General features: G+C 42.2%; 4 protein-coding genes and 1 long non-coding RNA gene across 10 annotated transcripts; 2 read left to right on the top strand and 3 right to left on the bottom strand.

Annotated features, from left to right (window-relative positions):
• Positions 1-10,897: 10,897 nt before the first annotated feature.
• Positions 10,898-43,869, bottom strand: ndp (norrin cystine knot growth factor NDP). 2 transcript variants are annotated; one of them, XM_032568708.1, is made up of 3 exons: positions 43,509-43,869; positions 17,876-18,316; positions 10,898-13,307 (listed from the first exon to the last, which is right to left on the bottom strand). In XM_032568708.1, exons 2-3 carry the CDS (start codon positions 18,089-18,091, stop codon positions 13,083-13,085), a joined length of 441 nt encoding a protein of 146 aa, XP_032424599.1. In that variant the 5' UTR covers positions 18,092-18,316; positions 43,509-43,869; the 3' UTR covers positions 10,898-13,082. The 2 variants fall into 2 exon arrangements, with proteins under 2 accessions (XP_032424599.1, XP_032424600.1); XM_032568709.1 differs by lacking the exon at positions 43,509-43,869 and adding an exon at positions 26,189-26,259.
• Positions 43,870-55,290: 11,421 nt separating this feature from the next.
• Positions 55,291-76,082, bottom strand: efhc2 (EF-hand domain (C-terminal) containing 2). Of its 2 annotated transcripts, none has more exons than XM_032566907.1 (15): positions 74,463-76,082; positions 73,902-74,087; positions 72,366-72,516; positions 72,013-72,236; positions 70,715-70,966; positions 69,782-69,889; positions 68,377-68,515; positions 67,588-67,753; positions 66,395-66,537; positions 64,602-64,798; positions 63,861-63,994; positions 62,610-62,804; positions 58,879-58,971; positions 58,655-58,754; positions 55,291-56,819 (listed from the first exon to the last, which is right to left on the bottom strand). In XM_032566907.1, the coding sequence occupies exons 2-15, from the start codon at positions 74,049-74,051 to the stop codon at positions 56,691-56,693; spliced, it is 2,181 nt and encodes a 726-aa protein (XP_032422798.1). In that variant the 5' UTR covers positions 74,052-74,087; positions 74,463-76,082; the 3' UTR covers positions 55,291-56,690. The 2 variants fall into 2 exon arrangements, with proteins under 2 accessions (XP_032422798.1, XP_032422797.1); XM_032566906.1 differs by having other exon boundaries at positions 74,891-76,082.
• An 83-nt stretch (positions 76,083-76,165) lies between these two features.
• fundc1 (FUN14 domain containing 1) lies at positions 76,166-80,411 on the bottom strand. Its single transcript, XM_032566908.1, has 5 exons — positions 80,343-80,411; positions 79,811-79,964; positions 79,165-79,240; positions 78,960-79,088; positions 76,166-76,918 (listed from the first exon to the last, which is right to left on the bottom strand). Exons 1-5 carry the CDS (start codon positions 80,359-80,361, stop codon positions 76,841-76,843), a joined length of 456 nt encoding a protein of 151 aa, XP_032422799.1. The 5' UTR covers positions 80,362-80,411; the 3' UTR covers positions 76,166-76,840.
• LOC116722706 (uncharacterized) lies at positions 80,348-80,785 on the top strand. Its single transcript, XR_004339823.1, has 2 exons — positions 80,348-80,444; positions 80,485-80,785. It is a non-coding gene; the product is annotated as an uncharacterized LOC116722706 (long non-coding RNA).
• Positions 80,786-82,041: 1,256 nt separating this feature from the next.
• kdm6a (lysine (K)-specific demethylase 6A) lies at positions 82,042-124,436 on the top strand. Of its 4 annotated transcripts, XM_032566902.1 has the most exons (31): positions 82,042-82,608; positions 82,750-82,813; positions 85,464-85,572; positions 85,695-85,744; positions 89,106-89,164; positions 95,002-95,062; positions 95,748-95,807; positions 101,395-101,449; positions 101,788-101,822; positions 103,388-103,481; positions 105,215-105,341; positions 106,838-106,936; positions 108,319-108,538; positions 108,936-109,076; positions 111,160-111,252; positions 111,351-111,428; positions 112,782-112,889; positions 112,973-113,350; positions 114,005-114,858; positions 117,303-117,432; positions 117,531-117,636; positions 118,842-119,047; positions 119,139-119,191; positions 119,935-120,009; positions 120,078-120,226; positions 120,303-120,417; positions 120,486-120,673; positions 121,435-121,576; positions 121,661-121,787; positions 121,870-122,040; positions 123,374-124,436. In XM_032566902.1, exons 1-31 carry the CDS (start codon positions 82,451-82,453, stop codon positions 123,398-123,400), a joined length of 4,332 nt encoding a protein of 1,443 aa, XP_032422793.1. In that variant the 5' UTR covers positions 82,042-82,450; the 3' UTR covers positions 123,401-124,436. The 4 variants fall into 4 exon arrangements, with proteins under 4 accessions (XP_032422793.1, XP_032422792.1, XP_032422794.1 ...); XM_032566901.1 differs by lacking the exon at positions 95,002-95,062 and having other exon boundaries at positions 82,043-82,608; positions 95,687-95,807; XM_032566903.1 differs by lacking the exons at positions 95,002-95,062; positions 108,936-109,076 and having other exon boundaries at positions 82,044-82,608; positions 95,687-95,807.
• Positions 124,437-132,359: the final 7,923 nt, after the last annotated feature.

The following is a 132,359-nucleotide window of genomic DNA, read 5'->3' as shown; positions in this document are numbered from 1 at the left end:
TGGTCTGTCAGTTAAAATACTAACAAAATACCTGAAGGCTGCAGTGTGGCAAAATGCAACAATGTGTATGAATACTCTTGCAACTCTTGTTACTGTCTCTGCAATGTTCTACTTCTTCTTTTAAACACAGACATAAATGTACTGAATTAGAAATTTATTTGATAACTCTGCGCCAGTACAGCACACTTAAATACACTTAAAAAGTTTCACAAGTTTGGTCAAACATGGAAAAATAACACAACTTTAATTTGTTCAGTCAGTACAGACAGGAGTAGAACAACAGATTGGCAACCTTGGTCAAAGATGTAAAAAAAAAAAAAAACTGTAGCAAACCTTCTTTCAAATGGTTCAGAAAGAGCAATTAGGAATTCTGATTATAATGTAAAATAAATAGTAAAGTCTGATGTCGCTCAGAGCATAAAGCATAGAGTTAGACTGAATAGATCTGCTCTTACGGATAGGAAACATTGTCACCAGTATGAGCTAAAATTTGTTTTTCAATACCGATACAGATATCAACATCGGATACTTCTCAGAGCGATGCTGGTCAAAACGAGCAATCTTGTGACGACTTCCTGAAGGCGGAGTTTCAGAAAGAGCAGGAGTTTCTTAAAGACACAGAGGCCCAATTTCAAGGCGTTAATTTACCAAGTAAAAGTTCTTTCAACTCATATTTGATTCATGCAGCATTTTTTGCAACTGAAGGTAACATAGTAACTTAATTGTGCTATGAAATGGCACTATGTGCCTGGAAAACACATAATACTGCCCCTTTAACTCTGCAGTTGTGACCCTGTGTGTCCTGACATGTTATGGCACAATGGCCTACATCCAGGCCTCTCCGTCTGTGTGACTCAGGCTTTGCACATACATGTGGTTAGAGACTAAAGCAACGCTTTGCGTTCTTTAGCTTTTGTTTCCCTCTTGTGGCCACTTGCAGGTGCTGAGATGTTCGCTGCAATTTTAGACATCCAGCTTTTATTGAACATATTTCAGTCATATCTGCTAGAACAGAACCCCCTGACTTAGGCTGGCATGTGTGACAGATTGCCAATTTTTTTTCTTTTTTCTTTTTTGGCAAATTGACCACAGATGAAGTGAAACTCTCTGCTTTACCTGCTTAGATTTGATGCACGAGCATCAAATCGAGCATGATGCACGAACATCCTTTTAGTTCACATTCCAGCTGTTCTGGATATACATTAAGGTTCCCCTCTTGGCGTAATCTGAGCATGATTGTCGGTAATCCTAATCCTCATCTATGGAATAAGCTACTAAAGTCTGACGCTAGCACATCGATGTCCTTTCAGGGAGTAGGGCAGTGAGACTGAGCAGGAAAGGAGAAGGTGAGCGTGTCGATACAGAAATGTTCCTCTGATTCTGATTAATCAGAAACTGTTCACTTCTAGAACCTCCTTTTATTTCATTTTACAGAGCCTTGCAACGGAAGACACAGTTATGGCTAAATGAAAGTATTCTCCCTTTAAATTCATGGATTTCACATCTTTTGTGCATATTATATAAATGGTTTCTTCATTCTTCACAAACCTTTTCCTTTTAAATGTATTTTTATGTAATGACTAATGATATTATGATATGATATTGCACAAATAATCAAGTCTTTTAGCAGTGTGCAATGTTTTTAGTTTGTTTAAAAGTTACAAAAATCATGTTTCATTTTTCTTCCACTTAAAGCTGTGTTGTGTAACATTTAGAAATATTTATTTATTTATTTATTTTACATATTTATTGAAACTATCTCTATTCTCTATGTTATGACAGTATGGTATGAGAGAGATAATCAGTGAAAAAAATAAAATATTGAGCTCCTCTGCCTTGTCCCAGTGCTAACCTAGAGACAACCAATCAGAGAGAGGAGGTGGGTCCTGGCGCTATCAATCACCCTCCATGTGGCGCAGCTCATCCCCTCTCTCTGCTACGCTGCAGTTAGCACAGCGTGTCATGAATGCTACAGCTAGTTAGCATGGCCAGCGATGACGGTGCATAAACGGTTTTCCTGTAACGGTAAGTTGTTTCTCTGTCATCAGCACATTTAGCAGCACATACAAGAGGTTGATTGACAGCGCCAAGACCCTCCTCCTGGCTCTGATTGGTTGATTTTGTTCTGAAACACTGAATTGGTACAGATGGCAATATCAACTCAGAGAGGAGGTGGAGGAAATCAATCTTTTCGCAGATTATCTGTCTCATAACATACTGTCACAACTTGAGGGGTTTTTTTATTTTAAAATACAAGTTTTTTGTTTATTAAAGCAAATTCTGTTAATGTGATGACCGTCTGAAAACATACTCTAATGGCTGTGGTTATAACAAACATGTCTAAAACTGCAAGGGGTATGAAATTTCTTTATAAGGTACTGCACGTTGTTTTGCTCTGGTTTCAAACACTTCTTTTGAGTTTTATGTGAGTTCCAGCATATAAAACTCACTCATCCAACACCTCCTCCTAGTTATTATTATCATCATTTACCTTCATATTTACTCTCTGCGTTGTCTGAATAATAATCAGAAAATTCCACCCTGTTTACAGTCACGTAGACCAGAGTGAACACAATGTGTGTCCTGGGACTTGCCAGCAGAGGGCAGCAGCAGCCTGGCATCGTCAGAAACGGTTCGTCCGCCTTGAATCTTGCCAGCCCCAAAGAAGAAGAAAAAAGTCTCTGTTGCCTGAGCAGGTCCAACATGCTTTATGTAAAATTAAGCCTTACCACAATCTAAAACCCTACTTCCTTTCCACATAACCTTTATTAAGTCAGAATACTGAAAAGGTCCATTATTTTATAGATTAATTACAGACTCACTGATGTTTTAAAACCTTCATTTCTGCTAATAATAATGACTGTTTACTTACAGTTAATGAAAGCTAAAGGTCAGTTGTCTTGCTATGTTGTCTTATTGTCTTTTCAACGGTTTTATGTTGTTCGAGGCCTATCTGGTGACGCACGCTGCAAATTAGCTCAGGCTATAAACGTCACAGGGGCCGGTATTTGTCCATGCTTGTAAAATTCTTTCTCTCTTTATTGTTTGTTTGCATGGGGACAACAGAACAATAAAAAGCATTTTAAGAAAGAAACCTTGGCTTAAAAAGAAACCTGATGGAGCACCTGCTTACAGATTATCTTCAAAAAAGTTATCCTCAACCTGGCAAATGAATCCCATTGGAATGCATATTCTAAATTATTGAACATATTCTAAATTATTGTGTTGGAGGCATAGGCCTCCAAACAATTTTCTCATTTTACCTAATAAATTCCTTTATCCTGCGATCAGAACATTTGGTGCCAGTTCAGCTGGGTTTTCTTTTTTTCCTGCCAGTAAACATTTCCAGCTGGTCGCAGTTCCAGAACTTCCTCATTTGACTCTTTCAGGCGATGTTTTCTATCTGATTCAGTCAATTAAGTCGGCATTACACACTCTGTGAAACCCCCAATTTACGGAAAACAGAGAATGATAGAAGTTTATTACGCCTCGCTGGCCACACAGACGAATCTTCTTCTATGGTTTCCAAGTGTTTTACAGGAATTAAAACACTGCATTGGTGTTGGTTATTGTCCAACACCAATAACCAAAGAGAATAGCCAAAAAAACAAAAACAAAAAAAACCTCATTTTAACTTTATATAAAAACTGTGGCAGACACTAAACCTCAAAGCACTGAATATGTGAATGCAAATCAAGGTTTTATGTGAATGAATAAATATAAAAATTTCATGACCAAGTACATTTTATTTTTACCCCAATAAATATGTTCTAATAAACTCTGCTTAACACTCGTTTCTTTTTAAGGAGCTCACATTGTTTTGTGGTAATAATCTTACAGTCATTTGGCTGTGCAATGCCAGTTTATCCAATAAGTTCAAGAAACTTTCAGCTGAATTTAGTCTCCATAAATCCCTATTCATACATCCGTTTCAGTTTTCAGGTTTTCTGAAATGTTCCAAACTTCTGGTGCTTTTTGGCCACGTCCATTTTAGCATACTGAGAGCATCATCTCTGATCTTTGGCGGCCGTATTGATACATGTGGTAATAAGAGAAGGCTATAAATTGAAGAGCTGCGTCAGCCGCTTGTCATGTTGTTTCCTATCTTGTTATGCATTGTCATGTTTTGTAAAATGTGTGTGAAGCTTGTCTGAACATGGTAAAATGGAGGAGAATTTGAAAAAAAAAAAAAAAAAAAAGAATAAATAAAGTGGAGCTACTTCTTTAAAGTATCTTTTCCGGTCCTGTGCTCCCGTTCTGAATAGTGCCTATGTATTGGGATCAATTGTGGAATTCAGCATAGGGAGCCTTACTTTTGTTGTGGGTTCACCGTCTCAATTTTTAATTTCATTTAATTTCTCTATTTTTTTTTTTTTTATCGGCTATTAATCTTCTGTTGATTTCAGCTTACTTTCAGTTTCAAGTATCTGAACTAGGCTACGCTATGTATGCGGCGTATGAAATTATATAACATTATTGGGTCATTACAGCCATGCTTGAGCCTCACCTGCATCAGTTCTGCAGAAAGGTTACACGAGCTGCGTCTTTATTACAAATGCCCTCAAATCTTTGTCTATATTCTGCTAATGTCGACAAAAACACAATTTCACAATTGTGGTGTTTCCATGAAATGAATTTAAAACCTCTTGTGAATAGGTTTGTTCATGCGATAAGTCATTAAAAGTCATGGCAGCGACGGATGTAAACACTTATGTGAGATATATTCATAATTCAGCCACGGTGCTAGCGCTCATCGTGGGCAACAACCCCTTATACTTGGTTTGGGGGAAACTGCAGTCAGCAATTTTATAGCAGAGCAATGGATTCAACATATTGGAATGATGCAAAACTTTTTATGAACTGTGTGATGCTGTTAGAGCTCTGGAGGAACCCCTTCCAAAAAACATCCCATGAAAATCACATGTGATTTTCATGGGATGTTTTGTAAGGGACCAGCTGCAGGTTGTCTGAAAAAACAACAACAAAAAAGCCATCATCCTCCTACCACTTCCTGCCGTTTTATTTGTCGTTTACGCCAGCAGTAACGATGATCATGTGACTCGTGATGCGGAAAAAGTGTTTCCATTGCAGTTTTGCCAAATACTTCTGTTTTGAAACGGCTGAAAAACCACTTCATCCTAGTGCAAAACTTTTTTTCTTTTTAAGAAAGTGAGATTATTTTTGAAATTGGAGTCTTTCAATTAAGCAAATTCAGTTTTGTAATTTCAATTTGTGCAAATTCATGGTTAATGGACAGTAACGCAGCTACTGGTCGTATACAGGAGCTGCAACGCTACCTAAAAAATGATCAACTAAAACTTCACTGAAATATGTTAAAAGCTCAGTTATCAACAAGTTATATCAAAACAGCAGTAGACCAAAATTTCAGGAAAACCGATCTGCATGAAAACAATTTATTACCAACAGACGTACCTGTAGAAAGGTGACTCAGCAAAATCCAGAAGCTTACTTCGTTCTTGGTAGAGTCTCTGTGGGTCTGGCGGATTGATACAACAGGAAAACCGGAGAACTTAACTCAGACGTCAAGCTGAACAAAAGAGCACCGAATCTAACAACAGGCTCTTGTGAAATTATAAGCTGTTAACATCCAGAATAAAGTATTGAATACCACTGACATGAATATTTTCAGTTGAGGTTGTGTTTTTTGTTGTTTTTTTTATTTTTTAAATTGCCAACGTCGGCTGGAACAGAAGAACATCTGACCAGAAATGAGCGCTTGGGGACAGCAGCCGGTTCACGCACTGTTCCCCTTCTCGGTCTAAATAAACGAAGAAACGAAACCAAAACACCGAGCTCAACTTTGAGACGTTCCCGTCGCCGCTCGCGCTGGTAAAACGGTCATTGTCTCGAGACGGACCCGCAAAGCCTCCGCGAATCTATTCTTTCATTGCGCTCGCAATAATTGTCCAGATTCTTTTTCGCTGTAAATTTGTGCTGACAGCTTAATCACAGGCCTCAACGCAGTAAATGTGAACGGCGGTGAATAGTCATATTGTGAGGCCTCCAGCACATGGCTGCTGTCCATGTCTGGGATTATAATGGAATAATAAACACAGGGACGTGAGTTTCTCTTTAATGAGGAGGCAGCATCGGAGCGGTCCAATGAAAATCCCTCCTTTCTACGATTTTTTTTAAATTTTATTTTTATTTTTTTAAAGAAACGATCAGATGGTTATGATTAGCACGAGGAACAAATGACTGTGTGGCGTCTGCAGAAGTATAGGGCTACAAAAAAAAAAAAAATCACATCTGTCCGCCAGGTTGCCTCACACCTGGATGTGGAGAAAAACACGATTTGAGGAACGATAGTTTGCCCTTTCAATAAGTGTGACCACAATACGTGAAGCTTCTCTTTGCCTCTTTCTGTCCACCATTAGACTCTGAACAGAGAACATTTCCAATCAGCCTGACAGCCATTATCTCGTCACTCTGTCGCGCTGTAGCGCCGCTAGTTAATTACACCGTTTTCCTTTGTGTCAGGAAATGCCTTCTCTCTGCTCGGTGCGCAGATTTGGAGCGGGAGCCGTGATAAAGGAGCGGCACAGTGAGAGGAGACAGCAGACAGGCAAATTAGTCTCCAGAGTCTCGGTGAAAAGGATTTTTATTAGGTTCACGTGTGAAGCGGCGGCCCAAGCTGTCAGATGCTGTCGGGATTGAAATGTTCCGTCGGTCGGAATTTTTTTTTTTTTTTTTTACGCCGTTTCAACGGAGCCGCGCGAGCGTTTCGGCTCCGAGCCCAACAGAGACATGGGCGAGGAGCTGAGACGAAAACCACGGAGTTCTGGCTGCACCTCGACCCCAAACACGAGAAACGACGTCTAATGAGACCCCGGAGGCCCGCCGTGTCTCCCGAAACAAAGAGTCCGACCGGCAACTGTGGCACCCCGCAGTCCCCCGGTTCGCTTCACGCCGTCTTTAACGCGCCTTTTTCAGCTTTCTGGGTTCAGTTAAGAGTTACGATCCAGCGGGAAAAATGTCAATAAAAAGCGGATTTTACTTTTATTGTTAAAAACACGATTATTTGTTGGCTGGTAGTTTAAACGTTGGTGGAAATAAAACATTTCTTGGGAGAAAAAAAAAAAACGTACACTTTTACCAGCCACTTCGAAATTTTACAAACCACTATTTATTTCACATAGTTGTATGATGTAGATCTGGGTCCTCTAGAGCTACTGTATTACCATGTACCATTTAAACTGAATTATTGACTGAAATATTGATTGTAAATACATTCAGAGTTCAACATCAAAATTGGGAATTTAGTTACATTTTTGCATTTTATTGTTGCAAATACTCCAAAATTAGCGTTCCATAATTCCATAAAACACACCACTCTGGCTTTTTAGGATAAATAGCACAATTTATCATTCATCACAGGGCGGAATACTAGTCTGTGAATTCAAAAATAATCTTTTTTGTGTAACATGTCCCTTGATAACAAACCCCCGCCAGAGCAATCAAATTACAAATGTATCAGTTCCCATCTTGAAGTGAACGTGGATGTCAAAGAAACTCTTGTCTCTTCGCTGTTTTATGGAATAAACTGTTTATACAAGAGCACAATTGTGCCCATAGTAAGACCATATTTTTATGGAGAAGAAAGAGTGCTCCATCAAAGTAGCAGCTACGAGATCTGAACATTTTGGAGAGACATTACCATTTGCTAAGATTATACGGCTTCCAAAAGGCAAGACAGCAGCTTATCTGTGGCGATCTTGTCTGTGTCCCATCAGAATTACAGGGAGTGGCTGAATGTTTACCAAGACTGAGAAGCGAGTCCCTGGTAATGAGAGTCAAACTGAAAAGAAGTTTGTCATACAAACGTCATCAGCTTATTCAGACGGTAATATGGTCTAAACTGATACATGCTTTGAACAAGCTGAAGGAGATTCACCCACAATATGCTGATATTAGTATCAGAGACGACGCATTGCTTTGTGATCCAGCATGACATGATGACGAGGAGTGACAATTATGATGAAGCAGATTTAATGGAAACTGACAGATGTGAGAAAGACGCCACGTGTGAACAAGATATTGATAAGTCATCCTCTGGTACACGACCAGATGAACCAAATCCACAGGAGCCAGAAAGTGATTTGCAAAATCGAGGTTTTGCTTTAGAAAGTTGTCCGCAGCCTGTGGACATCTCAGAATATTTTCTATGTTTTAGTGATTCATCATACTGTGTCGCTCCAGCTGAAAATAATTCTCCAGTTAGTTTTTTCAGAGTTCCATATTTAGAGGGAATGTCATTTCCTGTCCAATTTCCAACACGTCGCGTTACGCTCGATGATGTCTCTTAAACTCACGCCGAGCGCTTACTTCAACTCAAGGCTTTTCAACATTGATAGAAGATTTGCTAAAGACATTAATTACCTGTTTTACTCACAGTTTGTCCCTGAAATGCACTTGGCTAATTCCAGCATGACAACACAGTAAAGGAAGGGTCAAACTAGAACCAAAGATGGACGAAGAATAACATCAGGAATGTTGCAAAACAAAGCAGAAGTGGAGAAGCTTGTCAGAAACAAAGATGCAGTCAGATTTATGCAGCCACTCAGGGGTACTCCAGCTTACTGGGAAAAAACTACACGTGATCTGTACAGTATGCTGGCTCGGACATCCACAGTTTTTCCTGAAGTTCTCTGCCGCTGAGATGCGTTGGCCTGAAATTATGCAAGCTATCAAAAAGCAAGAAGGCGCGCAAGTTGATTTTGAAGCGCTTGACTGGTCGGAAAAGTGTGAAATACTGAGATCAAATCCAGTGACTACCATGAGAATGTTTGATAAGCATGTCGAAGCTTTGTTGAGAGATTTGACATTTTCTCCTGCGCAGCCCTTTGGTGAAATTGTTGACTACTTTTACAGAGCAGAGTTCCAGCACAGAGGTAGTCTGCATATTCACATGTTGGTATGGCATCGGCAGAAAATCAAAATTGACATAAACGACGATCGAACCGTCTGTGACTTTGTGGACAGATACAACTCGGCTCAACTGCCTGACCCAGAAAGCAACGGACAACAACGCCACTTTATGTTTCAGGATTCAGCACCAAAAAGCACTCAAATATTTCCCACACAAAGAACAGAACATTCAGTCTGTTGCAGTAGTATTGCAGCAAGAAGGTCCAGGGTTCAATTCCCGGCCCGGGGTCTTTCTGCATGCAGTTTGCATGTTCTCCTTGTGCATGGTGGGTTCTCTCTGGTGGGTTCCTCCCACAGTTCAAAAACATGACTGTCAGGTTAATTGGTTTCTCTAAATTCTCCTTAGTGTGTGTGTGTGTGGTTGTTTGTCTTGTCTGTCTCTGTGTTGCCCTGCAACAGACTGGCGACCTGTCCAGGGTGATCCCACCTCTCGCCCGAAACGTTGGCTGGAGATAGAGACCCGGACCCCTCCCTGCCCCACTAGGGACAAGGGTGTTAGAAAATGGATGGATGGATGTGACTGCTGCGTAGACTGTAGCTACCGCTGCTGCTAGCTAATCTAACGCAGCAGTTTGTAGTTTATGTTTCTCTTCTGCATTCTTTACACATACAAACCTCACCTGTACTTATAAATGAAGTCCATGCGCAAAAAGACTACGGGTCAGAAATGACGATTGGCTGCACTATTACCAACATAATTTGGCATTTTTAAAATATCCAATTTACAAAAAAACCCTTAAACATTAAAGGGAAAACTGATCTTTACAAAATAGTGACTGGTAAACAAAAACATGTAACATGATTAGCTGACTGCATGAATCTTCACCCCCTTAATTCAAAGTAGAACGAATGGAAATAACATGAGTGCTTTAAGTGAGTCTCAACTGGTTGTGGTATAAAGACTCTGGGTCTAGAAGGTCTGTCAATCTTGGCTCGGTAGCCACTCACACAGAGTGTGACTGAATCTTCAGACTGAATCTTGGATTATGGCAGAAAAATTCCCCCATATGTCAATTTAAAGTTTTAAATATATACACACTTAAAGAGTCTCAGTGAAAACGTGTTTATTCTTAACATTTTGGTGCAAAACATTGATTAAAAATCGATTTATTCACTTCATGTTTATGTCTGTTTGTGTAAGGCTGAGATGGCACTGAAAACAGCCCTATAAACCATTCAGACCAACACAATAGAGACATGGGGTGATAATAACTCAGAAATAGTCCAAATAGTTTGAATGTGTTTTTTCTTTCTTTCCTACTTATGGAACGTTTCTGTTTATATCATAAGTTTGTGGCGCATTTCCATCCTAAAGATAAAGATATAAAACTTCAGATATTTCACAACAAGATATTAACATACATGGAAAAACTGTATGAAACCTTATGAAAACCAGAACTTCTCCTCACGGTCACACTCTACTCGGACTTTCTGCTCGCCTTTGGAAACGTCTTTTGGCACAGTCGCCTGGCAACCTCTCAGCCAGTAGAATGAAAGTGTTGTACTGGGTGCGTTTGTTTCCTTCTAGCGGGTGTGCCTGTGTGGCTATTATCGATTGTAGTAACCTGCGCCACCCACTGGATGTAAGGAGTTGGTTGGGTGAACAAACTCCTGCCTAAGATCAGCAAATATTAGTGTTCAGTAGCAAAATGCTAGCAGATGTTTAGTGCACTACGGAGCAGAAAGCTGACATTGTTGTTTCTCCCTACGTTCAGTGGGTGGTGCAGATTGCCACAATCGATAGTAGAGCAGAGACTAAGTCTTATCGTAAGAAGTTTTGAGTACAATCATTCCAAATTTTGAGAAGGAAGACATGAAGTCCTGCTCTCAAAATTAAAATGTAAGTAAAAGTATTAAAAGTTTTGAAAACAAAAGACATTAAATCCTGTTTCAGACTCAAAATGTGTGCTCTAATGGGCAAAAAAGAAAAGTCAACCAAACAGCTTGATGCATGACAGCACTGAACACACTGTGGTTGCAGAGTTTTAATTATACAAAAACCACAATTTGAACACTGACATATTTTTACACTTAGATACACTGACCAGAGACTGAAGGCTGAGCGAGTCTCACCCAGACAGAAGGAGATGTAGAAGAATTTGAAGTCTTGTATTCGTCGTCGTTCGCGACAATACTTGCGAGCAACACAAACATTTGCAGAGCAACCGTAGCGCTGATTCAACATGGAAGGAGTAACAATAAACAACAGACAATAGCAGCAATTGTACAGTGCCTTGTACAGGTATTCATACCGCTTTCACATTTTGTCACATTATAATCACGAACTTGAATATATTTTATTGGGATTTTACGTGATAGAACAACACAAAATAGTGCATAAATATGAAATGGAAGAAAATGCTGCATTTGTTTTAAAAAAAAAACAAAAACTAACTGCTGCGTTTGTAGTCAGCCCCGCTCCGTCAGAACCTCGCAGAACGTTCATCTTCCATGATGACAACAGAAAACATCCAGTCAGAACTATAACGGGACAGTGCAGGTCGAAGCACATTCATTTGTTTAAATGGCCCAGTCAAAGTCCAGGCCTACATTCAATAGATAGCCTGTGGCAAGACTTAAAGATGCTCTCTTTCCAATCTGACTGAGCTTCAGCTGCAATATATTGCCAGACGTTTCTGCTCATCTACAGGTGGACTCGAGCTGCAGAGCATTCTTACTCCGACGATGTCGGCCCAGCCATCGAAGTTCAGCTTCAGCTCCTCTGGGACGGTTTTCCTCAAGGTGCAGGAGTGTGTTGAGGGGAATTTTCGACCATTCTTTCATTACAGCATCGAAGAGGTAAGACACTGATGTTGGACAAAAAGGCCTGTGGCTCACAGTCTCTGCACTATTTGGCCCCAAGGGTGTTCTAGAGTCAGGAGGTGGTGTGTGCTGCACCAGTTCTGATGGCTTGTAGGACTTTTTAAAAAATGCTTCTAACTGCCTTTATTAATAGTTCAAAGACCAAATATACCTAAGTCTTGGTGAAATGGAAACCATCTTACCACTAGACCTGAAGCTAACATCTACAGTCTTCCTTATGTCTGCTGTTAGGGGCAACACAATCAAAAAACATCAGACTTGTATAGCGCTTTTCTGTACACTCCTGTGGCTGCTGGATTGTAGCCACAGCTGCCCTGGGGCACACACCAGCTCCATCTGCCCTCTGACCACCACCGGCAAAAAGAAGAAGTCGATTTGGGTACCATTTGCCTTCTTTACGTCTATCGCATAAAATCTCAATTTCAAAATGTGAAAAAAAAAAGTTCAAGGGGAATAAATTCTTTTGCAAGGCACTCTATCAACCTGGCATGATGGAGGCTGCGGTTACAACAACGCTGACACGAACATCACAAAGACTCAGATAGAGATTATGAACGCTAACATAAGTGACAGTCTAGGGAGAGTCCAAACTAATACCCACAGGTGGGTAAACGCCTTCAGGGCTCCCTTCGCCCTCTGTTTCTCCTAGATCGTTCACATGATGAGCTTTCCTGTAAGCAACAGTGAAGTTTTACACAGCTACATGAAGGTCTGCAGGAAGTGTGTGAGATGTTATTGGTTGAGTAACAGTGCAGATGTTCCTGTATAGTTCCACTGTGCGTCTGGGGAGGCCTGGTCCTGCATTTTAACGAAGCGTGTTGTCTTGTTGTTAAACGTGAGGGAGGGGGTTCGCTTAGCTGTCACGGATACTTTGAAGCGCCACACTGCGGTTTGAGGGGGTGTGTGTGCGTGTGTGAGTGATGGATTACTGAGGCCTGTAATGAGCGGAGTGTCTCTCGGGCGGGGAAGGGTCTCAAACCGGCCCCCGGGATCAGCAGTTTGCGGTGTTAGGCCTTGTGAGCTGAAGAAATATGCTTTGCATGGCTCGTCATGATTGAAAGCACTTATAATGGAGAAGGTATGGAGTGTTCTACATGTGTCCCAGAGCTGCGGGTCAATTATTAGGAGCAAGTGAAGGGGGGGGGCGAGCGGATTTGATTCCTCCAAACTGTTAGCGTCCAGCATTTTTGGAGCATAACTCTATATCCAAAAATCAACAGAGCATTCCGAACAGTTTCAGAACGAGGTCCGAGGCCAAGAAAAACGAGAACCTTTGGGGGGTTGGGGTCTAGCAGGGAATTGCCGCCTACTCAGCTGCACTCCTCGCAGTTGCAGGCTAGGATGTATCTGTAGGTGGCCGTAATGCGAGTCCCGCCGGCGCAGCGCAGCCTCACCGCCTTCAGCTTGGAGGTGTGTGGTCGGCAGCAGGAGCAGAAGCTCTTGAACGGCTGCTTGAGCACGGAGCTGAAGGAGATGAGCGGGTCTGAGCGGGTGGTATGGCTGCAGTGGCCCTCGCAGCGCGCCAGCAACACCATCTGCGGAGACGTGAGAGAGGGCAGGTCAGTCACACAGAGGGTTTTCATCAACATCAAGGTTCTGTCAGAGATAAGATCTGGGGAACGGGGCGGTGTGAACACAGCGGAGCATTGTTTTAGTCTGCCCTGATAGGAAGTAGCGTGTAGCGCCTCTTTGGCCTCCTACTCCCTGGCCTCGCACCTGCGAAATGAGAGATAGCAACAGGAGCCGGTCCCACACTCCCACACCAGAGGTAGGTTAGTCACACACAGCATACAGGAGTGTATCAAGTATTCCCTCAAGGTTGACCCATTTCCACACACCCACACACACACAGCAGCAGTCTGATTAGTGTAGTGACCATCCGACTGGCGCTCCTCTGTGGGTCACTGCATTCCTGTCGCCACCCCTAAACAGCCTCCTGTGTCATGTCTTCTGTCAGCTGCTGTGTGTCGCCACCCGTGTACCCACTTTGACAAAAGCCTGTCTGGGGCCATAGCAGGATGTCACAAATACACACACACGTCAGGAGCGATGTCGCCACTTTAAGACCATTTGTCTTTGTTCTGGCCGAGCATCGGTCCGTCGCTTTCTCCCCTCATCTGCTCGCCCCATCCCGACCCTCTGCCCCCCTTGGCCTCCTCCCCCTTCCCCCACTGCTGTCCCACCATCCATTCAGGGCTGTCATTCATTCATCCACTGATTCACAGATGAGGAACAACATAGTCACCACTGTGGTCCAAAGCATCAGAACTACAAAACACTTTCAAAAAAGTAACTACAGTAAATCTCTATTGTTTATGGATGTGCCAAAAACTTTCTCCAGCTGAACAGAAACAAAACTGAAGTTATTGTCTTTGGACCCAGAGGGGAACGATCTAGAGTCAACGCACAGGTTCAGTTATTACAGCTAGAAACCAGCAATTAGGCATAAAATCTCTGTGTAGTGATGGACTCTGACCTGAACCTTCAGAGTCACATAAAACAGTTACAAAGTCGGTCTTCTGTCACCTGAAGAACATTTCCAGGATTAACGGACGAATGTCCAACCATGGTCTAGAGAAACTCATCCATGTGTTTATCTTTAGTCACATTGATGACTGCAGCAGAGTCTTCACAGGTCTGCCTGAGAAAGCCGCTGATCTAAAACAATGCCGCTCGCGTTCTCACTGAAATAATAAAATTAATAGGAATAATAATAATTAATAATAATGTTAGTTTATAAATCACTGAACATCTTAGCACCACTATACATCCAACCTTCCAGACCTCTCAGGTCTTCTGGTTCTGCTCTGCATCTCCAGAACCAGAACCAAACATGGTGAAGCAGCATTCAGCATCTATGCACCAATAATGTGGAACAAACTTCCAGAAAACGGCAAAACAGCTGAAACACTGAGCTCCTCTAAATCAGAGCTAAAAACCCACCTGCTTGGAGGAGCATTTGATTCATAATAACCGGAACATTAATCAGCATATTTGATGAACGTGTGTTTGATGATTTTGATTATGACATTTGACCAAATGGAATGTTTATTGCTCGTTTCATAATTGGTTAGTGTATTACGCTTCATGGTGCAAATCACTTTGAACGGCCATGTTGCTAAAATGTGCTTTGCAATTGAACTTATCTTTAACCTTCGTGCAAATATGTGATGAAATGATACATTTTAGGAAGAAAAGGCTACAAATAGGAGACTTCAATGTGCAGTGTGATATTTAAATACCTAGCTGCAGGTTTCACACTGCGTACAAGAATGCGGAAAGAGTAAAGAAAAAAAACCCAAAAAAGTATATTGGAGCTGGAGGCCTATCATATGGTTATAGTTTCCAAGAGAGAGGGACTTATTGCGCCCTGGAGACCTCTGAAGATCTACATGGCTGTTAAACTATGTTGGTTTAAAACCATTGAGAAGCAATTTAAACCCACACACCATCCTGAGGGAGGTCGTGTAATGGTCAGTCATGTGCTTGTAGGCACTATGTGACAATGTTTTAGTGATGCGGCAGCGTCACTGTTTCACCGTCTTTGTTTTGGGGCAGGATGGCCGAGCGGCCTTGAGCACGCAACACACCAAAGAAGGTCAGACGTTGAGGTCGAGGTAGAAAGACTCGGTGGAATCTGCAACATCTCACAACTTGTTCTTTTTTTATATATATATATATATAAGGACAAACAAACGCAAGAAGCTGGCTTGATTTGCTTCGAAGGACTGTTCTCTGGGTGGAGTTGACAAGAAAAACTGGACGGAAAAGTTATTTTTAATTTATTGTGACCAGATCAAGCATATAACTTGGAGTTATTTTGGGTTCCAAGCATTTCTGCAGCTTAAAGTTTGGCAAATGTGTCGCTTTGGGAGACCAGTGAGAACTCATACCTGTAAAAGATGGTGGATAGACTGAACCAGCTGCACATCAGACAAATATTCACCCCCAGTGTTCAAAGGTGGCTTTGAAAATAAGCTGGGTTTGTCCAGCTGGTGTAATTTCATCAGTTAATGTGCCCTGTGACGGACTGGAAATGTGTCAAAACTCAAATCACTTTATAGTTTTAATGGTCTGTCGTGATGCACTATGTTTTGTGTAGAACACTATAGAAAAAAATGATTAAACTGTTAAATGAAAAATACAACTACAGATAATCACACACACAAATGTTTTCTAGATGAATTTTGAGTCTGTATTTTTCTCTAAAGTTATTTTCGTACAAAGCTGACATTATAGTGGATACAATATTCACGTGTCTTAGCAACTGCTATTTCTCATCTTAAAAGAGAAATGAGGGCTGTGAAATAAAAATCTAAACGGTGTACATATAGATATAATAAATTATAATTCAAAATTAAAGACTCTAAATGATCTAAAATGATTCTAACAAAATAAATGCACTTAAATTATATTTGATAAATTGTTTGGGAATAGGTCAAGCTTTGTTGGAATGGTATAAATAAAAAAAATTAGTGCTTTTAAAAAAAATGCACACATCCTGTTGAAAGATGCTGGTGTATGTGGGGGATGAAGTACAATTCACACAACCCGGCTGTAAAAACACTCCTATAAATCACCTGTTTGTGATTTCTCAGTCTATCGTTGTAACTGACCATTACTAATAACTGATCAGTTACACATATCCCTCGATAAACATCAGCGGCCTGGAGAAGGCAGGCTATCGCCAGGCAGCTTTAGGTTTCACCGCATCACTTAGAAACGACCGTTTATTTGCCTCAGACGATGAGAGCAGCTGTGACGAATGTCAGGCTAACAGGAGAAACATGTTCATTAGTAGCTCAGCGTGACAGTTCCTCCATGTTTCTGCAGAGAGATCTCACATCCAGATCGCTCCGATTGTTCAAATTTCACAATATGTGTCGATACATTTTGGCATTTTCAATTCGTTTCTTTGTCTGTGTGATTTTTAAGCTTACTGTAAGTTGCTGTAAACAAGGTAACACCTCCATGGAAGACAGGCTCTTCGGTCAAAATAGCATTGGTAATGTGATTAATCTGCATTATGTAATATTAATACGATAAACCTTTCAGATTAACCGCGTGTGTTAACATGTTAACGTTGGCAGCCCTATCAAGAATCCTTAGCAAGATTTGAAAATTGATGTTATCAAATGTTCTCCATCCAATCGGACTGAGCTTGAGATATGTTCCAGACATCCAGTTGGCCTGTAAAAGAAAAAAAAAACCAAAAAACACTATGAAGTCATGACGCAGAAAAAAAAAGTGAAAAAACATTTACAACAAGCATTTACTTAAAAAGTGAGTAATGTGGATTTTCAGCAAACCTTTTGCAGACTACGGTGCATAAAGTGTGAAACGGTGCCGCAGCATGGCTTCCTGTTCGCTCTGTATGTACGGCTACAGAGGACTCATGCTGGGCAGGCAGGCCTTGCCTGAGTTGAGCTGTGGTTTCACCACCTGCTTGATGCACTCAGAGTCAGAACATTAAAAAAGACCAAAGAGCAGATCACTCAAACCAGAGGACCAACTGCTGTGGTCCACAACAAAGGAAAGGGGCCTAATTGACAGCACCTTTCCACAAAATGCCTTTGCACGTCTGCTGCGGCTAAGTGGACCACCAGTCTTCCCACGTGAAGCGATTGCCCCGAAGCTGTCTTCAGCATCAGAATTGGAACCGCTCCACTGGATTGTTATTCACACAAGCGCCTTTCGTATTCTCCCCTCGACCCGTCCCTCTCCCTGCGGACCCTTGGAGGAGGTAGCAGAGGACAGGCTGACACGACACGTCCTCTTGGTAAAAAACAAGTCCCAGCTGAGGTACAGAACAGGTCTGCAGCGTGGCCCAGGTCCAGCACTCTATCCACACACACTCACACACTCCCACACACACACTCAGACTTTTGCTGAGAAACAAAGCGTGACTTGTCTGCTTGACTGAGAGATGGAGATAAAGACATGGAGGTGGAGAGCGGGAGTAATACAAGTACTTTGGCCTGAGTTCTGGGGTTTGCTTTGGACCCCAGAGGTTTTATTTGGAACAATCTATTTCCGTGATGTTCCGGTGGAACATTCTGGTAAAGGAAAAATGAGAGAACGACGTGTCGGTCCCACAATTTACCTTAGAGTTGCATTTGTAAATGGGATGCGTGATGGTCTCCACAAAGTGGTGCCTCATGCAGCGATCTGGGTCGGTGTCGACCAGCTGCTGGTGTCCCTTATCGCCAGCCTTGTTGCTGCTGCTGCTGCTGGCAGATTGGACGAAGCCCAGCAGAGGACAACACATCAGGACCAGCAGGAGTCCAGAAGGAGGGCCTGTGGAGATGGACGGTTTCATGACTGGGACACCCGGAGGCTCCTGGCACTGCAGGCGGTGGCCAATGTGTCACAGTTCTTGACTACAGCCCTTCTGACGCTTTGTGACGGGATTCAGAGGAGTCTCACACAGGACAGACTCTGTCTTTGTTCCTGCTGGAGGAATGAAGATTGAAGGTCAGGTAGGGAAGGCAAGTGGCAGGAGAGTCGGGCCACTCCATCCCTCGCCGTCTCAGTCCATCTCGGTCTGGAAGAACAACGAGACAAACACAAAGAGATTGACTCAAATACATAAACATAATAATGTACTCCTTGCAAACATGTTCATGTCCCTTTAAACTTTGCAACCTTTTGTCATCGCCTTTCTAGGCAAGCCTATTGGCCATGGCCAAGAATTTTAAAGGTGGGCCAGTCAGGAAACTGAAGAAGTCGTGAATAATGTTGGTTTCCTGCGTTGTTTTAAAATTGTAGTCTAGCTAGCTAGTTTTAGCGATGGCAGCGGAGAAAGAGAACGAAGCAGTTCAGTCTGTGTTGCCTAGGCTTCCAGACATCTGTTTATGTTCACAACGTTGAGATCTTGCCCAGATATTGCTAAGAGGTAAAAAAAAAAAAAAAAAAGGGGGGTGGGGGCAGGGACTGGGTACAACCAAAGAACAGACACAGAAAGTTTAAACTGTCAACCATGCAGAGATCTATAGAGGAGAGGCAAAGCAAAGAAAGTGGATTAGCAGTGCTTGCTAACAACTGATAGTGCCATATTAACGGAAATCAAGCTGCTAGTATGTCGACAGTTGTGAAACATAGGGCAACAGTCTTCAGTCAGAAGCCCTCTTCACATTTGTTGCAAGACTGACTGCTACTGCAGATCTTTCCTACCAACAGCATCACCATCCACAGCGACTTTTTCTTGGATGACAAGAGCAACAGCAACATTTCATTTCCCTTTGGTGAAAATAAAGTATTTCTGAATTGAATGTTTTACAACCTAAAACTACCTTAAACTTCATCCACAATATTATCCAGACCTAAATCACATTGAGGATCCACACACACCCCTGCTGATACCCCCCCCACACACACAGGACACACACATGCTGGTCTTTCCACAAAGGAAGGAGAAACCACACCAGTCTCACACCAACCAGGCCCTTTCCTCTCTGCAGGGACGACTTTTTCATTAAAACATGTCGCTCTCCCCAACAAGCCCTCCTTGCGCCATAAACACTCTGCCAGCCCTGCAGAAATATTTTCATAACTGTTTACTTTTCCCCCCTCAAATTCAGATTTTTATAGCTCTCCCGACATCAGGGCTTGTGTTAATAGGGAGCGTGTTGCTGGTGGAGGCAGATTTGCTAGAAGGGAATGTGTTATTAATTATGTGGAGGTCTGTGTGCAGGGTGAGGGAGAACAACACAATCACTGAGGACCTTTCAGAAAAATTATAAATACAACATGACGTCATTAATGCCTGAAATGTATGAAAACGTGTGCTGACTGTCGGACTGATATACACCAGACTCTTGTAGCTAGTGTGTTAATTTCTCCCTCTCCTGCTGTTAACCTTCATGAACACTGAAAGTTTTCCTACATCGGTTCATCTGTTTCTTTTTGTGTCTCTGGTCTGTCTTCTCAAACCACCCAGGTGGTTGAGGCAGATGGCCCCAATTTGGTCATTTTGATCTAAGTTACTAGTGTTTATTTATGTATGTTTTTTTTAAAAACAAATGTGAAAATATTTGTTTTCACAACATATAAATGAAAAATGATCCACCTTTTTTTTTTTTACTCTTTTTTTCCCCCCTCTTAAGGTAGTCATAGTCAGTTTTCATTTCTGACTGTATCATTTCTTTAAGGTAAATGTGGCTCTAGTGTAAAGTGCTCAGTGTAGTTAAAGCTGCAGTATGTAACTTATAAAACATATTTTTTTACATATATGTTGAAAGTGTTACGATGTCATGACAGTTCATGACAAAGTGGAGTAAAACAGATTAGACCATACATGAAAGTATGAGACAGAAATCTGTCTCATAAAATACTTCGTCTTCTTCTGCTGCTAAGTAGGAACAACCAATCAGAACCAGGAGGCGGGTCTTAGTGCTGTCAGTCACCCTCTGTGTGGCGCTACTCATTGCTACGCTGCAGCTAGCAGAGCCTGATCTGAATGCTAAGGCTACTTAGCATGGCCACTGATGACAAATAATGATAGTTTTCCCGTAACTGTAAGTCCTTTCTTTGCCATTAGCACATTTAGCAGCGAGTTCATGAGGATGATTGACAACACTTAGACCCTGCTCCTGGCTCTGATTGGCTGTTTTTGCGTGGGAGCAGGGCATTTCTTAAGATGGCAACAGTAGCACTGGGAGGAGGTGGAGGAGATCGACTTTTTCACAGATTATCTGTCACAGGATAGGGACGGTTTTAACAAATGTGTGAAAAACATATTTTTTAAATAAAAGTTACATACTGCAACTGTAAAAGCTATTTAAAGCTGTACTGTTTATAAAGCCCTTTATAAACATCAGGTCTCTCACCTATTGCTCCACAGGCAGCATTTCTCCTGAATTTCTCTTCCTTACTGGATGATTCACCATGTCGGTCTTCGTCAAAAGGAGTTTACATTAAAGCTGGAAACTTAACGGTGGCTTTGATCCTGGGTGGCCTGTGTGTTTTGCATTGATTAAAGAATTCAGGCTTCCTTATGTAACATCTTTCGGAGCATTCCCACTTAGCTGGTTTGGCTCAGGATTTAATTATGAGTTTTTAACTCCAGACAAGAAAGTAATTTTTTTTTACAAATATGGTAAACAAGCCAATAAGCACTTTAAATCCAAAGCCTCATGTTTGAACTTTAATAAACAAAATCATTTCGGCCATCATATGCAGACGGTTAAGTACTGGATATTATTTGTCATAGCTAAGAGTTCACATATATCCCTGGTGACATTAGATACGGTCTGCATTACACTGCAAAAACGTTTACCAAGTATTTTTGATCTAGTTTCTAGTTAATACATTTGAGATACGGCAGAACTAACATACAAGTAACTCTTCAGCAAGATATAGGAGCTTCTTTTTAGTTTAGTCTTTTTTTAAATATTTTGTTTTTATTTTCCTTCAAATAAAAATGTTGTTCCATTGGCAGATTATTTCACTTGCAACATGGAAAAAATGTCTTGTTATGGCAAGCATTTTTTATTTCTGTCTATAAATTAGAACATAATTAGATATTTGAAAGGGAGTGGAAAAAAAACTTTTTTGCCTTTTGAGTTGGTAAAAGTAGCATTCAGCCCCACACTACAAAAACATCAAACCTTACTAAGCATTGGTCTAGTTTCTACTTATTAATATTTCACATCTAAGTCATTTTTCCCATCTTTTATGTGAAATAATCTGCCAGTACTTTTTAAAAATGAATATTAAGGAATTACTGACTTCAAACAAGCTCCTATATCTTGCTGCAAAGTTACTTGTAAGTTACTTTTGTCTTATTTCAAGTGTAATAAAATATTTGCACAAGGAATACAGCAGAAATACTTGAGAAGATTTTGTGTTTTTGCAGTGTATAGTCAAAGATATTTACTGAGATTATAAGCAGATCTTGATCAAAACCGGACAATCAAACTTTAAATAAACCCGCTGATTCACTTTAGGCTCAGTGAGGCGTCAGTCAGCCCGGCTTTCGCTGTGATCTACATTTTCCTGCAGAAATCGGCCGACTGGCCCCGGTGCCGTCTCTTCCCTCGGCCCCGGCGCTCGTCCCTCGAAGGGGAAATCATTTAAAAGTTAACATTCCTCTCGAGAAAAATAGACGTATCATTTGGCCTGTTAAAATAAATACCGCCCGAGATGTTTCGCTGGACCGTCGAACATGTGCTGTGGGGTTTACATAGCGGGCGGCCCGGTCTCCTCGAGCGCTGCCAGAACCTCTCAGCACCTCGGGCCCTGCCAGCCGTACGACCAACACCGTTCCGCCGGCTCTGCTGCCCGTATCGCTATCATTAGTCTGCTTGTCTTTGGCAAGACACTCTTAAGTGTTTATGGAGCGCGAGTGTTTGAAATCAGCGATGGACCATCTTCCAGCAGTGGAGTCAAACAGATTAGACCAAATGAAGAGAAGATTTATGCCCCCTGTCAAGAGTTCCCAAATGGAGACACAGATGCTAATTTAGGCGAAAATATGCGGCGGAGGGCCCTTCTCACCGCTATTAACCCTTACCTACCACATACCGCATGTGCCCTTTGACCTTTAGATCAACTGAAGGTAAATCTAAAGGGACATGATATCTTCCTTTCAAGCCTATAGACAAAGAAACGACTAATTAAGAGGTTGTTTGTTTATTTAAGTAGTCTCACAATCTATAGGACTTGGGGTGAGTTCACACCAGCCATGTTTAGCCTGCTTTAATCCAACTCCAGATCATTTGTCAAGAAGGTCTGGTTCATTTGGGGAGATGTGAATACGTAAACAAACTCTGACGTGGACAAAAAAACAAAAGAAAAAAGACCTAAAAATTTAGGTCTTGGATTGATTTAAATGAACTCTGGTGAGGTTCAAATGTACAGTATATGTGAACGCCAAGGAGACCAGAGACCGCTCCAACAGAAGGAAGAGGACTACAGTGCAGGGGATTCTGGGTAAATACAACCAAAGCAAATGCAAGAGTCTGGCACTAGTGGGAGAAATGGCTTGTGATCTTTTGCCAAAGACAAAAGAGAAATCCTATAACCACTAAAATCTGATGCCCCTCCATTTTTATTTACATTTCATGAACATTAATTGCTTGTTTCATAAATGGCTACTGTACTCATCATGTAAAGCACTTTGAACTGCCTTGTTGCTGACACAAATACACTATCAAAAGAGTCAAAATGTTGTTTTTTTTCTCTTTCATGTATTGTCATCTTAAGAACTCTGACTGAATCAAACCTGAAAAGAAAAAAAAAAAACTAGAGACTGATACTGGCAGAAAAGGCTTGAGCAGTGATTCTCTAATCTTATTAACATCAACACAAATCAGTCATTGTTACAGTTAGATCAACCATCTCCGCCATGAACTGTTCGAACTGGACCCATTCTGGAAAAATTCAAGTGTTAAGAGTATGACTAAAGAAATCTTCAGCATTGAAGCACATATGTGAAAGAAAAGCTGCCAAAGCGGTCTGGGTTTGATAACCCACATATGTCATTATTTTTCATAAGTGAGGATTACTTTATATATTCACCAGGCACCTGGAGACAAGACTTTGCGTACATTAAGGGCGTCTCAATACAATAATCAATCACGCAAGCGGCCTTTATTAACAGAAAACAACACAAACAAAAAAATAAGACCATTATGAAAAGATAAAAGCAACTGAATCTTTTATTAACTTGAGATATTATGCTCCTTTTGCCTCCAGGCCACCAGCAAATGGACGGATTTGGGTTTAGCTGAGTTTTAGTTTAGACCAGGTACAGGTCTGAATCCAGGTCTGATAAGAGTGAAAATGTTCACATTTCTTCTGCTCTTGTCCTCTTGACATCTCAACGTTTCAGGCCAAAGTAATTCATCACATCAGACAAAGATAACTGGATTGAATACACAAACCTGTTTTTAAATCATGATTATGTTATTATGGGAAAGAGAGAGATACAAATCAGCTTGGTCTTATAAAAATAACAACGCCTCGTTGCTGCTATTGAAAAATATTTCTAATTGTAATGAATATCTTTATGACACCAGTCACATAAAGAAGTGATCACTAAAATGCACAGTAACTGCATTTAATCATATATTCAAATTTTGAACAAACAGACGAGAACAATGCTGACATTACAGACAGTTTTAGGACGTTTTAAACATCGTGAATTGGAATTTACCGTCACAACGATGAATCAGAATTCTTAAAATGTATCATTATAAATGATAAATGATACGATAAATGCACAACCATAACTGCTTGACCCAGAGAATAAAAAGAGAAATCACCAAAATCTAACAAACATTCCAAGAAGCAACACATCCATCTGAAGACGTTCAAGAACAGAGTAGAAAAGAAATAATTAAAAACATGGAACAACCACAGTGACAATAAGAACTCTTTATTATTGTCAAACTTTTCCGGGCACCGTGACAAGTTCGTATTAGGGCTGGGCATTTAAAGAATCACTTATCATTTATTGTGTTAAAATTTCTTGTCATGATGAGATTCAGATTTATTGCTGTAACGATAAATTCCAATTAATGACGTTTAAACCCCCCCTAAACTTGTCAGGATTATTTGTAGAACGTTGCTGTTGATCACAATTCAATAATAAGAACATAGGAACAGTTTGGTTTGGTACGTTTTTCCCTCAACAAATTAAATAATTTAAAAACTGCATTTTCGCAAACGGAAGAAATATGTAAAAGGGTAAATTCTGGTTGAGATTAAAGTTTAGTCATTTTAATGAGACGCCAAAGATAGCTGGAGTGACCAAAGTTTTTTCTAGACGTATGAAGTGAGAGTGGATTAATTACTACATAGAGTAACACCTGCAGAGGCATGATCTCTGTTTCACCAAGGTTTGGGCATCTATTGTATTGTTTATTGGTTTCCATTTATCATGATAAATATCTTATAAAAATCTAGATTTGTTGTTGATAAATTCCAATTGACGATGTTTAAAAAAAAAATTCTCCACCGTTTGTTCAATGAGAGCATCAATAGATACCAATAAATTTGAAAATATGATTAAATGCAGTTACTGTGTGGAGTTGAGTAATTCAACACTTCTTCATGTGACTAATGTCCTAAGGAAGCATATTTGTTTGTGGAGCTATGAATGCTGTGTCATGGATTCACAGCCAGCCCCTAAAGTTACCTGAAAAACTAGTAATAAATAGTTTTTATCACCTTTATCGCTATCACAATAGTACCATAAAATATTGTGATAAAATTTTAAGTCTGTATCGTTTTATCTTCTCTTCTGTTCCAAGAGACGAGCATTTCCGACAATTGTTGTGTGGAAACTATTATTGCTACGGTTAGATACTAAAACATGACTGTAAAGCAGCAGACTGCAGGCTGGCTAAATGTTTCAGCGTTTTCCAGTTTTAGTAGGAATAACTGGTCCTTTTTTTGTTTCAAATAAAAGCAAAGAACATTTAATGTTTTTGTATAAATACCACAATATCATCAAACAATGTTTTTGTTTTTACTACATTTATCACATCCTACCACCACAGTCCTTGTTTTGACCCTTTGTTCCCTAAATCATAAAAAAAAAATAAAACATTTTTAATGACATGTAGAACAGCAGAAACAAAGAAAGTCAATTTTTCCTGTAACCATATACATTGTGATTACTCTAATTATATTTAAACCATGTGAGCTGAACAGGAAGGGACGGCTGTCAGCTATTCCACAGTCTGTGGCGGATTACAGTTTCTGCTGATAATTGTAGTGAGAATAATACTTTTCACTGAACCGCGGCAGCCAACCCAACGTACCAAACAAAACAAAAAACAAAAAAAAAACAGTCCAAGTATTTTTATAAGCTCCTGTCTGCTTTGCGGCCTCCGTGTGGGACAGAAACGGCGTGGTTTTCAAACTTCGTAGCTTCGCTTGTTCTTGTGTCACGTTTCCATAACTGCCAATCAAAGATGGAGACAGCGGAACGCCCGTGTGTCGTTGGGGGTTTCAGCGCGCAACGTTTCCAATCAAATCCACCACACATGTAATGAGTTTGGGAATTTCAGGGATCTTGGATGTTTTCTTGGGGTGAGGTGTTGTGTGTGTGGGGGGGCGGAGGGGGTGACTGTTGTGAGCTCCAGCTACACGATACTCCCGTTTTGCATGAACAGGCAGAAAAGCATGTGTGAGTGTGTCATCCCGTAAAGCCAGTAAATGGATTTTATTAAGTGAAAACATGTTAAATCAATTGAGATCAAACAGGACGATGTAGCTGCGGTTGCGGTCACACTAGGGGAAACATCCTCGGCATTTCCTCGTAAATCACAGTTCCCCTTCGGAACATGTGTTTTCGTTAAACAGACAACAGGTCCTGGCCTTACCGTGAAGGAAAGCAAACAGAGATAATGACAGCAGTGGTCCGGCAAGTAAATACCCTGACAGGCCAAATAAACTCTCCTTTTACCTGAAATGTGGTTCTGGTCCCGGTCCAGCAGCGTCCTATGTGATTAACACTTCGCTGAGCTAGCCAGATGTTCCCACCTCTGTAAGATGATTCTCTACTGATTGTCGTCTGCCTGTTACGCCACCGGCCCGGCGAGACAGGGACATCTCTCGGTACAAGGTGTCTACACATCATAACTACTGTCTCTTTTTGGCCGCTCAGGATTATAAGCTCTGAAAGCCGCCGACAGCAACGCACAGCTATGAATGGCAGCTGTTTCAGATAATGGGTGGGGCTTTTAGGATAATAATCAGAGTGAGTTCATTACAGCTCCGTGAGGGTGAGAACTCCAGTCGCATCGTTGGTCGGAAAGTGAACGAGATCGAGAGGGTTGAGGAAGGATGAGGGCCGCATTCGGACTCCTCTGCCTGAATTCACCCTCACCTGTCCTGCTCTGACTTGTAGAAAGCAGCTGGATCATTTTGACCATCCTTACCGCGCCACAGACACAACAACATAACCCCAACTCAGGCTGTCCACACATCCTTAGAAAGTCTTGAATTCATGTATTTAAAATGAAGGTCTTAAAATGTCTTTAATTTATTTTAAAAATGTATGTTGACCTTATATAAATGAATGACAGGTCTTAAGTTTTGCTGTGGCAGGTAGTGGTAGGTACTGGATGGCTGTGTGCCGTTTGCAGTTCTTTATAGTCCATAAAATGTTTAGAAAATCTGCTGTGCATAATAATTTGGAACAGTACATTTTGAGTTTTTTTATTTTTGAAAAAAATACTGTTCTCACGGGGAGCTTTGTTCAGTAAAATTTGATTTATACTGTAATAGTTCATGACTTGAAAATTATACTGACCATCATTTGCATTGACCATTTAAGAAAATCTGAGAAAATATCACTTGCATAATAATTTGGAACACCGTGTATTCAATGCATTTTTTTTCTTATAGAACTTTACTGTCACACCAAAGGTTGAGTCAAGCACAGACACTTTCATTTAAGCTGCTAATATACTCTTGGTAGCAAACAAGCTAGCTATGGTTAGATGAAAATATGTCGCCAGTTGGCAGGACGACCTTCGTCTTCGCCAATGGTTCACTTCTGTGGCTCAAAGTGTTTTGGGATACGTAGCTGCGGGTTTCCAACCCGTACGATGCGACATGCATTCTACAACGCGCCGCGTACACAGAGGCTGCAGACCTGGACGCTGCCATCCTGAGTTCAACTCCCGTTTTTGGTTCCTTTGCCACTTGTCTTTCTCACAGAAATGTCACAGTTTTGCTCCCGTGGCATGGCTAATGCCCCTGAAAAAGATTAGCGCTGCTACCGCTGGAATTGATCTAGGAGCAACACTTGATGCGACAAACTCTGGAGTCAGACGTTTTGTGAATTCTAAACATGTTGGTCAAGCACCAGACTTGCTTATTGAAGAATTGTATTTCAATAAAAGCTGCTGCTATGGAGGGAAATATAATTTTTCTGTCTTGATACAGGCCTTAAATGTCATTCGTAATGGTCTTAAGTTTGAGTTGGTGAAACCAGCAGAAACCCAGAAACTGTTTTGGTCCACATCTTACTTTGATCTATCACTTGGAATTACCCTCATCTTCCTCTCAAGCCCCGCACTTGTATTTCTAGTAATCACAAAAAAAACAAATCCTCCTTGTGTTCCACTTTAAAGTACATTCTTTTCCTACATCCTTTTTCCATCATGTCCTCATTCACACCAAACTCTAAGTACTCATACTATTCTGTTGCAGTGCAGTGTTCTAAACTTACCTGATTATGTTTGGAAAGAGTGCTGGACCCAAACCCATGGTGTCACCTTAGGTCCTCACTGTTTTCATTACAAAACCCAGCTATGCTGGCAGCACAACCCCGCAAAATACAACAAGTCATTCATTCTGAATTACCCATGAAATTTCACCTCCTTTAAAGTAAACTACTTCGCTTAATGACTTGGAAGTAAAAAAGGCTCCAAGAAGTAGACCACCGCCAACAAAGACATTTCCAGATGTTTCCAGTTGATTAGAGGGGCGGGGGCTGTTTGTTGTGAATTGGAACGATATAAATAAACAGAAATGAATTTGGAAGGCAAAGCCAACTTACAATGTCGTTGTAAAAAGCAACGAGCTACAATCAGCAAATGCATGAGGTCAACTGCTTTCTAAAACATGATGTAAAGTTCTGCTTTTTTAAATTAACTGGTGCACTTTAAAGGGGCAGTGTTATGCAAAATGGTATTTTTGACCTTTACATTGTGTTTTAAATGTATTCCCTCATCAAAAACATACCTGGAGTGTTTTCTTAATTCTATCATGCATGTTTGAGAAATCCTTCAATCTCCATGGCAACCACTTATCTGTGCAAAACACCTGGGTGGACCTAGCCCCGCCTTCAATGACGAAGCTCCTCCCCTGAACTGCAGTTTCCAAGATTCTGAGCTTCTGCCTCACAGCGCAACCCTTACTCAGCTCCTTCAGACTAGCCAGCAGCAATTAGCAAACACCTGCTGGAACTACCATCGGAGCTCATTATAGGAGCTACTTATCAGTGAAACACTGGTAAAAATGTTAAAAGGCTTATAGAGGACCCATGTTGTGATGACTTCCTGAAGCCCTGAAGAGTTTCAGAAAAAGCAGGAGCTTTTTATAGAGACAGAGGCCTAATTTCAAAGAGTTAAATTACAAAGTCAAATTTCTGTTAAGTCATACTTGACATACAGCAATTTTATAGCAACTGAAGTGAACATAGTTCGTTGATTGTGCTACAAAATGGCACTATGTGTCAGGATCTGTGTTTTTCCGTGTTTAGTTAGAGTTTTTTGTGTCCTTGAGTCTCTTCGTTGTCCTGTCCTCCCCTTGATTGTTCCCAGGTGTGTCTCGTTCTGTGATTACCCTCCCGTGTATTTAACTCCACCTGTGTTCCTTGTTCCTCGTCCTATGTTTCGTCAATGTCCAGTCTAGTCGTCGTCAATGTTTCGTCAACGTCAATGTCTAGCCTTGTTGTCGTCAGTTTGTCCATGTGCCTGCTGCTCGTTGTTAGACTTATTTATTATTAAAATTCATCATTCATCATACCTGGGTCCGCTGCGCCTGCCTCACCACCTCCGCGGCCGGTTCCATGACAGAAGGACCCGACCATACCGATCGGTGAGGCGGCTAACATGGACCCAGCATTCAGGAGGTTACCTCCTAAAGGGCAGAGCGGCCCGAGGCGGAGGTCCGGCAGGGAGGACAGGGAGCTGGCTGAAGCCCTCGCCGACCTGCAGCGGGAGCTATTCCGGGGGACAAGACTGGTGTTGGCACCCCCCGGATATGGCCCCCGTCGATACCTCCGTCCGGGAAGCCAGCGACCTGAGCCGCCGGTGGAGCCGGCCCCTCGTCGCTTTCCGGAGCCGCCACCTCCGCTGCCCGCTCGGAGACAGCGACGTGAGCCGCCGGCAGACCCGGTCCCTCGTCGCTTTCCGGAGCCGCCACCTCCACGGTCAGCCCGGAGACAGCGACGTGAGCCGCCGGTGGACCCGGCCCCTCGTCGCCTTCCGGATCCGTCACCTCCGCTGCCATATCGGAGACAGCGACGTGAGCCGCCGGTGCACCCGGCCCCTCGTCGCTTTCCGGAGCCGCCACCTCCGCTGCCCGCTCGGAGACAACGACGTGAGCCGCCGGTGCACCCGGCCCCTCGTCGCTTTCCGGACCCGCAGCCGTTTCCCAGGCTTCGCTCCGGCTCACCTCCGCAGCCGTTTCCAAGGCTTCGCTGCGGCTCGCCCCCGCGGCCGGTTCCAAGGCTTCGCTGCGGCTCGCCCCCGCGGCCGGTTCCAAGGCTTCGCTGCGGCTCGCCCCCGCGGCCGGTTCCAAGGCTTCGCTGCGGCTCGCCTCCGCGGCCGGTTCCAAGGCTTCGCTGCGGCTCGCCTCCGCGGCCGGTTCCAAGGCTTCGCTGCGGCTCGCCTCCGCGGCCGGTTCCAAGGCTTCGCTGCGGCTCGCCTCCGCGGCCGGTTCCAAGGCTTCGCTCCGGCGCACCCGAGGCCGAGTCAGCCGGCGTTCCAGCCGGCGCACCCGAGGCCGAATCAGCCGGCGTTCCAGCCGGCGTTCCTTCCGAGACTCCCAGTGTTCCTTCCGAGACCCAGACCCCCAGCGCTCCGACTCAGACTCCCTGTGTTCCTCCAGAGACTCCCTGTGTTCCTACCGAGACTCCCAGTGTTCCTCCTGAGACCCTGACCTCCAGCGTTCCTCCTGAGACCCTGACCTCCAGCGTTCCTCCTGAGACCCTGACCTCCAGCGTTCCTCCTGAGACCCTGACCTCCAGCGTTCCTCCTGAGACCCTGACTCCCAGTGTTCCTTCCGAGACCCAGACCCCCAGCGTTCCTTCCGAGACTCCCTGCGTTCCGACTCAGACTCCCTGCGTTCCTTCAGAGACTCCCTGCGTTCCGACCCTGACCTTCTGCGTTCCTCCTGAGACCGAGACCCCCAGTGTTCCTCCTGAGACCGAGACCCCCTGCGTTCCTCCTGAGACCCTGACCCTCTGCGTTCCTTCCGAGACCCCGACTCCCGAGACCCTCTACGTTCCCTCCGAGACACCGACTCCCGAGACCCTCTACGTTCCTTCCGAGACCCCGACGACCAAGACCCCCTGCGTTCCTCATAAGACTCCCAGTGTTCCGACTCAGACTCCCGGCGTTCCCACTGAGACCCCCTGTGCTCCACCAGAGACCCTGCCTCGGGGGGCTCGTCGTCGCCGTCTGTGGGCGGCCCCCGGGACTCATCATCGCCGCCTCCAGCGCCGCGGACGGCCGCTGGACCGCCTCCGTGGTTCCCGCCGCCACAGACGGCCGCCGGACCGCCTCCGTGGTTCCCGCCTCCAGCGCCGCGGACGGCCGCCGGACCGCCTCCGTGGTTCCCGCCTCCAGCGCCGCGGACGGCCGCCGGACCGCCTCCGTGGTTCCCGCCTCCAGCGCCGCGGACGGCCGCCGGACCGCCTCCGTGGTTCCCGCCTCCAGCGCCGCGGACGGCCGCCGGACCGCCTCCGTGGTTCCCGCCGCCGCGGACGACCGCCGGACCACCTCCGTGGTTCCTGCCTCCTTTGCCTCCGCCCACCCTGTGGGTAGTTTTTTGTTTGTTTTTGGACTCTTGGCCCTTCTTGTGTTTCCGCCCACGATGGTGGGTTGTTTTTTGTTTTTCTGGACTCTGGCCCCCCGTCCAGCGCCCCTCCGCCCACCCTTGTTGTGTTTTTGTTTTTTCTGGACTCTGGCCCCCCATCCGGCGCCCCTCCGCCCACCCTTGTTGTGGTTTTTTTTTTTTGGGCGTCTGGTAGCCGCCCTTGAGGGGGGGGGTACTGTCAGGATCTGTGTTTTTCCGTGTTTAGTTAGAGTTTTTTGTGTCCTTGAGTCTCTTCGTTGTCCTGTCCTCCCCTTGATTGTTCCCAGGTGTGTCTCGTTCTGTGATTACCCTCCCGTGTATTTAACTCCACCTGTGTTCCTTGTTCCTCGTCGGGTCCTCGTCTATGTTTCGTCAATGTCCAGTCTAGTCGTCGTCAATGTTTCGTCAACGTCAATGTCTAGCCTTGTTGTCGTCAGTTTGTCCATGTGCCTGCTGCTCGTTGTTAGACTTATTTATTATTAAAATTCATCATTCATCATACCTGGGTCCGCTGCGTCTGCCTCACCACCAACACCGCACCGTAATTCATGACACTATGTTCCTGAAAAATACCTATTACTGTCCCGGGTAGAGTATTGATTTATGTATTGGGCCATTTACATGTCTCTTTATTTTTTATTTATTTTTTAACTCTCAGTTTCAGTATGCCAGGATTAACAGGTAGTAATATATACCTATCATGTTGCCTATGGACGTATATAGACAAGTCAAAGCATAATTAGTGAATTATTTTCACTAATTAACTAACACTCTTTCAAATGGTTGAGAAACATTTTCCAGCTGTGAAACGAAAGAAACTGCCATTGTGAGTTTCTTAAAAACATCACTAACATCTCATACCATCTTGTTATGATGAACCCAATACCATCTTTACTCCTGAGCCTAATGTCATGAATGGACCTGCTGAGTACATTACTAAGGGTTTGGCAAAGACTCGGCGTGTTTGTCAATCCCTGTTTCCCCATATTTACACCAAAACACCACGATTATCAACAATGCTGAATGGGCTGGAGGTAACACAAATATACAAACTTTGTTAATTTCACCAACAGTATGATGTTCCCTAACGGCTCCGTTTTAGAGCATCATGTTTCTCAGCAGTCTAAAAAAACCGAGTCAATGACTAAACAAAATGTCAGCCCCATCCATCTTTCCAGTCCCACATTTTTTCCATTAATTTACTGGTTTGTTTATGAAATTTCTCAGAATTTATTTTTTTTACCCTAACTGAATTATTTTTTTGCCATGATTTGAGGGTCAAACCGCACCTTTATCAGACACTTCATACATACAGCTGACAAATAAGTAATAGTAAAGCCAACTGACCTCAGGAATGGAGACAAAAAGTCTGCAAAACCCGACAGAAGCTTTGTTTTATGATATCTTTAAATATTTTTGAGTGTAAAACCCCCCTGTCTTTGTCATGTTATCTGTTCGGCAAACTGAGACATTCAGATCTGTTTGATTTTCAGCTAGCCTCTCTCATAACTAGAATGTTTTACCCTGGAGACTCACAATATGGAGAGTCCAAGCCCATAATGGAAAGTACCGAAGATCTCCGGGGACGGAAGACATTTTAATAGGAAGAAACTATCATTTTATTTTCAATATTAAATATTTGTAGCTTATAATTATTTAGAGTCAAGGCAAACGTGGATTCCTCTTATGGTCAAACAATCACAAAAGTCTAATAATCTTCTAGTAGTTTATGTGGATGTTATTTCATAAACTGGATAATCTGCCAGTGTTGTATTAGACGGCTGACTTCATAGAAATGAAAGGTTTTTCCAGGGAGGTTGGTTGTAGGAAGCAGACTGTAATAATGACCATCAAATTTAAATACCTAATATTAAACTGAAAGTACTAGCTGTATCTGGGCAGAGTTAGAGCTAGCTGATGGAAAAACAATGCATGGGCCTTCTACTATGCAGTAGGTGTTTCAAATCTCATAGTCACTGTTACAGACCCAGGTTTATGGTCAAAAGCGTCAGTATTTAATTTAAATAACCATCTCATTATCAAATTTTGCAAATATGTACATTTTGTACAGCTCTAAAACGGCACAGAAAATTGACGTCATCATTCACAACTTCTTCCGTTTGCTGATTAGCAAGTTTGACATTGTATTGGAAAAATCAAAGTCAATGGGAGAAAACCCAGATAGCGCATTGAGGGGAGATTAGAACCGAGAAGAACTCCGTAGGAAGGCAACGGCCAGGCTACAAATCCACAGAAACTACGGTGCTGAGACATAATCAAAGGATCAGTCATGGGAAAGTGTTAAACTACGTTCACCTTTTGGGACTTACCAAATTTGAAACATGTAATCGGGTTGGTGATGGGAGCTATTGTTGATTGTTACTTACTGGGTTTCCATTGACAATAAAATTGTGGAAATTGTAATTATGAAAATATATTTCTTTAATAAAAACATCCCAATTGTTTTTTATCCAATGTTTCTTGTGCTAGGAGGAAGTGGTTTTTCAATCGTATTGAAATGTATGTATTTCGCAAAACTGCAACGGTTGTTGTTGGTCACGAGTCACATGACCAACAACTGGATGTTACTGCAAAAACGAAGAAGACGACAAGAAACGGCAGGAGGTCATAGTGTGGCATATTTACTAATGACTTATCACTTGAACAAACTTATTCCCGTGTGATTTGAACTGCATTTCATATTTAACAGAAACACTGAAATTGCAAAATTGCATTGTGTTTTTTCTGGCAGAAGGTTTTGTGCACATTTATAGTGGAAACGCAAATACTGACTGAACACTGGTCGGCTCATCTCTTTGGTCCTTCAGTCTCATAGGACAGAGAAGAGAACCCTCTCGGTTTGCAAATGAGGTTTTTATAATATAACTTCCCTAAATAATACGGAGTTGCGTTCTAAAACTCCAGACTCTTTAAGGTTGGGAGGAAGGAAATACATCTTGAGGGTCGAGGAAGTGGAAAATGTTGCACTTGTGCTTCGGCTCAGTGATGGATGTGTCTGAATAAAGCCATAAGAAACATTAAAGTTTAAGCAACCTGTGTCGGGATGACTTATCACCACCACCGTGACGGATTGAACATGCCACTGATGTTGGGCCTGGTCTCTCCAAAAAAACGACAGGCATGATTAACCGAGAGTCCGCTCCCGTGGTTCAAAGAGTGGAAACTCATTTGTGGTTTGCACAAGCCTTAAATACCAATTGCTGAAACATGCTCAGGGAACTAAAAAGACAAAATGTCACGGCCTTTCCCAAGTAATGACGACATGAAAGAGAACGAGCTGCCTCATTAGGACCTCTGGATATAATTTCTCATCAAAAATGTATAACCAGGTACTGAAAAGTGGCACTGCGTTCATTAGCTGTTCTGCTTTCGTTATTTCTTTACATATTCAAGAAACCTGACTTAGAGTACGTCCTGAACATGAATGATAATGTCCCACCATCAGTTATTAATGGTTACTGCAATGGAAACAAAGCCCAGAAACAGATAATGCCAAGTTATTTAACTGGTGATGGAAGTACAGAACCTTGTAAAAGTATTGACAGCCCTTTAACATTTTGTCCTGTTACAACCACAACTAACCCCTAACCTATCACTGAGAACTACAAGGGTGGTGTTGTCAATATTTCTAACAAATAAAAATCTATAAAATATGACACACATTTGTACTGAACCCTTTTACTGTCATATGCCTAAATAAAAATATTCTGTAAATAAAAGTATGGCTCCAAAATAATCAAATATGCAGGTGCTGATCATATGATTCTTATTTTTATTCTGCCATATTTTTGTTTTGTTTCGTGTTGTTTGTATTGTGGTAAACTCTTGTGCTAAACGGCTTTTTATTCTTTTTAATTTAGTAACTTGATATGACCCTTTTGGTTAAAAAAAGCTTTTTATTTATTATTGGAAAGAAAATAATTCTATCTTTTGGAAGAAACTGGTTACATTGTGTGTATTGCATTGTAGTATGTTGTATTTATAATGAATGTACCTGGAAGGACTACAGATGAAAACTAATCTTTATGGTTAATTCTGGTATATTAGGTGCACTGTCTTTTTGTAATAAAAAAAACAAGATAAAATTCTGCGAAATCTTTAGAGGTCAACTAATTATTCAAGTCCACCTGTGTGTAAATTAAAGAGGTAATATTATTTGGATTCCAGCCAATTAGTGCAATTTTATAGCACCTTCAAGTATGTTACTTTCAGTTGTTATAAAACTGCTGCATATATAAAACATATCTTAAAAGAAAATATACTTCCTAATTTAATGCCTTGAAATTGGGCCTCTGTCTCTTTAAGAAGTTCCTGCTCTTTCTGAAGCTCCGCCTACAAGAAGTCCTCATAACAAGGCTCCTCTATTAATAATTTTACAACACTTTCACCAGCATTGCACTAAGTAGTAGCTCCTCTAATGAGCTTGGCACATGCACAGCTACAACCAGATGTTTGCTAATTGCTGCTGGCTAGTCTGAAGGAGCTGAGTGAGGCAGTCGCGAGGGAGGAGGGCTCTGTGAGATGAAAGCTTGACAGTATCTAAGTCCTTTTAACCTTGTTGGTATAACCTTTGTTTTTAGCTAGACAAATTACCAAGGACAACAGATGGAAAATAGCCTTTTGGCTAATTCTGCAAAAAATGTTAGTTAATGTGGTTTGATCCTACCAAATAAATGAAATTAAACAGTCAAAGCTTCCGGATAAAATCTGGGGAAAGGTCTAAACACTTCTCTCATCAATCTGATCAAATTCCAGGTGTTTAGCTAAGAACAATAAGCTAGCATGTTCATCTCCAGGTGAGCAAACCTGATACAAACATACACCAAAAGACTTGTAAGAGTAACTGTACTATTGTTATTCATATACGACATATGTAAAAAGTCCAAACTTAACAGAGCTGCATTGGAAAGTGTGGATCCTGCCGTTGACCTCCATCTTACTTGTGTTGTGACTTCGATGACTATCAGTCCAATCTCTCCTTTACCACAAATCTCGACCTTCAAAGCAATAACTTCAACAATTTGGCGCAACAGCCCTATAATCCAAAGACATCTCAGCTTTAATCGACCAATATGGCGTTCACGCTACCCCAGAGCTAATTAAGCGCGCAGAGGCCGTGGGACCAGACCAGAGGCACACTAAATGATTCAACTGCATCCAGTTTATGAAACTTTAGACCAATATCTGGGTCTGCATTAACTGCTCATTAAAAGTAATATCATCTTGCGTGGATCAAATCTCGTTAAGCAACTTCCATCTCTGTTACGTAGGTTCGACTTCAGGGGCCTTGCTGAGGGGCAGATGATTTATGAAAGGCTCAGCTCACATAAAAGAACCGATACTGCATAAGCATAACGAGGCCCGTCTTTACATAATGTCCCCCTGCTGGGAAAGCCTTTAGGATTTGGAGAGTTATGAGAAGTTGAGTCCCAGCTTAATTTCTGAGGAAGGTTGATGTGCTGTCCTTCGAAGCGACGGTGGGAAAAAGGACTCCCACTCTCACCCACGGTACACTGGTGGATGAATGTGTCTGTCTGCCCCTGTATCTGTGTGGATTTAACAGTTTGTTCTTAGGTATTGTAATAATTGTCGAGTTATGTCACTAATCTTACTTCTGGAAGAAATCAGAACACGTTTCCACTGTTTAGAGGCTAATATAGCTAATATAAACACTTAAAGCTTGTTTTGTCTTCATTATAAATCTTATATAAGACTTTTAATTTTTTTGCGGCTCCAGACAGATTTGTTTTTTGTTTTTTTGATCCAAAATGGCTCTTTCAACACGTTGGGTTGCCGACCCCTGGTTTAGCCGTAAGACGAGAAAGAAAGCACCGAGAAGTTTAACGTAGTTAGTTACTTTGTCAATAACTGAGAGATGGAAATAAATTGATAGATGGTTACTTTTATAGAAATCTTTTTTTAAAAAAAAGATTTAGTAATTTTGGGAAATATTTCTTAAAATATTTTTCAATTCTCTAGAAAAAACTAAGGCTGCGTTCACACCAGCCCTGTTCAGTGCGTTTGAGAAATCCTTTAATTTCCCGTGGCAACCACTAATGCAGTGCAGAACACCTGGGTGAACTTAGCTCCGCCTTTGAAGGCGAAGCTCCTCCTCTGAGCTGCAGTTTCTAAACTTCTCAGTTGCTACGTCACAGAGCTCCCCTTCCCCACAATCCCTCCAGTCAGCTCCTTCAGACTAGCCAGTAGCAATTAGCTGGTGGAACTACACATCTGCAGTGTATACGAGCTACTTCTCAGAGCAACGCTAGTGAAAACGTTGTTAAAAGGCGTATAGAGGAGCCATGTTGTGATGACTTCCTGAAGGCAGAGTTTCAGAAAGAGCAGGAGTTTTTAAAGAGACAGAGGCCCAATTTCAAGACGTTAAATTAAGAAGTACACTTTATTTTAAGTCATATTTGATATATATAGCGTTTTTATAACAACCAAAGGTAACATAGTTACTCGATTGTGCTATAAAATGGCACTATGTGGTTGGAAAACATATAAAACTGCCACTTTAACTTACTGCCAGAGAACGACTGGATGCTTGGGGGGTTTATTGCATTTGGACTGCAGGAGAGACCTGAATGGAAATACAAAAATGTGCAGAAAGTAAATTTTGAATAATAGCTCCCCTTTGAGGAAAAATGAGCTATTGCAGTCCCGAGTGCATCCCCATCAATAACTCGGCATCACCAACTGAGGGTTATGTTCCATGAGTTTCCAATTATCCATCCATCTGTTATCTTCTGTTTAATCTGAGGTCGGGTCATGGAGGCAGCAGCCTAAGCAGAGAGACCCAGATTTTCTTCTCTCCTGCTACTTGGGGCAGCTCCTTTAGGGAAATCCCCAGGTGTTCCCAGAAACATAGTCCTTCCAGCATGTCCTGGGTCTTCCTCTGGGTCTCCTCCTGGTACACATCACCAAGTAGGCGTCCATTCTAACCTTTTACCTGAGCCATCTCAACTAGCACCTCTCGATGTGGAGCAGCAGCAGCTCTAGGTAGAAACCGGACCCAGAGCACTGACTCAATCAGGCCAATCAGTTGGGCCAATCAGGGAACAGAAAGAGAAGCTGTGAACAATGACGATGGTTTTCTGCACTGTTTTAGAATTATGGTCTGGCTATAGTTTTAGCAATGGCAGAGGAGGAAGTGAAGAAAGGTGTTCAGTCTGTGTTGGCCACACTTCCAAACATTGAATTAACATCAAAAGCCACATGGTTCGACTCAGCACTTCTCTCTTCTCAGTGGAGGATGTCTGTTTACAACGCAGACCATTTCTGGTTGGCTTCATAGCGTCAAATTTGCGCTACATATGTCGCCGCCAAAAGTTAATGACTGGGTAAAATGTAAAATTAAACAGAATCCATGGCACCAGGAAGCAATAGCTTGTCAATAGCAAACCATAGAAGAACAGGCTGGTTTTCACCAGGCCACTGAAGTCTTGTTAGGTTAACTGGCGAGTCCAGGGTGTTTCCTACATTCTCAAGTCATCTGCATCAGGAAACTCTTCCCTCCTCCCAACCACCAGCCAGAACAAGATGCTGAGACGGCTCAGCCAGCAGACAACAAGTATGAGGAGTTAATGATTTCATCTGATTATCATGCTCACTGTGAATATTCATCACTGTTCTGATGTCTTTACGTTAATGAAGACTCAAGCAGTAGATCAGTCAAGAGTACCATCACGCCTCCTAACCGTGCAAGTCATATGTTGTGTAAAGTTTCTACATTCCTGTGAAATGTGTTGTTTTCCCCGGTGGGATGCTAGTATAAATATCCTCTGCCCACCTGGCTTATGGGAAGGGTAGCGTACTATTGTGCAGCGAACTCCACTCAGATGCCAGTGACCTGGTGGAGGAGCTAGACCTTCCGACGGATCCGCGCCTTCATCTCGTTAGGTCAGCCGGCAGCTGTGGCTGGTGCCCAGGGACAGGCCTGTCTGTGGCAGGGGTGGGGTTGGAGGGGCTCAGTTATGGAGCCCCTGCAATCAGGCTGAGAAAACAGGTGTGTGAAAGGGCACTGGAAGATGAAGAAGAAGATGAAGTCAGAGTGAAGTTGCAGGTAGATTAGGGAGAGTGCTACGTTCCGGAGCCCCTCCATGTCTCCCTTTCATCTCTGCCACATCGCTCGTCTCCCATTGGCTGGAGCGCCCAGAGTTTACGTCATGATTTTCTCCTCACCTCCCCACCTGCCCTCATCCCCAGCCTCACCCCCTCCATTGTTTCACCAGCTTTTAATAAACTAAAGGGCAGATTCCTGACTGCAGTGCAGCGGGTTGAGGCGGGGGGAGCGTGAGGATGGAGGGTGTAGAGACCTGTCCTCCAAACACACACAGTGTATGCACAAAAACACACACACAGTTTGGCATGCGGCGTGCCAAGCTCTTCCACTGTCTACTGACGCCAACACACACACACACACGCTTCTATACTTCCTCTCTCTCACACATACACACACACCCTCACCCTCTCCACGCGCCAACCTCCTAAAAGCTAAGCTCCTCACTAAATATATCCCCTTCTGTAAAGATAAGACAAACAGTGTGGATTTGAGCGCGCGCTTCAACCAATGACAGGCAGCCATGTGAGACAGGGCTCAGCTTGTGTTAGCTTTGCACTTAAGGCTTCTCAGAAACTTTGGTGACACAGAGGACACGTTTGCATGAGCATTTGCAGATTTCTGTCTCTCCCCAGAGACGCCGCTGAAGCGGCGGCAGGAGAATAGGGGGGGGGACCGCTTGTGGTGCAGATGCTTTGCTGTAAACGCGTTGTCCTAATGGTTTATCGTACGCACCACACGGTAAGGGTTGGTTTACGGTATAAAGGTGTGTTTAAAACATTGCTCATGGGAGATTGTTAAAGTCGTTTTATTGAGGTGCCAAATTGATCAGCTGGAACGAAGTTACGCGGCATATTGGGAAACCTTCCCTCACTTGTTTCTGCAAGCAAAGGTGAAGCTTTAGGCCTGAGGAGAGATGACAAGTTTTTAACTCAACCTTATATTTTCTAGAACAAAAACTCAACTCATCAATATGGGGGCAGAGGTGGTCTATTTCTCTAAAAACAATTGGAAAATGTCTCGTTATAAGTGAAATTACCTCCCAGTGGAACTCAGACTTTTTTTTAATATTAATATTTGTGTTAAATATTAAGGAATTGCTGACTTAAAACAAGCTCCTACATCTTTCTGAAAATTTACTCATAAGTTAATTTAGTTTTATTTCAAGTGTACTGAGATATTATCACTAGAAACTAGACCCAAAACACTTGGTAAGATTTTGCCTTTTTGTAGTGTGGGTTTGAATACTACTTTCATGGATTCAAAGTACAATTTAAAACATATATTTTTTACTCCATTTTAAATATCGAACTACAGTATGTTGTCATTTGTAGACGTAAATAAAACAGACATCTTGACATTTTGAATATTTAATTTAGACATAGTTGGCGATTTATTATTAACAGTCTCAAAGTCAGCAAAGCTATTATTAAATGTGACTTCATGACGGTTCAGTGACGGTAGATAAAGAATGACTGACAGCATAGGGGGAATATTCCTTTTTGATGAAGTCATTTCTTAGGTCAGTAGGTTGCTTTTTAAGGGTTTTTAAATAAAGATTTCTCTTTTGACACATGGCTGTTTTGAATGTTCTATGAAGATATCCAACTAATATTTAGATACCAGAGAGAAAGTTGTACAGTGGCGTTCTCTCTGTACAGCCACCCGCAAATACCTAAAATCCACGAATACTTGAGTTATAAGAACCCTTATAACTGCCTATTTTAATAGTTTAAGTGCTAAGTATACCCTAATATATGTATTAATGTCACAGTGGAAATGTTCTTAGCAGTACCGCAGAAGCTAAAATGAACAGTCTTCCTTATCTCTCTCATGTGTTTTAGCCAATCACTGCCAAGAAAAATAAATGGCGCTCCTGGATGGGATGCTTTGCAAACAGCAAAGCAGCCAATTGGTTCCATTGCGCAATTGAACCAATGGGCGCAATGGAACCATTGCGCCATGTCATTTCAGCTTCCCAAAATGCACTTTCTGTCTTATATTTGAGCGATAGGTGAATAGGTGAATCCACAAAAACTGAAATTGTGAAAAGGCATTGTACTGACCGCATTTTTCTCCAGCAGCATTTTTCTCCAGCAGCAGCTATTAGAACTTCCCTCAAATGTTTCCGCACAGAAACATTTGCTAATTTACCTTCCTTAAATGAAAGACAACATTGGCTGTTTGGTAAGTCAAGGAATGGAAACTAAATTAGTTCCAAAGATCTCGCTTGTTAACGTAAAACTTAACAGGTTTTACGTTAAGTTTTAACGTAAAACTTAACGTAAAACTGCGTTGAAAATTGTGGTGAGTAAGCTAGGAGCAGCATGCTAGCCCACCACTGACTGGCTACCAGAGCAGATAGTCTGACTGACACTAACCGTGACTTTCAAAACATGCTACCTTTTCAGTCTTTTCTTATATGTTCCACCACTTTCCACTTTTTTAAAACAAAAGAAAGTCAAACTTTCTTCTGGTTTCAGTCATTATCATTACTTATGCCTTGAGTACCTTTTTAAATTTTTAAATTTATCAACAGTAGAATAACAGATACCAGGATTTTCCTAATAATCAATATCCTGTTTTAGCAGCAGTAAGAATAACAGACATTTTCTGTTAGATAAAATCAAATAAATCTATTTTATCTATAAATATAATTTATTGTGCTAGCACAATAAAAGATTGTTAAATATTTACTGGAGGTTGTGAGAATCTCATGCTGACCCATTTCTACCTGAACATGTAACTGCTCTTCAGATAGAAGAAAAAAAGTGACTGCAGTGCTTGAACCAGATCAAACCTCTCCTGGTTACAAGCCTGAGGTGAAGCGAATGCAAAGTGGAGCTGGGTCTTTTAGTTTTACCGGATCGGACCCGGGTTCTCCAGCTGCAGTAGATCAGCCATGGTGGCACTGGGGTACCTTTAGAGGTTAATGCACAACAACCATTTGTCAGAAGCACATTTCCACAGTGGTGGGCCGTTGTGAAAAGAATATTGAATCTTCACCGTTGTCTAAATAAATAGACTCACAGTGGGCCTCAGGGAGAGGAGAAAGAGAGTGTGTGTGTGTGTGTCTGTGTTTCCGTGAATCTGCGAGAGTATGAAACATGAGAACTCAGAGATGAAAACTAAAACTGCGCTGCTCCTCTTGCCGGATAGTTACCGTCTCTCCGCACCTGGCCGCTCCGTCTCAAACACACCTCCTACTCGCTTCGGTCACGTTTCCCATCTCCAAACGGTTTTAAAGCGATTGGAAGTCGAAGGCCAGGATTCTAAAATCCTTTTTTTCAGACTCCGCAAAACTGTTTCTCATCTGGTGTCACCGGAAGTTGGAAAGGGATGCTTGCATCACTCTATCTCTTTGGCTCGCCTCTTGGGTCCGTCTGGCCGTCATTCTCTCTAACCTCTCTCACACATCTCGGTTTCATTCTGTTTCTCCTATTTATTGCATCCTTCTCCGACTTTGCCAACCTTTCCTTCCCCCCCCCCATTCCCTTTGCCTGAGTTGTCTTTCGCGATTCGCCGATCTTTTACGGTCACTTCATTTTTCATCCAAACACCTTCTCCCTTTCCGACACGGTCAAGTGGAAGTGGTAGCCCTCTCCTCCTGCCTACCTACCGCAGAGTCTGCTACGTCTGTCAGCGTCTCATACTGCCATAAGTCAGCAGCCTCCAGGTCCAAAACAACAGGCCAAGTCAATCACAGTCAAGGACATAACAGATCTGTAAAACACATAGACGTACACACACCATGTACGTCCAGATGCGTGCGGGGGTGCGCACGCCGACACACACACGCACACACACACTCCACATGAGCTCGCCTGCCCTTCTAGCTTGCCTGTCAGTACTTGATTAGCAAATCCATCAGTGCCAATGCAAACATGTTTCCTGCTTAAGCACATCAATCAGATTATAGATCCATGCAGAGCAGAAAATGCCGTAAACTAAAGACAAATGTGCACCTGAGCTTTGGAATGAGAGAGGGGAAAGTAAGCAGAGTCGTCCTTCAAACTGTTGCATTTGCAGCCATGCAGACATCTAAGAGATGATATGAGTCTCTAGAGGACGAGCTGTAAGTGAGATGATCAGGTCCCGGTGGTCTTACCTTCAGTCGCAGTCAGCTGAGAGGCAGAGATCTTGCAAGCAAGACTGGATTTGTTCTACTATTGTTTCCCGGCCAGCTCCTCTTGTTTCTACCTCTCTCTAACACGCAGGGGATTGTCTGAGTGTTACTCTCTCCTCCCTCTGTCTCCCTCTCACCTCCTTCCTCCGCCTCTCCTCTGTCCCACAGTCACACGCTCCCCCGTTTCATCTCTGACGGGGAGATCGGCGGAGGGAGGGAGAGAGGGAGGCAGCGAGGCTGGATGCTCTGGCCGTGAGGACGCCCGTCACATGTGGATCGTGACACAGCAATCATATATTATACGCCCTTTCTTTTCCTCTATCCTAACGCCCCCCAGTCCCCAAACCCCCCGGCTGTCCACCTCACAAACACAACAGCTGACACACCGACACGCTCCACAGCAGCAAATGGGAATTCCAGGCCTGGACGGCCCCACTCGCCCCTATTGGGAGGGAGTGGGGGGAAGGAGGATTGACCAAAAGCTGAAGCCAGTTTTATGAGGTAGGGGTTATAAAACTGTAAGCGAATTCAGTTTATTTGAAAGCCCGTGTGGCCTTCCAGTTTATACAGCCTCCACAGTCCCTTTCCTCAACAGACAAAGTGGAGAATCTTCACTTGACGTAATCTTTTAATAGGAATGGACGATATGGTCTTAAAGTTTTATCACGATATTTTGTGGTATTATTGCAGGATTTTCCCCAGTATATTATAACCCTGGTGGGCCACCACGCTTTACCTGCCCCCTCCCAACAGGTTAAAAGTCATTTGTTTATTTTAAATATGGATTTTTTTTACACCAGTAACAGTGACAGTAAAGACAGATTAAGCTAGGTTTATAGTTGACACACCAATTGTGACGTCCCTGCATCTCCCCATTGGCTTCAAACGCTATTATTTCCAAATTACGATGCCTGCTCGTGCACTTCCAAATTTTTGTAACTTTTAACATTTTTTTCACACAAAAACTGTCCTAGTATTTCTTAGCAGGTTTTCTGGGGAAGACCTTGTATCATGATAACTATAAGAGTGAAAAGAAGAACTATTTATTGCTACTCTTTTTGGTAACTGCATCGTTGTGACTGCACGACATAGAAGTGATAGGCTACGTTCACGCTGTAGCCTGAAGTGACCCAAATCTGACTTTTTTTTTTGCCTTTATGTTCCCTGTATCTGATTTTTTCATGACAACACAGATCCAATTTTGACCTAAATCTGGTACCTATCTGATCTTTTCAAATGTGACCCGAGTCTGTACGGCCAGGTCGCATTCATCCGACCTGAACGTCATTGACACCCCACCAAAGTCACTATTCTGCGTCCTGAAACGCGAAGCGAGAAGAAAAACAACTACGGTGAACGGTGGTGAGGATTAAGTTGTTAATGTGCTGCACAGCAACCTTAAAATCAAAAGATGTGCTCCACTCTTACCATTCATGTCGCTATGTGTGACGTTACTGCGTCCTCTGCTGCGCATGTGGTTGTTTGTGGTTCACACAGGAACTCAAATACAAATCACGTGTATTTGGCGATGAGAACGACCATGCAAAAAAAAAAAAGAAAAGAAAAAGTGGAGAAAATTTCTAAAATTACCGTAATAATCCTGACAATATAAACAGTTTTAGGTGGATGTAAACATCATTATTTGGAATTTATTGTTGTAACGAAAAATGCAAATCTTATGATTTGCATTTTTCATTATCATTTATCATTTATCACAATAAATGATAAATGATACGATACCTTTGTGCACCACACAGAGGTACCAGAAGGCAGAAGTTTAATATTAGGACTAAACACTAAGCATCAGTCAGACAAACAGCCAAGTTAGCTGCACAAGTAACAGATCCACCCAGAGGACATTTCACTTATCCTCCCTCGTAAACCGTCCGATTACATGACAGTCGGATGGCTGCATGTTAGGAGAACATGGCAACAATCGCAACGGGGCCTCCAGTCGGATCTAAATGGTAACGTCTACATTAATCACTCTTACAAAACTCAATATAAAAACAGCCCGCAATGTAAAATAGACTGACTACGATCAATGGAAAGCTAATAAAACTCTGAAAGTCATACCCTCTGTGAGACTGTGTGCTTGGCTGCTGCCAAATCATCGCGCTACACTGCATTTCATCAGTCGTCCCGCTTGCTGCGCCGCAGTTTAGGGACCATTTTCACCAACGGCATAAAGATCAAGCCTGACAGTCCTTTCTCATCAGGAAGACTCTGCACTGCTGGAAGAGTCCGAGTCGGCCAAAAACCTTAAGTGTGGGATACATAAGACCAGGCGTGGACTGGGCCTGTCGCCAGAGGATGACTAGGACTAAAAATTAAAGGGGTTTTATGGTATTTGTGGGAAAAAAAGTCTATATGTGTAATGAAATGGTAAGCTGACTTTAAAGCTGGAGTATGTAACTTTTATAACTTTTAACACATTTTTTAAAACTGTCACCATGTTGTGACAGTATAGTATGAGACATATAAACAGGCTCCTCTGCCTTCTCGCTGAGGTTTTACAGTCATCTGCAGAAATACAACAGAAACATCCAATCAGGAGCCAGGAGGATGGTCTTAGCGCTGTTAATCATCCACATCAACGCACTGCTCACACCCTGCATGTTGGCCACACCTCCAAATATCAAATTAACATCAACAGCCGCCTCTTTCAGCTCGGATCTTCTCTCTTCCTAGTGGAGGATGGTTGTTTACAGTGGAAGAACTTTCCGGTAAGCTTCATAGCGTCAAACAGGCGCATTGCATACATCAAGTGCAATCGTTATCAACTGGGTAAAGTTTAAAACTTTCAAGCCTTCAGCAAGACATAGTTTCTCAATAGCCGAGAGCCCAGACCCTTCGTACGAAGCGAAGAACTAGGCCCTGGCTTTTACCAGGCTAGTGTTTTACATCACTTGACCAAACAGGGAGGTGGAAAAGAATAACACTGGATGTGTGAGGTTACAGCACACGCTAACAGTCATTGGATCAAGCACAACGCCCACATGTAGACACACACAATGTCCTGGTATGTGGAGTCAAAACTCTCGGGGGGAAATAAGGGGAGCAAGCTGCTCCACACTAAGTAGGGCTTAGTGGGTCAAAAGTTTAAGAAGTGCAATTACCTGAAGGACCTCGGCTGACCCTCAAATTTTTCACCTTCTGTTCTTTTTAGCACACACACACCCACCTTCAACAGAGGCGATTTACGGCCAGCAGCAGGAGGGAGTGAAAACTTATACACCACCAACAGGCTCCTGGAGAAAGAGACAAAGAGACCCACGTAAGCTCAGTTTGTGTTTTGAGTAGACTTTCAGGCATTGTAAATGATCACCACAGCGGGCAGTGTCATATTAAATGGCCATAACTCACCTGGACAAAATCTGACAGCCCCTGCTCAGCTTACTCAGCTTGGGTCCACACTAGAGGTGGTGACAGGGAGTAAATGGCTTCAGATGCTGTATCATAATATCACATTAAGAAAATGTCCAAAGAAGCCAAATGTGAATCCCATCTGCGAAGACGGGAGGAGGGTGGGGTGAGAGGTAGAGAGCGGCGGAAAAGCCAGAGGATATATCGAGCAAAATGCTCGGGACCATCTGAGATGACGAACCGCTAGGAAAGCAGCTTTCTGACAACTTGTAAAAACACTTTCAGATACTATAGCGGTAGCCGGTAATTGGACAGCAATAAAAAAAGACGTAAAGTTAGTGTTCTGTGACAGCTGTGGAAAGGTTGCTTGCTTTTTTACGGATTATAATAAACTCCCCTGCTTCCTGAATTGTTCAAATCCCGTCTAGTGATACGTCGCCTAGCGTTTCGCGCCATACCCAGAGGCTCCGATGGTTTGGGCCCGATGGTCAAATTGCAGCCGTGTTACATCAGCGGCTGAGTCGGTGGCTTTCGTGAGGGACGTCCGAGCCTGGGCGCAGCCCCACCTTGGCTGCAGGCGTCCTGATCCTGCCGTCACCAGGAGCAGATGAGTTGGGAATGAGTCTGACATGATGTGGGTCATCTTCTCATCAGAGCGGGATTAGCAGGGCAGGGTCAGCCCACAGCTCAATCACACCTGAGGTAAACATTTTATTGTTCAGGCATTCCTGTGGAACATTAGCCCTTTTATACTTGCTCAAATAGAGAATTAAAAAGAACAAATATATATCTCTAATATAAGGAGACAACTGAAATAAACAGAAGCTAAGATGACCAGCAGTAAGAATTCACAATTTCAAAATGCAAAAATCTTTCTCACCAACGTATTTTCTGTCATTCAAAACTTTATTCAGTTGCTATCAACTAGTAAACAAAGCATAAGTGATTATTCTCTCGAATGTGAATGTGAATGCTTTGTAAGGTAGATATAAAAATTCTTTTTTTTTTTCGCTCTTAAATACATTTTTTGTGTGTGCTGGAAATGTTGAATTTAGTCGCGTTCAGTGATTCAATAAATCACAGTTTTAGATTTATTGAATGTTTATTTTATTTGTGAAAACACATAAAATAAATCTGTGGGCTGCACAGTGGCGCAGTTGGTAGCACTGTTGCCTTGCAGCAAGAAGGTCCTGGGTTCGATTCCCGGCCGGGGTCTTTCTGCATGGAGTTTGCATGTTCTCCCTGTGCATGCGTGGGTTCTCTCCGGGTACTCCGGCTTCCTCCCACAGTCCAAAAACATGACTCTCTAAATTCTCCCTAGGTGTGAGTGTGTGTGTGAATGTTTGTTTGTCCTGTATGTCTCTGTGTTGCCCTGCGACAGACTGGCGACCTGTCCAGGGTGTACCCCGCCTCTCGCCCGGAACGTAGCTGGAGATAGGCACCAGCACCCCTCCCGACCCCATTAGGGACAAAGGGTGAACAGAAAATGGATGGATGGATGGATGGACAACTTCTAATGCTTGAAATCACGCACCGATTTGTAGACTCTTCATCTGATTGGTTGTACTTGGTTCTCACGAACTCGAGTTTCCTGTATCATCTCCGTCTCACCGATTGCTGCATTGCATTAACCTTTGACAATCTGACACTGGCAACAAATACTTATTACAGCAGCATATTGATCACAGATGTTATGTAACGGTAATGTTAAAGTTTCATCCCTAACAGCTGCATGTTATTGTTCACGTCCATAAATTTCACGCGGAAAGACGACTCTTTTACTTGCCTTTCATAGCCACACTGCAGCAGTAGAACATTTTGGTAACAAAATGAAACATAGGTATTATTAATTTAGCGCAGTGTGCCACAGTAAAGGGAAAATAACGCTTATACACTCCATTTTTCTTATCCTAATCTTTAATTTTTCCTTTATATGACCCTTGTTCTAAAATCCGAACCCTTTGTATTAGCTGTAACTGAGTTTACAGAGGGTATTTCAGCCACTCCATACCATGGCAGTCTTTAGTAAATGGATGATCATTTTATTCAGAGGTTTGGAGCACACAGCTTCAGACTTTTTGGACTCCTGTTAAACAATACGTAGAAAGAACATCCTTCCCTTGACCTTTATTTTTAAGAAAAATAGTTTGCTCATCCGTTTGTTGACGACCTGACCTCGACTGACGTCTTTAAACGAACACTGAAGGAATCACAATGAACTTTTAAAAAACAATATCAATATATTTCATATTTAATTACAGCCCCCAAATTACTCAAGACGGTACAAATAAATTGAAGATGACAAGAAACCCCAATGAAAGGCCATATTTCCATAATCTCTGCAATGAAATTAGAGTCAAAGTCAATACATGAAGAATTTTTCCAAATTACTCATTTTCAAACCGTCTGAACATTGTCTGATTTGAGGTTGTAAATATATTTCTCTGTCAGTTTCCATCAGTGCTGAAGAGTCTGCTACGAAGCTCTTTTTCTCCCAGTGACTGAGATGTAGACTGACTGACGGACTTTCAGTCTTCATTTCGAAGATAGATTTTCAGCTTTATTTTAAGCAACATGAAAATATGGATGTGGGCTATAATTTCGGAGATTTATTTGGACCGGTGTGTAACAGAGAAAAAAAAAAAAAAGCGCCCTTGCCTCGAAAATAGTCTCCGCTGGGAGCCAAACATCTGACAAAAATGGTCCCACAGCTGTAATTTACAGCTGGTGTAGAATAACTTTCTGTGTTCTTGACCAGGTAAAGCGACGTCTGCCAAAGACAACTCGCATTTGATGAGTGTACCAGGTCTGGCAATGAGAGTTCAGGAGGAAACACGAGGCAGCGCAAAACGCTCAGAGTACACGGATAATGTCAAGCGCAGGTACCGAACAGAAACGGCGCTTCTCAGATGGCGAGGAGACAGACTTAATGGTTTAAACACTCGTTTAAAGGCATCCAGAGAGGGCCGCATGCTAAAGGACAGCAGCGCCCCTGGGGTGGTGGTTCAAAGATAAAATAAGAGACGAATATGAGAAAGAGATTTTGGAGGCAAAACATCGCGAGAGCCACTCAGGGTTTCCCCGTGTGTACCCAATGCCCTCGTCAGTGGCCGACTTCGTTCAGCATTCTCCCTCGCTGCCCACAGGCGCAGAGGAATCGCTGGGATGAGGGACAGCAGCCAGAAACAGTCAACTGCAGCCGCCTTCTTCTCTGTAGAAGAGCCGCTGCGGAGGAGAGCGGCCTCCACGGAAAACCACTCAACAGGCGCCTGAGTTGTGACGGTGGCGACGTTTTCATTACTAATTTGCGCAAAGTTTTGTCGACATTGTGACGGTGCGGTGAGAGGTTGGAGGAGGAGTTAGCAGCGGTGGCTAGCCACTGTAACCCGAGTCAGCAGAACGCGCGGTTATCCACACTTTCACCTTATTTCACTTTGTCCATGTAAAGCCGGATCTCCACGGTACTGAACTTACATTGAACTTACATTTTCTCATCCATGAGAAAAGTAACAAAAGTTGAACCGCTCTGTACCTCAGCATCACCGATATTTCTCCTCTGTAAAACAACATGGAAACGACGAGTTCTTACTCCGTACAGGATTAAAAGAAAAGGAAATTGGCGCCCCCTGTGGTGATACACACTCAACTCTAGGAACAAAGCAGTAAAATGACTGTTACAATATTCTGCTAATACTGACAAAAACAGAATTTCGCAATGGCGTTGTTTCCATTAAGTAAGAAGCGCAAAATTGAAATTACACGTGAATAAGCTTGTTCACGCGATAAATCATTAGAAATCACGGCAATGTGCAGTAAAATTCATAATTCGGTCATGGTGCTAGTGCTGATCATCTATTAGCTATAAGAGGAGACGTCAGCGTCTTATTCAGGCTCTTTAGACTGCACTGCTTTGGGGAAATTGTCAGTGTCTTTACAGTAGTGTTATGGATTCAACACATTCAACTTTTTATGTACTGCGTGAACTTAGTTTATTTTCGTAATTTCAATTAGCCTAATTCTATAGTTGATGGGAATGCAGCTGACATGGCGAAAGTTATTCTCCCCGATTTGGTGCAGAGAAACACCATGAATTCCACACCCTTGATTCCTATAAACATGCACCGTTTAGAATGGAAAACACACATACCACAAAAATATGACGTCACTTAGTAATTCTCAAAATCTACTTCATTTCCTGGTGTTATTAGCCAGTACTTTCCAGTTTTCTAGCAAGGTATAGGAAAGAATGTAACAGTAGATTTAGACTTGCTGCTGTTTGCTGTTCCTGGTCTGGTGTGACTCCAAAGTTCCCTGCAAGCTCAAATATTTGTTAATTGCAAATGTAAACCGAAAGAAATTGGACTAAATCACGGAATTAAAAACATATTTCCTGTGAACTGGAAAACGAAAACCTGCTGCTTTGGAGGATCAGTTTGGGGGGGGAAAAACAACATCTGAACGCAGGTGCTCTGTGATGCATGTGTTTCCGTGTCCTTCCAGGTTCAAGACTTGTTGTCAGGAGAGAAGGACGGCACGCTGCCAGCAAACAGAAACTTTCACCCTTCTTGTTTTCACATATCTGTTTAGACTTCATATATTAGCCATGACTCCATCAGACTTGCATTGAGCACCGTCGCCCACGTTAGCACACACGTGCGTGTGTGTGCGAGGATATTCTCAGATCCTCTCCACTCCAGAGACATGTTTGAGTTTCCTGCATATCGGTTTTTACAGTGAAGCAATCCTGACCAGAGCGGCAGTAAAGTGGAACAAGGACGAGGCAGGAAGAGCAGATTCCGTGCGGCAAGCCTCCATGTTGAGCCTTGTGTTGAGCAGCCGCAGGGAGACAACAGGAAGCAGTCACAAATCACGTCAACACATTGCATGCTGAGAGGAGGGGGCTGGATCCGTGTTTGTGCTTCAAACTTTCGTTGCACATGTTAGTCACAATGGCTGAGTTCGGAAAACGAGTTTTTGAATAAAACTTGGACTAGTTAGCAGGAATCGGACACGTATTCTAGTATGTTACTAGGGGTGAAGCGATACAATAATATCACGATACGATATATGATATTCTGAACACAATACAATATGTATCACAATATTTGGCAAACGATACAATTCGATGCACTTTTATGATTTTCTGAAAGATTTTAAAAGGACAGATTGATTTTAGTGACATTTTGTGTTTCATAGGCTTGGATTTACTGAAAACTGATTAAAAGCACCAACTACACAATATCTGACTCTGATTGGACAGAGTCTAACAGTCTACAGCTGGACAAAATGAATCCAAGATGCAGTGAGAAAATTAGTTTCAACATTAATCCAGGAGCTGAGTGGGGAGATTATCAGCCTCTGTAGACTCTCAATACGCAAATGATTGCACTTATGTTTTTCTTTTGGACATACTGTGGCTGCGTTTTGGAGAAAATAAAGTCTTTTGGACTATAGGAGAAAGGCTTTTCTACCTTGGCACCCGGGGTTAGCCATGGCTGTAAGCTGTTTACTACTAGCTGCTGAGGGAGTGGCTCTGGCTCACCCCGTAGTGATCGACTCCTTGCAGCTGCGCAGCGCCGTCATTCCCCTGCTTGGATCTCTGAGTAGCTGCCTCTCAGACTGCCAGGATCTCATTGTACTCTAAGTTTCTGATACTCTTTGCCAGTTGCTAATAAACTGCTCTGCATGAAGATATCGTCAGCAGGAGCAAGAGGTGTTCATGGAAGCTGTAGCTATAAGTGACAGGTCAGAAATGATGAGGACATATTCCTATTTTAGATGACATGTCGCACAACATTTTGTTCGCGTTTTGAGCTGAATTGTAGCAGCAGATTGAAACTGACCTGGAGAAACTCAAGATAGGACAAAATAAACAGGAAGTGCAGACCGCAGTAACCGAGAATGTCATCGGTGAGTAAACGTAATGTATTGATGCTGATGAAATGTGGAGCGTTATTTAACTGCACTTCAAAGGTTTTCAAGAATATACATGGCATTGCTTTTATTAAGTTGAATAAAGTACTGGGCTGTGACTCAGTATTGGCCGGTTTCCATTCTAAAATGACTGTGTGGTTTGGCTCATCCACAGAACGAGACAGGCCAGACTGCACAGAACAATCAGGGCTGACCCTCCCTTCATCCTCGACTTGAACAGATCTAATAATAATAGATTTTACTCATAATACTCTGTATATTTTGAGCTCTCCAATGGGTAAAAAGTAGGATAAAGGAATGGTTAAGTAACATCTAGGAAGACTTCACAATCCTGGACACAAACTGTTTAGACCTTCATCTTCAGGTGGCTCTATAGAGCGCTATTTGCAAAAAGCAGCCAACATAGGAGGAGATTCTATACAGGTACAAGTCTGTATGCATACATACATATTTATATATAAATACATATGACATTTATCATCTGAAACTGTTAGGGTTTAAAAGTTATTGCTTTGAACTATTTCACTTTTAGAGCTTTTTGAAGCGTCATTTGTTCATTTTGAATCTGATAAAATCAACTGTGACAATGGCGTTCCACAAGGCGCAACGCTTGATCCTTTTCAGTTTGATTCATATACCTCACTGCTGTCATTAGACAACACAACATACAGCAAGTCACCACCTCTTTGCTGATGATACACAGTGAAACCTTTCGGTTTCCTCCATCAAACTTAGCCTTTTGTATAATGTCTTTTCTTGCTTCCCCGATGTGAAGTGCTGTCTGTGTAGAATTTCTTGAATGCTAGATGAATACATGATCAATTCTCTTGGAAGATGCCGATAGGCAGTAAAATTAAATGCAACCTTTCACTATTTTGGTTGAATCTTGTGAACATGTCAAAAAGTTTGATTGCGAATCTATGCTAATGTTTAGTTTTAGGGCTTAATATTTAAATGATGTTTTTTTTACAGGTTCTAAAACAATTCAAATCTAGTGTCAGGCTAAAAATATTTTATCCCTTCCATGTCCAGATCTTTGCAGTAGCTTCCAGTCATCCAAAGAACTGATTTTCAAACCGTTTTTGTTCCTAAGCTAATAGCAGGACCTTCTGTAATTTGCCTTTGGGGAATATTTGGGCTCATAATTTAATCCTAATTGCTTTTTTAATGGATTTCACAGTGAGAACAGAGGAAGGTTCATTACAGATTGATGAAACCCTCCTCATTTAATTACCACAGAATTTTGAAGTTGAGCAAAACATCTGGTCTAATCCTGAAGGATGCTCTGTCATATGATGCGATCAGATTTCAAAGACGGACGATGACGACACGGCTCATTCGGCGTGCTGTTGCTGTGCTGCAGAGCTCCGCGGGGGCAGAGACGGTTTGCAAAGAGAAAGCAAACTTGACAGGAGGAGAAGGAATGAAGTCTGGCAGGGGGGAAGGAGGGTGGTGGGGTGGCATTGGGGAAAATTCCTCCTTCATTCACAGCGTGCTTAAAAGAAAAGAAGAAAGAAGCTCAGCTATGCATTTGGGAAGCTCCCTGACCACATCACTGTCAACTATTGTAATTCACCGACTAATACTGCAGCATGTGTGGCAGCAGACTGAGACTAACCGATAAGACCCTGGCTGATGTAATGCCCTAGAAGCCGGCCAGGGGATTGGCTGGTTGATTACCTAAAGTTTGCTGTGATCTGCACCACAGGCTCTGATTACAGTGGCGCCTCAACCAGGAACAACCTGTGTCTGTTTATATATTTGCGCCCTTCCATCCCCTCATACACACAGAAAGCAAAGCATCAGCCATCCGAGGAGTTCACTCAGCATTCTCAAACTTTTTAAGAATGGGTGGAGAGTTTGTGCCACTTAGAGGTATCACTCAACTCTTCAGTCTTCCTGTGATTTGTGGTCTTAGAGAAGGCTTATCCATTTGGAGTACTTCTGTGCTGCCAGGTCTCAATGCACTCAGAGCCAGAGCTGCGCTGCGTGCTCTGCATTGATTTGAGGCTTTTGAATGAAGGGATTGGATGAGACTTGATGGTGTACACGGGGGTACGAGGGCATCTGGCAGAGCCAAAAGTAGATTTAGAAAACGTCTCGCCAACAAAGAAAGAACAAGCCACACATTGCAGGTGCAGTCCAAGTGTCTTTGAGATATGAAAGATTATAAAATATAGAGCTTGGCAAAAGTTTAACATCCTTTTTTTTTTAACACTTTGTCAAGTTACAACTGCAGATAATTAAAGGTGATTTTTTTTAATTGCCAGAACCTTTAGACGTGTGTGTGCGTGTGCGCGGGTGTGTGGGTGTGTGTGTGTGTGTGTGGCTGGATGTCTCGGTGAACACACCATCACCACAGTGAAACAATACTATCACATATGATGGAGTGGAATTCAAAACTCTTTTGTTTACAGTCAAGGTCATCCGCAACCTCTCCCCTCATTACTCGTTTGATCTCAAATTCAATTCAAAAGTACTTTACTGATCCCAAAGGGAAATTGCATGGTGTTGTAGCTCAAGTCATTCAAGATTCCTCATAGAGTTGTTGTAGATAGTAATGGTAATGGCTGTGGTCTTCTGACTGAAGAAGCCTTTGACTGAAGACACTGTTTTTCCATGATAGTCTTATGAAGAGGATGCTCAGGGTTGTCCGTAATTTGCTTGATTTTATGTAAAATCTTTCTTTGTTTTGTCATATCTAGAGGTTCCACAGTCGTCCCCAGAATAGAGACATTCTTCTTCATCAGGTTGTTGGGCCTTTTTAAAGCCTTAGTTTTGATGTGGTATGTGGCTGGCAAAGAGTAATCCAATCTGTAGCCTAAAAACTCCTTTGTTACCACCAGAACATCAAAAACAAAAATAAAAGTAAAAAATCAAATCAAATGTCAGAACATCAACACTCTTCCCGTTTAGATTCAGACTTAAAACCCATCTGTTCTAAACTGCCTATTCATTGTGATTCCCTTCTAGATACATACAATTTTACCTTATTTGTAAAGTGACCTTATAATTTATTAACAAAGCATATTGATGCTTCATAAATTACCAAAGTCCAGACCTAAATAAAATGGATAATGTGAGGCTTGAGTTGAAAATGTCTTTTCACAGAGGCTCTCCATCTGACTGAGCTTGAGGTATTTTGCAAACCAAAAACATCAGTCTAAATATACACAAAGCTGGTTGCGTCATACCTGAAAGGACCTGCAACTGACCTGATTCAGATTTTTACTAATCATTTAAAAGCCGTGAATCATTTTCCTTCTACTTCACATTCTGCACACATTTGAATCCCCAAAACCAACAAAAGTGACAAAATGTGAAAAAGATCCAACGGCAGGTTTTAGCAGGTCAAATTTAAGACTCTTTAACAAACCTAGATACAAGATTAAATAGATCAGCTACGACAAAATGTAAGACCCGTGATTAACCCAACTCACTCTAAAAAGAATTTAAGGCCTTACTTCCACATAAATCAATTTAAGGCTAAGGATGCGCAAACACTGTGGATTTGAATACTTTTGTAAGGTACGACTACATTGTTCAGACCAGCTGTTTGAATTTACACTATCATTTGTAACACAGGGGGGGGGACATCAAAAGCATCTGGTTTCTGAGCAGGTTTCTTCCCTGAAGCACCAATTTTCCAGCTAAGTGGAGTGTGCTGAACCAACGGCCTTTTCCTGCCAGACAGCTAACACACAAAAGAACAAACATTCAGTGTTCACACTTCTCCCATCCTCTGTGCCTTAGCAAGATGCACGATGAAAACAGAGAAACTGAATAAGTGACATTCTTTAATCAGCAGACAATGGCTGATTCCAGGCTGCTGGTCTGAGAGTCCACTTCCTCCCCTCCAAGCATCTACGTTGAGGCAGCGGCTTCTGCTTCACCTCTGTTGGGCGAAAAGCTGAATATTTCCTTCACAAGTTTGGAGCAGTTGATGTTTTTCAGAGCAGATCGACCAACATCAAACCTGGCGTTGACCTCATACTGAAAAGAACAGGAACACACGTCACTGACCAACACCGCGAATAAACTGGTGGGAGTATTTATAGTTCATTTGCTCATCCTATATGTGCTCCATAAGGCTTCATGAGCTTTTTTCAAGCAAAAGAGCTTTGTAATTGTTCATTTTTTTATCATCTGAAACTTAAAATAAAGCAACAACAAAACAAAAAAAATGACACCTTCTTGTTTAGATGTGACTGTTAGGACATAAAGTGCCTCGAAAAATGTTCCCACATCTTGACAATTTTTATATTTTGTCACATTATGGCCAAGAACATTAATGCTCTTTTTATTTATGGATTTTTAAATGTTTTTATTAATGTGGGCTCTGAAGCACCATTTTGACAACAAACTCTCAGCTGGATTTCGGATGGGAGTTTGACTAGACCATTTGAAAGCATCACTTTTTCTATATCCAAACCTTAGTTCTGGCTGCATGTTTGGGCCTGACCTGTTACCAATGTCTTTCCTCTTGAATACTTCCATAAATTCTAGATTTTTGGGGCTTGAGAGCCCTCTGAAAATGGCTTTGTTTTTGTAATTGGCCATTATTTGTACAGGTTAAATCCCATTGGGAAAATAAATCCTTATTTTCATGGGACCTGAAACTGCCTAATTTAAACACTAAACATACCTTAATATAGAGCCAGCTTTGGTGCCATATCCACCAAGGAAAAATGTTTCACTAATGATAATTATAGTAAATTAATAGGTAGTCCTGTACATCAGCAGATATAAACCAATACATTGTAGGCTTAATACATCCTCAAGCCAATAACTCAAGTTAAGTCGACTATAACTTGAGAATTTTCAAGTACGTCAAACCCTAATAGATTTCAACTCGGATGATTTTGGCCTGAGTCTTATATAAAGTGCAATGTTTGCAAAACCACCATTCATTTTGAAAAAAAAAGAGAGAAAGAAATATCTTGGGCGCCCCCAAACATTGGAGCCCTGGGTTACTACCCATTCTACTGTCTGACCCAGGTTCAGTCTAAGAGCACCAAGGAAAGTGAATTGACCAATATTTCAACTTCCCAAGATGCATTTTCCTTCAGACATGTTCTGTGAAAAATTGTGACTAGCTAAATTTTCTGTGAATAATCACTGAAAAATCTGCGGATACTAATTGGCGACTGGGTGGGGTCTACTGTACAATTGACCCCACCAAATTCATGTTTTTATTCAGGTTTTTTTTTTTTAGGACACCAGATTAAAAAAGAGCTGGGAGAGAGTGACCAGTCTGGGACAGAACGTAGCTGGAAACCGTGGCAGAGGGAGGATCGACTGCACCACTATTAACACACACACACCCCCACGCACACAGACACACACACACACTCATTCCACTCTCATTCCAAACATGCAAGGTTTCCCTTTGTTGTCATGCCCCGGCGCACATCTCTCCTGCTCACCTGTTTCTGCTTAGATCTGGCTGCAGCGCAGCATTCCAAATCAACGTTAAGCAGGAAGAGCAGCACAAGAAAGGAGGAAGAACAAAGGCGCGGCCGTGCTTTCTTGGTCTGTCAGTCTGCGCGTCACTCATTCTCAACTTCTGCTCTCAATCAATTGTCCTCTTGTTCACTTGACTGTTCCTTTCCACACACTTAATTCTGACTTTGGCTCCCTTCTCCTCTGAGTCATCGCAGGAGGCGGAGGGTGGGAGACGGAGGGAAGGGGCTAGTGCAGATTGATTTCCAATTAGGTCTCTTTAAAAATCTGGGCACACGCCCGGCCTCCTTATGATCGACTCTCGTTTTAAAGTTTCGCTTCGCTCCCGACTTTCTGTGTGAAGAAGGGTCGCCCTTATCGCCTACCTTTAAAATGTCGTCGGCCATCACTGCCGGCGCCGGGTGCTCTAGCCAGTTTAATCCAGCGACAAAGGCGTGGTAGTCGATCCCGCCTCCATCTGTATACCTGCAGCAGATTAGAAAGCATTTACATATCTTCCAGTGGTCTCCAGGTGAAGTTTACACCATGATTAAACGGGTTTTAACTACGCCAAAAAATCTGGCCGAAGGAATAGAGCGGGGGGGCCTACTCTGTTAAGAGGGCATCCTGCAGGCTCTCGGGGATGGGAAGCATGAAGGCTTTACAGATGTTCCTCACCTCTTCGGCTGGCAGACGTCCCGATCTAGAGATGAATTGGCTCATCAGAATAAATTTTGGTTTTAACGTGTGAAAATAATTCAAACTGAAGCATCAGAAACCACCAGGGGAGCCTGGGATAAGACGAGACATTTTTTTCATGTTTAGGATCTCTACATCCAGCTGACCTTAGTTTGATCTTGATCGTCAGCTTATACGTCTGCATATCCAGCTCTGGAAGAAATGAAGAGACCACTGCACTGAACCCCATTAAAAATATCATAGTTATTCAATCAAATATTGATTTCTGAACTCTTCCTGAGTTTTTAAAACATTTTTGTTGTTTCTAGATGAATATGACATTGTTTTCTTTGCATTGTTTGAGGTCTGAAAGAACTCCATCTTTTTTTTTTTTGTTATTTTGACCATTTCTCATTTTATGGAAATAAATATGACATTTTTGCTTGGAATTTCGGAGACATGTTGTCAGCAGTTCATAGAATAAAAGAACAATGTCCACTTTACTCAAATATACAGTATACCTATAAAGAGCAAAATCAAAGAAACTAATCATTTTTGAAGTGGTCTCTTATTTTTTTCCAGAGCTGTATCTCAGGATGTTGTGTATCCATTCAAACAATCAGAACAAGTATAAACAGAAATATTTCAATAATGCAGCATTTCCAAAAAATGTTGTCTTGTGGTTCAACTTATGCCACGTTCAACCCGAACGAATTTTGCAAATCAAAAAGTTGAGCTGGATCCCTAGAACCCAAAACCCAGGCCCCTCTCTCACACACACTCCCCTTTTCCCATCCCAACTTAACCTCACTAGCACTAGAACTGAATCCTTATTTCACATTCATAGGTGAGTCAGTGGCTCAACTTACCACAAAGCTAACATTTCAACTTCATTTGTGCCTAAAATGACAGAAGTGCTAAAGGTGTGCCTAAAATGCTACACTTTTATTTTTGATAAAATCTCATGCTGCAACTAATACACAGGATAACTGATATATAAAACTATTTAAAAAATATCTACTAAAGTCTGAACACAATTCTTATGAAACTTATGATAGACTAAATTCATGTTCACAATTGAAAAACGTTTTTTAAGAAAGTTTAACCACTTTGCCCATGAGATTCTTACATTCAAAACCTTCATTAAATGGTGCTTTCCTCCAAACCATTTGGTCTCATAATCTATGTGGGTTTTTTTTTTTTTTTTTTTTTTTACCATTTCCTAGAAACAAGTGTTGGTTCAACTGATCCCAGTTAGTGCAAATATCTCTAACGGTGTGGCAACAGAAACCTTGTAGAATGTGAAATAAACCAGAGTGACTCGAAGAACAAAGAGACGAATCCGAGATTCAACTGTCCAAGCAAAGAAGGTCATCCAGAGATAAAAGGAAACACGGATAGGTTAGCATGTCGGAGAGCGACAGCAGAACCGCCACGTCTGCCGAGAACTACTGGAATCACTGTCCACACTGAAGGGGATTTCACATTAACATCTACAGCACACCCACTTTTATTTTCTTTTTTTAAATCCCTTCTGGAGAGAAGATTTATGCTAAAACAATTTACAGATATGTCTACTGGTGGTGAAAACAAAGCTATGAAGCTAAGGGAACTGAAACTGATGTCAGGAGTTAAGCCCGAGTCAAAGTCTGACAGGAGATGAAGAGATCTATAAAAACTTCCAAATCATTTAGACTCACAGCTGTAACTTGAAAAAATATGGCTGAGAACAGCCAATAAATACAGAACTGAAAGAAACCCACAGTCATTAAAGTGGATCTGTTGTAGTATGACTGTAAATCACCATGATCACGGATTCATACACGGAGGACTCTGGAGAAAAACAAAGAGTATTTAAATGTTTTCAGGAAATCAGAGATAAATATGGCCTGCGCAAACATGATTTCTTTAAGGATACATTAGCCAAAGACTATTGTAATAATCAGAAAAATCCTCGTCACTCAGTTTGGTGATACAGTTAATCGATAAAACGTATGAAGGGAAGCTACAAAGGCTTAAATAATCATGTTACCACACATTACCAAGCAACACACACTGACCTGGACATAGAATAATAAAGTGGAAACTTACTGACACTGCTAAAACATTTAACCAATAGGAAAGTTCAATGTGTCAGAATAAATTTTACGTTACAAACAAAATTAATTGTTTTTAATTGTTTGACAAGAGGAATGTCATTTGGTGAAATGACATTGCTTTTGTCATTTCACCAAATGACAAGAGCAATGAGTGGACTAGTCCAAGGTAAGGCGTCTAACTCAAAGAACACAGTAAGGAAGCTCATAAAGAAATAGAAAATTAAATAGATTTGGACAAATCAGAGATGCGCTCATCTGTGTCATGTATTGTTATATTATAGGAAAATTAATAACAATACAACAGGCAGGCGATAAGACACAGAAAATATTGTAAACAAAAGGCAAAAAAACCATTTCTTTCAAGCCCAAATCGAACCTGAAGTCAGTGTGTATGCCGCTTAAGTGACTCGAGTACGAGTCCAAATGAGGCTCCTCATCTCTGGTGTTGAATGCGCTTCTTTACGGTCTGCGCTCCAAACAGCTGGGTTAAATCCGAGCCCAGTTTTAACGTGGAGCAGGTTTGGTGTTCAGCATCAGCTGTTGGGTCAGATCAGAGTGGAGCGCATCCAGGACGTGGAAAAACTCCTGCTTTCTGTCTCCACACACATCCCAGGCTCTCCTCCGCTGTGAGACAGAATACCTTTCCAATAAGGACTGACACAGAGTCACGAAGCCTGCTTTCTCATGATGACATTGTGTAAAGTATTCAGACTGTGTGTGTGTGTGTGTGTGTGTATATTATACAGGCTACTTGTTGTTTTCCACAGTGATGCATGACACTCCATTCTTGTCATACTATTTTCATGTCAGGAACGCTGATGAACAACGCGACACTGTGAGAGAGGAGCTGGTTCTACAGAACAACGCTTTAAGTGAGTTACTGCTGCGTGGGTTAAAGGTCACACCATACTACAGAGTATTAGGGCCATACTAAAGACGAATAGAAATAAAGTTACCAGAATAAAGTCATAATATTGCGAGAATAAAGTCGTAATCTTACAAGAACAAAATCACAATATCAAAGTAATAGTCAAAATATTGCAGGACTTAAGTCGTAATATTGCGAGAATAAATTTGTACAAGAATAAAATTGAAATACGAGAATGAAGTCATAATGTTTTGACGATAAAGTCATAATACTGCAAGTACAAAAGATTATTCTTGCAGTATGACAATTTATGAGCAAGCCCTTTGAACTGCCTTGTTTCTGAAAATGTGCTATATAAATAAAATTACCTTACCGTTCTCATAAATAAAGTCACAGCACGACTTCATTCTAGTACATAATTTTTTTAGTTTTCTTATCGTGGCCTAATACTCCGTCATACTCTACATCCTCATGGCTTTGAGCAGAAAAGAAAAGGCCAGACTAAATGACACATACATGTCACCCTGGTCTGTGGAGTCCATCTGCTTCCATTGACCCTCCCTTACATTTAGGGAACTAATCGTCGCCCTGACATGTGAGGCCACCAGCTGCGCCTCTGAAGTTTTGTTGCGATGCAAGATCTGCCTGCGTGTTGCTACGGCATTTTTGGTGTGACACAGTGCGCGTGCTGCCTACTTTTGCCTGTCGCTGTGCACAAATCTGGCTGAAAGGAGATTGTAGTCCTCAAACTGTTTCCTCCTCAGGTAGTGCTGCGCCACAGAAAGCATCACCGCCACGTCCTCTTTAGGCACCGGGTGGTCCGAGTAGCGCCGGGCCAGGGCCAGAGCCTCATGCTCCGTCAGGCCGCAGTTCAGGCCCATCACTAAGTCTCTGCGATGGCACAAACACACACGTGAACAGAACGTGACAGTCACAAATCTATAGAAGAAATCTTTTTTGAAGGACAACTTTGTTTACAGAGACTTCAGGATCTATTTTATTTGTTGTTTTGGTTGCTTTGTTGATTTATTTTTTGACATTTGAAACATCTTCCAGTTCCTGTATTGGATGTTGGTTAGAAATTAAAGCAATTTGATCTTTGAGGTATATACTGTTACAATAGTATTACTTGAAAATTGTCTCAAAGCAATGATATTATCATTTATTGAAATTAGGGCTGGTAGCCGCCCTTGAGGGGGGGGTACTGTCGTGTTCTGTGTTTTCTGTGTGTTAATTTCGAGTTTTCGGTGTCTCTGTGTCTCCGTGTTGTGCTGTTCTCCCCTTGATTAGTTCCCAGGTGTTTCTTGTTCCCTGATTACCCCCAGTGTATTTAGTGTCACCTGTGTGTCTGTTCTTTGTCGGGTCCTCGTCGCTTGCCGTCTAATGTGACCGCTGCCTGTTGCTGGACTGCGTTTCTTTTTGATTAAAATCATCATTCTTCTTACCTGGGTCTGCTGCGTCTGCCTCACCACCCCTCACCGCACCGATTCATGACAGTGATAAATTTGCACTTACCCATGATAGAGGCAAAAAAGCTATCAAGCAAGCTTTTTTGCTTGACAGCTTGCTTGATAGCTATCAAACAAGCTGTCAAGCTTAGCTTAGCTAGCTTTTTGGGTGGGTAGCTAAAAAACTAGCAAGGGCAGCCAACTAACTACAAGCAATGGTAGCTAAAAAGCGAGCTAGCTTTTTGTGGGTAGCTAAAAAGCTAGCAAGGGCAGATACAGGCCCGGTGGCATGAGCGGGCATTGGGGGGCATTGCCCGCCCACAGAGTCAGAGTTTATTTTATCCAATATTAGAAACACATTAAAAGATGCAATACTCCGAGAAAGGGTGTAACATTTCTAGAGTTGCTATTTTCCACTCACACACAGATGAACTAGAACAATCAACTATAACTGTTGAAATATAATACAACTATCCCACATTCATTTTAAAAACTGTACCTGAAGGACTCAAAGTGGACGAAGCCACTGTTGATGGGGGTATTGTTGGACAGGAACGTCCTGACCTCATTCTGTTTGTCCTCGGAAATGGAACGCAGTTTGCTGAAGATGGTGCCTATGTTGGTTATGGGGAACTTAGGAAAAAAAACAGAAACCAAAGTTATTATAGTTAACTACAACTGATGAAATAACTAAAACTGAAATTGAGAAAACTTTTTTGTAAATTTAAATAAATAAAAATGATCATTAATGGGGGGAAAACTACAACTAACTGGCACTACATCATGCGTTTATACAACTAACTAAAGCATTTAAATTAGAAATATATCTGTATGTTTTAGCTATATGTTTATAAATAAATATATAAATATATGGCCAGTTTGAAAGGCTATTTATTGGCCTTTCAAACTGATGTAAAATAGATTTTTTTGGTTGAGTCAGTTGTTGGTCAATTGAATACATTTTTTCAAAATGGTAACTTCTGGTGAGCACTCATTACCCAATTGATGTAAATATAATAACAAAACTATGCATTTTGAATTACTCATCTAAAAATTTACCAAAATATAAAAAAAGACTACAACTTTAATAAAAACTAAACTGAACAATATTTAACTAAGAATAATAAAAACCAGCAACCACGCTCTAAACACTGGATGACTAACTGAAGAACACAAAAAACCCAACAAAATAAGACTGAACTATAGTGAAAATCCTGACATGCTCTTCAAGCAAGCATACCTCGTCTGAATGCAGCTCCATGTAGCCGAGTGTGTAATCGTCGGCGTCCACAAGCCGGAAGCGCACTCCGTTCATGCAGATGGTCCCTCCGACATACAGATCCTGTGCCATGAAGTATTCAGACGGCTCGCTCTTGAACAGCTCCTGGCCCGGTTTCTTAACCCGCTGGCGCTCCAGGAACTTTCCTCCAATTATACCTGGAGAAAGACGAACGACGTTTATTGATGTTTTCCCAGTGGACCACTGCTTTTTATATGATTATTGGCCTGATGTTTCTTTTTATATCGCATTAGCAGCCTGTTTTTTGTTTTTCCATTTTTATCTTTTATCTCAAATCATCAGATCGTGATCTGCAGCTCTCGCTGGAGCGGTTCGCAGCCGAGTGTGACGCGGCCGGGATGAGGATCAGTGCCTCCAAATCCGAGGCCATGGTCTTGAGCCGGAAAAGGGTAGAGTGCCTTCTCCGGGTCAGGGGGGGTGTCCTGCCCCAAGTGGAGGAGTTTAAGTATCTCGGGATCTTGTTCACGAATGGGGGAAGAAGGGAGCGGGAGATCGACAGGCGGATTGGCGCAGCGTCTGCTGTCAAGCGGGCGCTGTACCGGTCCGTCGTGGTGAAGAGAGAGCTGAGCCAAAAAGCGAAGCTCTCGATTTACCGGTCGATCTACGTTCCCACCCTCATCTATGGTCATGAGCTTTGGGTCATGACCGAAAGAACGAGATCGCGGATACAAGCGGCCGAAATGGGTTTTCTCCGTAGGGTGGCTGGGCTCTCCCTTAGAGATAGGGTGAGAAGCTCAGTCATCCGGGAGGGACTCAGAGTAGAGCCGCTGCTCCTTCACATCGAGAGGAGCCAGTTGAGGTGGCTCGGGCATCTGGTCAGGATGCCTCCTAGACGCCTCCCTGGTGAGGTGTTCCGGGCACGTCCCACCGGGAGGAGGCCCCGGGGAAGACCCAGGACACGCTGGAGGGACTATGTCTCTCGGCTGGCCTGGGAACGCCTCGGGATTCCCCCGGAGGAGCTAGAAGAAGTGGCTGGGGAGAGGGAAGTCTGGGCCTCCCTTCTGAAGCTGCTACCCCCGCGACCCGACCTCGGATAAGCGGAAGAAGATGGATGGATGGATGGATCTCAAAATCAAAGTAAAATTCCCCTCGTAATATTCAGCTTTACACGCTTTTAAATTCTTGGCTCTTGTTCCAAACCCACAGCGCAGCATTCCTTTTGCACCGTAAAAAATACTGATGGAGAAAACAATAAGGGATATTGCTGGAAACCAACACACACTGCAAAAACACTAGATCTTACCAGGTATTTTTAGTCTACTTTTTAGTGCAAATATCTTAGTACACTTGAAATAAGTCAACTTATAAGTAACTTTTCAGCAAGATACAGGAGCTTGTTTTTAGTCAATAAATCCTTAATGTTGATGAAAAAGAACTAGATCCATTGTCAGATTATTTCATTTGTAACATGAGAAAAATGTCTGGTGACAGATGAAATAATCCACCAGTGGATCTAGTACTTTTATATCAACATTAAGGAATAATGTACTTCAATCAAGCTCTTATATCATGCTGAAACGTTAGCTGTGTCTTACTTCAAGTTTACTAGGACATTTGCAAAATGAACCAGGCCATAATTACTTGGTAAGATTTGCGTTTTTGCAATGCGTTGTCAGTTTCTACTGTATTCTGGAGCTGGAGGTGGAATCTGAGACCTTGACATTTACTAGGAGAGGTAAAGATTTGCACCTGCAGGCCGGGGAGCACTTCTGGAGGGAGCTGAGCGCCCTTACCTGAGTTCTGCTGCTCCTGTTCAAACACACTTATGGAGTCATCAGACAGGTAGTAGCGAATGAGGAACACCCGCTCTCTGTGCACTGGATCCGTGGTGATCATCCTGGCCTTGAAACTCAGCACATTACTGTTCAGGCCACTGCTACAGTGACAGAAAAAAACGCAGGGTTTTAATCATTCCTGCTCAAACCTTTGCACATCTTATCCCTTTACAACCACAACCTTAACTCTATTTTATTGGGATATTATTGGATAGACCAACACCTCCCAACTAGAACGAAAATTACACTGCAAAAACACATTTTATGAAGTAATTTTGGTGTAGTTTGCAAATGTACAAGAGCTTGAGCATATTGCAAAAGAAGTGTGGGAGAAAATCCCACCCGAGAAGTGCAAGAAGCTTATAGATGAATATAAGAAACGTCATTGCTGCCAAAGGCTGTGCAACCAAATATTAAGGAGGGGTGACAATATTGGTGCACATGCTGGTTTTCTGTTTTGTCCTTTGGAATTAAAATATTTATGTTGAAATGGCAATTGTCTTGGTTAAATTACGTAGGACCTCAAATTGAAAGGTCCTGCAGATATAAGTTTTGAACATTTCCATTTATTTCTGAAGATATTCACTCAGCTGTGCAAAACATGAAGGGGAGCCAATAATGTTGAGCAGGACTGTAGTAAAACTAAAAAGCCCAAAAATACAAAACAGTTTTGGGGGGTTTTAAACATTATTAATTGAAATTTATCATAACAATAAATCAAAATCCTTATCACCATTTTTTTTCTTTTAAAATCACAATAAATAATAAACGATATAATAAATGCCCATCCCTACTTGTTATAAGTGAAATAATCTGCCAGTTGAACTAGTACTTTTTTTTATTAATATTATAGGAATTATTGACTTAAAACAAACTTCTATATCTTGTTGAAAAGTTACTTTTAGGCTAGTTTTGTCTTACTTCTACTATACGAAGATATTTGCACCAGAAACTAGACTAAAAGTACTTGGTAAAATTTGCAGTTTTGCAATACAATACATAAACCCCTAATAAAATACAAAGATTTCCTTCTTTAATGTGACAAAGAAGCAAATTACAAAGCAAATTTAAAGTACAAGGGGATGTGCACCTTTTTGCAAAGCAAATACTTCACCGTTTCATTTCACAACTACTTTCTGAATCATCCAAACCTGTCTTTCTCCATGAATTTTTTGAAGTCCTTGTGGACGGGTTTGGGCAGCAGGCCTTGGCAGTTGCCCAACGAGTCCTCCTCGGAGCCAAAGCCATTGTAGGGGGGCACTGGCTTCGGCGGTTTGGGGGCTGGAGGAGCTTTGTGTTGGACTGGGGTGAAATCCTCTGAGAGGAAGGAGCAGAGAAAGACACACACAGAGGGAGAGAGGGAGAAAAGACAAAACAGTTTGAAAGAAGAAAGAAGCCTTGGAAAGGAGCTGAAACAACCCAGGGGGACGCAGGTAATCCGTCCCTGATCTGACCTATGACTGCGTGGAGTCAGACAGGACCCTCCATCACAGGGGCCTGTCTGTAGGGGCTGCGCTCGCTTTTTACTACTGTGACTAATCCAGAACCTGCTCCGAGTGGCAGCTACATCCAGGAAAAGCTTGGTTTTCCACTGCAGGGACCCCCGTATGGCCTGGTGCGGCTTTAACTCCCAGACGTAGGGGCCCCGGGTTTCTCCGAGGTGCCGAACTCTTTCGACATGTCGAAAGTGTTTCGACCGGTGAGCAACAGGCAGGACGAAAAATATATGTGCTCCCCCCTTTCCCCCCTGCCTCTTCTGCGAACAGAGCCTGTGACACTGCTTTCAGGAAAGAATCAAGGGGTATGGAATAGTAGGCTTGCACTTACTGCCCTCAAGTGGTCAGAGTTAGGTAATGCAGCAGAAAGCAGGAGATCAAGTAAAATATCTACAAACGATCCAATAAGGCAGTAGTTTTCTCAACAAAGTAGTGATTCTTTACCTCTGCCGTATTTGAAGCGGTAGTACGCTTTGGTGAATTCATCACAGTCGGTGAGGAGAACTCGTCTTCCCCAGACGTTTATTTCTTTGCCTATAGCCAGGTCGGAGTCTTTGTAGAACTCATCAGTGGCAGCTCTAATCTGCAAGAGAGCGAGAGAAAACTGGATGGCAGCAGTTTACATTTCTCAAAAGACGGCTGTGACATTACTGTAACCTTAACTTCACAGGTCTGTTCTTACTGCCCAAACAAACCACTTGTTAATCCCCAGCGGTGGACAAAGTGTTGATACTCATGGTCGAATCTTACTCAACTACAAGTAAAAGTTGCTCAGTCAAAAATATACTCACGGTAAAGTACTGAAGAAATTACTTTTCAAAAATACTTAAGTATTCAAAAGTACGAATTGAAATTTCTAATAACTGTACTTTTACAGAGCAGTGTAACTTGCTGAAGCCACCTGATAATGTATTAATATGTAGAACTCTCAAACCGTGCTCACTCAAAAAAAAAAACACAGGAAAGGCCTTTTTTCTCGCAACAAAGAGCAATATCGGTAACTATAATTAACGCCACACTTAACATAAAAGCTTACAAACACCAAACATGGAGCTAAAATATACCCATGGGTTCTGGTTTCTCCAAATGTCTCCATTGCCGAGAATGAAAGCGGGAGTTCAGCTCGCGACGAGGATGACCACATTCTAAACACGAGGTTTGAGCGGCGACAGTGATTGGTTCCCCTTCATGCGAGGAGCGTAGCGCGTGGCCAATTGCATTTCAGCGAAGAAAAACAGCAACACAAGAGTACAAAGCTACGCTAAGACAAAAGGTAGGACGATCTTCCTAGAAATGTAGTGGAGTCGAAATTAGGCCTACTTCAATAAGCTTTAAGTCAATTCATTGCATGATAAATTAAAATGAGCTCAATAATTTTCTCTTTTCTCTCTTTGTACCAAAAACAAAAGTCTTCAGTCGGGTGCATTGGTCTCAACAAGTCCCTTTTCTTGAAGGACATTTTCTTTTTTCATAATTCATTTTATTTGTTGTTTCTGTTGTTGTTTATTTATTTTGGATATTTAAAATGTGTACCAGTTTCAGTGTTAAATGTAAGTTTATTGATCGTTGACTATGTGTTTTTGTAATATCATGGCATTGTCATTATATTAAATGGTCTCAAAACAATATTATTGTTTATCGCAATAACCTCTGGGACAATTTACTGTCTAGCAAAATGTATTATTCTGACAGCCTAGTCGAAAGTCGTAAGTTCCCTGAAAAATAAATACTCAAAGTAAAAATACTCAAAAAACTGTACTTCAGTAAATGTATCCTGTTACAGTCCACCACTGCTAACCCCTTCCCAATGTTACGCATTGATCGTCCCTGCTACTGAGACTGAACGTACGTCACAGCTGTCCAGTACGATGTGCTTTCCTTCATTCATGGAGCCAAACACGTTGAGGACGGTCCGGGTTGTGACCGCTCCAGGGGGCTTCATCTGCACTGGAGCGTTCTGCAGGGAAACCCCGACACACACACACACACCAGAGACAAAAATAAATAAAAAGGGTTAACACAACAGATGTAAGAAGCGTTCTCCATAGATACGGAGAGAGGCAGGGAGAAGAACAGATCTGGAGGTAAGAGAGAGTGGAATTTCCTTTGATGGAGAATCCTGCTGATCCCTTTAAGGTTGACATTTATGAAAAGGCATGGAAGCAAACAAAATGAGTGTCAACACACACACACACACCCATAAGTACAGTCACAATCAGGATTGAGGAATGGCTGCATTTCAAAATGAATTATACTTCAGTGAGAGAGCGCAGGAGAAGCCAGGATGCTTGAGGGAGACAGGGAGTCCTGTCAATGTGGATGAGTTTTTATTGAAGACTGGAACGTTGAGGGGCTCTTTAATTGCCCTTTAGCTTTTACATTTTTTTACTTTTCCCTCTTAAAACGGCCTTCTCTACATTTTGATGTACTGAAAAGGTGTTTCACTCAGAAGGAACTTGAACAGTGGTAACCCATGTTCTGGGTACGTGTGTGTTTGTGGTCAGAGGTGGGTAGCCAAAAATTCTATTCTAATAAAAGTAGAACTACTTCGACATATTTTTACTCAAGTAGAAGTAAAAAGTAACTGTCCAAGAAATTACTCAAGTAAGAGTAAAAATGTGTCTGATTAAAAGGACATTAAAAAACAAGCCGTGCCACGATCCTCCAACTACTTGTCTCGTCCTTCTTCTTCTTCGTGGTCTACACCAGTGGCAACGTTCAATTTTTGATCCTGTGACTCGTGTAATGAAAAAAGTGTACGACTGATTTCGTTTGCCCTCACCTTAGGTAGTTTGCAGCGGCGTAAGAATTTGGAGACGTGCACTCTTCCGGAGTTTGGCGGGATCACCTCAATAATCTCAACGGTGTCATCAGCCAGGTAGTAGTGAAGCACGAGTTCCCGCTGATCTCCAAACAAGTTGTCCGTGTCGTCCCAGAGGCAGTAGAAGCGCAGAGTTTTACCGTCATTCTCCAGGAACTGCTTGAGCGGGTGCAGTCTTTCGTACGGACGAAGAGGATTCATGCTCGCCTCGTGCTAAAAGGGGGATGAGTGCACATAAATAAAATATCAGGGAGTACAGTGAAAATGCTATTGAAAGACCAGTGCTAATTTCTTTCTCGCTATGTGGAGAGGCACAAACGAGCTGAGTCACCGTTTAGGCTGCCCAGGCCAGCCAAGAACCCCAAAATAGTTTCTTATTTTAACAAATTAAACAAAAAATATCAACAAAAAAGGTGTTTTCTAGCTGAGCAAGAAGTTAGGACACCTCCTTTATTGCCCCCCTTTGGTTTAAATACTTTTAGTAAGATACTTCTTGTAGCATCCACTGATCTCTGACACTGGTCACTTTCAGCAGTTAGACGTTTGGCAAAGTTTTCTGCATGTCACAATAACAAATTTTTCTGGACGATAAATTGTCAAAGTAATTAAAAGTGATAATTGTGTTATTTTGAAACCATTTTCAAACTAACAATATGCCATTATGTTGACAATGGCATATCAAATTCGCTCTGTCAAGGCAATCCATCAATCCGTTTTCTAACACACTTATCCCACTGGAGTCTCTCTCAAGGCTAATAACCTTTAATTTGGTAAAACGACATTATCGAAAAATGAAAAATCATATCGTTTTTTTTGAATGTCAGTACACACTGATATACATTGGAACTGGAAGATATTTTAAATATCCAGAATAAAACACAACAACCATAAAATGAAAATAAAAACCACACACAACTAAAACAAGGACTGCATCAATAAGAAAATTTGGGTCAATATCCTATATAAATATTGCTGTTACGGCCAATAACCGATACTGGATATATTACTTATATGTGTCTACGTTTACACTTGGAAAGAAAGAGTGCGACACACTTGTGTATAATTTTAGTTATTTTGGGTGAGAGGTGTCTTTATACCTAACGAAGTATTCTTCTTCTTCAGTTTTTGTTGTTAATTCTCATTTGTTACTAGATTTTCTCAGTACTGATAGAACTGATTGTACAAAAATTTGCATGTCAAAATAGGGGAGGGAAGTGTCCTAATTTGATCATATGACTGAACGAGCTCTGGTGTCTTACCTGCTGGCGGAGGTTGGTGTAAGGGTCCTCCGGCACCGTGGCTGGCTCGTTCAGCCACAGACCCAGTTTAGAGAGGAAGTTCTTTGTGAACAAGTCACAGTTGGTCACTGTGAACGTGCGAGAGTAAAACACTATGTCTTTGTTGATGTTGAAATGGAAAACGTTGTAGAACTGGTCGTCGTTGGGCGGAGGCAGAGGGATGCGGTGCCGATGGATGAGCGTTCCTGCCACAGGGACGACCAACGTTATTCACCGTTTTACTGTCATACCTGTGGTTCTCTTCTACAGCTGGACCATGGAAAGTGAGGAAAGTACATGGTTCCTAAGGTAGTTTCAGACATGTCAGTGGTCACCTTGAGGGAGGCCGCTGTTCTTGAATCTCAGCTCTATCACCTGGATGGTGTCATCCTCCAAGTAGAAGAAGATCTTACACTTTCTGATTCTGTGTGTCTCGACCTTTGCATCAAATTCAGTTTCCTTGAAGTAAGCTTCAAAACAAAGAGTCTGGATGGAGAAACTGGCGTTAATTACACCGTAGTTCTGCTGCTTAGTTACAGATGACGCAGTAAATTCATTTGAAATAAAGTGCCTCGCAAAAGTATTCACAACCCAGAGCATTATTCAGAGAAGCAGACAAGTGACTGATGGGAACCGTCTGGAAGTCATTCGCATGACGCCAAAGATTAGAAAATAAATAAAATAATTACATGTTAAAATATTTCCTTTTATCTGCTCCATTACAAACTAATCATGAATGTTTAATGTTCAAAGTTGTAAATGAATCTGTAACTCACTTTTCCATTCCTATTGTGCGTAAAACTTTGGCAATTCTCCGCAAATGTCGCAGAACAATTTGGCAATTGTGATGTTTCCATTAAATAACAAACACAATTAAAATCACCACTTCCTGTTGTTTCCTTCCTTTTTCCCACAGTAGTAACATCCGGTTATTGATCATGTGACTCATGTGATGTGAAAAATGTGTTTCTGTTGCAGTTTTATGAAATTCACAAATTTTGATGGAGACGAAAAATAATCCCATCCAAAACCATTTCATCAAATTTTATTTATTTATTTTTTTCGAAATTGCCGTGTTTCCATAAAGGGAATTTATTTTCATAATTCCAACCTGTGGAACTTTGTGGTAAATGAAAACACAGCTATAGGTGTGGAACGCAGAAGGGTCTCGCATGTCTGATTCATGAAAAGAAAGGCAAAACATTTCTAGAGCAAATATCTTAGCACACTTCAAATAAGACAAAATGAACTTCAAAGAAAACTTTTCGGCAAGGCATATGAGCTTGTTTTAAGTAGATCATTTATTAATATTGATGAAAAAGTTCTAGTTGGCAGATTATTTCAGTTACATTAAGACATTTTTGCCATTTTATAAGTGAAATAATCTGCCAGAAGAACTAACGCCTTTTTTATATCAATATTATGCACTGACGGTCTTAAAGTAAGCTTCGATATCTTGCTGAAAATGTACTTGTAATTTAATATAAATCCTTATTTCAAGAATACAAAGATATTTGCACTAGAAATTAGACCAAAAATACTTGATAAGATTTTGTCCTTTTGCAGTGTATGGGCGTCAAACTTTAAAGAATTTCAAATAACATTTATCATCAAAATTCCTGTCTCTGTTTTGGTCGGTCACGCATAATCCTAATGAAGTTCATAGAAATTTGTGATTGTGTTGCAACAAAATGGGAACATTTACAAGGGGTATGAAAACATTTGCAAGGCTCTGTGTGTAGATACCCATGGTAGTAATCTAAAGAGATCAAATCATTGACTTGATTTGGTAAAAGGTGTTATAAAAAAAAATACTATTAGCCATATGTTTTTGCATTCATAACAGAGGAACTGAGTCCAGTCAGTTTTACCTGTTTGTCAAAAGCAACCCAGGAAGGCAGGTCACTGCCCTCTCCTTTGGGATAGACAGAATATTTTGGTGGATTCTTCTGGCCGATTAAAGGCTCTCCTCCGATACCCGGCTTCTCCAGGTCCACCGTCATCCTTCCACTGTAAACCATGAAATGCTGGGATTTGTGAAATCTCTCCTTCCCTAGCTGTGGCACAGAGGAGACAGACCGGGATCTATCATGGCGGATTCAAGATGAAGGCTATCAAAAAATGTTAATTTCTTTTCGCTTTTTTACTGTCAGTGCACACTGATGTAAGAACGTCCTGCCGAGTTACCACATGTATAGTTCTTCATTTCAAATGGCTTCTTAAAGGGTCAGCATTATGTATTTTCCAGGCACATAGTGTAATTTTATAGCACAATCAAGTAACTATATCTTAGCTTCACTTGTTGATGTATATATGGAAAAAATATGACATCACATATTTCTTTACATATGACTTGTTTTCGAAAAGTTCAAGTGAAATTCTAAAATACTTGACTCATCCTAAAGGGAAGTTAAATTTTTGTCACAACTCACATCATTTAAGCATCTTCAAAGAGTGGTGGTGGATGGTGACAATACTGGAGACAATAGAAATGGTTCGCTGCAGCAGAGTGACGCAACTGGGCCCATAATATGAAAGGATTTTCCCTCGGGGATAAATAAAGGTATTTGACCTGAACAGTTGCCACAGTTACTCCTTAACAACTGTCCTAAAGGTTAACAGTAAGAGCAGAAATCATTCCTGCTCTTACTTTACACCGCATCCATAACCAGAGGGAACAGCCATCCACACGCGCAACGAATCAACCGGAACTATTGTGAACTCAAATCTACAAAAGGAACAAATAAGATCCAACGTAGCAACGCCGCTTCAACATACTGAGACCGTAACGCGACGCAGCTTTAGAAAAAAAACCTACCATAAGCTATGCTGTTAGCTAAGTGCTTCTCTGGACTCTTACCTGGGCATTGGGTGAGTTTCCGGGCATAAGTGGTAGAGCCATTATGAAAAAAAACGACTTCAAAACGTTTCACTTTATCTTCACTTTACAAATGGTGTAGGTTGCCAAGGAAGCGCTTTTTGTTTGGAGCGTCTCCTAGCAACGTGAGGGAGAAAATATGGCGAAACAACACCTACCTTTAAAATGAACGCACTTAGCGAAAAAAAACCCCATCAGACATTATCATAGTGAATTATTTGGATGTTGGTTGTTTTTGACTTTTTACGCTAATTGTTATGTACTCGCCTAAAGCGGTCAGTTTTAATGTTTCTGCTTTTCAGAATAGTGGCTTTGTGTGTCTTATGTAGAGCTTTTGCAATGCAAACTCAGCCCAAAAAGGTTAAAGAAAATATTACTTCTGGTTTACACTGATGCTCTCTGGCAATAAACCCTTTATAGATGCACAGCGGTAACGAAATATTGTGGTTAGAGCGGCAGAGTATGTGAGTTGCAACCACGGAAAACGAGCTGAATAAACTTTAAAGAAATAACACATAATGTTCACTAAGGACCAAAAACATCAGTACTGCATGTGAGAACCATCCACAACCACAACAGCTGGGGTTGCATGATAATAACAAAGTTCTTGATATTGTTGGTCGACATTGAGATAACTTGGACCATTACCAAATTAACATGGCACACTCTTGCACAGTAATGCAAAAGTGTGTTGTGATATACTGCCCTCCTCCCCAGTACACACAACTACATCCAACACCAGATCAGCCATCATCACCTACAACAGCTCTTTCACAAAACTTGGATTATACCAGTTACAAAATTCAATTTAGATAAAGAAAATACTTTTGAATTGAGTTGAATGTCTACCTACAGTTCATTAGAGTTGGGCATGTACTGCTTATCATTTATCATGACAAATAAATGATAAGAAATTTATTGTTGACCATAAAGTCCAATTAATGTTTTAAAAAAATCCCCAAAACAGTCCATATTGTCAGGATTGTTTATTTTACTTTACCCCCTCACTGTTCAATGAGAGCATCAATATCAATACATTTCTTAGCATAAGAACTGTGGTTTGTTGTTGTCAAAATTAATTATTTTGACAATTATTAAACTTTGAATCCATTTCGCCCACCTCTACAGTTCACAAAACATAACCTATGTTGTGACTGACTGTTTTGGGTCCTACTCATAGTTGGCCAATGAAAAGGACATATACTTTACTTTGTCCTCCATTTTAGGTCAGTTTAAAAAAACAAACAGACAAATGCAAACATTTGACAATCATTTTTATTTTCTTAAAGAGTCAGCAATCCACAGTCTCCCAGCAACATCATTATAGACATCATTTCTACGCTCAACAATACATACATATATATATATAAAAAGGAGATGCTAGTGTGGCTGATGTAACCCAATTCTGAAGAAGGCAATGCGATTCCCACATCCATCAGCACTTAATAGTAACATTCTGGATTTTATTATAAAGATTGTTATGTTTGGATTTGAAAATTACAACACTGGCATTGATTGAAAACTCAATGTGATTTTTTTTAATTATTTTTTTAAGGTAATTAGCCACCCAATGTCTGGCATAAATAGTGCATGTGTTTTCCTTCTGGAACAAATTCAGTTTGGTTCAAATAAATAGAAAATAACATTTAGAAAGCCTCCATGTTCTTCAGCTTTAAGCCTAACCATGCTACATACCGTAAAAGGTCATATTCGGCCCGATATGGAGCCTGACTTTCCCACTGACAGTATATTGATGTGGTTGTACAGTTTCAGAAACAAAATGCTGTGCAGTTTAAAAAAAGAAACTTATATCTGGAAGCGTAACTGAAACTGGCTGCTTGCTGCCGAAAAAAATTCAGAATCCCTGCAAGAATGATCAACCATGATTTTGTTAACGACAGGGGGACGCAGACTCTTCTGCTTTGGCACACCCTAAGACGCCAGACCGAGCAGGAACCCTCCCACGAAACCGCCGGTGACCCCGATGTTCTTCTTCACGAACTCTGTGGACTGAAAAAACATGGAAATGATGTCTCAGTTCAAAATCAGCTTCAAGACTTAGTGGAGACAAAAATGAAAAGAAAATGCAGACGTCACATCAAACAAAGGGAACTCAGCCGAACTGTTACGTAGCGCTGCTATCTCTTTAAATGGATGGTTTGGATCTTTTAATGAGCGTGGTTCTGTTAAAGCAGTCGTCCCCAAATCCCATGCTGCGGTGTGGACCTGTGCCGGTCCGGGGACCAATTGGTACCGGGCGGCACAAGAAATAATTAAATATTTCCGTTTTAAGTATTATCTGAGACTGCAGGATCTTTTGTTTTGAAAATCCTTTTGCCGGATTCTCTCGGTTACGTCTTGCGCGCCAACACTGAGCCCACAAGCAGCAAAATGAGTAAGAAACAGATCAGATGTCTTTGGAAAGTTTCTTTGCAAAGGGGAAAAGGCCCAGAGAAGAGACAGGAGAATGGATTTATCCCGGCAGGTGATTCCCACATTCCAAGCCCACTCTGCATGATATGCGGCTCGCTAATGAAGGAACGAAGCCTTCAAACTGCTTCGCTACTTACAGACCAAGTATCCTGTGCATAAGCAACACTTCAGGTGTCATTGTTTCCCATCTTTCCTAGATGAGACCGTCTCCTTGCAGAGAAACAAGCTCAGAGCTCCCATTGATTTGTCGTTATCGTGAGTTAAAACTTTCATTAAAGTAAAATGTTCGTTTTTGTGGCACATCTGTATTTTATTTTGAAGGGATATGTAAACATTACCATAACGACCAGAGTCAGAGCATTAGGGCATTGGTCAAGAGGAGAGGAGTAGAGCTTGCGAATCTTAAGTCTGGTTCACACGACACGCTATAAGAATTGTCGGCCGATTTCCCAAACCTCTGTGACCACAGAGCTGATAAAAGTAAAACAGGTTCGATCGGTCCGTGTGTCCAGCCACAAGCAGAAGCAACACACCATGTACACACGAACCGATTTCACTCATGAGCATCCCGGTTCCAGAAGAAAATCCCGCAAAAGCAATAGTGATAGTTTGTGGACTCATTTTAAGCAAAAAAAGACATAACAAAAGGAAAAGAAAAAAAAAACATTGGATAAATGACTGAAGAAGTGGCCGGGGAGAGGGAAGTCTGGGCCTCCCTTCTGAAGCTGCTACCCCCGCGACCCAACCTCGGATAAGCGGAAGAAGATGGATGGATGGATGGATGGATAAATGACTGCAGAGCAGCTGCACTATGCACTAAACCGGGCTCTCAGTTGCACCACGTCAACTGTTTGGGATTCCCCTCCGTCACCGCACTTTCTGATTGGCTACCTGTCAACAGGCTGCCTTCTCGCGCCCAGTCTGGGAAAACTCCACAGGCTGAGATAAAAGGGCCAAGACAATCCAACATCTTGAATATACCCGATTTTAGATCGGAGCGGTCCCAACGTTCTACGATCCCGCTGGACGCTCGGTTACGGTTGTTATGTGTCACTAAAGTTAATCTGAATAATCCATCCGACTCCTTTTAATCTTTGAATTAGTCGAATATACAGCAGCTCTGTGAGACAGAAGCTCAGAAACTTGGAAACTGCAGCTCTGAGGAGGAGCTTCGTCCTGGAAGGGAGCGCTAGGTTCAACCAGGCATTTTGCACAGCTGAATGGTTGCCATGGAGATAAAAGTATTTCTCAAACATGCATCAAAGAAACGAGGCAACACTCAAGTAGGTATGTTTTTGAAGAGGAAGTAACATTATGACATGATGTAAAGCTTTAAATAATACTGCCCCCTTAATATGGAGTAGTCATGCCTTTAATCATTAAAAAACACTTTTCTTTTTTCAAATTTATGACTTCTGAACCTCAGAATGTCCAAATTTCTCTTTTAAATATTTGATGTAAAAATGTGACAATTGTTTGCCAGAAATTAAATCCAAAGAGAAAGCTTATATCTGAAATAATGGAGGATGTACTCTAGTTTGCTGTTAGCAGGGAAGTCCCAGCAGATTGACTATGAAGAACCAGACAATTCTCATTTCCAGTCTCCCTTGAACCTCACCTTTTCCATGAACGTGTTTAGCTCTGGGACTGCTTGATCTGTTCCCTTCTTCAGCTGCTTCTTAGCTTTGTTCACATCCTTCTCCACCCTCTTCCAGTCCACCTGGATGTAGCCGCTGTTATTGGCTATCTGAAAGCAGAGTCGGGCCAATGAAACGGAAGGGAGACCTTGAGCTGTTCCAGGACAAACAGAGGTGCAACGATACCTGCAGCAACAGAAGACCTCCACCTACGGCTGTGGCAGCAACCTTCCCCACCTTCTGGAAGAGATAACCTGCGCACCTAAAGCCAAACATACACAACAGCAAGGGGGTTCAAATGAAATGAGAGTTTCTGCCTCACGAAGAAATGTGAAACAGCTTCGTATTTGTTCATTTGGAAACTAAAGCTTCTTCTCCATTGTCAGGTCTCAGTCTAGCCAGTTAACGTCTGGTTCGGTTCTAGCAAAGTTTGGTGTATCTCCAATGTGTGGGTGTGAATATGGGCAGGAAGTACATATTATGTAAAATATATATATATATATATATATATATATATATATACTTATATATATTTTTTTAAAATAAAAGTTACATGCTGCAGCTTTAAGGGATTAATTGTCTCTTAAAATGTTGTAAAGCCTATATTTAAAAAAAGCATGTTATCCACTGCTTGTCTGGAAGAAAAAAAAATTCCATTAATTCCATCAACGCTATTAGAATTTTGTTTAGATTTATTTAACAAATTCAGTGGGCTGTTTTTTCCACGGATTGTACCGGACGTAGGCGTGCGCTTAACCTTGGAAAGCTGGGCAGTACGGATAACACGCGGCCCCTGAAGGCAGCACGGTACGTTAGGAAGGTAAATATTTACCATCCACTCACTCCTCCTATTGCAATCTGTGTGGCCACGGAGTACTTCTCCGCCACGGGCCCGGAGTTCTTCCCGAATAGGCGGTTCCACCATCGCTGCCGCTTGGCGTACTCCGTCAGATCCACGACCTTGTCGTAAATTTCCTCTTCTACATCTTTATGTGGAAAACACACACAGTTAGCATCAGGTAGCAAAGAGCAGCTACCAAGACCTCAACTTAATGCAGCTCCCTGGGCGCTGCTATTCCCTTTAGCTCGAATGTTACAGTTAGAACGATGTGAGGTATACAGAGACAGCTGACGGCGGGAAGGCTGCTTTCTGAACTCTGAAGTTCTCCGGCCTGAGAAGGGTAGCGTTAGCTTCAGACAGGTGGAGCTAGCAGCTGAGAAGAAAAGTTACCGCTACAGAAAACATGGCTTCCAGCTGCAGGACAACAGTGAACAGACTTGGAAAATGTTTGAGTGACGCTCGGAGAATGTTCTCGAGTTTAGCGACAGACACGAAGAGCGTTTGTTTTAGTAGACGCGCTTACCCTTGTTGCGGTTCGCCATTTTGGAGTGTGCTGGGCTGTCCCCCAGATTCCTGCGCGTCCGCCGTCATTTGCATAAATTGGACGGAGAAAAGGAAGAAATCTGTCTGAGTCTCCGCAGAGACATGTCCTCTGTCACACGGAGCGGAATGGGAATACAGAACGGCTTCAGTCCCACTGGGAAAAACGTATTCTGACTTTTATCTCAGAATTCTTTCTGCTTTTTTTTTTTTTTAAGTCAAAAGTCCTTTTTCGTCGGCCTTATGGTCCTCTTACTTACAAGTTACAACACAGTAAATAGCAGATGGGGAAAAAGAACATTTTACAGAATGTATTAAGTGATTTTTCCATGTATGGTTGTTACCAATGAGTACGGTACTTTATTTATTTGTGAAAACACAAAGGCATGTGTATTCACAACATCATTAAATAAATAAGATAATTCAGATAGAGCCTTTTTTCTTTCTTTTTAATTTTTTTTACTGCCACTTCTTTTTTTTTAGATGTATATGTTTTTTCTTTGAATAAATTCAGCCATCCATGAACCTTTAGCTCTTAGAAAAATCAACTTTGTATTCAAACCAGCACATTATTTCCTCTTGCAATTGTGAACAGTGGCGGATTTGGGAAACCCTTTTCATAAAGACATCTACTGCCTGGTCCTGCTCTTTTGAAAACATACTGTATATATTTTAGAAAGTTTTAATATGCACCTTTATATATTTATGTTAAAATTGTCGTCATTGACAGAAAGAATCATCTCAATATATTCATAAGAACATATGTGGTGTTTAGAAAAAATATTGTGGCTATCTGAAATCCATAATGTTTAATTTTTAGTTCAATTTTTTTATTTCAAATATACATAATGGAAATCTATTTCAGATATAAAGTTAGTTGTAAACAGTAAACACTTATTAGGATGACCTAATAAGTGTTAGGTCAACTTAAGTTACATGTAGTTACATACATATAGAGAAAGAGGTTTCAGATACCTATTGACACAGTTATGCCAAGATCTTCTTACCATGTAAAGTGAAGAGTAAAAACAACGTCATAGCTATCTTAAAACTAACTGCATTAAATTTGAATTACAGTTCAATTTTAAGAGCGTTAACATTTCACAAATATTTCTTTAATTATGACAGCAAAAAATTGTTGTACTACAACGACCTGCCAAATAGTAATACTATCTATCTATCTATCTATCTATCTATCTATCTATCTATCTATCTATATATATATATATATATATATATATATATATATATATATATATATATATATATATATATATATATATATATATATATATATACTTGTCTGGAGCTTCCAATAAAGAAAGCCAAAACGGCAAATAAATCATATTAAATGGAACATTTACAAAAGACCTCCAGTAATTTTGATAAAATTGAAAATAAGCTACAGAATATTTTCTGCTTCTGTGGGGTGAAGTGTGTTCAGAGTTATTCATATGTTTACAACCTGTCTCAGTGTGTGATTTGGATGTCTTTTTTTCTTTTGGTATTTATCAAAAAGTCCATGTGCAACGTTGCAACAAATATCCTTGACCAGACCGACAACTGCGTTGACCAATAGGAATCAGGGAAATTTCGGTTACGTAATCATAATACAATGAGAAAGGCCAATCGCGCGGCACGAGGCGGGCCGGCGGAGCACGTTTTGATGTGTGCGTGCGCGTGTTCGCGACCCATCAACTGAAGGCCCTCATGTGACCGCGGAGGAACGCCGCTGATTGGCCACACGGAGTGGAGGGCGTGACGACGGTGGCGGCGTGCGTTTGCCTATGTGACACAATTACAACAACTTTGAGCCGCTGGTTGGGGGGAAGTTTGCGAGCTTATCAAACAACTTTCTCACTTCTGGTCCCACATTACGCCAACTCCATGCATAAACCGGGACTGGAATACGCGCACTGTTTTGACGTACAATGAAGAGCGCGGAGGGGAACTTGAAAGGATCGCTTCCTTGAGGATTTGGCAAGAATCACGCTGCGCCCCGTTTTAACCCTGGATTGGTGTGCGACGGTCCCGCTGCTGCCGAGTTCCGCCGGAGTCGCCCGGTCCCGCTCCCCCTCTCGGTCTCTCGCCATGAAATCGTGCGGACTATCGCTCACGGCCGCTGCCCGGAGCCTCGGCGTTGCTGCTAATGACGAGGAGAAAATGGCGTCGGGAAAAGCGACTGAAATCGAAGAGGACTTTCCGAAGCTAACAGCACAGGAAAAGGAGAGCCTGGTCGGAATTGACAGGTTAGATGCCTAACTGCAAGAACAGTCTTATTCGCGTGTATTTTTTCTGTTGTTCTGTAGCTTTTACTAGTGAAGTTGGTAACAACATGATCGCTCCCCCCACTAAGTAACACGGAACCGTTGTCTGTCCTTTACTTGCAGTTCACTGTTTGGATTTCATGGGCTTCAAGAAGATGGCGCCAGAACGAAGGCCTTGCTGTTAAAGGTATGCCACTAAAAGCAGCCTCACAGCCGCCTCTGGCCGCTATCTCCTCTGATGAGACACATATCCAACCTGAAACGAATGGTACAGACCTCCCTACGCCGCTCTACGTGTATGAGTGCATCCTGGCCTTCAATTTCACTCCCAACTTTAAAGCTGAGCCAGCGACCGCCTGTAGAAGCAGAGTTATTCCAGGGATATAACGCAGCGGCAGGCGTGCATCGGTGTGAAACGCACCTTTGATAACAGAGACAACGCTGTTTTACGGGGAAACTGAACGCATCTCCGCCCTAACAGAACTGTCATCGGTTCAGCATTTACGGTCGCATTTTGTAGCGACAGCCTAACTGTATTTTGTGCATCATAAGCATGGCAAATCATATCATCTTCACACCTGCTGTTACTTTCTTGAGTTTGTTACATATGCAGACAAGCGCCCCTTTTCTGTGCAGGGAAATAGTGATAACTTTTGTGTTTATGTAGTTAAAGTGAATTACAGAGCTGCACGTGGACACAAATCTAACAGTTTGCGTGTGTTTTTGTAATATTAGTTTCCAAGTCGGCAGCAATATTCGGCTGGCACAAAACAAGCCGATGAAACGGCAAGCCAGAGTTTGATTGTGCGTCAGCTCTCTCCCCGGTTAGCATGCAGCGGCTAACCGTCCAGCGGTGTACACCCGTCTGCACTCGCACTTATGCACCCCCTTTTTTTTTTACATTTTGGGCTAAAAATACATGCCTTGTGTTAAGGTTGCAAAAAATAATGGCTGCTTCGTGTCACCCAAGATGGCGGGGGAGGGAAGAAAATACCCAGAAAAGGTTTGCTGCCCTAGCTAGCTAGCTAGGTAGCTGCTGCGGCTAGGCTAACCTTCATTCGGATGAGAGATAATCACGACGAGGGAGTTCAGTGTTTATAACAAAGACGAGTGATTAAAGCGGAAGCCGGGGAGCGACAGGCGGAGTAAACGTGCACTGCTTGGTGAACACGCACAAAGCGTGTGTTTAATTACAGTCCGTGTTTCTGCCACAAAACTGCCCGTGCGGACTGTTTGTTCAACATGTGGCTCACTGGAGGTGGAGACATAGCAGGGGGACAATATATCCAAGGGTTGAGAAGGCATGTTGGCAACACTTTCCAAAGAGTCGTAATGTCAAAACAAGTGGGAACATTTAAAACGTCATTAGATGAACGTAAAATATTATCCAGGAACGCATACAGGTGCATTTACAGGTGCAATTCATTTTATATTGTAATATGAATAATATAATCTTAAAGGGGCAGTATTATTTACCTGGAGTATTGCCTTGATTCTTTCATGCATATTTGAGAAAGGTTTTAATCTCCCATGGGAACCATTAAGCTGTGCAAAACACCTGGTTGGACTGAGCGCTGCCTTTGAGCCGCAGCTCCTCTTCAGAGCTGCAGTTTTCAAGTGTCTATATTACAGAGTGACCCTCCTGCTCTCGGCTCCTCAAGACTATCCAGCAGCAATTAGCAGAAACCTGGTGGAACTGCACATCTGCTGAGCTCATTTTAGGAGCTACTTTTCAGTGCAACGCTGGTGAAAACATTGTTAAAGGGTTACTAGAGGAACGATGTTGTGATTATGAAATAATATTTCTTTTAAGTCATATTTGATACACTTAGCATTTTTACAACTGAAGGTAACATAGTTACTTGATTGTGCTATAAATTATTAGCTGCAAATGATTCATTATTCACTAAAGGAATGCAGTTATTGCCTTCTTGGCAGGAAACTGTTTTCTTTTTAAAAGAACTGAATTAATCATTTGGTTGCATCTTTTAACGCATTTCTAATATTGTGTAAAAGGCTTTATTGGTTAAAGGAAAAAGCTGCAGAACATAAATTTTAAAAAAATCTGATTAATCGATTAATTTCATAATAATTTACTAAATCAATCATGTTTTCCTCTTTAAAAAAAAAACTTATTTGCTGCTGTGTCTTTTGATGAACATGTAATATCGTTTAAAATTGCTTACGTGATTAAATGGACAATCTGCAGAATTAACTTTTTTTTTTGTCCCAATAATCAATTGCTATAAACAATCATCTAAAACACATGTCTGAAACAGGAATTAAATTGGTTACTTGTTTCTTTTAATGTATTTCCATTTATTGTATAAAAAGCTTAAGTGGTTAAATATATATATTTTTTTAACCAATTTATTTATTTATTTATTTTTATCAGAGTAGTCGATTAATCGTTACAGGAAACCCTGTGTTCAGCGAGAGTCCAGCTCCAGTTTGCTTTGCGTCTCGGGGGTAAATGTCCAAGGTTTACATGTGAGGTTTCATTCTACAAAGCTGTGGTTGTAAAATGTCGTGTTTTCCCTCTAAATGCTGCACGTTGCTTCTCCCCAACCGTTTTCCTGGCTGTCTCGTGTCAGCTGGCACTCTGCCGTGGCGGCGCGACGGCGCATCGAGCCTCATTTGTTTAGCCGTTGTTTAGATACCAACTCCGAGTCCTTATATGGGCGTTTGGCTCGTAGTATGCAAAACGGCTCATAAACATGTCAGATTATGACCTTCTAGGAACATTTAAAAGCCTTCCTCAGACGTTGGCTGCTGTTTAAATTGTAACGTTGACTCGGTGTGGCCACTGAGCTCTCGCCTTGATGTCGTTGCTTTAGGCTGTGAGCTGCTACAACGGCCTCATCCTGAAAGCAGAGGGCAAGGTGGATCCTGACGTCTTCTGCCAGCTCGGCCACTTCAACCTCCTGCTGGAGGAATATTCAAAAGGTAACAATCATTTATTATACTGTATTTGTATAACTTGATGAACTGAACTGAATCTTAAGCTTTTCATATTGTTCCAAAATGACTCGCTCATGTTGGTTTTTGTTGTCTCGTCCTTCACTTAGCATTATCTGCATACCAGAGGTACTTCAGTTTACAGTCGGACTACTGGAAGGTGAGTCTGATGCACGTTTTCCAGATCGCAGCTCATCAAATGGAGAACAAATTGTGACACAAACTCTCTTACATAATTAATCCAAGAGAGAGAAAGAAAAGAGAAGTTTGGCTTTGATTTAACGTCAGACGGTAGAATAAAAAGTTGAATCATTTTATTCTGTATGTGTAAGTTTCTGGTCTCAACTGTAAATAAGTAGCTGTTGCAGGTGAAGATGTTTAAACATATTAAAGAACCCAGTTTTTTGGGCCGTTCCGTCATAGAACTATATAGAATTATGACATGACTTTAGCATTTAAACTCTTTAAATGCTAAAGAGTTTGTGGGTTCTCTTTAGCATTTACATCTGAGAGGGAAGAAGGCTAGGTTTTGCACCTGGTGAAGCATTTCTATGTATTTTTTGTAATACTATCCTGACTCTATTGTAATAATATTCTGACTCCCTGCTAGCATGACTTCCATAAGTTCGGCCCCATTTTGTCTAGGCCTGCCTTAATAAGCAATAAATCAGTTAATCACAAGATCAATTATAAGGAGCTCAATAATTTCCATTTGCATGATTTATCATTTCTATTTTTTCTCTCTTTCTACAAAAAACTGAATGGCAAAAGTTTTCAGTCTAGTGTTTTGGTCTCAACTAGACCTTGTTTTGAAGGACAGTTTTGTTTAAAGAGACTTCATAATTCCTTTTGTTGTTTCTGTTTTGTTTGTTTGTTTTAGATACTTAAAATGTCTTTAAAAAAATCACCAGATTTAAAAAAAAAAAAGTTCATTAGAATTTAAAGTTTATTGATCTTTGAGAATGTCTTCTTGCATTACCATTATGTTACTTGACAATGGTCTCAAAACAACATTATCATTTATCGCAATAATTTCTGGGGCAATTTATTGTCCAGCAACATTAGTTATCATCACAGGTCCCACATTGACCAACGTCGATAGAGGGTTTATACTAACGCAAGCTACGTTTCCATTGACTTTATAACTGCGTAATTTGACATTTTGAAAATGAAGTCGCTTAAAGGAAACACTGCAATTTTGAAAAAACTCTTGGTTTTTGCCCAATTTTTGCCACTTGGATGAGATGTTTGTCTTTTTTTTTGGTTTATTTATTTTTTGGTTATAAATTAGTTTATTTCAGCAACCAGATGTTGCCACTGGCACAAATGAAGAAGAAGACAACAGGAAGTAGTTGGAGGGTGATGGTCCCGTATGTTTTTTAAACACTTATTGCGTGAACAAACTTATTCACATGTGACTTTAATTGCTTTACTTATTTAATGGAAACCTTGCAAAATGGTGGGTTTTTTTGGACATTAGCATAATATTGACAACGTTGACAACATTTGCAATGAAAACACAGGTAGAGAGACCTGGAGTTTGTGGGTTCTGTTTAGCATTTACATCTGAGAGGAAAGGAGGTTAGGTTTTGCACCTGGTGAAGCATTTCTTTGTATTTTTCCATTTTGGACCCATTCCCGACTCAAATCTAGTCTTTTAGTTACCTTTTTTTTTTTTTTTTTAGTCTACTGACTCTCAAGACGTTTAGACTGGTGTCGAGCCTCCTGAGTTGGCAGCTGTCATAGTTCTATGTCTCTATAGTAAGTAGACTATTGTTAGAAGTTGAACACTAAGGTAATATGCAGCTTCCTTCAAAGGTTTGCCATTGTTTGCAGTCATTTTACGCTAAGCTTCACACAATCATTGCTTAAATTAGTTGCCACTATAAAAGTAAGAGTAAGTGTCTGAGTTGGTTGTGGTTGCTAAAATGTTTCTCTTAAATGGCAATATCTGTAGACAAAAGTCTCAAGTAGTCTGTCCAAATGCTGCTATTCTTAATAATGGCTCCATGCTCAATCATATCACCTGTCCCAGTTCATATTGGGACCAACTGAGGTGGATTGGGCTGAATCACTGGTCGGTTAAGTGACCCAGAGGAAAAAGAAAAGTATGATCTGAATGCAGCTGAAGAAAATTAATCCTGGGAAATGATCCTGTTATGTTTTTATTAATATTTATTTGATTGGTCAACTATTTATTGTTTAAGCTGCTTTGTTCTGCGATGTGATTTCAGCAGAAAATATAACATTCTTAGGGCTGCAGCCAACAATTATTTTACTAATTGATTGTTCTCACTATCAATCAAGAAATCAGGTTTTAAAAAATGGGCACATTCTCCAAATTTTTTAAGCACAAAAAAATCTTGGACATTAAAAATTATATAAAATGCTAATACAGAAAAAAAAACAATTCTATTCATCAAAGTAAGAAAATATTCTATTGCCTAAAATGGAATAACAGCATTCCGTTAGTGAACTCAGTCACTTGTAGCAAAGGATGCATCTACAGCTAAAACCCCCCCAAAACCCCACTTTTTCACAGAATTCAAACAAGGTGAAGCTAAAACATGAAACTTGAGTTCTGGCTAAAAGCCGTTTACTAATATTTATTTTTTAGCTAGCTATCCATCCATCTTATCATTTACCTCTTTATCTACCTAGCCATCTATCCATCTACCTCCATCTATCTGTCTAACTCTTTACCTCCTTCTCTACCTAGCTTGCTACATACCTAGCCATCTAGCTATGTATCTAATCAAATTGGGTTTTTATGCACGATTTGGCTGTGCTCTTTTAGCAAATTGCCTTTTTTGAGTCTGTATACTCCAATTATTATTCCTCCAAGAATTATTCAATTCTTAAATTAGTTGATGATATTTCAATCAATTAATCTTGATTAATCTGATTAATTGTTTCGGTCTTAATGTATTTGTTTTCCTCTTTAAAGCCAAGGAAACCCTGCTTAAATTTAGAAAACCTAAAATTAAAGTTTTCTGCCAGTGTTATATCAGAGCTGGTGTCTGTGTATTGATGTAGACAAAGACAGTGTGACCGGAGATCAACGCCATATATTAATATATCCAGAACTGCAAGGCAGCCTTTATTTCTCGGGGAAAAAAGGGCTGGAAAGAGTCTTTAGTAGACTCTGAAAAGTAGAGAAAAAGTCTATCAGAGGGATGAAGCACACCATAACCCCCCCCCCCCCCCCCCCCCCCAAAAAACCCAATCAAGAATCAAATATAAAGCCAACAAGACCTCATTCTCCTCCAGTGCGTTCCAGAACGACAAGGCTGAGGTTTCATTCACTGGTGCAGAAATGGGGCTGATTTAATGCTCATGTGGATATGCTGCTTGTTTTTCAGATTTGGGTTTATAGCTTGGAGAGACGGCATTTAAAATGCTTGGGACACCATTAAATTCTAGCTTTAGGTTCTGGCCAGGATCTGTGCTGTAATCATTGTAATGTGTTCATCTAAATCAAGTCTGATGTACTTTCTTTCCTTTTTTTTTTGTTTCCCCAGAATGCTGCCTTTTTATACGGCCTTGGAATGGTTTACTTCCATTACAGCGCATTTCAGTGGTAAGTGTTATGTTTTTCTCCTAAATGATTTCCTTAGACTAACATGGATTAGTTAATTAATGGATTCATGTCAGAACAAAAGCATTTTTAAGGACACATGAGTCCTGGATGCTGGATGTACTACTGATGCTTGTAGCCATGGCTAACAGGCTATCCAGTAAGTGGATATGATCATTTTCCTGCTAGTTCAGGGTTCTTTGGTTGTATTTTTTAACCCCATCTTCAAACTGGAAAATCAGACTTGAAGTTCTGTTTCATAAAAATGGGGGAAAAAAAGAAACTTTCTTGGCCTCAGGGATGATGTTTAATTCTGACAAAGAAAGATATCACACTATATGCTGATGATATTTTGATGATTCCAGAAGTTCTCTGGAGAATAGGATATGTACTAGAGGTGAAATGGTACAAAAGTGTTTGTAAATGGTTCCATAGGCTTTCAACAGGATTTAGTTGTTAGAATAAATGTGTGCTTATTGACTTTATTACTGTCCCTGCATTCAGTCAGAAGGTCATGTAGAAAATATTTATTATTTAGAAAAAGGACATTACATTCTAGTTGAAAGCAAATGTTACATTTCATAGCATAACAGTGGTAGCCAAGTCATGATTGAATTACTTCATTATGTGTTCATTTGTTAAATTGTAGTACTTAAACTGTAAACTAGCTGGGATAAGAGCTGGGTTAGCGGTGCTAACCCTAAAGCACAAATTATAGACTAAAAATAAAATATAAAATGTCAAATATCGGTCGTTTGACTAAAGGTTAATCAAAACAAAATGATAATGTTCACAGCAATGGAAAAACCACTGGTGGGGAAGAATACCACGCTAATTTTGTGTTTTGCTAACAATTTAGTGTTTGAAAACATTTAGTTCACTTGGCTTCCTCTAGATCGTTTGTTCCAGATACATTCTAAAGTGCTAATGTACTTGGGTATTACACATGTCATCAACACATGGTGGGTAATCAAGATGGTTGAATTTAGCCTTTTAGCATTAGCTCCCTCTGAGTACCATGTTGGTGTAGCGCCTTAGCATTAGGTGAACAAATGTCTGACTCGTGAGTTAGGGTCAGACCCGCTAACGTTTTAGTTAGCACTGCTAACCCAGCTGTTATCCCAGCGGTATTTTGCTTGGATATTTCTCTACTGTTAACCCTAAATTTTTTTCAGTTTTTTCTTTTGTAAAACATACCTAAAATATTTGAAGAAAAATCCATCTCAGGAAGCTGAAATATCTAGGTGTAATGCAACTGGACATGCTATTGGCTGGAATTTGCAAACCAGCCAATCCAGAAGCTCTATTTACTTTTCTTGCCGCTGATTGACTGAGCCTCCAGGAGAGGAAATGAGGAAGTAGCATGTTTATGAACATCTGGTAACACTGTGAGGTTACCTGCAATCAATCCATAACTGATAAAGGGAGGCGTTCTGTAATAACCAAATACATTTTGTAGTTTTTCACTCTGTACTTTTCTGACTGTTATCTTAAGAGCAGCTAATAGTCCTTTTCCCTGGACTCAGAGGTTATTATCTATATTAGCCATAGAGGTGTCATCCCAGAGTAAGTGAGAGAGTCAATGTCAGCGTTTAGCTAGCATGCTAAACAGAGACCGTGTGTGATACTATTGGTTTTATTTTTTTTTAAATTTTTTCCATTTTTTTTCTCCGAAAGAGTTTTTGCGGCGCTAGTGGCTCGTATTTTTTGCGACAGTAGGCAGACAGGAAAGAGGGCGAGGAGAGGGGGGAGGACATGCGGCAAAGGTCGCCGGGACCGGGAGTCGAACCCGCAACGTCCGCGTCGAGGACTAAGGCCTCCAAACGTGCTAACCCCCTGCGCCACCACAGCACGCCCCTATGGGTTTTATTTTGAAAGAAACCAGAAGTAATGCGCTAGAGTTGTTTGTGGTAACTAATTCACAGACTGAGTAACGCTTCTGCTTCTCCACTGAAGGTTGGAAAAGGTCGGAAAGCAACTTTTATGCCATCGATGTGAGACATGCGTCATAATTCTGCCCTAGAAAAAGCAGGAAGCGGTAAATCCGGACGTAAAAAATGGCTGAAAATTATGATTGTGAACTTATGAAAGGAGTCTATCAGTGGCATCACAGTCCCACCGCTCTGACTACACATCCAAACAGACTTCTCTACACAATTTACAGTCAATGCTCCACAAAACACTAACGTTATTACTTGCGCTCTCTTTTTCTTATCTTCCTTCGTCTGTTACAATCCTGTCAGCTCCCATTGCTGAAAAACTTTAAAATCCATCCATTCGCAGCTCCAGATAATGCGCTGCTGTGCGACGTCTACGTTCTCCGTTTCGCTTTGGGGTAGTAAACCATTGACGCAGAAGTCTCACCTCAGTCGGGTTTAATTAGCGGTATGAACAACTGCGCGAAAAAAGATTCCAGCATAAAAATTGGAATTGGCTGTCAAGACCTGCTGTGTGAACATAGCCTCTGACGGCAATTCTGAAGAAAAATGCAGTACTCCTGGTACGCATCCCTGATGACACCTAAGCGACTGCAGCTAGTCACCTGTATCCTTGGCCACAGAAGTAGTAATGGCAGTATTTTTTGGCTTTATAAAACATCTGTGAATAAAATGAAGCCCCGTTTGACTCCACTCTATCATGTCCATCTTGAACTGGAGACTGAATAGAAGCATTAGTCTGCCAGAGCTGAGGGAGGGGAGGGTTGTCATTAGGTTGGGTCCAGGGGACAGACTATGTCATGGAGACCAAGGCTGAAGGAATGCTGAGCTGTCAGGTGGGGAATATTGTTTCATTGGGGCGTTAGTGTGTCTGGTGGCCTGAGTGTTTTAAAAAGTTTAAGTGGAGGTTTAATTTTCACCAGCTAGCATCTATGAGTCAAATGCGGTAGTTAGCTTTGTGTTTAGTTAAAAAGTAGCTTTTAGCTGGTTATGAGGTTTTACAATAAAAAGTGGAGTGTGTTATTTTTTTTACTGGAGCTGTCATGTTGCTGTGTGGTACAGTCTATCGTGCTGAGGAGCTTCACTGGATGAAGCCTGGGAGGGAAAGAGGGAGAGGGCAAACACAGAGTGAGTGGAGGGAGGGAGTACTTAAACTGAGAGGGGGAGGGGCTGGGGGCACTGAGTTCAGTGTGTGTGTGGCATGTTCAGCAGAGACCACAGTGCTTTTTCATACAGGAAAAGGGCTGCACGCTGACATGCATTTGCTATTGTTGCTATAGTTACACAGCAAGTGGGTTCAGTTGTAAACGGCTCGTTGCCGCAGGTAGGGTCAATTCTGTTTTATCAAAAGGGCTGGATTCATGTTGGCGAACATGATCACATCATTTCATTTCACTAGATCGTGTCCAAGGAAAATCTTGAGTTTTTCGCTGTTAAATGATCCTGGTTTTGGTAGCATTGTGTGCTAACAAAAGCAGTGCAAATTACTCTGCTTTTGAAAATACTGAAGGTATTCTGCATCATCTTGATGCTATGAGCCAAAGCAATTAGCTGTTGCTGTTTGCTGTAAAGCACTCTGCTGATATTCAGAGAGCCCCTTCCTGAATCTTCCAGTAAGCGAATGCTCTTAAACTGAGAATCCACATCTCTGAGGTTCATGCTGGAACATATTGTCCTTTCAGAGAGGATGTATTACTGAGCTCAGTGCTACTCTGCATCATATTTCATCGTCTCTCTGAACCAAGCGTCTCATGTGAAGCATTCAAGCGAGATAGCAAACTAACAGTTTCTAATATTGGTATTAAGATGACCAAAAAAAAGACTATCATTTTTAGTTTTTTTATACATCTGTAAGACATTAGAGCAATTCTTCTCCCAAAAAATGTTCTGATTTCAGAAATGCAGCTACCTTGTGTTTAGAAAACATTAAACTCACTGACTCCTAAATAGGCCTGTCGTGATAGACGATAAATCAATTAATCGTACGATAAATTAAAACTATGGACGTCATTTTAATTATCGGCATTATCGTCTCTTCCGGCCTTTTTCTCTTTCTGTTGATGACACTGAATGAAAAAGGGCTCAACTCCGGTGCTCTCCACTGACTCCTCCCTTCCTCATTTCCTCAGTGTAAACCCCAGCGCACACCACACGATCTTAGAGCTGTCGGCCGATTGTCGGCCCATTTTCAAAACCTGACAGATCACACATTAGCCGACAGAAATCCTAGGTATAACGGTTCGATCGTGTGGTGTCCAACAATGGGCACAAAATAATGGCTACAAGTCCAGTGAACTAATTTTAAAACCAGGCATTAATCAATGCTTTACTACAATCTACCTGCAATGCATGTGGCTAGTGTCAGCGTAAAGTCCTGACTGAATGAAAATCATTATAACCTATTTACATCACGTTAACGAAGAACAGCTGAAAAGTTACCGGGTTTATCAACTGCGGTAGCAATTTCGCTCCAACTCCTCCCCTTGTCATTTCTATATTGTTTGCACAACATGTTGAATAAACATTAATGTTGTTTCCACATATTATCTCCAATGTCCGCTGGACTTCGGGTTGCGTCGTGTCAGCTGTTTGGGATTCCCCTCCGTAATTTCCCCTCAGAAAGCAATCCGTGCTTTCTGATTGGTTACCTGTCACATTCAACAGGCTGCTTAAGATCCCAGTTGGGGAAAACCTCTGATTTGGATCGGAGCGGCAACGACGATCTACCGTAACACACCACACAATCTTAGACAGACCAACGTTCTAATATTGTTGTAAGGGGAAAAATAGGAGCAAAAAATCATGTAGTGTGAATTATTGCATCAGGTAGTCGATGTGCCCATCTTCTCTATTTAAATCTAATTATTACTGAAGGGCAACATAATATACAGACTTCATAATCTACACTCTTTTGGTTGAATGCAGTATTTATTTCCACTTTGGCTTTATGTTGTTTAGTTTTTATTCAAGTGCGTTTTTTGTTAATGGAGACTGAGAATCCATTTTATTTTTGTTTTTGGTTGTTTTGTTTATTTTGTTTATCAGTTCCAGTGTTTAGTGTTCTTTTGAAAATAAAGTGTATCTATCTTTGGCAGGAAATCGCATGCATTATTACGTCATTTCCATTAAATCAGTGTAAAAAGGTCTTCAAACAATATTATCTTTTATTGCAATAATTTTTGAGACAATTAATCGTTCAGCAAAATTTGCTATCGTGACAGGCCTACTCCTAAATGAACATTTCCTAACTGTATGTTGGAAATGTTGTCTGTACATGTTGTCAGCGCATCCTTATTTATGTCTTAAATACATCTGTTTAAAATTGAGGCCTTAAATTATCTTAAATTCATTGAGAAACAATATGTTGGTATTAAATGTTGATCTTTAATTTTGTTGTGGAAGGACTATCTACTCTCATTCTATGTAGTTTCTTTTTTAAAGTTTTCTTTCTGTAATGCAAAACTTTGAGTTGCACAGATGTCTTCACTGAATTCTGTGACTCAAGGTGGTGGCGACTACTGGTCACTAGCTGCTACTATATGCAAAAAAGTTAGCTAGCTTTTTTTACATATAGCAAGCTGGCTTTATGTGAAACAATGGTTAGTTTTTTTCATGTAAAGCTAGCTTGCTTTTTTATGTTTAAAAAAAAAGCTGGTTATACGTGAAATAGCTTTCTAGCGTTTTACGTAAAGTTAGCTTGCAAAAGTTTTAGTAAAATTAGCTTGTTAGCATTTTATGTTAAGTTAGCTTGCTAAATGAAAGCTAACTTGCATATTGCAAGCTATATGTAGATATAAAAGCTAGCTATAGGCAATTTTGTGACTCAAGGCGGTTAAACCTCATGTTCTGCTCCTGGTGATGATATTTTCTATTTACAGCAGATTAGTGTAGCACAATCTGCTGGGCAATTAAGGCGTTCCAAGAGGTGCTTTACATCGACCCAACGTTTTCCCGAGCGAAAGAAATTCATGAAACTGAATGAAGTCCTTTTTTTTTTTTTTTTGTTTAGCACATTTCAGCAACAAGGCAGTTCAAAGTTTTTCCATAATTAAAAAAAATAATACTAAAAGCACTACAATAACAAAATAAAGACAAGTAAATAAACTTAGACCTGAATATCAAGGAGAGTGGTTTTTATTTTGAAAACTACTGTTTCGACATATGAAACTCTTATTTTGAGGGAGAAGAAGTCATGATAACTGGACTGATGTAAGGGGAACTGTTGCCATAATTCCCACATAGACACTTCTCTGTGCTGTGAATTAACATATGTACCTGAAGCAGCTTGTTTGAGCAGTGCTTTTGTTCAAAAATGAAATCCTATAATGAAGACCAACTATTCCTAAAGATTTGATTTAGAACCCATTTGGCTCTGATCATTGAAATGCATCCTAAGCTTCTAGTTCTGAATTTCTCAGCCTTCATGGACATCCAGGAGCCTTTTCGTTACTTGAAATCACTAAATAAGATATGATATTAAATGGATTCCTCAGTTATATGTGCCTATTAAATACTCTGGCAGGACAATCATCTGAGTCAGACTTGAGTTTGTTTTCAGCTTGTGATCTTTTTTTTCCCCTCTCTCCAGGGCAATTAAGGCGTTCCAAGAGGTGCTTTACATCGACCCAACGTTTTCCCGAGCGAAAGAAATTCATCTGAGACTGGGGCTCATGTTCAAAGTCAACACAGACTATGAGTCCAGCTTAAAGGTAAATCAGAACGACAGACTGAATGATGAGTTCTGGGCTGTTCAGGTGATATACAGGGAAAACATTAACTGGTTAAAATGTTTTGTTTTTTACAATTTAATTCAAGCCGTCTCTTAAATCTAGCCCAGTATGGCTGACTGCTGATGGATTACATCAATTCAACAAGACGTCTGTGTTCGATATGAAAGGCCGGTACAGTTGTTGTTGAGTCAGTTTTCATTGGTCTGTGCTGGAAGCCTGAAATAGACTCCATGTCTCCAGTTCTTCTGACAAAAGCTGTTATTAGGAAGAGTAAAATTTACACCTGTGAACCAAATCTGTCCAGACAGTTCTGGCTCTGCCGTAGCCTGAAACTTTCAGATTGTGATCTGATCCCTGGCCTTGTTATGGTCCAGACGTTTCTCATAGACATTCCTGAATATAATCTGAACTTTTACATCAACAAGGTTACAGAAACCCTTAAGATCTGTCTTGCACATGGAAAATTGACTTATAATCTTGTCTGTTCTCAGATTTAACTGTTGGAGAACCCTTAAAACTCTTCATTGCTTGGTGTGTCCAAAGCAGTTCAGTTTTATATATTTTTTTAAGAGCATGGCCAGAGTAGTTTTTTTACTTCTTACACAGTTGACCCTCGTCTACTCCCTGTTTAGTATTCACAGATTTATTCTCTATTCTCTGATTCTTCTGTGGGACGCAACTCACATTATTCACGGAAAAATTTGCTGCATACATATTATTTCTCAGACCATATTTAAAATATTCTAAAGATTGGGAAATGGCAATACTAAACACGCCACTGACTGGTGTTTACAAAGCAGCCAATACAGTAGGGCTGCTGATTTTCCTTGGCACTGATTGGCTGTATCCACAGGAGAAGAAATAAGGAAGACTGTAGATATTAGTTTCTGCAATAGAGCTATTAATGCGTATTAATACATGCTAAGGTGTATTTGGTTTATTTGATCTAAGATTTCAGCTATTAACGAGCAACTGTGGTCCCTAACCCCAACAAATAAATGGTTCCCAAAAGATCAGACTAGAGGTAAGTTACCCCAAAAATGTGCCTTCTTGAAAAGCAACAGTGAACACAATTACCCATTAATGTGTTTGGAGTCACTTGGTAGCATTGTAATGTAGAGAGGTTTACTGATGGGGACCAGTACACGTTTTCACTAATGATACTCATACCGATATCTGAGGTGTAGTATCGGTCAATACCCATCCGATACAGAAAAAGTGCAGAATTGACTCAAACACAGACAGAAATGTACTGAATTGCAAATATATTTGATAACTCTGCACCAGTACAGCACACTGAAATGCACCAATAGCTTCACAATCTTGGTCAAACATGTAAAAACACAACTTCAGTGTTTTTTTAGTATGTGCAAATAGGAGTAGAATGGCCAATTTAAAATAAATAAGGAAGAAACTGACGAAGGCATTAGTTTGACTACCTTGGTCACACATGTAAAAAGTAAACTGTAACAAACCTTCTTTCAAATGTAATTAGGAATTCTAAATAAAATGTAAAATAAATAATGCATTACGTCGCTCAGAGTAAAAAAGCATTGAATTAGATGGAATAGATCTGCCCTTACAGTTCGGGCTTATTATCTGTATGCACCAATACAGATATTATCGGATCAGTTCATCTCTAGTAATTCATCTTAGTGAGAGCCTGTAGTTATTAAATAAGAGGAGTCCGAGGATTGAACCTTGGGGTACCCATCATGTGATTTACGCCTACTCTGATGAGAAATCCCTGTGAGCGACATTTAGACCAGACGAAGCCCTCTCTGGCTGCAGCTAGTGCTACAGTGTTGCATTGAGCAGGCTGCTCATGCTGTTTGTCCTTAATTTTGGACGCGACGCTCCCTCTCGGTCCTGAGTCACTGCCAGCCGCTCACACACGATTCACAGCCACACACTCCCACCAACAGAATCTCACACATGCCTGCCCCAGTTACCTACAGGGAGGAATAGGCGCCTCTTCAGAGGAGCAGGGACACAATAAAGGTAGAGAAAGAAGGGAAGACGTGAACGATCCTGATCAGATACAGAATCTGCTGCAATCCCATTAGGAACCAAACGTTACATACGTCTCACCTGTCTTTGTCAATCCCACCTGTGCTCGTTACGTCAGCTCAGGGGAAACGTGTCTGCATCAGTTTGTGTGCTGTTGCCTCCCGCAGCTGCAGAGAACAGGTCTGAGGAAGGAGGGGAAGCTGGTGTGCGTGTGTGTGTGTGCGTGTGTGTGCGTGCGTGCCGGTTCCTGCTTTGAGGTATTGTGTGTCATCTCCGTGCTCTCTCTTCTGCAGCCGTCTGCTGAATGGTAATCAGTGACACCAGGAGAGAGGAGGAGGAAAGAAGGGAGGGGAGACAGATAAAAAGAAAGACAGCAGAGAGACGGGGGAGAGAATGAAGAAAGCAAGATGTGAGGAGGGAGGTGGAATGCCAAGCTGACAATCCTGCGGCATTATCTGGCCGGCTGTAGAGCGAGTGTGAAGGATAGAGAAGTCTGAGGGAGACCCACCGTCTAGGTAACGCCTTTTAGTCTCTGAAATCAAGGCATGTGGGATTTGGTGATGTTTTTTTTACTGCTAATGCTTGATTTTTAAAACGCCACTTTCTTATGAGCTGGTTCCGTTCATTTGTTCATGCAGTAATTTGGATAGGTTTTTATCTGCCTGACGTTTACTGTGAGTGTAGCAGAGCCCGGGGTAGGAGCTATGTTTAGCCTCGGCCTGGATGACTGATAACGGCGCGCGCCTCGTCAGAAATCCCCACGGATGTGCCAGAGGAGTACCTACTGGCTGTTTGTGGTTTCAGCGGGTTCTAGTCCTCAGAACGTGACCCAGATACTGTCGGCTCCTTTCCAAATGCGTGAACCTGCACAGGGTCACTCTGCCGCCTGTCACCTTGAAGCCACCTACGGATGTAGAGACGGGATTCCAATTTTTGGTTGATTTGAACCCAATCTAATGTCTCCTTAAAGACGAACGCAGGAAGACAGAAGACCAGCTTTTAAAAGGATTTTTTATTTCTAGGTAACCTGCCGTTGGCAACAGAGGTGATGTCACACCTCTGAGAGAGCAGTTGATGTAAAACAGGCTTTTAGCAATCTATCAAAGACGGATTAAATGAACATGCAGTGGATCTTTTAAACTGTTATATGCGATTTCTATATGCAGTACATGTACATTTTTCAGTCTAGCGATTCGATTCAAATGGTTTTCGATTCAGACACCAAATTTCCTATTCAGTCTGGAGATTGTTTAAATTGTGAGTGATAAGAGGAAAAGATAGTGTATATCAACTTCCATCAGTTCAGATTGAAACAGAATTGGGTTGGTGCATAAATTCCCAGTATTAGGTTAGCTACTTCTTAAATAAAAAAAATTCCAAGAATTATTCAAAACATATACTCGTAATGCCGCATACTCACAAATAGGAGCGACAAAAACATACAACTTAAATGCGTTTTAAAATCAACTTTCGAATATGCAGTTAGCATGGTTACTGCAGCTAGCCTTACAAAGTGTGTGTTTTTTAGAAAATGTCATTTTCACCTTTCAGGCCTGATTCATACATTAGATTCTTATCAACAGCAAGCCAAGCCCAGCTGTTGTTGCTCCGGTGTCTGTGTGCGTTAGGAGGGACTCTCAGTCAGAGCACGGCACCAATCAGGAAACACAAAGATCTAGATAGTTTCTCAGTTTCAAGGATGCAAAAAAAAATTTTTTTTCCCTTTTTATTCCAATTCTTCTGGTCCTCCCGCCAGTAGACTGTACATCAAACCAGTACCTCCTACTCCCCGAGAGGCTTTCGTGAAAACTGTAAATCTGAGACAAAACTTCACCAAAAGTGCTCTTGTCCGTTCCGACCACAGGGTTCACCTTCACAAACACAAAGATGTATTTTAAACTGAGATTCGGAAAGGCGGTTAGCATTTCTAAGGGTGTCTTTACACCTGATAATAATGTGGACTTGGTTTGATTGGGGGACCAAAGTTGCAACAGTTGTTCCATTTTCAGCTTGTGTGGTTCGCCTTCACACTGCACTGTGGAAAACAAACTAAACTCTTTGAAAAACCAGTTCACCCTCCTCGCCTGTGTTGGTGCTGCACCAAGAATCACTGAAGTGCAGAACTTCAGTGAACCAAAGAAGACACTGAGTGCAACTTCCTCCTTCACAAGATGTAAACAAAAATGGAGTAATGTCAGATTTTAGAGGATGTAGGATTTCTCTTTTGTTTTTGTTCTTACCCAGAATACCCTGCACTATAGTCCGCTTACTGCTTCTGGTGTTGGCGTTGACAAATGCTGCCAGAGTTCACTTCAACCAAACCTAGGTTTTTAGGCAGACCAGAGTTTGGTTTTTTGTTCTGCATCAGAGTTTGTTTGCACATTCACATTTCCCAAAACAAACCGGAGTAACTAGCCAAACAAACCAGAGTTTGATGAAAGTGGACTAGAGAGATCTGGTGTGAATGCACCCTAAATCTTCCAGGATAGACAGGAGTTGGAAACTGAAAGGATTCAATCAGATCAACTCTGCTAGATGACCTTTAGTCTTCCTGTTATCTGCTGGATGGATGTGGCCTTTCCTGGACTTGGCTCTTGCTAGCTGTTTTTTTTTTTTTGTCGTTTTGTTTGCGTTGTCCTTCATACTACAAATTAAACCCGACTGCAGAAACTTCTGTATGAATGATTTCCGACCCCAAACTGACCCGCATGCGCAGAAGAATGTTGAGGTCACACAGCAGTGCTCTGTTTACGAAACAGTCTGTTACCTTCAACTGTTATAAAAACGTACTGTATATCAAACATGACTAAAAACAACATTTGACAGAGGCACTTTAAAATTGGGCCTCTGTCTCTTTAAGAAGCATTTGCTTTTTCTGACACTACGCCTTCAGGAAGTCATCACAACAACAATCTTAGGAGTGTTGCACTGAGAAGTATTTCAGATGATGAACTTAGCCGATGCTCAGTTTCACCAGGTGTTTGCTAATTGTTGTTGACTAGTTTGAAGGAGCTAAATGGCGGGGGAAATCTTTGTGAGGAGACTTCAGCTCCAAGGAGGAGCGTTGTGAGAGCAAGCGTTCAGGCAGCCCTGAACAGTTGACACAGGCAATTCAACGATTTCTCAGACATGCGTGAAAGGATCAGTTCAACGGTCCAGGTATGATGTTTTTGTTGAGGGAATGACATGATAAAGCTCAAATAAAGTCAATTTTAGGGTGGTGTTTTCCTGCAGAAATGGCAGTTCTGTTGATGCCTTCAAAGGCGGTGTAGGAAGCTATCTTTGTGTTTCCTGTGGTGGTGGGGTTCAGAGTTCTAGACAGTGGAGGCTCCATCACATAAAACCAGTCTAGTTCAGCCCTGCAACGTCCGCCGTCCTCTCATGTTCTGGTCACCTGGGTTTGTTCACTGTTTGTTGGGAATCAGACCGGAGCAGCGCTCATATTTCCATCAGACATTGGCCCACACACTCTTTTTAATGACACAAATCACACAGACATGAGATCCTGTTTCCATAAAAAAATTAATTAAACCTTTTTCTTCTTTTGTCTCTGCAGCATTTCCAGCTGGCATTGATCGACTCTAATCTCTGCACTTTGTCCAAAGCTGAAAGTAAGTCGTAGCTAGAAGCTGAAGCAGTGCGGCGCTGCAGGATGGGGCTTTAACTAGTTATACGCCAACCTCGCTTTTTGCCTGCCGACCGCACTAGAACTAAGACACAGGTTGCCTAGGAGACGGCACGAGGAAGGAGCTGAAAAGACTTCCCAACACATCACACATGCACACTGATTTCTTATTACATGATTACACTGGAGAGTGTTAGACTCCCCCCGCCCATCTGCGCTCCACACTGCTGGCAGTCTGTTTTAATGGAGGTCCTCAGGGTGGATGGGAAATCTCCCAGATTGTCGTCATGGTTAATTTCTTCTTCTGCTTTTTCTCTCTTCCAGTTCAGTTCCACATCGCTCATTTGTATGAAATCCAGGTAAGCAGATCACATTTGAAATGATTCCCCGCTGTGTTAGCGACGGCGTATTAAGAGCCACTGTAGATGGAAAGAGGCGCGGAGAAATTTTGAGGTGAACTTCTGAGCTCCAAAATGCTATGAGAAATTTTAAGATTCATTTCAAATATTTTCTAGAGAAAATAAGGAAATTGTTTGAGCTCAAGTTGTAAATAAGTGAGGAAAAATTCTAATTTTGAGGTTCATCTCAGAAATTTTTTAGAAAAAAAATGCAGAAATTTTCTGAGCACCGATGGTCAAATATTCGCAAGAAAAAAAACTCAGAAATTTCTAAATTAGTTTCACATATTTTCTAGTAAAAAAATGTTGACGGTTTTTGAGTGTCGCTGATTGAATACTTGCGAGAAAAATACTCCAGAACTTTTAAATTAGTTTCACATATTTTCTAGAGAAAACGTGCAAGTTTTCTGAGCTTGTAAACTTGAACAGTTTTGACTTTTCGATCCCAGAAGACTCCCATGTCTGTTTCAAGAAAAAGACCAGGATTAATCTCACAATTTCTATTTTTCTCCCCTCGTAAATCAGGTTTTTTTTGAGCTAAGAGAATTTACTTCTTTCTTATAGAAAATGTCTGAGTTTAGCCTCAAAATTTGAGTTTCTTAGACTCTATTTTCTACCTACAGTGGCCCTAATAAGCCATCATATCTCCCACTTACAAATTGACCTGTACATTTCTGAAGGTCTTATTGATAAATTGTTTTGCAGGCTCCACTACTTGCATGTATATTCTGTTTCCTGTATTGTAGATATTTCTCTAGTAAATTCAAACCTTTACTTGAATTAGAGACAGGCTGGTTTTCATCAGGCTGTTGGGAGTTGTTAAAGTTTATTTGGTTCAGACTGGTTCATCTGCACTCTGACAGATGGGAGTTTAGTAAAGTTGCGGGGAAAAAAGTGTTTTGGGGGAGGTGGGAGATTTGGACCCCCCCTCTTCCCAATTCTTGAAATTTTCAAAAGTTGAAAATTTTTGAAAATGTTAAACTTTTATTCATGACTTTAAAAAGTTTAAAACTTTTTTTTACTTTTAAGACTAAAACATTTTCTAGAAGATTTTAGATTAATATCAAAATTTGATTTATGTTTTCAGAAATGAACTGCTCCCCCCCCCCCTTTTCAATGCCCCCAATATGCCACTGCACTATATTCTTGAAATGAAACAATTTTAAACATTTGGTAGCCTGATCCTAAAAATCCAAATCCATATCACAGAAGGATCACTGAAATAAATGGCACTGTTTGAAAAATATTTTCCATCATTTCTAAATTCTTTTCTTTAGGAAAAAAATAATCGACATATTACCTTTTTTTATTATTTTTAATGCTATTTTTTTGTCCTGTCTGTCTGGCAGACATGTGGCGTCTGGCCTGGCTTGTACTATTCCTCCCCTTCCTCTAAATTAGTGGCTCTGTCTGGTCATTAGCAGTGTGAGGACGGCTGTGGTCTTTGTGTCCAGATAGGGCCATAAAACGCCGTGTCTCCTGTCTGCCTCTAACCGCCTCTGCGTCTCAATCTGTCTGTCCCGCAGAAGAAACACAGAGCGGCGAAAGACGCGTATGAGAGTCTGCTGCAGATGGAAAACCTTCCTGCTCAGGTGAAGGCCACCACACTGCAGCAACTGGGTAAGTGGCTCCGCCTGATCTGTTATTTTCCGCCATGGGTCAAAGTTGTAGCAAAAGTGCTGCAACTTATTCTGGTTTGTCTTGGTTTCCCATCCCCCTGCCTTGACGATAGCATGTGTGTGTGTGTGTGTGTGTACTTCAGGCATAAAGTTTTGGTCTTTGAGAATATGGTGTTTTTAGAGGACAAATTTATTAGTAAAACTGGTCCAGTTGTGTTTGAGGACAGAAGTTACTGAGACTGTGGGAAAGATTTTTGTGTTGTGGTTTAAAGCTGCTGTATGTAACTTTTATAACAAATATCTATTTTTTTTTATAGTTGTAGAAATCTCCCTGCTCTATGCTACGCTACAGCTGGATCCCCACAACATATTCTGTTGTCAATGCTAGGCTAGTTGTGCCACCGATACCGGTAGATAGACAGTGTAAAGGATAAACAGAAAGTTGTTACTGCCATTAGTACACCAGGGTGATTGACGGCACTAAGACCCTCCCCTTTGCTTTGATTGGTTGTGACATTTCCTCTTGACTTGGGGAGGAAGTGGAGGAGATGAATGGTTTATCTGTCTCATACTGTCATGACATTGTAACAGTTTTAACAAATAAACATTTTTGCAGTTACATACTGCACCTTTGTCGCCATATTGTTTTACACTGCAATGCATTCTGGGTAGATGACGTATGCTAGGCTCTACAGCTCTAGCACCATCATTTTTGTGAACTACTTCTCAAATGTTTGTAAAAATATTGTTCAAGACTTAACAGAGGACTGATAATGTGACGACTTCTTCATGTTTGATGAGGTAGCCAGCGTTTTTATGACAACTGAAGGTAACACAGCTACTTGATTGTGCTATAAAATGGGACTATGTGGCTGGAAAATACATAATACTGCCACATTTAAGAGCAAATTTAGCATCAGTTGGCTAGATAAGGTTTGTTTTTGCCACTGGCTCACTTCTGTTGCCAAAAAAATAAAGCTAGGCATTGTGGGAGTTAAGTCTGTAGCAAGCACGTAGCTACTGCCCAGGGTCACAAACAGACCCCAGAAATATCACAATTTATGTTGTGCTTTATTGTAATACAGCAGGATCCCTCAACCATCCCTTATATTTATAGTTTCTTTTTCCATCTTAAATATTATTAAAGGTGGCATCAAAAAGGTCTTAAGTCTTAAATTTGACTTGCTGAAGTCTGCAGCTACCCCAATAAATCGTCCTGCTCCTCAATAAAACGACATCAAATCAAACCAATCTGCGTCTCCTGCTCTGCTACTTCATCAAAACAAGGTTTCAACAGCCACACTCACTAAGTACTGCTAATCATTGCCTGCTGGGGGTTTCCATGGTGACGATCGGAGCATGCTTCAGGTGTATAGGAGGACAGAAGGGGTGGGCTGTGATTGCTTTGGTCTGTCTCCGAGAGCGACCTTGTTTGTTGGAAATGGCTTGTTACTGCTTGTGTGTGTGTGTGTGTGTGGTGGGGGGGGGTTGCGTGCATTGTGGCTGCTTCAAATGAAGCCTTTGAAGAAGGCCACCTGTCTCACTTTATCCGTCCTTCTCCACTGTTCGGTTAAAGCTCCTTAAGGGGAGAGGGGCCCGGGCGGAGTCAGCCGTCTCCACAGTGGCGCACATTTTGTCTGGACGGAGGCTCATCATTCCTCCCCATACCAGTTTCCACTGGAGCTCAGAGGAGTTGTTGAAGACTAACAGCTGATCTGCTCTGCTGCTCGTTAGGCTGGATGCATCACACTGTGGAGCAGCTGAGGGAGAAAGACTCCAAGGGCTGCTACGCCATCCAGTGTCTGCAGAAGTCTTTAGAAGCAGACCCCAACTCCGGCCAGTCCTGGTACCTTCTCGGCAGGTACGCCTTAAAGCTTTTTGCCGTTATTTGCTTCTGTTGGAAATACACACTACAGACACGTTGCTTGCCGTTGTTTACACCCGGAAAATTTCACGCGTGCGAACAATGTTTTAGGTCATAAACACAATTCTTTTACATGCCATCCAAAGCCTCGCTGCTGCGGTCGAACAGTTCACAAATGAAGCCTGGAGATAGAGGTGTTATTGATTTTGTGCAATGCGCTGCAGCAAAGGGAAAACGATGCAGAAAAACCATTGGAGAACAACTCTAAGGCCCTGTTTATACGACAACAATTTCTGGTGAAAATGGAAGAGTTTTGTTGTGTTTGTATTGTACATTTACATGAAACCACCAAATATTTTCTCTGACAACGGTACAGATTGAAAACGGGTTCCAGAGTGTAATGGCTCTGAAACGTACCGGTGTCCGTTGTCTTGTAAACAGAGTAAATGGATCTTTTCTGTCAGGGAATCCCTAGCAAAACTTAGCTGCTTCCTACAATCCACAGAAGAAGAAACTACTGACGATGCTGGTGTTACTACAGTTCGTGTTTCCCCATCAGCGTCTCTTCACCGCTCTGCAACGCCCAGGTGGCAAAATACATGTGTGCTTGTTCAGCACTCATAACAAGCACTCGCTTGTTAAGTGCTCTTATCTAGAGAACTACGGACACCGTGAAAGCGCAAACAACGCGTTTCAGCAAAGTTATCCCACTTTTTTCCAACTTCACCCTAATCAGACATACATAGTGCGTGTTTTCCCCCAAGATGTGGGGGAACGGTACCTGATGTGGAACTGTGAATTGACCTGCCTTCAAGTAGAACATTATTTTTTTTTTATACATGCGCACTTAGTTTCAAAGAACCTAGCACCAACTAGTGGCTTGGCGAGAGCATTACACCTTTTCGATGTGTACCGTTACTGTGTAAACAAAAATTGTAATTAGAACGTCTTCATGTAAATGTGTTAACAGAAACGAAACGAAATTTCCATTTTTGTTGGATCATTGTCATGTAAACAGGGCCTAAACTATTTGTATTCTTCTACGCACAGCTCCATTACCATAGCAACCAACTGACAACAGCTTCCACGGGTGTATCAAGATTTAACACCAAAAAATATAAAACATTTCCAACACAAAGAACATAACGTCCAGTCTGTTACAGTTTTATGTTTTCAGACTTGATGTTTATTTTATGATTGTTACTTTGACAACTTGACAGATAAAACCAATGAAAGTCACTGAGTAGCTTTTTGTCCCTGGGAGGCGGGACACATTGTGTCTCAGAAACGTCAGTCATTCCTGTGTCTTAGAACAAATCTGTTCTCAAGATGCAGCTCAACATTAAACCTCGGAGATTACAACACGTTACTACTCTGGTATTGATTGTTGGTCTTTTGCTGTGGCAATCTCTGTCCGACTGACATAAGTCATGAAATATGTTGTTTTCCTAAAATGCAATGATTTAGAGTTGGTTTTGCTTTCTGTCGGGCAGGTGCTACTCCAGTATCGGAAAGGTGCAGGATGCCTTCATCTCCTACCGCCAGTCCATTGATAAGTCGGAGGCCAGCGCTGACACCTGGTGCTCCATCGGGTAAGAGCAGAGCGTGTCAGCAAGTGTGGCTGTAGAACAAGATGCTTCTTACTGTAGACTCACTGTAGACAAAATCCCCTGCAAAAGTATTCATCCCGCCACAGCTTTTGTGTTTTATACACAGAATTATGAAGAGGAAGGACAATATTAAATGTTTTAAAGGGATCCATGATTAGTTGTAATAATATTATTTGCTTGAAATATTTCAGATGTTGGAACGATACAGTAAAAATACTGCAAGGTGTTGAATTTTTATAAATGTAAGTAAAATATTGTCACATGGACGTCGCCATTTTGTTTACCCTGCAATGCATTACGTATGCTAGGTCCATCAGTGCTAGCTCCGTCCAGTCAGAACAGTAACTTTTGTGCAATAATATTAGACCCTTTAAATTTGAACCGGAATGAGTGGAAATGGAAAGCAATGGAGAAATGAAGATGAGGACCAAACATAGGAAGAGGAGAGATTAGGCCGGGAAAAAATGCTGATATTTGTGCAGCTGTTGCCTGAAAATGTCAGCCGGTCAGCTCCAAAGAACTGCTGAGAGCTTCAGCTTCTAACTCAACAATTAGCAGCAGCGCACTAATTGTTGAAGTAGAAACAAAAACTCAAGCTGTTTGTGGTTAGCATTTGGATTAAAACATTTTCTCAAACACATTAAAACGTTGTGTTACAATGACGTAAAGATGCTTCAATGCCACTTTAAGCGTCCATACATTATCTTATTCTTTGATTAAAGCCCCTAGCTTATGCTAACGGCGCTAGCTCTAGCTAATATGGTGGACAGTAGACTACAAGCCCATTACTCCTGTTTGTTTTAACGGATAACTCATGTTTAAAGTCACATGACAACCTCGAGGCACTTTTCCTCGGCCCATTCATTTTGTGGGCTGCCCTTGTCCGTCTCCACGATCTTGACTTCTTGCATTTTGTTTATAGACCCAACTCCCATGTCATCAACCTGACATGGATTGCGCAGGTGAAAAATACAATAAAGACATCCAATTTTTGAAGAAATTGAGTTTTTATGTCTCACAAAAAACAGCGTTTAGGTTAACAAATGAAAAATTACAACATATTTACCCCAACATGTTCACTTTGTCGTGGGTCCCTTTTAAGAAATGTTTTCAAATGTTTTCAATTTTACTGAAAAATTTGTAAAACTTTAACTTGTATTTGTGTTTAGCTCCTTAAGCAACCTCCAGTTTGCCACAAGACTTACAGGAAACACAGCAAGCATGCGAATGCAGGTGCTCTGGTCAGAACCCTGTACGGCCTGGTCAAACTCCAATATACAGTGTAACAGCATGTGACGATTAAGAAACAATTAGAAAAAGTAAGGTCTGTACCGTGTCCCTCCCCCTGCCCTCTCTGCTTGCAGTGTGCTGTACCAGCAGCAGAACCAGCCCATGGACGCTCTGCAGGCCTACATCTGCGCCGTCCAGCTGGACCACAGCCACGCCGCCGCCTGGATGGACCTGGGTACGCTGTACGAGTCCTGCGGCCAGCTGCAAGACGCCATGAAGTGCTACATCAACGCCACGCGCAGCAAAGCGTGCCTCAACACCGCAGCTCTCGCGCAACGCATCAAACTGCTGCAGGTGGAAGCCCCGCCCTCATTTCCCCCAACCCCAGCCCTCCAGCCTGCTGTGTTTAATGTCGTACAGTACTTTTTGGTGTTTGTGCATTCAGGTGCTGTGATAACAGCCCAGCATTGCCAAAGCAATCAGCTTTTAAAATGCTTATTGCCCTTTTTTGTTTTTTTTTGCCTTTGAACACATAGATATGAATTATAATTCATATTAATGTGACTTTCTCTCACTTTTAAAGCATACATTCACGACATTAATCATTTCTCTTATTTTTATGTCCAGGTAGAGACGCTATATTAGCGAGCAAGACTTTTTTTTTTTTTTTTTTTTTTTGTCCTTTCTGGAGTATTTCGACTTCCAATTCAGGCTCTAAAGTTTGTTGTTTTCACACAATTTCTCCTCCTAGGCTCAGTTGTGTAACCTTCACCCAAGTAGTCTGCAGAATAAGAGTAAAATGCTTCCTTGTATTGAGGAGGCGTGGAGCCTTCCCATTCCTGCCGAGCTCACGTCCAGGCAGGGGGCCTTGAACACAGCACAGGCGCAGCAGGTGAGAATCAGAAAGAGACGGAGCGAGGCCCCGTTATTTTTTCTTTTCTTTCTTTCTTCCTTTCTTCTTTTTTTTTGCAGTAGACGCCAGATTGTCCTTCATCGTTCCTCCTCTCAGATTGTTAGAATTGTCGCTAACTCTCCATGCAGAGCAATTCCTGTCCCACGTTTTTTTGTCATTTTTGCCCACTCACTGCAACTCACTCAGCAAACTCAGACGCTTGGACATGCGTGCCTTGCAAAAAGCATTTTGTCTCATTAAAATGTCCATTTGTTTTATTGGGATTTTATGGGATTGACCCTCTGAGTCCGTGCTTTACCGAAGCTCAGAACAATAATTGCTAATCATTGGAAAGGATCTCAATATGGGGGGTAATCTAAATCATCAGCCTTCAAACATTCCAACCTAAAGAGACATTTTTACTCTTGATCTAGCCAGATAAAACTCATTTAGAGCCATAGGTGTGAAGTGACCTAGTTATCTGTACTTTAACTAGGCCATGCTATCACATCTACCCACCTTAATCTAAATCTAATCTAAATCAGGGGTTTGCAAGCATTACAACCCAGTCTTAAGGTGATTCTTAAAACTGTGAGACTGTTGTCATGGTCAGACAACAGGGACGCAATGGGGGTGTCCCACCAGACCGTCAGTTCCTGAAACAACGCAAAAAAAAAAAAAAAAAGCTCTCGTAAAAGCACATGCAGAGTCAGTGCGATCCATCTGGGACGCTGCACAGAGCAAAGAGCATACACGTGTGCTCCAACCTAGTTAAAAAAAAAAAAAAATTATTTAAAAATGTTTTACTAGTAGTTTTCATTTCATTCTTTGAGGAAATTCAATACAACTATTGGAAAAATTAAACCTGCATTGAGACGGCGTGTTCAGGGTGATGCCTGCTGTCAGTTTTTATAATTTTTTTAATGCAGGTCAAAAGTTTCGGTGTCTGTCTGACCAGAGCATCTTCTTCCATTATTATTCTCCTTCCATTTCAGATTTATGCTATTTTGTGTTGGTCTATCTCATAAAGTCAAAATCAAAGTTTTAATGTTCTGCGACAAAATGTGAGTAATAAAACTATTTTTGCAAGACATTGCATGTAAAGGTTTGGATGCATGAATTTATTTCAGCAAAGTGACAATCATTCATCCCAGCTTGTCTGTTTTTGTGACAGATGTAAATGGTTCTGTAATTCTGTTCCTCCACAACCTAAAGAGGCATTTCTGCTCTCAGGCCAGCTAAATGAAACTCGTTTACAGCCGCAAATGTTACAACAAGCTTAGAAAAAAAGACAACTTATAATTTCAGATATAACTTAGAACTTTATTGTAAATTTTATGTCAATTGTTTACTATTTTTACCATCAACCTTCCGGGAGGCTACAGATAAAAATTACCTGTAGTGACTGAATCTGGTATACGTCCATGGTTTTAATGCACTCATGTTGATCAATATACACTATCCCTTATGAAACAAATTGGAAAGAAATTGATATATAAATATCTACTCTCAGAAATGTATTTTTCAAGAACTACCATTTTATTTGCATTTTGATTAATTAAACAAAATTTAGCAAAAAGATTTTTTTCTACTGTAGAATAGAAAATTTCACAACAAAAAATGTGCGAAAAATAGATTTAAAACCATTACTGGTATGTTTCTTGTCATTCTGTCGAAATTCAACAGGGCGTTCCCGCATCCTTAAAAAGTCCTTAAAAGTCTTAGATTTGTGCGGCTAAAATTAAGGCCTTAAAATTTCTTAAATTCATTTGCCCTTGAATAAGTCATTAATATTAAAACCACATTACGTCTTAACAGTAGAAAGACTTTCCAGGAGACTGAGAGGTTATAAACACCAAACAGTAAATCAGAAGAATTCAGCTTTAATTTCTGACCACAACCCATTAGAGTCCTGGATTTTTGTGGGATTGAATTGCTTTAAAACCCATGTGCATGTAGATGTTGTAACACTGTCGTCTTTCAGTGTCCCTGCAGAAAAGTTTAAACCCTGTTTGAGCTTGTAGGTTGTTTCTGCTCTGACTGCGGTCCGTCCTCTGAAGCAGTGTCTCTGCTGGATCCACAGGCTTGTAAAGGGGAGGGAGGCCCGTCCGCCAGCAGCCACACCGACCCGCTGGCCAGTCCTGCTAAAAAGAAACGCACCGCCAGCCAGGTCAAGGTATCGCAGAGAGCCCGGGGGGGAGAGGGTCATCGCAGCTGAAGGGGCGGGGCTTGAGAAGGAGAGCTCACATAGGTTTGTTTTTGTGTCGTCCTTAGGGTGCTCCCGACTTGTTGGCAAACGGATCCAATCAGCAGCAGGTCTCCGGCTGGTATCTGACGCCACAGAAGATCCAGGTAGGCGAACGTCTCAACATTTAAGCGCATCCGGTGTTTCCTGTTGAAGTGAATTGTGGATTATTAGTTCTGTAGCTCAGAAAAATTCTTATCTTCAGCGCCAAAAATTGGGGGAGAAAAAAAACACGGAAATCACTTCAGCTGCATTTTAATTGGCAATGTGAAAAATGTTGAAGCTGAATATGTTTGTTGGAAAAAGGACACTCATTAAGACATAATGTCCTTACCCTTTTTTATTAAGAGATGAAAGTAAGGACTTATAGACTTAGCATTGATTTATCAACAATTTATTATAATATATATATGCACATATATATTATAACTTATAGACACGTTGCAACGTCCTGCTATTCATGCAAGATCCCGTCCTCCAGCTGGAGGACAACAAGCCGCTCGCCCATGATGATTACCATTAGTTTTAGCTGACAAGTTGTCAACGATTTAGTGCGTTTAACATATCACTACATCTTAAAGCAGGATATATAAAAGAAAAAGGGACGCAGTGCTTTGCTACTTATTGTCAACACAAAGACGAGAGAACAAGGTCAGGAAAAAGTTTTAATTAAAACAATAGTGAGGGAGGGAATAGGTCAGCTACGCTAGCTTGACTTTGACAATCTTAACATGAAGACGTGCTGTGGGATTCGGTGTGTTTTGGTTCAGTAAAAGAAAAGGTGACCCACACATAATTAGTAGAGCATGTTTCTTTTTGAAAGGTTTTGTTGGCTCTAGTGGCCTTTATTTGAAAGTAGTTTGACAGGAAACAGGGTAATGAGAGAGGGGGAAGACATGCGGCAAATGTCGCCAGGCCGGGAATCGAACCTGCGATTCGATTCCCGGCTGAACGCTGAACTCTAACAGACTGAAGGTTCTGTTTTGTGTGGGAAATGTTTGCCTGTTTTTCGGTGTTGAATCCTGATGCACTAGTGGAGCTATTGTTGGTCAGTTGCTATGGCAACAGATCTGTGTGTAGCATAACCGACAGAGCAATGAAAAAGATGGAGTCGGTTTGATTTGTTCAACAGTTTTTCTGCGTCATTTTCCCTTTGCTGTGATGCACTGGACTAAATTTACAACACCTCCATCTCCAGGTTTCATTTAGTTAATGGAATTGTTCTACCGCGGCAGCAAGGCTCTGGATGGAAAGTAAAGGAATCGTCTTTATGCCTTCCAGCGTTGTGAGCACGTGCAAAATCTCCGGATGTGGACAATAACATGCAACGTGTCTAAATAAATCATAAAAAACGTTACTCAAAATGAAAACCAATCAAGCAGACCCAGGTTTTTTTGACTCTCCAGTTAAAACTGCTGATCTTGTGCTGAGTTCATTGAACAGTGTTGTGTAACTTGCAGCTGTTGGATCATTTACGGAGCAACCGGGCCAGCCTCACGCCCCCCCGGCAGCACATGCTGGAGCAGCTGGAGAACCAGTTCTCCCTCATGCAGCAGCATCAGCAGCAGGTGGGTTTGACTTTTTTATTGAAGAACCGCTAAATGTGTGTTTAGCAATAGAGCTGAAGTGTTCTTCTTCTGCTGTGCTTCAGATGAGGCAGCAGGCTGCAGTGGGCGGCCAGCCACGGTCCGGCCTCCCCAACGGCCCGTCAGCGGACCCCCCTCACAACCCGGGACTGTCCCACTCCTCTCCTGTCAATCACGCAGCCGGTCGACCCCCCCAGACCAACGGCTCCTGTTCGAGTCCTTCGGCGGGTCTGCCAGGACACCTGGACCTTAAAAACGCCAGGGCGGGGCTGGGCGGCGGTGGTGGTGCGAGCAACGGAAACGTGCCTTACCCGCAGCAGAACTCTCTACCTCACACCTGCACCGCCACCAGTCAGCCCAGCACCACCGGCAGCAGCACTAACGCCAGTCCCAGTCACGCGGACGAGACCTGGAGGAGCCAACCACGCAACACTACCACTCAGGTACTGCACCGCTTCCTGCACCGATCCACTTCTTTCACTTTGGATACCAATATCTGAGACTAAGTATCGGCTGATTTCAATCCAATACAGAAAAACAGCGGTGAATTGACTTGAAGAGGTTGTATTATACAAAAAAATTGACTTTTTCTGAGCTTAGCATCATGTTATGACTTTATTCCCTCATCAAAAACATACCTCCTTCTTGGCGCTGCAGTTTCCAAGCTCCCGCCTCACAGAGCAGCCCTCCCCACTCAGCTCCTTCAGACTAGCCAGCAGCAATTAGCAAATACTGCGCATCTGCTGAGATACTTCTCAGTTCAACGCTGGTGAAAATGTTGTTAAAGGGTTAATAGAGGAGCCATGTTGTGACGACTTCCTGAAGGTGGAGTTTCAGAAAGAGCAGGAGCTTCTTAAAGAGACAGAGGCCCAATTTCAAGATGTGAATAGATATGTCCTTATGGATCTGGCACATTGTCACTGATACCTGATCTAGAATTGTCTTCGATATCAGGACGGATATACAGTACAGACCAAAAGTTTGGACACAACTGTGTGTCCAAACTTTTGGTCTGTACTGTAGATATTACTAGATCTATTCACTCATAAACATGGATCTGTTTTCTGGGTTCTGATTCTGGTTTGTTTTCCCAACAGGGGCTTCAAAAAGGTCCAGGTTCCCATCCGGCAGGTCCTGATGGAGAACCCCCTTTCTCCTCCTCTTCCTCCCCGTCTCAGACCTCCTTCTCCTCCTCCAGCGTTCTGAATCAGGTTGGACTCTGCTCCGGGCCCTGCACTGCCTCCTCCTCAGCCTCCTCCCTGTCCCCCACTTCCCCACAGTCCACGCCCAACCACTTGTCTTCGCCTCCCCACTCCGCCACTACCTCAGGGGTCTATACCAAAGACGCGGCGACGGTGGCGCCTTCCGGGGGGAAAACCGGCAGCACCGTCCCCGCCGCCGTTCCGCTGCCAGGTCTCGAGGCGGCCGGCAGGCATCACGGAGGAGCGCCGTGCAGCCCTGGCTCCGCCTCCCGGCAAGGATTGATTAATCACGTCCAGCCGCGGGCGCAGGAGCGCTCCGCCAGCCCGCTGCAGCCCGCCTCGCCGGCCGCTGTTGCAACGCTCACTTCAGACAATCCTCAACTCTCAGCCTTTGTAAAGGGAAAAGCCAACGCTACCAGTAACCACGACGACAGTAATCACGGAGGGTCTTCCTCAGAGAAAACAAACCACGTCCTCCCAGCTCTCCATGCCAAGCCGGAGCACTTGGCGGCTTCCTCCCCGCTGTCGGTCGCCCCGATGCCCTCGCCGTGCTCGGCGGACCCCCACACCGCCAGCGGCCCCTCCTGCCTTAACAGCCTGTCCGACTCCAACAGCCAGGGGCCCACGCTCAATGGGAAGAGCCCGGAGGACTCCCGGAGCCCGCAGAGAAAGACGCCGCCTGCTGGGCTAGCTCCATGGTCGTCGGTCTCCATCTACCCCAGCTCCAGTGATGTGCTGAAAGCCTGCAGGTCAGGAGCTGCTTTCATTCTCTCTGCTCTGGAAACCTCTGAGTTTACCTTAAAACATCAAAAATAATTCCTTTCAGCAGTTCTACAGAAGTGTCTTCTGTTGTGTCTGCGATGTCCAGTGACAGTAAATAAACAAACTCCATTCAGTTTTACTGGGCGTCCTCGCATCCTTAAAAAATATTCAGTTTGCATATATAAAATTAAGACTTTAAATTTGTCTTGAATTACAATTATGTAAGTTGGCCCTAGATGTGTCAGTCACATGTCTTTTGTTGTAGCAGGACTATTGAGTCTCGTTGAGTGTAATGTAGTGACTTTTCTGTCAGGTAAAAGTAGACATTTGATGATCTGCTCAAGGCAGTTGAGGCTACCGCTAACTAGCTGCTGGTATAGACTTGCTAGCTAGCTTTTTATGCTGCTGTTATGCTAGCTAGCTTTTTTGCCATACTGACATACCCTCGCTTGCTAGTTAGCTTTTTTTTTTTTTTTGGCATCTATCATGGGTTAAGTGCAAATGTATTGCCTGTTGACTGGACAGCGTTCGTGTTTGCCATTGACTAACTGATGTTTCTTAGTAATGTCCTTCCATATTTTACACAAGTTCTGATTTATAATTGTGAGTTGCCATCAAAATGATAATTGATCAGCAGTGATTGTTGGTTGAATTACACATCACCAGAGGCAGTTTTGTAAATGGGGAATAAAGCAGCACCGAATACCTTGATGTGGCTTCAAAGATGACATTTTAAACTGTCTTCAGCATTTTACATCGATTCATGTTTAGCTAGTCTGAAAAATTGATTACAGTCTGCCTCAATTTATTTTTCTTTCTTGTTCTGAAATTACAATTTGTTTTGAAATAGTTTCACACACAAGACAGCAGAAGGTAGTGTTTAGTTGTGGTGTGTTCAGAACGGGTCAGTCTGACGACCACCGGGGTTTTCTCTGCGGCTCGTTGGTAGAACACGTCTTCCTCCTCAGCCGTTCTCTGTTAGAACTCAAGTTTGGATCAGAACGTCGTTCGGTCCTGTGGGATCAGATGCAGATTTCTACACTGCGTGTTTCCCCTGGAAAAGCATCAACACGCTCTGGTGGGAAGTGAGCTGTTGCCTAACGGCCTTCAGCTGCGGCCCGGTAGACGCCGTGTTCAGGTCTTGTTAGCAGAACTGTGAATCCTCTCAGGTGTGAAAACAGATCTGAGGATGGATTTATTTTTGTGGCTCTCGGAGAGGATTTAGACGTCTGGCTTTCACCCCCGCCTCTTTATGAACTTCTGTGTGAGTGTGTACTTGTTCAGCTATTCTTCCTGGCATCATTTCTAGCATATTCACTAAACTTGTGAAGACCAATAGACCTTGGAGTACACCGTATCAGGACTGCACTTTGGTTTCAGCGTTTTTTAGGGTCTGGGGTGAGCTTTAGTGTTGAGGTGTGAGTTTGGGCTGCAACTAACGATTATTCTAATAATCAATGAATCTATGAATTATTCTGGGGAATCATCTGAAAAAGAATATCACAATCTGACAGATTTTTAATTTAAGTCTTTTTTTTAATACAATATTATGAATACTTTGAAAGATGCAAATAAATACATTTTCTTCAAATAAGAAAATAAACATTGTATTGCCTAAAATTCAATAACATAATTCCTTTAGTAAATCTGAACTGATAAAACAATGCCACTCTTTGGCTAAAACATATTTACAGGCAAAGGTTTTTTTTGTTTTGTTGAAATTGAAATGCACATGCTTTTTGTACAATTCTGGCTTAATTGATTGATGCTTTTTTTTCTTTTTCTTTCAGCAAGCATTCTTTTTTTCAGCATGAAATCTCCAGTTAATGAACAATTACTGAATTAGCTAACAACTATTTCAATAATTGATTCATTACGATTAATTTAATTCATCGTTTCAGCTCTCGTGAATTAAGTTTTAGTTAAAATAAGACCTAGACTAGTAGTAGTTAGGATTAGATGTATGGTAGTAATGGGGAGGGTTAAGGAAAATATCGGGGTTTGGCTTAAATGCAGTTAAAATTAATGGGAGTCGATGAAAAGTCCTAATATGGGTAGAAATATACACGTGTGTGTGTGTGTGTGGGTGTGGGTGTGTGTGTGTGTGTGTGTAAGCCATCCATCATGCTGGACTCTCATCCCGGTCAGACATGTTGTACATTCCAACCTTCATCTTCTCCTCTACCTCATTTATTCCATGTCAGTGTTTTCATTTAGGACTCCAGCTTCCACTGAATCACACCCACAGAAAACATGACCTACACCCCCACCTAGTGGCAGAGTGGTGCATCCTCGCAGCACCACTCATCACTATCACACACGTTCTTCAGCTGGATTTGTATTGCAGCCTTGCTCTGCTGCCTGTTTTTTTTGTGAGTTTCGGTGTTAGGGTTTTTCTTTTTGTAGCGCTGACGTCTTCCCGCTTCTGCAGAAACCTGGGGAAGAACGGTCTGTCGACCAGCAGCATCCTCCTGGACCGTTGCCCCCCGCCGCGCCCGCCCGGCCGACCCTCACCCCCACTGCCAAAGGACAAGCTCAACCCCCCGACGCCCAGTATTTACGTGAGTCCATCCACCTTATTGGAGGAGGTTTCCTCATGTCTGTGTGGAGAGTAACGGTCACTCTGACTCCCCCTGCTGTCTGCTTTCTGCCTCTACAGCTGGAGAACAAGAGGGATGCTTTCTTCCCCCCCCTCCACCAGTTCTGCACCAACCCTGCCAACCCAGTAACTGTCATCAGGGGCCTGGCTGGGGCCCTCAAACTGGGTAAGACACTCACTTCCTGTCTCAACTGTTACTCACTATCATTACCAGACACGGTTCAGTGTTTAAGGTTTGGAAAGGGCTTGATTTTTCTGTATGAAGTCCTTGAAAGTGCTTGATATTTACACTGCACAGTTTTGTAATAAAGTGCAATCTAACATTTGATTAAAAATCTAAATTTGGAAAACGTTATTTGCGGTTGAAACGTGAAAGCTCTGTCACGATTGCATACTTTTACCGGATGAAAAATTGTCCCAGAATTTATTGCAATAAACAATAATATTGTTGCTTTAAGACCATTTTCAAGTGCTATATTGATAATGGTAGAATAATGCAAGTTTGTCTTTTCAAATAATTTTTTTTTCTCACTTCTGAAGTGAAATCAGACTAAACGTCTCTTGTTGTTGGTTAGTCAGAATCACCAAAATTGCTTCTATTTTCTAAATCCCAGAAAGCTTAGTGAGAAATTTATTTTAAAAAATTTCTGTGCAAGTTACTTTGTACATTTAGGCATTAATTTGTGCAGGAAGGTCATTTGCCTTAACACAATTTGGAATGTAACGAATATGTATTATTCCTAATGGCTCAAAAGATTATCTTATATATGTTTTTGTGGGATTTTCTTTTGTTAGGTTAAGCAGTCAGGTGTGTAGGGTGCATGCATGAAAGATTTCAAAATATAACATTTTGTAATACTTCATATTACTTTGTGCCTGCTATGTTGAGTAATATCACAAGGCATTGTTAACAAAACTTTCTTTTTTAGTTCAGTTTTATTTATTCATTTATTTTTTTTGTGCTGTAAAAGTTTGCTGACTTGCCTTGAAAAAGCTTGAATTTCTCCGTGAGAAACCCTGTGTCATAGCTAACTGGGGTTTTTCTCTATTGGTGGCTTTGACATCTGCAACAGCAGCACCACCTGCTGGAGGATTATATTAGTGGACACTTCTCAATCCTGCTTGTTGTTTTAAAATTTTTGTTCCTTTCTTTCACTTTCTGTCACATTACAGCCACACACTTTAGTACTAGTTATATTTTCTTGTGATTTTATGTGACAGCTTAACACAAACATCCCAATGGAAACTTGAGCACATGATTGTCATTACAGTGTTACAAATAAAAGACTAACAAAATGGGGACAGAGTGCTGAAATGACGTCGTTTCCTATAACAAGCTTTTCTCAATCTTTTGCGTTCACCCACTCGCAGACCTGGGCCTGTTCTCCACAAAGACGCTGGTGGAGGCCAACCCCGAGCACCTGGTGGAGGTGCGGACCCAGCTGGCTCAGCCCACCGACGAGAACTGGGACCCAAGCGGGAGCAGGAAGATGTGGCGCTGCGAGAGCAGCCGCTCCCACACCACCATCCTGAAGTACGCCCAGTACCAGGCCTCGTCCTTCCAGGAGTCGCTGCGGGTCAGTGGGCGGATCAGCCTCACAGCACACCCTCATCACCTCTAGATTCTTAACTCTGCCGTTTTAAACTGATGGAATCTTTTCCTGACAGGAAGAGAATGAGAAGAAGAAAGAGGTGGAAGCAGAGGCAGCTTCCTCAGACAGGTGGGTCATTTCTCCCTCCTAGGGCACTGGTGCAACCAGTCTTTGGAGGTAAAAAACAATTAAATAAAATAAAACTCTGACAGTGAAAGTCTTCCTTAGTTGTAACAGACACATTACAATAGAATATGATAGAACAATAGAAACAGCCTCTGTTGTTCTGTAAACGGCAAATTCAGGCATAACGGATATAAAAGGTTCAAGTAAAAAGTTCTTGGTGTTAAAAGTAATATATAGAAATCAAGATTAACTATGATAATAATATAATGTATAAGACTGTAACAGAAAATGCTGTGCAGCTATTAGAAATGGGAATATCTGATTCACGATCCAAGGGATGAGCAACTGAGTGAGATCACATTTACAAAAATGTACATAATGTGGACGTGTAGAGAACACTGAGAAAGACAGACTATTTATAATACAGCATGTCACTGCAGAAACTGACTTACATCATGGTCTGAACCAATGGTTCCCAAACTTTTCCATGCTGTTGTTCCCCAAACAGCATTACATTAGCTTCTGGCCGTGGAGCCTCTTTGCAAACCCACAGGCAATGCTGTGGGTTTGTGAATCATGGCAAACACTTCCTCACTCAGTAACATCCACACTGAAGTGTGTTGCTTGACCTCTGTCTGGTTTCACTGTGGTACTAATGTGGAAAATGGCCAATCAAGTTGAGTTGAGGTTCTCTGTTCAGTATTTTGTCCCACTGGTGGAAATAACACCGTTCCATTGCTCTCTAGTGGGATCCGGCGAAGGAAAGGTCCTCTAAAGCACATAAAGTTTGGCACCAACATCGACCTCTCTGACGACAAAAAGTGAGCAAACGCTTCTCGCCGTGGTTTGGTCTCTCAGCAGCCTGTGTCTAACAGTGGGCTGGTTGCAGGTGGAAGCAGCAGCTGCAGGAGCTGACCAAGTTGCCGGCCTTCGCCAGGGTGGTGTCAGCCGGGAACCTGCTGAGCCACGTGGGCCACACCATCCTGGGCATGAACACCGTCCAGCTGTACATGAAGGTGCCAGGGAGCCGGACTCCAGGTAGAACCTGGGCACGCCCGAGGCCCGAGTCTTCTGTTGTCCTCCTGAAGCCTTTAGTAATCCCAGTTTGTCACAGGTCACCAAGAGAACAACAACTTCTGCTCGGTCAACATCAACATTGGTCCTGGCGACTGTGAATGGTTCGCTGTGCCTGAGTCCTACTGGGGCGTCATCAATGACTTCTGTGAAAAGTATGTCAACTTTAAAACTGATTGAGCCCAAAGTGGGTCCTAGTGGCTGATTGTGTGGTTTCTGACAGGAACAACATCAACTTCTTGATGGGCTCCTGGTGGCCCAACCTGGAGGACCTGTATGAGAACAACGTTCCAGTGTACCGCTTCATCCAGAGGCCCGGGGACCTGGTGTGGCTCAACACTGGCACCGTTCACTGGGTCCAGGCCATCGGCTGGTGCAACAACATCGCCTGGAACGTGGGACCCCTCACAGGTGGGTCAGAGAGGACGCTAAAGGTGTTTACACGCTGGATAGTCCGGTAGACCCGGCTTGATTGGAGGCCAAATTTGCAACACTCGATGATTTCAGCTGGTGCGGTTTGCTTTCACACTGCATTGTGTCAAACAAATCCATTTTCACGTATGCATTTTAACAGCACCATATTTCACTTCAACCAAACTGTTTCCTAGGCCAAACTGAATCGGGCAAAAGAATTTGCTTCTTTTGTCTGATTATGCATTCCCAACTTCCCAACGAACTGGACTTCCTAGGCAAACAAACTAGAGTTTGATTGAAGTGGACTAAACAGGGCTGGTGTGAATGCACCCTTACAGTGGATAGTGGGTCATCATCCACTTGACTGGACGATGTCAGTCTTTCAGAATGCACCTACCCCCATATGGGAGTAGGTGCATTCAGACTTTAAGTTTGACCCTCACAAACGCATCCCAGAAGTTTTGGTTTTTGCCACTCTTGATTCTAATACAGCAGAATCCTTCAGCCGTCCCCTATACTTAGTTTCTCCAGTCTTAAATTTCATTATGGGAGGAATTAAATAGGTTTTAAAAAGTCTTACATTTTATTTGCTGAAACCCTGGGAAAGTGCTTGAATTTTACTGCAGGAAAAGTGTGGGGGAAAAAAACTAATTTTCCCAGAGGTGTGCAGAAGCTTTCCGTCCTCTGGAGAAGCGCTGAGGGGTCTCCTCTCCCTGAGGGGCCACACATTGAGTTTTTCTGCCGTGTTCTGTCTCCAGCCCATCAGTACAAGCTGGCAGTGGAGCGCTTCGAGTGGAACAAGCTGCAGAGCGTCAAGTCCATCGTTCCCATGATCCACCTCTCCTGGAACATGGCGAGGAACATCAAAGTGTCAGACCACAAGCTCTTCGAGATGATCAAGTGAGGCCCGACTGGATTAGCTTAGCTTAGCTTAGCTCAGCTGCTTTGTTGGGGTTGACTGAACCCTGTGTGTGTGTGTGTTAGGTACTGCCTGCTGCGGACGCTGAAGCAAGTTCAGATGCAGAGGGAGATACTGCTGGCTGCGGGGAAGGAGCTGGTGTGGCACGGCCGGACCCACAGCGAGCCGGCCCACTACTGCAGCATCTGTGAAGTAAGCAGACGGGTCTCTGCTGCGGTTCAGGATGGGAGCGGATGCTTTACCAGTTCTGCTCTCCCCTCCGCTCCCGTACCAGGTGGAAGTATTCGACCTGCTGTTTGTGAGCAGCGAGAGCAACAGCAGGAAGACATACGTGGTTCAGTGCCAGGACTGCGCCAGGCGGGCCAGCGCTGACCTGGACAGCTTCGTGGTTCTGGAGCAGTACAAGATCGAGGACCTGATGCAGGTTTACGACCAGTTCACACTGGTGAGCAGCCAGCTCCACTGTGGAGCTGTCAATATTAACGCTGCATTAAAAAAACTGTAACCATAAATGACGCGTTTCTGTAAGTTTTCAGTTTCATGTGTGCTGAAGTTTGAACATAATTTTCTTTTGTTTCTCTTGAAGGCTAATCTCCCATTTCTTAAAGGGCCAGTATTATGGAAAATCAACAATTTTTCTAACTTTAAATCACGTAGTAGAGACATTCCCTCATCAAAAACATAATTGGAGTGTTGCTTTCATTCTTTCATGCATGTTTGAGAAATCCTTTAATGTCCCATGGCAACCATTCAGCTGGGTGGACATAGCTCCGCCTTTGAGGACGAAGCTCCTCCCCTGAGCTGCAGTTTCCCAAAACTCCTTCACTCAGCTCCGTCAGACTAGCCAGCAGCAATTAGCAAACACTTGAAGGAACTGGGCATCTGCTGAACTCATTATAGGAGCTCCTTCTTAGAGCAATTCTGGTAAAAACGTTAAATGGTCAGCTTCTTTTGTTTCATGTTATGATGACTTCCTGAAGGCAGAAGGGATTCAGAAAGAGTAAGAGAGTGTAATTTTATAAAAACTCAAGTTAACAGTTACTTGATTGTGCTATAAAATGATTTTATGTTGCTGGAAAATGCATCCTGCCCTTTAAAAATAAAAATAATTCTGGGGCGTGCTGTGGTGGTGCAGGGGGTTAGCACGCCCCGCGTTTGGAGGCCTTAGTCCTCGACGCGGACGTCGCGGGTTCGACTCCCGGTCCCGGCGACCTTTGCCGCATGTCTTCCCCCCTCTCCTCACCCTCTTTCCTGTCTGCCTACTGTCACAAAAAATACGAGCCACTAGCGCCGCAAAAACTCTTCGGAGAAAAAAATGGAAAAAAAAAAAAAAAATTCTGAAAACAGCTCCACTCTTTCTCCTCTCCTACTCCCTGCTCTGTGGGGTTGCTGTGGCAATCAGAGCACAGGAAAAGCCCTGAAATTACTCTACTGTTGTTGACAAAACAACTTAGCAAAGCCTCATTTTACATGCATCTATTCACAACTAAAGCAACACTAAACTGCTGTGAAACAATGAAATATAGTCAGACATAAGAAATGATTTCCCATGTTCATTATTTTATTTTCTAATAAAAAAAACATTTCGAACTCTCTCAAATTGTATTGGCGATTGTGATTATTTCACAGCAACCCTCTGATTAATCAAATTAAAATGCTTAATTGTTCGACAGCCCTAGTTTTGTAACTCGGTGTGTTTATTTGAGCATGAACTCTGACCTCTGTCAGGTTAAACAGGTTTGATCCAAACTGACCTTATTGTTGTTTCCTCTCCACAGGCCAGCCCCCTGCCTTCCTCTTCTTGATGGAGTCATCATCATCTTCTGAGAACATTACAGAACCATAATGGACCTCAGTGGAAACTCTCAGAACCCCCCTCCCTTCCTTCTTCCCTCTTTCTTTTTTTCTTTTTCTGATATTCAGGAAGAAAGGCGGCAGTCCCTCCGACTGCGTCCTGTAGCTATCCCATAAGGCAGCTGTGTGAAAGCTGTGTGTCTATGCAACCTGCCCCGAGCAGTGTGCCTCCCCCTGGTGGACTGGAGGGATTGGGTTGGGGGACGGCAGCTCCTCCCGTCGTCACGACCAGACTGTTCTACTGCTTGGCCCATCTGGACTTCGCCACAACTCATCAAATGAAAATAACAATAATAGCATAAAGTTTTGTACATATTCTGTTCGAACCATCGACCTGGTCACCAGAGACTACTGATCTGATTGTTTTTTTTTTTACATTTTTTATTCTGTTGCGAGCTGACACCAGAGCTCTGTGTGTGTGTGTGTGTGTGTGCGCGTGTGTGTGTGTGTGTGTGTGGGCGTGTTGGGGTGTGTGTGCGCGTGCGTGTGGTTAGCCTTTTACTACGTCAGACGCCTTGGTCAGGAAAACCAACATACATGTAATGTGAAATGTGACACGTTTTGTTTCTGCTCCTCTACTCGCCCTCGATACGTCGACTTCTTCACTTTCTTAACGTGGAGGAAGAGAATCGGATTTACAACCAGCCAAGTCACAGGAAAAAAAGGGTTGCACACAAACTAGAGTGAACTTTAATTTGTTTCTTTTTTCTTTTTTTATTTGGATGTAAATTTACACTATTTATAAATTCATATTTATTGCTTGAAAATATTTGTTGATGGAATGCTGTAATTTTTCTCTAGAGTACCTGCCATTAAATCTGAAGGGAGCCCTGTGATTTTTAAGCCTGGCCCCCCTTATGTTTTCTATATAAAGAAACAGCTTAGTAAGCGTTGTACAGAGACCTTACCTTGAAATGGGTTTATTGTTTGAAGGATGTTTTATGCGTCAATAAACAAAGGAAAAAAAACAAAACTCTTTTATTTACATCTGCAGTTTTTCTTGTTTTTCAACTGTCAAGCATGGTGGCTGTGACTAAGCCCTCTATGGTATAATGTTGCCATTTGGCAGCAAATCACTTGAAGCCCTTCCACACATACAGTACCTCCAATTTTACGATGTAGTGCATTGAAAGAGAGATGAGACCCTAACAGAAGCAATGGCAGTGTTTAAATTTGTCCCATGATTCTCTGGAGGGAAGTTTGACACCCTTCTATACAGACCTCTTCACAGGGAGGAGCCTCACCATTTGACTCCTCAGAAATCATGAAAAAAAAATAAATTTTTATGATATTTTTTGACCAGGGAAAATATACATACTCAACAATAAATGAGTTAAGTTCACTATTCTGTCATTTATTGTGCTGCATTTTATCATTTAATAATGATGAACTGTTAAATTGTTGATATTGCCATATGTCAACACTGTACCATTAAGGTTGCCATTGTATTGCTAGTCCAGCATAATAATGCATTTTATGAGTCCTTTCCATATTGCATATGACTATATTTGATACTCTTCTTTTTTTTTCCATTTACATCATTAATGCAACAATGTTTTATAGTTTCTTAGGAAGAAAACCAAACTTGCAGTTCCTTTTTATGGTAGTGAGGATGAATTAGGATTTAGTGATGAAGAAAACGAGCAGCTTGTAACTTTGCAATGAGACAGTGAGGATGATGAAGAGTATAAGCCAGAGAATAAGGACAGGAGAAACAGTGAGGGTGAACGGGCTATTATTACTTATGTGTTGCATTAAACTGGCAGGTTCATAACATACTAAGGATGTTTGTTTGTTTTCTAGGTCCATCTCCTCCACTGGAAGCTGAGAGGAACTGCTTCATCAGCTTCCGCAAGCAGTAAGGCGAAGGCGGCAGCATCAAGACACTCAAATCAAATGAAAACCATCATATCAATGAAATATGCCAATAAAATGTTGAAAAACATTTTAAAATTGTTTTTAGCTTTCAATTGAGTTTCATTGTTAGCTATTATTGCTACTGGAGACTATTTAGACTATAACTTGAGTTGTTCAATAAAGTTTTTTTTTTGTTTTTTTTTTACAATAATAAGCCAAACTCTTGTTTTCAGTAATTTCCACTATTGTCATGTTTGCTGGATTTGTGGTCACTGTGTCGACCACGAGCCCCTCTGGATGCTGAAGTTTTATGTTTTTAAATGAGATTTATTCTGCTGAAGTCTGAACCGTAGATTTGAATCACAATCAGGTGCTTTGTGGTAAACTAGAAAATTGAAAAGATTTCTACAGGGTGTAAAAAGTCTGAAATTAGTTGGTCTTATTTACATTACTCATTAACAGGTCTTAAAATTTTGTCGCGTCATTACTATCTGATCTCATATCGTCGCATCCTAAAATAATGGCCCGAGTCTCTTTTTTCTCTCCAAAAGATGGTTTAATAACTTAACACGTGAAAAAACTTAAGTGATTTTAATTGCGTTTCTCATTAAATAGAAGCAACTCACTTGCGAAATCGTTTGTCGACGTTAGCATAATATTGACAAAGTTTTGCGCACATTTGGAGCGGAAACGGAGCTACCAGACCCCCAGCCTACCTGAATACAGGTAGGTTGAAAATGATCATTCGACCTGGGTTACTCAACAATATTAAAAGTTAAAAGTAGCTTTAACTACTTTTAAGACCAGCTAAAACTAGTTAAAACAGGCAGAACAACGTCCGTCAATGTTGACTTCATGACCAGCTGTTTGATTCCAGTGTGAATGCTGAGCATAGCTAGCCTCGCTAGCTCATGCTAACCAGTTAGCATAGCTAGCCTCGCTAGCTCATGCTAACCAGTTAGCATAGCTAGCCTCGCTAGCTCATGCTAACCAGTTAGCATAGCTAGCCTCGCTAGCTCATGCTAACCAGTTAGCAGGTCAAATGTCGATGTTTTCTTGAATCTGTTCTTGTTTGTTGTGAACTAAAGTCATAAAGACAACCCACTGAGATTATAGCTATCATTCAGCATCATGTTTAATCCTCTGGAAGAGTTTGATAATTTTGTACAGTAAAATGATGAGGCTTATTCTGCTCTCTTCTCAAACCAAACTGGGTAAGAAATTTGCTTGTTAACAAACGAGGAAGGAAGCAGTTTCATGCGCAGAAATGGCAAGAAAACGTAAAACCTGACTTAATTTCAGGTCCCTTCAGGTTTAAACATGGACATGACGTGACTTTGTGTTAAACGAACCACTGCGATTTAGTTGTTCTTCTTTCAACGTGGCCTGTTACTCGCTGATTTGGACTGCAGTAATCTGATTCAGGTCCCCACAGCTGTTCAAAGGCACAAAGCCTCATTAGGGGGCCCCGCGGTGCGTTCAGGGTCTGCTGCGAGTCTTCAAGCAAAGAAGGTTTAAAAAATGTGAAGAAAATAATGAGTCTGAAAACAGAAACGATAAATGAAACGCTGTTCTGATCTATTTCTCAGGTCACTGTGAGGCCTGATCTCTTTTTTTGTTTTGTTTTACACATTAATTAACACGTCCCTTCAGTAGGTCACCTACTGTGCAGTCATTACGCAGTGCGGCAGCTCAAATTGTTGGGTCAGTTGGACTAAATCCGAGTCTGACGGCGCCATTGTAGAAAGAGAAAAAAGTAGGTTACTGGCCAAAAAAACTCTGAAATTTTTAGATTCATCTCAAATTTTCTAAAAAAATAAAATAAAATAAAAAATTCAATTAAATTGAAAATTTTCTTGAAAACAACTCAGAAATTTTGAGAGTAATTTCAGAAATTTTCTAAAGAAAAATCTGACTTTGAAAAGCTGAAATTTTGCTTGAAGAAAACATTGAGATTTAAAGCTTGGGAAATGTTTGATTTTGAAACTCAGAAACTTCTTTTTTCTAGAAATTTGCTGAGATTAATTTCAAATGTTATATTTTTTTCCAGCAAATTTTTAGACTTTCAAACTCAGAAATGGACAAGTTTTTTCTAGAACATTTCTGAGCTTGTTCGCAAAATTTCAGGGTTTTTTTTTTTTCTTGCAAATTTACTCATCCTCTTTTTTTTCTGTCTGCAATGGCCCTCAGAGGCTGCCATACTTCTAATGAAAACAACCAGAGGAAAACAGGATTTCAAGGAGAAAAGAGGAAGTGATGAATGTCGGTTAGTGAAAGAGGAAGAGAAAGCCGTTTCTTTCTCCAGGCTAAATCAAATACAGCAGGATGTTTTTGACACAAACATGAATAATAGTTCTACTAAAGAGTCAGATTGGGTCATGTGACATTGATGGTCGTCTGTGTGACACCATGATGACAGGCTGGCAAACGACGGGGTTTATAATTACTGGTTGTGTTCCATTAAACATGATCCAGAAAATCAGTGTTTCCTCTAAGAAGTGTCATAATCTTGTTTTTCCGTTTCTGTCAGGCCCAACTCAGATATTCAGATTACATTCACCTCCAGCTGAAAGAACTTTTCATTCAGAAACCATGTTTCTATTCAAATGGTCTAGAGATGAAACGGTCTGAGGGACGAGGAAATGAAAGTGCAAACAAATAGAACATTTGATTAAAACATTTCTGTATCAAATTCCACCAGTTTGTTATTTAAATAAAAATTGGTTTGTGCGTAAAATTCTGACACTTAGATTTTTTTATTATTATTATTTACATATAAGCCAAGCAGCCAGGCTAACCTAATATTGATAATTTAAGTATTTTTAAAAATACATACGGTGATCGAGTTGATGCGTAATGTCATAAGCAGTATAGTCGCAAATAGGAGCGGCAAAAACGTACAATAAATGCATTTTCAAATACATTTTTCCATCCATCCATCCATCTTCTTCCGCTTATCCGAGGTCGGGTCGCGGGGGTAGCAGCTTCAGAAGGGAGGCCCAGACTTCCCTCTCCCCAGCCACTTCTTCTAGCTCCTCCGGGGGAATCCCGAGGCGTTCCCAGGCCAGCCGAGAGACATAGTCCCTCCAGCGTGTCCTGGGTCTTCCCCGGGGCCTCCTCCCGGTGGGACGTGCCCGGAACACCTCACCAGGGAGGCGTCTAGGAGGCATCCTGACCAGATGCCCGAGCCACCTCAACTGGCTCCTCTCGATGTGAAGGAGCAGCGGCTCTACTCTGAGTCCCTCCCGGATGACTGAGCTTCTCACCCTATCTCTAAGGGAGAGCCCAGCCACCCTACGGAGAAAACCCATTTCGGCCGCTTGTATCCGCGATCTCGTTCTTTCGGTCATGACCCAAAGCTCATGACCATAGATGAGGGTGGGAACGTAGATCGACCGGTAAATCGAGAGCTTCGCTTTTTGGCTCAGCTCTCTCTTCACCACGACGGACCGGTACAGCGCCCGCTTGACAGCAGACGCTGCGCCAATCCGCCTGTCGATCTCCCGCTCCCTTCTTCCCCCATTCGTGAACAAGATCCCGAGATACTTAAACTCCTCCACTTGGGGCAGGACACCCCCCCTGACCCGGAGAAGGCACTCTACCCTTTTCCGGCTCAAGACCATGGCCTCGGATTTGGAGGCACTGATCCTCATCCCGGCCGCGTCACACTCGGCTGCGAACCGCTCCAGCGAGAGCTGCAGATCACGATCTGATGAAGCCAAAAGGACCACATCGTCTGCAAAAAGCAGAGATGAGATCCTAAGGCCACCAAATCGGATCCCCTCAACACCTTGGCTGCGCCTAGAAATTCTGTCCATGAAAGTGATGAACAGAATCGGTGACAAAGGGCAGCCCTGGCGGAGTCCAACTCTCACCGGAAACGAGCCCGACTTACTGCCGGCAATGCGGACCAGACTCTGACACCGGTCATACAGGGACCTGACAGCCCGTATCAAAGGGCCCGGTACCCCATACTCCCGGAGAACCCCCCACAGGGCTCCCCGAGGGACACGGTCGAACGCCTTCTCCAGGTCCACAAAACACATGTAGACTGGTTGGGCGAACTCCCATGCACCCTCCAGGACCCTGCCGAGGGTGTAGAGCTGGTCCAGCGTTCCACGACCAGGACGAAAACCACACTGCTCTTCCTGAATCCGAGGTTCGACTATCCGACGGACCCTCCTCTCCAGGACCCCTGAATAGACCTTGCCAGGGAGGCTTAAGAGTGTGACCCCTCTATAATTGGAGCACACCCTCCGGTCCCCCTTTTTGAACAGGGGGACCACCACCCCAGTCTGCCAATCCAGGGGAACTGCCCCCGATGTCCATGCGACATTGCAGAGTCGCGTCAACCAACACAACCCTACAACATCCAGAGCCTTAAGAAACTCCGGGCGGATCTCATCCACCCCCGGGGCCCTGCCACCGAGGAGCTTTTTAACCACCTCGGCGACCTCGTCCCCAGAGATTGGAGAGCCCAACCCAGAGTCCCCAGGCTCCGCTTCCTCAGTGGAAGGCATGTTGGTGGGATTGAGGAGGTCTTCGAAGTACTCTGCCCACCGGCCCACAACGTCCCGAGTAGAGGTCAGCAGCACACCATCCCCACTATAAACAGTGTTGGTGCTGCACCGCTTCCCCCCCCTGAGACGCCGGATGGTGGACCAGAACCGCCTCGAAGCCGTACGGAAGTCTTTCTCCATGGCCTCTCCAAACTCCTCCCACGCCCGGGTTTTTGCCTCAGCAACCGCCCGAGCCGCATGCCGCTTCGCCCGCCGGTACCCATCAGCTGCTTCCGGAGTCCCACAGGCCAAAAAGGCCCGATAGGACTCCTTCTTCAGCCTGACGGCATCCCTCACCGAAGGTGTCCACCAGCGGGTTCGAGGGTTGCCGCCGCGACAGGCACCGACAACCTTGCGGCCACAGCTCCGATCGGCCGCCTCGACAATGGAGGCACGGAACACGGTCCACTCAGACTCCATGTCCCCCACCTCCCCCGGGACGTGTTCGAAGTTTTGCCGGAGATGGGAGTTAAAGCTCCGTCTCACAGGGGATTCCGCCAGACGTTCCCAGCAGACCCTCACAACACGTTTGGGCCTGCCAGGTCTGACCGGCTTTCGCCCCCACCACCGGAGCCAACTCACCACCAGGTAGTGGTCAGTGGACAGCTCCGCACCTCTCTTCACCCGAGTGTCCAAGACATACGGCCGCAGATCCGATGAAACGATGACAAAGTCGATCATCGAACTGCGGCCTAGGGTGTCCTGGTGCCAAGTGCACATATGGACACCCTTATGCTTGAACATGGTGTTCGTTATGGACAATCCATGGCGAGCACAGAAGTCCAGCAACAGAACACCGCTCGAGTTCAGGTCGGGCGGGCCGTTCCTCCCAACCACGCCCCTCCAGGTCTCACTGTCATTGCCCACGTGAGCGTTGAAGTCCCCCAGCAGAACAAGGGAGTCCCCAGGAGGAGCACTCTCCAGTACCCCCTCTAAGGACTCCAAAAAGGGTGGGTAATCTGAACTGTCGTTCGGCCCGTAAGCACAAACGACAGTCAGAACCCGTCCCCCCACCCGTAGGCGGAGGGATGCTACCCTCTCGTTCACCGGGGTAAACCCCAACGTACAGGCGCCGAGATGGGGAGCAACAAGTATGCCCACTCCTGCCCGACGCCTCTCACCTTGGGCAACTCCAGAGTGGAAGTATGTCCAGCCCCTCTCAAGGAGACTGGTTCCAGAACCAGAGCCGTGCGTCGAGGTGAGACCGACTATTTCTAGCCGGAACCTCTCGACCTCACGCACTAGCTCCGGCTCCTTCCCCACCAGAGAGGTGACATTCCACGTCCCAAGAGCCAGTTTCTGCAACCGAGGATCGGACCGCCAGGGTCCCCTCCCTCTGCTGCCACCCATCCCACACTGCACCCGACCCCTTTGGCCCCTCCCACGGGTGGTGGGCCCATGGGAGGGGGGGCCCATGTTTCCTCTTCGGGCTGAGCCCGGCCGGGCTCCATGGGTAAAAGCCCGGCCACCAGACGCTCGCCATCGTGCCCCCCCTCCAGGCCTGGCTCCAGAGTGGGGCCCCGGTGACCCGCGTCCGGGCGAGGGAACACCAAGTCCAAAGTTTTCCTTCATCATTGGGGTCTTTGGGCTGCTCTTTGTCTGGTCCCTCACCTAGGACCTGTCTGCCTTGGGTGACCCTACCAGGGGCATGAAGCCCCAGACAGCATAGCTCCTAGGATCATTGGGACACTCAAACCCCTCCACCACGATAAGGTGGCAGCCCATGGAGGAGCATTTTCAAATACATTTTTGAGCATTTCAAATCGATTCAGAATTGCCAGGATTGGGAATTGTGGTTCTCTGTTCCTCTAGTTAATGTCAAGTTGAGCAAAAATATTATAAAAATATTCTAAAATATTTATTGGAACTTCAGCTAGCTGTTAGCATGAGGTCATATTACTTTGAGGTGTGGCTCGTACTTAGAGCTGCAGTTTCCAAGCTTCCGCCTCACGGAGCAGCCCTTCCTCACTCAGCTCCTTCAGACTAGCCAGCAGCAATTGGCAAACTCCTTGAGGAACATCAGCTGAGCTCATTGTAGGAGCTACTTCTCAGTGAGACGCCGGCAAAAATGTTGTAAAAGGGTTAATAGAGGAGCCATGAACGCGGAGTTTCAGAAAGAGCAGGAGCTTCTTAAAGAGGTGGAGACCCAATTTCATGGTGTTAAATTACAATGTCAAATTCAAAGTCATATTTGATATATACAGCGTTTTTATGACAACTGAACGTAACACAGTTTCTTGATTGTGCTATAAAATGGCACTATGTCCCCGCAAAACAATAACGCTGTCCCTTTAAAAACTTTCCCAATCTAATATTTATATTGTGTTGCGTTGTAAATTGTTCTTAATGCTGGAAAAAAAAAAAGTTCCAGCCAGTTTTCCTTCTGTGACCCTGAAGAGTTTTCTCCGTCTCTCGTCCCTGAAGCTCTATTGGCTCAACTGCTTTCATATAATCTTCAGCTCCTCGTCTCCGTCTCCGCCGTCCCTCATCTGAG

Source organism: Xiphophorus hellerii, chromosome 7 (assembly GCF_003331165.1).
Source record: "Xiphophorus hellerii strain 12219 chromosome 7, Xiphophorus_hellerii-4.1, whole genome shotgun sequence".
Lineage (NCBI taxonomy): Eukaryota > Metazoa > Chordata > Actinopteri > Cyprinodontiformes > Poeciliidae > Xiphophorus > Xiphophorus hellerii.
Note: the sequence above shows the minus strand (reverse complement) of the source record. Positions and strands in the feature narration are given on the sequence as shown.

What these genes read in the sequence shown, in the direction of transcription:
- efhc2 (XM_032566906.1), bottom strand. Translation starts at nt 74,932, where the DNA reads ATGGCTCTACCACTTATGCCCGGAAACTCACCCAATGCCCAG. An exon ending in CCGCTTCAAATACGGCAGAG is followed by an intron (nt 67,754 to 68,376) that starts GTAAAGAATCAC and finishes CCTTCCTCTCAG; the next exon opens with AGGATTTCACCCCAGTCCAA. An exon ending in GTCCACTTTGAGTCCTTCAG is followed by an intron (nt 62,805 to 63,860) that starts GTACAGTTTTTA and finishes GTGCCATCGCAG; the next exon opens with AGACTTAGTGATGGGCCTGA.
- fundc1 (XM_032566908.1), bottom strand. An exon ending in ATAGGAGGAGTGAGTGGATG is followed by an intron (nt 79,241 to 79,810) that starts GTAAATATTTAC and finishes GTTTGGCTTTAG; the next exon opens with GTGCGCAGGTTATCTCTTCC. An exon ending in GAGGTCTTCTGTTGCTGCAG is followed by an intron (nt 79,089 to 79,164) that starts GTATCGTTGCAC and finishes CTCTGCTTTCAG; the next exon opens with ATAGCCAATAACAGCGGCTA.
- ndp (XM_032568708.1), bottom strand. Translation starts at nt 18,091, where the DNA reads ATGAAACCGTCCATCTCCACAGGCCCTCCTTCTGGACTCCTGCTGGTC. An exon ending in TTTACAAATGCAACTCTAAG is followed by an intron (nt 13,308 to 17,875) that starts GTAAATTGTGGG and finishes ACGTCTCCGCAG; the next exon opens with ATGGTGTTGCTGGCGCGCTG.
- kdm6a (XM_032566902.1), top strand. Translation starts at nt 82,451, where the DNA reads ATGAAATCGTGCGGACTATCGCTCACGGCCGCTGCCCGGAGCCTCGGC. An exon ending in TACAGTCGGACTACTGGAAG is followed by an intron (nt 85,745 to 89,105) that starts GTGAGTCTGATG and finishes TTGTTTCCCCAG; the next exon opens with AATGCTGCCTTTTTATACGG. An exon ending in CGTTTTCCCGAGCGAAAGAA is followed by an intron (nt 95,063 to 95,747) that starts ATTCATGAAACT and finishes CGAGCGAAAGAA; the next exon opens with ATTCATCTGAGACTGGGGCT.